At 41.5% G+C, this 140,534-nt stretch overlaps 28 protein-coding genes across 28 annotated transcripts; 7 read left to right on the top strand and 21 right to left on the bottom strand.

The window, feature by feature from the left end:
- Positions 1-3,765: 3,765 nt before the first annotated feature.
- On the bottom strand, positions 3,766-4,233 carry MELLADRAFT_64002 (uncharacterized protein; the record flags this gene model as incomplete). The annotated part of the gene is made up of 1 exon (XM_007411030.1): positions 3,766-4,233. One exon carries the CDS (start codon positions 4,231-4,233, stop codon positions 3,766-3,768), a length of 468 nt encoding a protein of 155 aa, XP_007411092.1.
- Positions 4,234-5,056: 823 nt separating this feature from the next.
- On the top strand, positions 5,057-6,203 carry MELLADRAFT_87866 (uncharacterized protein; the record flags this gene model as incomplete). The annotated part of the gene is made up of 4 exons (XM_007411111.1): positions 5,057-5,305; positions 5,368-5,419; positions 5,491-5,586; positions 5,656-6,203. 4 exons carry the CDS (start codon positions 5,057-5,059, stop codon positions 6,201-6,203), a joined length of 945 nt encoding a protein of 314 aa, XP_007411173.1.
- Positions 6,204-7,600: 1,397 nt separating this feature from the next.
- MELLADRAFT_107438 (uncharacterized protein) lies at positions 7,601-10,676 on the bottom strand (the record flags this gene model as incomplete). Its single annotated transcript, XM_007411029.1, has 5 exons — positions 7,601-7,726; positions 8,361-8,924; positions 9,861-10,192; positions 10,370-10,438; positions 10,487-10,676. The coding sequence occupies 5 exons, from the start codon at positions 10,674-10,676 to the stop codon at positions 7,601-7,603; spliced, it is 1,281 nt and encodes a 426-aa protein (XP_007411091.1).
- A 9,230-nt stretch (positions 10,677-19,906) lies between these two features.
- On the bottom strand, positions 19,907-22,777 carry MELLADRAFT_87865 (uncharacterized protein; the record flags this gene model as incomplete). Its single annotated transcript, XM_007411028.1, has 9 exons — positions 19,907-20,329; positions 20,398-20,919; positions 20,985-21,299; positions 21,380-21,489; positions 21,595-21,610; positions 21,662-21,862; positions 21,957-22,142; positions 22,211-22,375; positions 22,472-22,777. 9 exons carry the CDS (start codon positions 22,775-22,777, stop codon positions 19,907-19,909), a joined length of 2,244 nt encoding a protein of 747 aa, XP_007411090.1.
- A 2,308-nt stretch (positions 22,778-25,085) lies between these two features.
- On the top strand, positions 25,086-25,707 carry MELLADRAFT_107436 (uncharacterized protein; the record flags this gene model as incomplete). The annotated part of the gene is made up of 2 exons (XM_007411112.1): positions 25,086-25,463; positions 25,666-25,707. The coding sequence occupies 2 exons, from the start codon at positions 25,086-25,088 to the stop codon at positions 25,705-25,707; spliced, it is 420 nt and encodes a 139-aa protein (XP_007411174.1).
- A 4,852-nt stretch (positions 25,708-30,559) lies between these two features.
- On the top strand, positions 30,560-31,823 carry MELLADRAFT_107435 (uncharacterized protein; the record flags this gene model as incomplete). Its single annotated transcript, XM_007411113.1, has 3 exons — positions 30,560-30,979; positions 31,546-31,656; positions 31,737-31,823. 3 exons carry the CDS (start codon positions 30,560-30,562, stop codon positions 31,821-31,823), a joined length of 618 nt encoding a protein of 205 aa, XP_007411175.1.
- Positions 31,824-32,830: 1,007 nt separating this feature from the next.
- On the bottom strand, positions 32,831-33,265 carry MELLADRAFT_63999 (uncharacterized protein; the record flags this gene model as incomplete). Its single annotated transcript, XM_007411027.1, has 2 exons — positions 32,831-33,007; positions 33,068-33,265. The coding sequence occupies 2 exons, from the start codon at positions 33,263-33,265 to the stop codon at positions 32,831-32,833; spliced, it is 375 nt and encodes a 124-aa protein (XP_007411089.1).
- Positions 33,266-41,142: 7,877 nt separating this feature from the next.
- MELLADRAFT_87863 (uncharacterized protein) lies at positions 41,143-42,697 on the bottom strand (the record flags this gene model as incomplete). Its single annotated transcript, XM_007411026.1, has 8 exons — positions 41,143-41,268; positions 41,347-41,432; positions 41,542-41,670; positions 41,780-41,974; positions 42,050-42,184; positions 42,288-42,326; positions 42,407-42,481; positions 42,646-42,697. 8 exons carry the CDS (start codon positions 42,695-42,697, stop codon positions 41,143-41,145), a joined length of 837 nt encoding a protein of 278 aa, XP_007411088.1.
- A 2,364-nt stretch (positions 42,698-45,061) lies between these two features.
- On the bottom strand, positions 45,062-46,078 carry MELLADRAFT_63998 (uncharacterized protein; the record flags this gene model as incomplete). The annotated part of the gene is made up of 3 exons (XM_007411025.1): positions 45,062-45,339; positions 45,475-45,557; positions 45,996-46,078. The coding sequence occupies 3 exons, from the start codon at positions 46,076-46,078 to the stop codon at positions 45,062-45,064; spliced, it is 444 nt and encodes a 147-aa protein (XP_007411087.1).
- A 2,688-nt stretch (positions 46,079-48,766) lies between these two features.
- On the bottom strand, positions 48,767-49,548 carry MELLADRAFT_63997 (uncharacterized protein; the record flags this gene model as incomplete). The annotated part of the gene is made up of 2 exons (XM_007411024.1): positions 48,767-49,308; positions 49,383-49,548. The coding sequence occupies 2 exons, from the start codon at positions 49,546-49,548 to the stop codon at positions 48,767-48,769; spliced, it is 708 nt and encodes a 235-aa protein (XP_007411086.1).
- Positions 49,549-50,191: 643 nt separating this feature from the next.
- On the bottom strand, positions 50,192-51,042 carry MELLADRAFT_87862 (uncharacterized protein; the record flags this gene model as incomplete). Its single annotated transcript, XM_007411023.1, has 2 exons — positions 50,192-50,234; positions 50,312-51,042. The coding sequence occupies 2 exons, from the start codon at positions 51,040-51,042 to the stop codon at positions 50,192-50,194; spliced, it is 774 nt and encodes a 257-aa protein (XP_007411085.1).
- A 629-nt stretch (positions 51,043-51,671) lies between these two features.
- Positions 51,672-53,391, bottom strand: MELLADRAFT_63996 (uncharacterized protein; the record flags this gene model as incomplete). The annotated part of the gene is made up of 7 exons (XM_007411022.1): positions 51,672-51,937; positions 52,008-52,115; positions 52,354-52,484; positions 52,599-52,777; positions 52,805-52,866; positions 52,934-53,125; positions 53,217-53,391. 7 exons carry the CDS (start codon positions 53,389-53,391, stop codon positions 51,672-51,674), a joined length of 1,113 nt encoding a protein of 370 aa, XP_007411084.1.
- A 1,182-nt stretch (positions 53,392-54,573) lies between these two features.
- Positions 54,574-55,175, top strand: MELLADRAFT_63995 (uncharacterized protein; the record flags this gene model as incomplete). Its single annotated transcript, XM_007411114.1, has 2 exons — positions 54,574-54,941; positions 54,995-55,175. 2 exons carry the CDS (start codon positions 54,574-54,576, stop codon positions 55,173-55,175), a joined length of 549 nt encoding a protein of 182 aa, XP_007411176.1.
- Positions 55,176-55,971: 796 nt separating this feature from the next.
- Positions 55,972-59,685, top strand: MELLADRAFT_107429 (uncharacterized protein; the record flags this gene model as incomplete). The annotated part of the gene is made up of 4 exons (XM_007411115.1): positions 55,972-57,085; positions 57,920-58,014; positions 59,163-59,324; positions 59,632-59,685. 4 exons carry the CDS (start codon positions 55,972-55,974, stop codon positions 59,683-59,685), a joined length of 1,425 nt encoding a protein of 474 aa, XP_007411177.1.
- Positions 59,686-64,191: 4,506 nt separating this feature from the next.
- MELLADRAFT_87859 (uncharacterized protein) lies at positions 64,192-65,118 on the top strand (the record flags this gene model as incomplete). The annotated part of the gene is made up of 2 exons (XM_007411116.1): positions 64,192-64,204; positions 64,265-65,118. The coding sequence occupies 2 exons, from the start codon at positions 64,192-64,194 to the stop codon at positions 65,116-65,118; spliced, it is 867 nt and encodes a 288-aa protein (XP_007411178.1).
- A 5,916-nt stretch (positions 65,119-71,034) lies between these two features.
- On the bottom strand, positions 71,035-72,515 carry MELLADRAFT_63994 (uncharacterized protein; the record flags this gene model as incomplete). Its single annotated transcript, XM_007411021.1, has 6 exons — positions 71,035-71,099; positions 71,135-71,473; positions 71,544-71,702; positions 71,776-71,859; positions 71,938-72,246; positions 72,335-72,515. 6 exons carry the CDS (start codon positions 72,513-72,515, stop codon positions 71,035-71,037), a joined length of 1,137 nt encoding a protein of 378 aa, XP_007411083.1.
- Positions 72,516-73,135: 620 nt separating this feature from the next.
- MELLADRAFT_63993 (uncharacterized protein) lies at positions 73,136-73,729 on the bottom strand (the record flags this gene model as incomplete). Its single annotated transcript, XM_007411020.1, has 3 exons — positions 73,136-73,392; positions 73,455-73,583; positions 73,651-73,729. The coding sequence occupies 3 exons, from the start codon at positions 73,727-73,729 to the stop codon at positions 73,136-73,138; spliced, it is 465 nt and encodes a 154-aa protein (XP_007411082.1).
- A 1,060-nt stretch (positions 73,730-74,789) lies between these two features.
- On the bottom strand, positions 74,790-76,592 carry MELLADRAFT_87857 (uncharacterized protein; the record flags this gene model as incomplete). Its single annotated transcript, XM_007411019.1, has 8 exons — positions 74,790-75,004; positions 75,069-75,164; positions 75,231-75,332; positions 75,394-75,715; positions 75,787-75,869; positions 75,934-76,224; positions 76,314-76,463; positions 76,559-76,592. The coding sequence occupies 8 exons, from the start codon at positions 76,590-76,592 to the stop codon at positions 74,790-74,792; spliced, it is 1,293 nt and encodes a 430-aa protein (XP_007411081.1).
- A 23,108-nt stretch (positions 76,593-99,700) lies between these two features.
- On the top strand, positions 99,701-100,533 carry MELLADRAFT_63991 (uncharacterized protein; the record flags this gene model as incomplete). Its single annotated transcript, XM_007411117.1, has 4 exons — positions 99,701-99,794; positions 99,853-99,869; positions 100,008-100,014; positions 100,196-100,533. The coding sequence occupies 4 exons, from the start codon at positions 99,701-99,703 to the stop codon at positions 100,531-100,533; spliced, it is 456 nt and encodes a 151-aa protein (XP_007411179.1).
- Positions 100,534-103,855: 3,322 nt separating this feature from the next.
- MELLADRAFT_107425 (uncharacterized protein) lies at positions 103,856-105,432 on the bottom strand (the record flags this gene model as incomplete). Its single annotated transcript, XM_007411018.1, has 7 exons — positions 103,856-104,003; positions 104,103-104,224; positions 104,467-104,544; positions 104,625-104,771; positions 104,837-104,953; positions 105,042-105,167; positions 105,367-105,432. 7 exons carry the CDS (start codon positions 105,430-105,432, stop codon positions 103,856-103,858), a joined length of 804 nt encoding a protein of 267 aa, XP_007411080.1.
- Positions 105,433-109,107: 3,675 nt separating this feature from the next.
- On the bottom strand, positions 109,108-111,219 carry MELLADRAFT_63989 (uncharacterized protein; the record flags this gene model as incomplete). Its single annotated transcript, XM_007411017.1, has 8 exons — positions 109,108-109,273; positions 109,304-109,853; positions 110,471-110,612; positions 110,690-110,714; positions 110,775-110,827; positions 110,897-111,031; positions 111,054-111,102; positions 111,194-111,219. The coding sequence occupies 8 exons, from the start codon at positions 111,217-111,219 to the stop codon at positions 109,108-109,110; spliced, it is 1,146 nt and encodes a 381-aa protein (XP_007411079.1).
- Positions 111,220-112,091: 872 nt separating this feature from the next.
- On the bottom strand, positions 112,092-112,486 carry MELLADRAFT_63988 (uncharacterized protein; the record flags this gene model as incomplete). Its single annotated transcript, XM_007411016.1, has 2 exons — positions 112,092-112,324; positions 112,393-112,486. 2 exons carry the CDS (start codon positions 112,484-112,486, stop codon positions 112,092-112,094), a joined length of 327 nt encoding a protein of 108 aa, XP_007411078.1.
- Positions 112,487-115,997: 3,511 nt separating this feature from the next.
- Positions 115,998-117,080, bottom strand: MELLADRAFT_87856 (uncharacterized protein; the record flags this gene model as incomplete). The annotated part of the gene is made up of 5 exons (XM_007411015.1): positions 115,998-116,126; positions 116,193-116,312; positions 116,494-116,865; positions 116,922-116,979; positions 117,049-117,080. The coding sequence occupies 5 exons, from the start codon at positions 117,078-117,080 to the stop codon at positions 115,998-116,000; spliced, it is 711 nt and encodes a 236-aa protein (XP_007411077.1).
- A 2,932-nt stretch (positions 117,081-120,012) lies between these two features.
- On the bottom strand, positions 120,013-124,326 carry MELLADRAFT_87855 (uncharacterized protein; the record flags this gene model as incomplete). Its single annotated transcript, XM_007411014.1, has 9 exons — positions 120,013-120,161; positions 120,226-120,291; positions 120,381-120,612; positions 120,709-121,978; positions 122,069-122,397; positions 122,470-122,983; positions 123,048-123,232; positions 123,304-123,544; positions 123,617-124,326. 9 exons carry the CDS (start codon positions 124,324-124,326, stop codon positions 120,013-120,015), a joined length of 3,696 nt encoding a protein of 1,231 aa, XP_007411076.1.
- Positions 124,327-125,547: 1,221 nt separating this feature from the next.
- On the bottom strand, positions 125,548-126,146 carry MELLADRAFT_107422 (uncharacterized protein; the record flags this gene model as incomplete). Its single annotated transcript, XM_007411013.1, has 5 exons — positions 125,548-125,601; positions 125,638-125,820; positions 125,886-126,025; positions 126,075-126,103; positions 126,133-126,146. 5 exons carry the CDS (start codon positions 126,144-126,146, stop codon positions 125,548-125,550), a joined length of 420 nt encoding a protein of 139 aa, XP_007411075.1.
- Positions 126,147-129,035: 2,889 nt separating this feature from the next.
- On the bottom strand, positions 129,036-130,066 carry MELLADRAFT_107421 (uncharacterized protein; the record flags this gene model as incomplete). The annotated part of the gene is made up of 3 exons (XM_007411012.1): positions 129,036-129,273; positions 129,807-129,950; positions 130,050-130,066. 3 exons carry the CDS (start codon positions 130,064-130,066, stop codon positions 129,036-129,038), a joined length of 399 nt encoding a protein of 132 aa, XP_007411074.1.
- A 1,261-nt stretch (positions 130,067-131,327) lies between these two features.
- On the bottom strand, positions 131,328-132,043 carry MELLADRAFT_107420 (uncharacterized protein; the record flags this gene model as incomplete). Its single annotated transcript, XM_007411011.1, has 5 exons — positions 131,328-131,516; positions 131,573-131,600; positions 131,642-131,721; positions 131,808-131,909; positions 131,966-132,043. The coding sequence occupies 5 exons, from the start codon at positions 132,041-132,043 to the stop codon at positions 131,328-131,330; spliced, it is 477 nt and encodes a 158-aa protein (XP_007411073.1).
- A 2,448-nt stretch (positions 132,044-134,491) lies between these two features.
- Positions 134,492-136,107, bottom strand: MELLADRAFT_107419 (uncharacterized protein; the record flags this gene model as incomplete). The annotated part of the gene is made up of 7 exons (XM_007411010.1): positions 134,492-134,530; positions 134,593-134,737; positions 134,893-135,005; positions 135,218-135,319; positions 135,441-135,765; positions 135,850-135,873; positions 135,896-136,107. The coding sequence occupies 7 exons, from the start codon at positions 136,105-136,107 to the stop codon at positions 134,492-134,494; spliced, it is 960 nt and encodes a 319-aa protein (XP_007411072.1).
- Between the last annotated feature and the right edge of the window lie 4,427 nt (positions 136,108-140,534).

Here is a 140,534-nt window from a genome sequence, read left to right as displayed (position 1 = left end):
TTCAAGTTCGAACATCAAAATTTTGAAGTTTGAAATAAGTTATGCTCCGCAAAATTTTGACAAGGGGACAAACAAACTTGTCATTCTGCGTTCTCACAGTCATTTTAAAGCTTGCTTGTGTTAAAGAGCCTGAGAAATTCTAATGTGGTGGCGCGAGTGAGACAAAAAAAGTACCTGATGGTACGAGAAGACAAATCATAAGAAGCACAAAAAACCTTGGATTTTGAAATTCGACAGGATAAAAAACACAAATACGACACCAATAGACGAACCACCAACATTTTTTTAAAAACAAGTAATTAGACTATTTTTGCAAACAATTAGAATTTCTTTCTTGAAGATAAGTAGATTTACTCATTGAAAAAGTGAGACCAAAAAGTACCTGATGGTACGAGGAAACAAATGACAAGAAGCACAAAAAAATACCTTGGACAGTGTTGAGGGATTTGATTTCGATATTTGATAAAATTCAAAACGCAAAGATGACACCAACACCGCTAACAATTTTTAAAAAACAGGTAATTAGATTTTTTTGTAAACAAGTAGAATTTCTTTTTGAAAACAAGTAATTTTTTTTTCGAAAATAAGTCTTTTTTGAAATCAAGTCAGTAGACTTTTTGAAAACAAGTAAATAATTTTTTTTTGAACAACAAGTCATTTTTTGAAAACAAGTTGGTAGATATTTTTTTGGAAAACAAGTCGTTTTTGAAATCAAGTTAGTAGATATTTCGAAAAAAGTTAAGGAGTATTTTTTTGAAAACAAGAAGTAAATTGAAAATCCAATCTATAGGTTTTGTAAAGGCTTGAGGGCCTCATTCACATCTTCCTTATATTTCTTCCACTTATCTTGAATCTCCCTACGTATAGTCATGAAATTATTGAAATTATTACCAGCTGGGATAAAAGCAGCAATATCCACCATTTTACCTGCCATGAACTTCATCATATCTTTTACATTCTTCTTCATCTGCTCCCCCACCAACTGACCATCAAACGTGTTGGGCTTGGCTTCACCCCAGTCTATAGAGCTATCATCTGAGTCTTGATCCTCACCCTGGTCGCTCCCAGTCTTTTTGTTTTGTAAACCCTGTAAAAATTCAGGTTTGAGAGAGAGTTCATGCTCTGGCTTGTTTAATCTTGTATCATCCTTTACACGTTGTCCATGTTCTGCGGCGTGTCTCTCTTCAGATTGGACTTGTTGGTCGCATTGTCTCGAGTTGTCATGAGGAAGTTGGACTTGTTCATCGCTTTGTCCCCCCTCTTCCATTGGTGAAGATCGGAATAGTGGGATTTGTGAGGTTTGAGGCAAAACAGAGGTTGGAGGGGCCGGGGAAGCGATTCGAGATGTCCCTAAGTTCGGAAGAGGGGGTGCAGGAGCCCGGTAAGCACGTCGAGCAGTCCCTGAGTTTGAAATGGAGGGTGCAGGAGCAGCGGAAGCGTGTTGAGCAGTCCCTGAGTTCGAAAGGGTAGGTTCGGGAGCAGCGGACGCGCGTCAAGCCGTTTCTAGGTTTGAAAGGTAGGGTGTCGGAGCAGCAGACGCGCGTCAAGTTGTTCTGAGGTTTGAAAGGCGGTCTACCGGAGCAGCGTGAGCGGGTCGAATCCAAGGCGTAGGCAGGGATCGAGGAGGATCCAAGGATGTGTGTTGAGATGATCGGAGATGGGAGGCATGAGGCATGCGATGAGGTGCAGGGGGTGAGGGTTGGTCGTCCTCCTCTGATACGGGACTACGAAGTTTGATTCTGATCCTTCTTTTTGGTTGATAATCTTCTTCAGAGCTAGCGGAATCCTCCACATGTCTCTTTTTCAATGGACCTGGGCTTGCGTTCGAAGGTCGTGGCTGGAAGGGTGGTGGTTCGCTTGGGTTAGGAGGTGATGGTTTGTTTGGGTTGGGATCCCAACCAGGTGGTGGTTGGAAGGGTGGTGCCTGAAGGCTTCGCTGCCATCCCATCACATCTTGAAGGTATGCGCCGGCTCTGAGATCATCCTGTATGATTCTTGACCCCGGGCTTCGACTCAAAGGTTTTTCCACGCCGAAATCTTGTCGTGCAGTGGCAGCGAGCAATTCGAGATCTAAGAAGAAACATCAATTAGCTCATCATGTTTCTCCCGAACACGCATCTCCAAGAAAACACAATCGAAGGATGGTAACCTACCTTGTGTCATTGTTGACCAATCATCAACCCTAGCTTCATCCTCCGGCGCCAACAGGGAGAGATCCTCAGGAAGACAAGTGCTCGAAGCCAAAGTTTGGTGATCTTAATCGAATTTCGAATCCGGATAGAGCTTTCCATCTTTTTTTTGCATCCACATGAATTGGGTAGACTCCTCTCCATTGACGTCACAAACTACCTTCAAGGCCTTGCAGTCTCGTCACTTGAGGGATTTGCTGGGGATGGTCACACAGATTCGAGTAGTCCTGACGCATCTGGAACACGGCTTGGCATACAAATGTACCTTCGTGTAATCTTCTTTCCCTTTCAATGCTTCGTTGAGCTCGGTCTTGCATCGAACAGATTGAGGAGATCTAGGTTTGATGTGGATGACAGTGTCCGGTACCAGTGGTATGATCTCTATATTGCTTTCTTGTGACAATGAAGAACTCATTTGAAATGAAAGAGGCGAAAAAAAATTGGTTGTTGGATTTAGAAGCAACGGAAAAAAACGTAGTAATTTCGAAGTTCGAACAAGGAGTTACGAACTGAAGAATTGAGAAGAATTTTAGATTTTGAAGAGGAAAGGTAAGAAACGAAACGGTGACGGTGAAATTGAGACAATTGAAATTGTTGAGGGGAACAAAGACCCAGACTTGACTTTATGTGTGAGGTAAATGAGGCAGCCAACGACAATGCTAAGCAGGGAACTTCAACACGTAAGCATCTCGAACCTTGTTCATAGCTTACTCGCATGTAATAATCAGATTTCCATGTTATTCCTAAGTCACCTCATAAACTTTGCAGATTCTCCCTGAGGCATGTACGAAGATACAATAGTAATATTTGTTGTGTGTTTGGATGACTCAGTCTGACTTAGTATATACGCGCATCTACCAGATTTTTTGCCTTGCACGTTGATATCTGGGTAAAGCTGCGCCTTTCAGAGTATTGAAATGCACATTTGTTCGAGGATCAAAAGTATAACCCAGAAGTTCATTTGGCGAACCTTCAAGATTGTTAGATGGTCATCAAATTACGTATCAAATACATCAAGTACTAAGTAATAGTTTTCATTAGTTCCTTATCTTTTTCTCTTTGTCTGTTTGTCTTGTGTTGCATGTTACAAGATAATGAACAATCATCTTATTCAAAGCTTGGCGTGGTGGTGCTCTTCTGTAAGGTGTAATGGGTTCGAAATGAGATTTGGTGGACAAACAAAGCAAATATGTGGAGATTTGATGATAAAGAAAATTCGAGCCTTCTATTCCCTCTGAGGATTCTACACATTTGTTCAAGCCCAATTTATAGACCATCAATTGGCTGAGACGCTGGTGATCTCAATCCAAACATAAAAGAGTGTGTAGATCTAGTCGAACTTAATAAGTCCCCTCCTAGTGCTTGGGGTTTTTCAACTCAAATCAACTAAAGTCATCAAGATCAAATAATTTCTCAGTCAAGTTGATTCGGTTGTAGAGCCCAATCCAGCTTCAGAATCCTCAAAATCACAGGTGCGTTTGCTGGTTTTGATGCAGTAAAAAGAGGGAGAACGTGTATCAAGTCAGCATCATCACCCTAGATAAAAAGTGTACACATGTATTTTTTGTTTAGCTACTCACCTCTCCTGGGAATGAATTGCCCTAAGATTTGCAATTTCCTTATGATAACGGTCAAGTGTACGCATAAATCGTTTATATTTTTTACGCGAAATTTTGAGCTGTCTTTTGTAAAGCTGGTGGTGGGGAACAACTTCTGGGTCACGTGAACGCAACAACATTGGAACGTATGCAATTGCATCTTGAGACTCGCTGAGGGTGACACCGATGTCATGAATCTCGTCTTCTAGAGTGTTGATTGTGTCGGATATTGCTTCAAGCTCGAGGGTGTTGAGGAATCTGTAAGTTTCTAAATGCTGACTGATTCCATCCTCAATATTATGGTAGAATCCTTGTTCTAGGGCTCCTTGGACATAAATCCTAAAACGACCGGTGCGCTGAGGTGTATTGACTTGTACCGCTGGTGAAGTTGGTACTCGGTCATGGAACGCCAGGGCCCGCAGCTCCGGAATGAGGGCGTGGTGCATGTGGTCACTGAAAGCTGGTATCATTATGCAGACTGATGTTGTGAAAAAGCGTCAGTCATTGGGACAAAAGTTGGAGATAAACGTTGAATGATGTTGGATCCCTGACCAATTAAAGATCTCAATAACCAAGAGATGACCTTGGGCTCAAGTGAGGACGTCACGCTGTTCGAACAGGTTAGGATGATCTCGAAATTTTGATCAGCCTTTTCATGGGCTTTGTAATTCATTTGAGTCCAGTCTTTCAAAGGGCTCTATATTTCATTTCAGAGAGAATAAAGAGCTGATTCAACTCTGAAAGGGACAACACCAGTGGGGCAGACATACATGTCAATCTTCCATGATCATCATCGAAGATGTTAGAATTTTTGTTATTGGTGGGACTCGTTACGTGGTGCTTATGATGCTGGTATGTCACTTGCATAGGCCTTTCTAGAGGCAACTAAAGGACCAATATATGTAAAAGTCTCTTGTCAAGCAGCAAAGCCAATGGTTTGATAGTATCATGGTGTCTCGACGTGCTTTATAGCGTAGCTGTCCACTGAACAGGAATCACACTCCACTACGGGCATAGTTTTACACTTGTCTTCTAGGTTTTAAAAAGGTGTCAACACGATCTTCATTGTTTGGTTCTTTAGTCATCTGCGAACTTCGTAGAACTTATGTATGAGATCACGCAACAATCAAAGTGTAAAAGCTGCTTTGTCCGTCTCATTTAACTCTACCTTGCAGTCCTTTTTTCCTTCGAATGAATTTGAAAACCTTTGAGCTGATCTGCTGCTTACTCCTCGTCACATCAATTTACCCTCATACCCAACCCTCAGTCATGAGTCACTCGTTTTCCCATGATTCCCCCTTTCCATCCGTCCCGGATTTCATAACTAGTCAAGAAGAGCAACCGCGTTACGTTCGAGAAGAACCTTTGGGGGCCACGGCTTTCTCGGGAATGGATGAATACAAGGAAGGGTATGACTATTCCCAACCGTGTTCAAGGCGGAGAAATGCTAAGAGTGTTCGACTATGTGTCACTGCAAGTGGAAAATCCAGGAAATGTGACAGAGGCAGGGTGGCCAACGTGAGATGTGATGCACGAATATCTCATTCAACACTTCGAAAATTCAAGCCGACATTTCGAAGACCATCAAGCCCCCCCCAGAACGACCAGTTGCTCAGAATATTCGAAGAGCTGGTAGGTACTCTTACTTCTTTGTTTTGGTTCAGACTTGTTGGAATTAATTATATCTTCGATAGATGTTTCAGGTATGGAAATGGCCTCTCTATTTCAAATTGATCCTCAAGAACACGGGGCGGCGAGAGCGGAGGGTCCACTGGAAACTGGGCAAGGTAATACCCATGGTACGCTATCCTTTAGTCATAGATTTGGTATGGATACGCTATATCTTGGAACTAAAATACCACTGTCAGTTGCCGCACGCATCAAAAAATGGCAGTCCATCGTCAAACATGCCGGGGTGGATTGGGGTCTCACCAATGAATCTCATGGCACCAGAGAGGTACCAAGGAAGCGGGGGAGGGAAGATGAATTTTTGTCCGAAGAAGGCAATCTACGATCACCAGTGAAGAAAATAGTCATTAGAACACAGGCGTCGGCTGGTGAGCAATGGAAAGATCAGTCTCGAGGCAAGTTGTTTCTAGAGGAGAACGCTGCTCAACTAACTGGGGAAGAGGCGAACTGGAACTTAGAGGAAGGCAAGAGTTCTGATGCAACCTCTGATATCTGGGGTGAAGTAATTCCAAGCCCATTTGATGGAAAGTTTATCATAGAGAAATTGAAAACGCAAGCCAACGATATGGAGAAGTTTATAGCTAAAAAAACCAAGGATATTGCCGGATTGATCCCAAAGGGTGATAATTTTACAGGCTTTTTAGGTATTTGGAATGATATGCGGGATAAGTTCAAAGCTTACAAGGGAGAAGTCAAGCTTATCGTCAAACCTCTTGAAGGCCAATGAACTATATGTACTTTTGGTATCTTGAAACTCATTGGTACTTCCATTTTCAAATAATTGTCTTTCTGATTTCATTTTGAAATGTGCGGCTTTGTGATCTTTTTCTCTGGTTTCTTTTTGAATCGGAGATTTTCATGGAGGTGTGTGTTGCAAATCTCCACCCCATGTGCGCTTATTCTATTTCGCCTCCAAACCACTAGTACCTTGCCTTTGTACTTCATGTCTCGGCCTTTTCTATGCTACTCCCCGATAAGTATGTTGTGAAATTTGAGAAATGTCATCAAAGACCACAAAGGGAGAGGTAGTCGAACATATTGAGAATACCCAATATAATATCAGCACAGATTTGGATTCACTGAAGATATGTTAATCAGGAAAACAGTGTTATTCTATGACTGCATATTTTCTCTGTGTTTGCCCATCAAACTGCTATGATTTTGAAGTAGGATGAGATTGATTACTTAAAAATATTCAGACCTACGATGTCTGGTACGTAGATGGTCATACTTCATTATTCGGACCTGTGCTGCCTAAAAATGAAGTCAAAAGTGGGATATACTTAGAACCTCGTAACCTGCGGTGTCTAGACTAGTTTAGTACGCAGGTTCGAAGTAGGATGTAATATTCAAACCTATAGCATTCGATGTGTAGGTTCGAAGTAAGATCATCCTACTTTGAACTTGCCTAGTAGAAACTACAAGTTTGAAGTAGGATGTAACATTCGAACCTGTGGCATTCGATATGTAGGTTCGAAGCAAGATCATCCTACTTCAAACTTGCCTAGTAGAAACTACAAGTTCGAAGTACATCAGCGATGTCTGGTGATACAATACAATTATCAGCTGTTGCGACTTGGGAAAGGGTCTTTTTACCAATTCAAAGTCTTTGAACATTTAAATGTTTATCATGATCATCCATTGCATGTACAAACAAATCAAGTATTGTTTTGAGATAATACATGAAGATAACAAAAGACATTTTGACTAAGAAAAACACAAAAAGTGAGAAAAGAAATTCTATCAAGAGTTGAAAAGGAAAATCAGAGAGTTTCCTCGCAAAAAAACTTGCTCATATTTATAATCAGGGTGGTTGGCTGCTTGATTCCAAAGCATCCTTCTGGGGTATCCCAAGCTACCCCTTGAGCCACAAGCTCATCAACTTGGACCAGATCCTTTTTTTTGGAAGAGGTGTACAAGACAGTCATTCTGGCATTTTGCCAATTGTCAAGACCATGCTTTGCTTTCTCAGAAGCTCTCAGCTTGGAGAATCGGAGAATTTCAAACCATAACTGCGCCTTCGGATGTCCTTGTGACCCAGGGCTTGTGACAAATATCTCATTGATTTGTCCCCACCGATACTTCATTGGACGGCATAGATCTTTAGACTCATACATAACAATGCTATTTCCCTGGTGATGATCCCAGGTTGAGTAGAATATGTCGCCATGTTTGACCGTTTTTCTTTGGTTCACCATACGTCCTAGCAATATCAGATGTGATGGAGGCAGTGGTGTTTTGTAAATTCGACTAGCCACAACAACATCCCCGCATCCCAGCTCTTTCATACGGCGTGCAAGATTTTCATGAGTGTCGTAGTCCAAGGTCTCTGCTTTCTTTTCATTGTAGTCATAGACGAGCTCAGCGTGTACAGGAATGCCCGTTTGGGCCTTGTATCCAGAGGTGCTACCTCGTGGCGTCCCACTGGGCTGCAATAACTCCAAGATACTCGCAGCAATGTCTGTTGGAAGAGCTTCACATATAATTTTCACAACTGGCCGCAGGTTTTGCTCTAGGGTAAACTTCCTGAGTCTTGTCAATTCGCGTGAATCTACCATACTTTCGTCAGTTCAGTCAAAATCTGTCAGTTGATTGATCTTATAAACTTACTAGGATGATTATTATTTGGAATTTTAGCTAGTTTGCCATTAAGTCTCTCGAACAACCATGCACTCCAGCATGGTGTGGGCCCAAACCGTTGAATGCATTCGGGGAGATGCAGTGCCATGTGATGATTAGGTAGGACAGAAAGTGAAGTGTAAAGTTTAGAATATCCATTTTGATAGCTTCGCAGGTGGTATTGAAGGGATCTGATATTGCGTTCAGTCACTTCCAATCTCCAAACAATGTTCAATACACTTATAAGATGTAGGACATTGCGCACGAAGTTGTGATCTGTAAATTTTGTAGCATTGCCGTCCTTGTGCAAGACAGAAATTATTGCAGGAATCATCATGACTTGGTAGAGAATCACCCACTCATCGGCCTTCAATTTTCCACCCTTCCGTGTACCCACAGTGCTAGGCACACGTCCAACCCAGGAAGGAAGGCGTATATTTTTTGTGATATCTTGCAACGTAGCTAGGTTTTGAGCATCATCAAAAAGCTTCCAACCAAGTTCGTCGTCACAAGCATCTTCACAGTCAGAAAAGTCTTCATCCAATTCTTCATCTTCTGAAGAGATTGCTGTCTGCTCTTGCGTGGCTTGATCATCCGTGGGTGATGTCGCAGGACAAGATTGGTTTCCTAAGTTCATGTCTTCGAAGGCAGACAACAATTTGTCATTGCTCTCTGCTGATAGATGTCTTGGAGTTGGCGGTGGAGATGAGGATCCCATTTCTGGTCCTGGGGTTGCTGATGCTGCGTTATCGAAGCCCTCTTCCATATAGATGTCTGAGGCTACCGACTCCGTATCCAATTCTACTACTTCGCTAGCATCCGCGTTCTTCTGATCTTCAGGAGATTCTGGGTCAGACTTCATGCCAAAGGCCCTCGTCCCATGGTTTTTGAGAATACCAAGGAAGACATTGTGCATCGGCTCTACAATGGTGTGTCTAAGAGGATCAAAATACGGAAGCTCCCATAAGACAGAGTACCGCACGCCGTATTCAGCAAATATGTCATTGCGTTCTTGTATTGTTTTTGCATCTCTCCACCTCAAAGCCTGTTCGCGGAGTGTATGTGTGCACCTTTGTAGTTCTTTCGGAATCCGTAATAAATGTATTTCGTCCTTTCCAAGTAGACACAGCGAGCACAGATGCCGGTTCGATGAATGGCCTGCCATTCCCAAAACCTTTCGTATTGCGGGAAGATCACAGATGATGGGACCTAGCATTGCACGGACAATTCTTCCATGACTAGGATACTTGGCTGTCAAAGAAAGCTTGACACCCTTCCATAGGGCCTTGAGTTTGTGGACTAGAGGCGCCAGCACATGGTTAATTTGATCTACATTTGGTTCGGAAGGACCAGGGGTCAAGCCCACCAAAAATATGTTCTCTTGAGAGGAACGAATCTCTGGTGGCAGATTCAAGCAAATCATAGCAATAGTCCCCAGAGAGATTTGTTTTGATGCAGCCTTGTTTCCATCTGGATTAAACCAATCCACATTTAAAGCGAAAACCAGATTCCCGGGGGACAAAGTAAATCGCTTGCCATCTTCCCCACAAAGCAAGTGCCACATTGAAGCATCCCGCACATCCTTCATCATTGGGCCTCGTGTTTCCCAATTATCATCGTTCCATTCCAGCAAGTCCTCGATCCCAGGTCGATTCAAAAAGCGAGCTAACCAGTCAGTAGAAGATACGGTTGAAAAGAGCCGACATGGTTTCGTGGTTGTCCCATCTTGATCACCTGGCTTGTTTGGAAGCGGCTCTGAACATACACGGCTTCTAGGAGTAGCTTGATACGTGCAAAACTTCGGGATATTATCCTCGTAGTACAGCTTGAAGCATTTCGGACAGCACACTGTTCTACGGATCTTGGGTTCGATTCTTAGTCCATCGAGGCACGTACTCATAGTCTTAGGTAAATTGATATGCGAAGACGTTCTATCAGTGTTGAAGCTGGAGACTACGCCTATGACATGCAAGCAAATCGTGGCCGCCTTGACACTGATGTTTTTGATGATGTGTAAACATGTGATCATAAGGAAGTAAGCGAGGTCAGAAGGCTTCCAACGTCGAAATGTGTCGTAGTATGTTGGACTGTAGATGCCTGCTTGTCAGAAAATCAACACTTCAACAAAAATCAATATAAAACCCCAATTCAAGACCAGAAGAGGAAACAAGCTTGAATCTATTATTGGCCCGTCCCATGATGGTTGAAAGTGGCTTTCTGTGACTTTAAAATTGGTAGGCGTTGTATGTAAGTCTGAAGAAGGAAGCGGCGAACTCTCTGTCGAAGACTTTTGGGGATCTTGTGATGGTGATTGTGTATCTGTCAAATCTGTGCTCTCAGACTCTGAAGTAGACAAAAATTAAGAATTTAATAAGGGAAAGGTCTACACACCTGAGATATCGAAGGACAAAGAGGCTTTTTGGGTCGTGTGGGTGATTCGTGTGGCAAAGCCTTTGACATGTTTTTTGTGATTTGCCGGTCTCCAGAGTGTTCCGTATACTTGGTCATTTGTCTGGGGATGTTGGTAGGCGTTTTTTTGACAGTCGGTACAGTGGCAGGGTATCAAGGTCGGCATTCGCATCTTGCAATCCTTTACGCTCTTGGGTGATAAGGCTCGATGAGTCGATGAATACTCCTAATGTGACTTGAAGTGGAGAAGTGTTCGATATATGTACGAAGATTGATAGGGTGACATGCAGCCCGTTGAAATGAAATACGCATCTGAGCTACGCATCCTCAGAAGAAAACGACTATTTCGAGGATGAAGAAATGCTGAAGATCACAAAGGCGCCATCATGAGTATAACACTTTCGAAAAATTGCTGATCAATGAAAAGTCTCCAGACCACAAAAGCTGCTTACTACGTGAAGTACCTCTAGTTTTCAAGGGAGGATATGTGCTGAGTCTCAGTAGTTTTGAGGGTTGAGTTACTACTTAGCCCTTAGGACTGTAACGCAAGCCGCTCGAAGCCGTTTCCATGAGCAAGTCTGAGTGTTCCTTGCGACTGAGGCGTCCCAGTTGTCCCAGTTGTTTACATATTACTTAAGGACCTTGTTGCGTAGGTGCTTCAAGTTCCAGCATCCTCCTTTGAATCAGTGCCAGGCAGAACTTCTTTCACCATGTCCGTCGTAGAACAAAAGAAATCCCACCCATGGGTCAGCTCTCCTCAGAATGACCAAAAACATACGCACAGGATACTGTCGGTAAAGCCGACCATCAAAAAAACAACAGACGCGAAACAACAAGGTCACACAATCACACCGTGGCAGAGACCAGATATCTTTATCGCCTTCGATTCGAAGGCGAAACAAATTTATATCTACCAGCGTGTTGAGGTCCACCAAGCCCGTTTGCACATTAGTATGTATCACAGATATCTTTCAAGACAAGGCCGTCTGCTGATTTCAGTTTTAATGTATTCACAGAATCTATCATCCATTGTATGGTTGTCGTGTTGTTTTATGTGTTGGCATCACTGGAAGAGGCAAATCCAACCAATAGTGGTTGTATATTATTGGTAGTCCTTCTTTTGATACACTTGTACCTTCTCTGATCAGTTATCTTATGGGCGAGTTATAATCATGTCTCTTTTTTGTATCCTAACTTTCATCATCTAATATCTGTTTTGTTAGATTTATACATTTCTTTCTCAACAAAAAATTAGTTATACTGTCATACTTAGTAGTATTAAGAAAGTTTTATTTCCCCACCGTCACTCTCATTAGGATTATATTTGGTTGTAGTGCAACCCCATAGGGCGCAAGGGTTTACCAAATTTATTTCTATCTCATGTCTATAGGTCACAAATTATTTCAGACTCCAGAAGTTGTTGTGTGTTATAATTTTATTTGAAGAATTTTGACCAAAGCAAAAGAGCCAAAGAGCCAAAACCGATTCCAGTTCTTTAATACAATCAGGCTTATGTTGAGTATTTCTCCTGTTAGGATGTGGTGTCAAGTAAACTAGTACGTACTGCTTAAATAAAACAGGCAGCCAATATATTTGGAAAGACACACAACAAAAAGAATACATACAAGTTAAGATGCAAATAAATGAAAAATATGTAGTTCAAATTGAACCATATTGAGAATGAAATTTCTTTATTCTTCAAATGCCACGTTGTTCAACAAAGCTTAACCCACATTCACATCTATAAGATACGACGGTCTTGCACTATTGACTTGAGATGGAGGAAAATTCAGGCCCTTCATCTCAAGTCAGCACTTTCCATGCCCACTGCTTGCTTTTCCTTGCTGATACGTAGATTACGTGATAAGGGTCAAAGTGAGGTGTATTTTATGCGCCATCATGTGGGCGGATCTGTGGATAAACCACTGTTGAATGAGTGGACTTAAATCCAGTTACAACTCATGTTTGTTTGGGGTGAATTGGAATGTAACCTTTTCCAACTCATCACTGCCTCATCCAAGCAAGATCCAAATCCATGGAAATCCACTCTCAAGAATTTTCTCTGCATGGCACAAACTTGAGGCTGTATGTACATCTTCCAGAAAGAGAAATCTGGCCCTATACGGTCTTAAGACAACTGGGGTGAGATCATTTCCTCTCCTTTCACAGCTCAGCAGGGTCTACTTATCATCAGGATGGAAAGAGCTATCACCGGTGAGAGCTATGTATCTTCTAGCTTGACCCAGACATACACAAGAAAACAAGCATATGTAGAACCAAATTGAAACCTTTACATCATAGTATTCCTTAAACCTCATCTACTACAAAAAACTATTTTATAACTGAACCCAGATAGATATACACGAGATAAAAAAGCATAGGTATGACCATATCAAAACTTGGAAAACAGCATAGATATGACCGTGTCGTAACTCCTACCTCATAGCATCTCTCGGAACCTCATCTAATATGAACATAAACTACTATTTTATATCTTGAACTAGCTTTCCACCAGGGAAAAAAGTATAGGTACAGCCGCTTCGAAATCTTTACGCATTCAGAGTTCAACAAGACAGGCTATCTTGGCCCGAATGAATGTAGAGTATGATCAGGCATAGGCATAAAAAATAGAAGACAGAAGTCCTATCTAAGCTAATGAAGGGGGGGAAATTAAAACATGGAAGATTTGGTTAGCTTTGTGGACATTGCGTACAGCAGATCGGTAATCATCAGATTGATTATTATCACGATCTTCATCTTTGTAGAAATTCTGACCTCTAAGACTGATTTGATTCAAATTAAAGTCCATCTCCTCACCAGTATTTTAGATAACAAATTCTACTTCAAATTGGTATGTTATAGCTTTTTTTCTTCCTCTTATTAGTACACTCACATCTGAACCTAAATCTTCCTTCGCTTGCTTTAGACACAGTATGCCAAGACTTATTCAAAAGATTCAAACGCTTGGTGGTAAATTCGTCAAGAAACTCCATCGACCTGATTGTAAGCTCATTTCCACTTGGAACAGATATACCTGATCATCTAATACGGTACTCTCTCCAGTTTTGAAACATTCGAAGAGCCCATCCAGACCAATTGTTCCGATGGAAAGCGTTCTACGTGTTCTACCAAGGCCAATGGACAAGAAGCTTTTGGTCCCGAATTATGATGGTGCCGCTCTAGTGAATTCTGAACGTGATGATCAAAACTTACTCATGGAGCATATTGTGCTTGGAGATCATACCTTGAATTCTAGCAACTGTAGTATTTCGAACACTATTCCTGATTTGTCATCTTCTGGGACTTATATTGAAAGAGAGTCGAATGAATCTTCTGCATAACCACTGCATCCATTCAAGCGTTCTCTTAACAACGTAGATGGGTCCAAAGGTAAGCCTCATTCTTCTTCATTGGAGCTCTACTGATGAAAAAATATAATTACTCCAGATAGGGTCATTACTAAGCGTGCAAAGATTTCAAGTGATTCTTACAGATATAAGGAGGTCTTGCAACTTATACAAGGTCTGCATATGAATGTGAAAGACATGTTTTATGGTCAGTCTTTCAATACTATAACTTATTCAATGACAAGATTGCTGACTGGAAAATACCAGGCAAAGTGGCTGGGATCGATGAAGATACGCCAATGGGTATTAAATACAATTTTGTATGCAATCGCATGAAGAGAACACTTGAACTCATTGATTATGTCTTTCGGGAGCTAGCTTTAGATGATGAGGATTCTATCATGTATGATGCAGCTGATGTTTTATCCTAATTTATCCTGAGTATATATACATATCAATTTGTAGATGTTTCCTCTTTGAGTTTATTATTCCTCCTGTGGAGTTGGTCACCTCCTTTGTATGTCTGAGAAAATATTTTAGAATTAGGAATCATGAAGCTGGAAGTTAACATCGAAGCTGAAGTTTGAACTTCAAGCTTCCAAATTTCACAGATTGAATGTTCGGTATTCCAGTACCCCTTATCAGGACTGGGTTTGAATCCCCATCCTGCTGATTAAGAGATAAGAGAATGTCAATCAGGGAAGCACTTTACGGAAAGACTCAAAAAGGTGACCAATTTCCATGGTTCTGACTTGAAAAAAGGAACCGCCACAAAAAGCTCAACGCTGGTAGACGAGGCCAAACGTCGACCAAACCGTCAACCAGCCTAACAAGTGAACCATATCAATGCTTTTCATCCAGATTTGAGGAGCAAACTCCAAGTCTGTGGCAATTACGAGCTGAGATTTTTTTAGTCGCCAATGCTACTTCTGCCAATAGATATTGACATTCCGAGACATGAGTTCGAACCTTGTGGATGGAATTTATTTCTTCCAATTACAGTATCAAACGCCCAAGCTCATCCCAAAGCGGAGGTTTGAACTTTATAGCTTCCCTAAGGGCAACTTCCAACTTCCAACTTCAACTTCGAACTTCGGACTACGAACTTCGAACTTCGAGCTTACTTTCATGATGAAGTGTTCTGTTTATCAGTGCCCAGGATTTTGGTTCTCCCTCTCATCCATCTCTCATAGAAACAAAGGAGCAATCACACAACAAATGTATCTTGCTCCCCGATAGTTGCTTTTCTTACAAATAGATTTTCAAATGGAAAATTCAAGCATAGAGCTCCGTTTCCGAGTTGGTATGTGTATGGAAAAGTGTGGGCCATCTTTTTCTGTCTTGAGTTGAATAAACAAAATAGAATGATATAAGTATAAAATACCCAAAAGAATAAAATGAGATCACAAAAATGCATCATGAATAAGGCCTTTGCGAACTTCAGATTCAGCGGGTCTAGGCTCTCTGACCTAAGGTCGAGACCTGTCTTTCCTTGAAGCACTGACATCAAAAGAAATTGTCTATCGACAAGGGAGTGGAAGCTTTGAATTTATCGGATTGCAGTTTCTGACTGTATTACTGTAAACACTGCCACCAATACGTCACCCGTTGTGGATAGGGTAGTACCAGCACAGCAGGCAGATTCCACGATACGCAGACGGCATTGTGAGAGGGATACATAGTGAGAAAACATACCGTGGTTCAAGGACACTTTGAAGTAGGGATGGTCCTACTTCCAACCTCCAGGGTCTACTATGCACCTTCAAAGCGGAGTGGTATTATCAGAAAGTTGTACTTTCCTTTACGCTCAGCTTTTGGTTCCTACGCGGGTCATACGAATCTCAAAAATTGTCTAAGCGGTGGGCCTTTTTTCCATTGCGTAGACAAATCCTCCAGGGGCGAACGGCGTAGCCCTTAGAGGGTCATAAACGCACCTGCACAAACACTTAGTTTCTTTCCATCCAGATCAAATGGTGAGAATGTCTTGAGATACTTAGAAGCATGATTCAATAATGATCTGCCCAGCGTGTCGACATGCTAGCACAGATCTATGACAAAACTGAGATGTGATTTAGTAGAACACCGAGAGCAAAACTGAGGCAGTCAGTTTGATGAGCTCAGCGATCGGTTTCAGTACTATCATGCCATTCATTGCGGGGGCTCTGAGTTGATCAGCTCATCAATCAACAGTTGAGAGAGAATGCTTGATGCCAAAAACTTCATTCAAGGAAGTAACAATGGGGTTCCTGAGATACGACTGAGTAGAAAGTGAAAGTGCTCAACAAGAAGAGGTATTTAGAGGTATTTACCTGTTATAAAAGACCATATATCAGATCTACATACTCTTGAATACGATTCCATACCCGGACATCAAAACGAAACACACTCCAACCTATCAACATTTCGAATACATTGAAGTCAAGGTATACTCCCTACCAGACGGCCAGGTAAATAATGCTTTACCTCTATCGAGCTTGCTGGATGTACATACATAGTCTGACCCCGGATGTCTTCGGTTTGAACAAATTCTAATGGGAAGTCAAGATGAATTCGAAGCTCAACAGATGTTTGATACTCTGCACTCTTCGAGCGATCATTTTGCTAGATGGTGTGCTCATCAAGACTTACCAAATGATATCTCATGCACTTCGGTCATTGCACGCACAAGCATGGATGTTCTGGCAACAACAATTGGCACCACTACCAACTACTACCAAACATCATCTATGCGTAACAACAGAGCATCATTTTCTGAAGTATTATGGCCTGACGGCCATGGACGGTTTCTGTGACACGCTATCCACAATCACAATTGGGGTAACTCTGGCTATCTGTTTTGCAGCTTGGACACGCTTTTGGTTGCTTCCAACTTCGAAGATGCTGTTATCAGAAGCTTGAGCTTTCAGCCAAGCCTTCAAGGCTTAATTTTTTAAAAAACGAACCGAAAAAATACATACAAAAGACCTGCTACAAATAAGGTGCTAGGGCGGAAGAAGGAAGATCAAATTTGTAAAAAATACCTTTCATATGTTTTGTTGATGATGAGGATGTTGAATGTAGGATAATTTTAATACTAAAGCCAGTTGGACCAGCAGCGAGTTTATGCACATGATATAGCCTAAAAAAAGTTCTGTGAGAGATCTATAACGCCCCCTGCAAGCACTCTTTCAGATCCCCATATCGCCAAGTGCCAGTCATGCTTTTTGGCTAAGACCACGTGAGTTTTGGTTTCTATACACAAATGAAACCAATAACGGAGCATATTATTCAGCTATACATCTTAGCAAGTATTATACGGTGCCGAAGGTGTGACCCTTAGCGATAACTTCCAGCTGAGTTGCACGATTAGGCTAGAATTTCGAAAAGTTTGGCAATGCTGTCAAATCGACATCAGCATATTTAAAAACTTATTCTTGGAGGTTTCTATCTTGGTTTTCTCCTATATAACTCCCACTACGATGAGCCTACTATTGGTAGAGATTAGCCTGACGGTGGCCGAGTATAAACCAAATTTTCACTATGCATAAGTTACAAGTGATCAACTAAAGCACATTGGGTTGGCGAGAATCATCTTCTGTCATCAATAAATACATCAATAGAGCCATAAAAGCTAACATTAAACCTGTGCGCATTGATATACAAGTTTGATGGGGCGGACATGCATGCTCTGCTGGGAAATCCAAGGTATCTTCCATCAGTATACAGATTGTTGCAAATGATTGGTTTATACCCGTCTACAAAGTTCTCACCTTCAGCCAATTTCATCAGTTTTTCCTCTTTTAATTCCTTATGTAAGATATGCTCTGAAAAAAGAGCGATTAATTCAGCTCTGACCATCACCGATTAACAAATGTCAAACCAATCACCTTTTGTGTTCCTGGTATGAAATTCATATTCCATTTTAGATTTGACAGTATCTTTTCAGTCTTGTGTTGCTCTTGCAAGACCTCTTCATACTTGATGTAAATTTGGTTCTGTGCGTCTACCCAAAAATCATGATATGAAAGATAGGTAATTAATATCTCTATCTGATATCATTCTTAGACTCAGAGGACTTACCTCTTGCAGCTTGTAATACTTCATCCACTTTCACTTTGAATTCCAGAAGTCGTGAAGCAGTGACTTTTTCCAGTTGAATTTGGTGTTCATGGAATGCTAACAAAGGAGAAGCTTTTGTGTGAGATTTCATGACATGATTTGGTGAAGTGAGGTAATTCAATCATACCTTTGGTCTTCTGAGACAGTTTAGTGAGCGCCTCTTTTGTATACCAACCCTGCTGTCGAACTGCTTCCTGTAACCTTGCTTCGACATCTTTAGACTCCTCTACAGGCGTGTGATAAGCACTAATCCAAATGCAGTGCTTGTCTGAGAGTGAAAGAGATGTGGAGATGATAAGCATACATAGGCACAGGTATATTGGTGGAAGATACTGGCCTTGTGCTCTTGCTAACGCCCCTGCAAGCTGCGTGTTTTCTTCCCACAAGTGCTCATATTTTTCCTCAAGTTCACTCTTCAGATTATCAAAGTTTTTTATCAGCCTTGTGATCAGTCTTTGAGTTCCCCGATTGCGTGAATCCATGTCTTCTTGTTGCAAAGAGATATTTCCTATCTGTTCGATTGTCCATGTCCTATGTTCTTGAAGCTCCTGGAACAAGCGATTGATGTGAGAGTCGCGTCCTTTCCCTTCATCCTGTAAACCCCTGACATCGCTGTACAGTCGATGGAACTCCTCAACATCCCGGCCGTCATGTTGAGATCCTATTACTCTTCGCTCATCACGTCTGTGTCGTGGTGCCAAGGGTCTGCTGAATGAAGCGTAACACTGTGAACCACTCTCCGCATCCATGTCGGGGCGTGTTCTACATTCGTGAAGCTTGTCAAATAGTCGATTGAGGTGAGAGTCAGATTCTTTCGCTTCATTTGAGTGGAGGGAGTCAACATTCCGGTGATTGCGAGTATGACCAGATACGCTTCTCTCAACATGTCTGTGACTTGATGCTAAGGGTATGTGAGAAGGAGCAGAACATTGATCATCGCTCACCAAATCCATGTCGAGATGCTAAGGCTTAGAGAGAGCAGATGGCTGATGATTGATTTCCTTGCATCAATCACAGAGGGTCTTATTGTGCACGTATGCTCTGGCTCTCAAAGACTCGGATTCGGGTTTCAATTTTGCATAGGATAAGTCTGGTTCAGTCACTACGGGAACAGGGAAACAGAAGAACATTGCGAGCGGATGTTCTGTAGCCCTGTTGAGGCGGGCCATGTCAATCAGGGAAGCACTTTACGGGAGGACTCAAAAAGGTGACCAAGTTACATGCTACTGACTCAAAAGAAGAACCACTATAAAAAGCTCAACGCTGGTAGACGAGGCCAAACGTCGACCAAACCGTCAACCAGCCTAACAAGTGAACCATATCAATGCTTTTCATCCAGATTTGAGGAGCAAACTCCAAGTCTGTGGCAATTACGGGCTGAGATTGTTTTAGTCGCCAATGCTACTTCTGCCAATAGATATTGACATTCCGAGACGTGAGTTCGAACCTTGTGGATGGAATTTATTTCTTCCAATTACAGTATCAAACGCCCAAGCTCATCCCAAAGCGGAGGTTCGAACTTTATAGCTTCCCCAAGGGCAACTTCCAACTTCGAACTTCGAACCTCGATCATTGAAGTTCGAGTTCGCCTTGTCATATATAGGTGAAGATTTCAAAGTGCCAAGTCTCGAACTCAAGCTTTAAGCTTGAAGTTTTGAACTTTGAATCTCACATTCGAACTTCAGGTCTGAGCTTCGAGTTTCAAACTTTGAAACACAAATTGTAAGAGAAGCAACTACCAGAAAGCAAGATACATTGGAAAACAATGTTGTGTGATTAGAGATATGGATCACTTTACCAGAGAAATGACTTTGCGTAGCTTGGATAATTTTTAATTGAGAACATCTCTTCACAGAATAAGTAAAAAGCAAAAATAAATTTGATAGCAGAGACAAGAAAACATCAGACCCAAGTTCATAGGGTCGGTAGGAACTGAGACTTTTTGGCAGGATAGCCATCATGAAAGAGATAGAAACAGATTCTCCAGGACAAATTCCTTCATTTCGAGACCATCCATATCTTTCTTGTCAAGCGAGCGTAGCCACACTTCATTGTAGCAATCTTTTGGTAGGCCTGCGGGCCATCGTGACTTGCCCCCTTCAGGTCGGTGGTTTGAAAGAATATGTTTCGCCGGTTTCCTTCCTGGTCGCTTTGGGCATTCATCTTGCCTCATCTTTTGGTACGCTCTATCAATGTTTTCCACGAGGGAGGTAGCCAGAGAGCTTCGCCATATAGGAGTATGCCTCACGCGATCTTCGTTTAACACGTCCTCGTCTGACTCGTCTGATGAACACAGTTGCTCATCTTCAAAGAGGCCACTGAATCTTGAGAATGGTGAGTCCTCAGGTGGCTCACAAACTTCCTTCCTTCGAATTGCAAGCTAAAAAAGTTGATAGAAAGAATAAGTCTTGTACTGAAACGTATCCAAATTTCAATACGGGAGCGTACTCGTAAACGTCTTTGTTGCTGGCGGTCTCGTTTTTGAGACAACTCAAGTGCATCTATTTGATTCTTATACTTTCTCATATTTTTCAAGCGGTACTCAATATGTTCTTTCATCAGTTTCATTATACGATGTGGGTCATGATTCACAACGTGGTACTCTTGACCTGCATATGCCCTGTTAAATGTATCCGTGCAGAATGCAAGAACCCGTCGATTCCAGTCGTCTGCTTTCACATCTCTAGCAATGCTTGAGCCAATATAAGGAAGACTGTACTGCTGAAGTCTACGCCGAAAGTATGGATGCATACCCTTCACAGTCAGTTCCATCTCTTCGATTTTCCAAGTTGGTTGAAGTTGGTCGGGTCTGATGAGGTTTCGAACAGCTTCACCAAGTGGCGCAGTCTTGTAGTCCACCGTCAGCTCTGGTAGATTTTCAAGATCTTCAAGTGTTGGGCATTTTGGAAAGTCTGCTTTACACCGATCCACCCCTGCCATGAGTCGAAAATGCTTCTGCACCTGGCCGGCCTGTGCCAAACAAACTGTCAGTGTTAGATCCTCAATATCAAAGATGAATTCATTGAAGGAGTTACTGTTTGTTCATCAGCCTCTTTTACTTGCGGAGACATCAAAAGTCTTTCCTGCCGAAGGCTCAGACCCTTTGGTTTTTTTGGTGTTATGCTAGATCTCCTCCATTTGTTTGACTTTCTTGAGGCAGGTGTTAGCCGGGGTTGCGAGCTAAATGTTTGAACATTTGGATTCTCCAAGCTAGTTCTAGTGGGACCCTTGATATCTGTTGGAGTTTGTGAATTCGATGGATGATTTGCCAGGTTGTTGTGCATGGATTGTGATTCGGTTTCGAGAAACGTCGTATGTTGACTGTTTCCAGCAGAATTGGGTATCTCGGTCTTGAGTTGACAAAGCAGAGCTGTCAACACTGATTCTGTTTCATTTGATATCATGCATGAGGAACTACGAAGGTACTTACACCCGAAGTGAGTGTACCTGCTGTTCTCACCTCTACCTGGCAATCTCTTCGTTCACCTGGCACTTCCCCCAAGGATGATTGCAAGGAGCCAGACTGTCTGTTGTCCGCCCCTTCACAATGTTCATCCAGAGAGCTTACGGCAGTCACATCAATATCCTAGAATTGAGAATTTTATTCTTTTCAGTTAATTGCATCCATTTTGACAGCAATCTCACCTAAATTCCGGGAAAACTCTCTTTTTATAGGTGAAGATATATGATGTATGAGAAGATTGTCACTTACTTGAAGAATTGGTAAATTTCCACCGCCAATCAAAGGTGCTTCGAAGTTTGACACTTGTCTTTGAGAGTCTGCCTCTGTAGATATCTGAAGACCGACTGGGTGTCTTTGGGTGGAAAAAGAAAGGTCAGTAGACATCTTGATTATAGCTTTGGCTTGCTCTGAGATCTGCCTACGATTCTCCTCTTCGCGAGATCGGAGGTTCTCAATTTGGACTCGCAAATTTTACGAAACCTGTCAGAGGATGGTGACTTCAGAATGAAATTGAGAATGTAAAGTAGGATGATTATGACTATACATCATGTAATTCAGAAGCTTTCTCTTTTCCTGATGTTCTTGCGATGGTGATGGCTATCCATTTCTCGACTTGATCATCTATCGTTTGTCTGAACGTTGAAAATCTGCTATTGAATTCTTTTTCAAGGTCCAATTTGGGTTCTTCAGACTCTAAGACTTCACTTTGATGACCTCTCCTTTCTGCTGACTTTTGATAGATAAAACTTTTGCTCAATAACCTTGCAGTCTGGAGGAGAGGGGACAACATACGCATACATTGGAATGATTCCTGTCTTCTACCATCGCCTTAATTAAGTTTAACATTTGTTCTTGAAACTTTGCAAACTTTTTGGCATCTATCGCTTCACGCTGGGCTTCAGCTTCCGCAGAGAAAAGAGATGATTCAACAGCAGAGACCCTTTGTTCCAGAAGATCTTCGGCCTTCAATATTCATTGAACATGCAGACTCATCAGCGGGATAGCTCAGAGAGAGCCAGTAGATAGGGGTAAAACTTGCAACAAATAGGTAGGACTCACTCCGTCAATCTCTGTATCATCGCCTGTGCTCTTGAGGGGTGATATCCTTGGGATATATTCCAATAGTTCCACCTTTTGAGAGTATTGTTCTACAGTATTTTGCTGTTTATGCATAGTACTTTCAAGTGCCTGCACTGTTGCTCTCAACGCTTGAATTTCCGAAGCCAGAATGTCATCTTCAGTGTTTGTCATAGTCACATCATGTGATGCGTTTTGGTTTGATAGCTCTTGGTGTAGAGTGACAATTTCTTTGTGGACGAGCTTAGCCATATATCTACGATCTTCTTCTCTTGCACCGGCCATCATCTCTTGTTGAGCTTGCAATAAAATTTCAACTTGATTAAAAATTCTTCCGATCATCTGCTGTTCCTGAGCAATCAATTTCTGAAAGATATGTTACAGTCAGGAGTCCAGTAGTAGAATGTTTAGGAAATATTGGCAAGAAAAGAGGTAGCAAGTAAAAAAAGTATGCAACCTCTTTGAACGTTTTCACTACTGCATTCGGATTCGTCTTTATAAGATTGTTGCATGCAGGCACTGGGCCTATACCCAAAAGATGCGACTTGACTGCTTCATCCTCGAGAATATCCAGCTTAGCATCAACTTCTTGAAGTCTTTGTTCTAACCCTTTGATCGTCAAAAGGAGAGTCTGTATGTTGTTGCTTTCGTGTTCTCCATCAGATATTTTCTTGTAGGGTGGAAAGTTTGATATCAAGGAGATTGGTCAGAGTGAATGTCAACTAGACAAAATTGTATGTGCAAATCAAACCTTTCTTAGGACCTCAATCCCCTCTTTACATCTTTCAAGATCATCGCACCATAAATCATGTGGTCGAGGTATGATGCCAACTTCATTGTTTGGTGCCTGTTGAGCCTTTCTCCTCAGAGATTTCAATATCACCGCTTTTATTTCATTGATCTGAAATCAGAACTGACCATGCTACCTGAAGGATTTTTCAGCTTCTTTGCTATGTGTTCCATTTGTGTGAGTACCATTCCCATCATGACCTGAACAAGACAAGCTAGTTAGCCAAAGAATCTTCCTAGGACAATTGGTTTGTTGACTCACCTCATTGTCAAGAACTTTTTTTCCCAGAGCTAAGACATGCACGTGTTGATCCATGACTCCTCGAAGCGCGTTTCCTGGACAAAATGCTCTTAGTATAGGTATAGCTTATGAGACGCGAACTAGAAGAAAAAGTGGGGTGTGGGGTTATTTTGGCTATAGGTGAAGATTGTGAGAAAGTAGCTTGATGATTTGGAAGCGATGGCTAGTCTATGATGCTGGGAAACAGAAGCACCCACCAAGAAAGAATAAAATCCTTATATAGAGTCACAGCCCTTTCCATTATCGTATTACTGTAACGTTCAAACTTCGCTTGCTCAACCCGTAGCTCAGGATTTCTTTGGCTCACCCAGGACAACGTAACTCCGTATCCTGAGTTATAGACAATGTCCTGAGGTTAGAAAGTCTTTATCATTCTTGAGGCACTGACATCAAAGGAACTCTATCAACAAAGAGATCCAAAAAAGAAAGTAAACTTCTGAGCGGGAGTGGGACTGAGGCCTTCGAATTTATCGGATTGTAGTTGCTGAGTGGATCACTGTCAACACTGGCCCCGATAGGTCACCCGTCGTGAATAGGGTAATGCAGTACCAGCACAGCAGAAACATTCCACAATACGCAGACGGCAGTGTGGACATAGCCGATGATCCATTACGCACAGGGGCTTACATAAGCCCACCAAGAGGTAGTGAGAAAAAACGCCAAGCTTCAGGAACTTAACGCAGGCTGGTACAAACCAGCTTGACTCCATCCCACTTCGAATCTGGGAAGTCTGATATGTCACTTTGAAGTAGGAATGTTCCTACTTCAAACCTCCGGGGTCTAGTATGCACATTCAAAGTGAAATGATATTTTCAGAAAGCTGTAGTTTCCTTTACACAGAGCTTTTGGTTTCTACGCGGGTCATTCTTCCGGATCTCAAAGGTTGTCTACGCGGTACAAAAGAGACGACATGCAATGAGCGTAGGGCCCTTATTGGGTCACAAAAGCGTAGCTTCTGTTACACAGAGCTTTTTGTTCTCACGCGGGTCATAAAGACTCACCGTGTAGACAAAAGCTCCCGTCGCGTATAGCGTAGGGGAGCTTAGGCTTCTTCAGCGGGTGAAAAAAGCGTAGTGAGCCTTTTCTTAAACTTTGCTGATTTTGTTCATGACCATCACATACATGAAATTCGAGGTTTTTTGGAGAACATTTGGAAGACTAATGAAACCAATGCCTCAGGAAACTAACATCACAAAGATCATGGTCATCGAAGCTTAGCTGATTGAACGTGAGCACTGCGATCAGGAAAGGGTCCCCATGACAGGAACAAATACTGAGGACTCATGGCATTGCGCCTTTTTAACCACTGAGTATCTATAAGTTTGACATGGTATTCAGACGAGGTTCAAACAGCCTTTCCTCATAAATACCTATCATCTGTGCGAGGAACACGCTTGTCTCCGCATCACGTCATCCGAATCAATTTCCTCGTATGACTTCCTCCAAAGTAGCTTCACACATCACTTTATCTCCCAAACCCCACTATATCGTTTGATCCAGAAAGAAATGGCCAGCAGGAAGTCAAGTCCTTATCACTTGCCATGCGATGGCTGCATTTCCAAAGTTTCGACTCACAAGAGACGTGTTGTCCAACAACCCAAGACCAATCAAAACTCAACCCTCAGATTATCTGAAATGTCCGAAAGACCTCCAAAGAATGTGAAGGGTACGGGTTGTCTAACTCTCACTTATGAAGCTGGTTCCTATTACTTACAAAAAATTCCCACAGTGATGCTATGGCGAAGTGCATTTCGTTCAATATTGACCCATCTCAATATCATGGCAATCGTAGCTATATGGCTTGCTGGTCAATATCCAACAGGATGTTTTTCAGAATCTCTGAAACACTGGACTCCCGAATTTCTACCAAGTGCATGGGGAAACGTGTGTTTTGCGTGTCAAGGAAGTCTGAAGACCTGGCTCAGAATTTCTGCACCTGAGTCTTTTTGCCTGGAGGTATTGCACAAATTTTTAATGATAGTATTTGTTTTCTTCCAATGAATGTGTTACATATGTATCGGATAATTTAAATTTTTACATTTGCTGAGCTAGGCTAGGGTATAATTTGTTGATTCCCTCTCATTAGATTATTCAATCTCCTATTATCTGTTGTATCTTTGAGACCTGACCTATCTGCCTTCTTTTGGGGCAAACTGTTGTGCGTCGAGTAACTGGCCAACTTATACTCTCTGAAATAATAAGGTGCTGGAGTAGATGGTTCTTAATAAAAGATATCACGTCATATGAATTTCCTCTGACTGATAATCCGGCAAAGGGTTTAAAGTTTTCGGAAAAGTTCGAAAAGTTAAAGTTCAAACAGTTCAAACAGTTCAAACTTTTCGAAAAGACGCGACATCCATTCCATGTAAAAATTGAGGTGTAGAGTAGCATACATTACAAAATTATGAAGGCGGCTCCATAATTTTGACTGAATCAAGGCCGGTGGAGAGAGAAATAACAGGAAGAAAACAAATCAGACCTTCAAAAAGATACGCTAAGAAATGAGAACATTCAAAAAACATGAGAGATAATATAGTGGACCTCATAAAAGATACAAGAAAAAATAAGCCGAAGATTGTCTGATTGAAGAATAGACCTCAGAAAAGATAAAGACATGAGGAGCAGATTGCCCGATTCTTCTAGATGGACAGAGATTCTGTGAGAACCCATATTCCCTAGTTCCACCGAGACACTGTTGAAATCTTCTCACACCTACGACCGGGTATTAGTCACATGCACTTCTAATCTAAATGTTACAACCGTTTCTGTCCAGACTAAGAAGAAGGACAAGGGTAAACAAGATCGTGTATTGTAGTCAAGAGAATTTTCTTTTGTACGTTTCATTAATGATGGCTAGATGAGCCTTTTTTATAAGCCATCGAACCATGCCCTGATGAACCAGAAGAGATTGATGGCAGCTGCTGCCAAAAGTGCACCAAACTTCCAATCAAGGCGAAAAGATTCCTCATAGCAGACGTTTGTGAGCGGGATGGGAGGAGCTCGCTTTTGAGTTTTACTTGTAAACGCTTCTGCCTCTTTCAAGTTTTGAGAGTCAAAGGATACATGGCGCTGGTTGGCTGTGCTTGTGTTGTAATCAGAGCAGGTGTCCAACTGGGCATGATGCGAGCCAGGAATGGGAATTGAGGATGTAGACGGATTCGGAGCATTTTTGGAAGCCTGACTTATTTCCTGAGTGGAGGAGAAGGTATTCGGCAAGGGATGATGCGAGTGTAGGTCAAACTTCTCCGGATTGATAGCCATACTGGAGAGGTCATTTCGGAAAGGATTACTTGTAGAAGTGCCTCGAACAGAGCGTCGTCAAACACTTAAATTGGCTCTCCCTTCCTTATCGGAAGGTGATGCTACCTCGTATGAGCTTTCTTGTGGGCAGATGGGCGTAGCGGCTCTTGCATGTAAGGGTGAAGAAGATCGCTCAGTCGAAGGGGTACGGCTTAGAGTGGCAGAAGATGCAACAGGTAAATACGTTGGCTTTGGGTTAGGGGTTGCGGCTCTTGCGTGTAAGGAGGGTGAAGAAGATCGCTTGGTTGAAGGTGTACGGCTTAGAGTGGCAGAAGATGCAACAGGTAAATGTGTTGGTGTTGGACATCTCTTTCTTTCAAATTTGACATCACTCAGATCGGTCACTACGGGCAATTCAGAGGGTCAGTACTAATGACGATGACAAGATCGTTCTCAGAGGCACTCACACCCGTAGACTGGGCGAGCAGGGCCGCAATACGCGTGATGCCTGGTGTTGAGGGTGTGCTTACGAACTCCGGTCAGGTTCAACCCCTTACAGTCTTGGCAAGGTTTTCCTTTGCTGGTAGGATTGAAACATGTAGGAAGATGGGGACATTCGTAAGCGACGTTGTTTCCTCCTTTACGAGCCGACATAATTTTGGTATGAGAATCCTTTGGTACAATTGTCTTCAAGGGGAGGCAGCTTGGGAGCTTGGTGATAAGTTGAGTGTATTCGAATTGTTCAGACTTTGAGTTTGAGGTTTGGGATCATTAGTTTTCCGGAGTGTGGAGTTGGGTGAGTTATGTAAAGCGGCACTGCAGTTGGTTTGACCCAAGCCAAGATTACTCAACCTCTTGGGTATTGTGCGGACTAAGGACAATGACTATCCTTTGTTGCTGACAGTTAAACAACATGATTTGTTTGTATATTGTTTTGACCATTTTAATCCAGTTGATTACAAACCAAACGTCAAATATCACCCCCTTTTCCAACCTGAAGGAGAGGCGCATATATATTCAATGCAATCGGTGTAAGTATCTTCACAGGAAGACTATCAAGCAAAAATACACTTTACAGAAGCCTAAGAAGAGTTGAGTGGATTTCTTCATTGATTTGACTCGTCTCCTTCCCTTTATTTCCTTCTGTCTCCTTTGCTTTTAGATGTGATCATATTCAAGCATATTTATATTGCTTCTGTTCTCATTAGGTTACATATTCAAAGGGGCCATATTCAAAGCTCTCGTTATCGAACCTTTAGTTCAACGTGTTCAGAGCGCGGGTTGTTGCAAACGCGTTGCGCTAGTAGGCTTTTGTGTATAGGCATCTGTAGGCATGAATGACCTAGTGGCTCTAAAGGGCTGATAGCTTTTGAAAAAAACCATTGGACTTGAGATTATACGCACATGTCCCTGAGTAGCAAAAAAAGGGAGAAAGCAAAGAAAAAATCCAGTCTTTATTACCCAACATAAAAAAAGATTCAATGTATCACGCGCTACGCAGTTCTCATCCTACATTAAAAAAACGAAATGAAATGATTAAGAGACATTACAAGAATGAGAAATTTCACTAGAAAATATATAAATAAAGTCCAAGTTATGTTTTGGTAAAGGTAGATACATGCTGGCTTTCAATCAATTGGCTGTCCGTGTATCCTCACCCAATATATGCATGTAAATTGAGAGTTCCCGTAATTTGAAATGACTTTGAACAGCACTTTTTTATAAAGCAAAGGATGTGGTTTCTTGATTTCGAAGGTTTGTAAGGGTGAAATGGGACTGGAGATGCTGTATACTCCTTTGAACAAAAGGGTATCGCTCGGCAATTGACTCTGGTCATCACTTAGTCCCCAAAGTTCGAATTCTCTAGGTGCAGCGGTGATGTCGTTTTGCGCTAATTGCGTTCCGATGTGCTCAATTGACATGGCCGTGATGTCGATGCTGCGACTGAGACCTATGCCTAGCTGTCCTGATGATCCCACCAGAGGCCAACAGTTTCCAACTGAACCATCACCCTTCAGTGTGATCTCTGGTAAAGTCGTGTGCTTGCTGAATACGCCTAGCATTGGGGGCCAAGGTAGGTGCCGTCTCCACGTGTTAGACTGAATAAAGGAGTTCGAAGTCAAGGAATGAATCACAGAGCCTCCGGTGTGCAGAAACGCAAAGTCTCTGGGCCCATCCCGGTCCTTGGTACACTGCGTGAAAGCTTTGCGTGCCATGTAGGTTGTTTTTAATTCCAAATCTTCTGAGGAAGGACAATCGCCTGTAACTCGTCCAAGCTGAGTGCTTTCCCAATTTGTTACCTGATTCTCCTCAGCGGTTGTTTTCTTTCCATCCATAGGTACGTGAACTTCATCCGTCTCGGCGTGGGAGTAAGTGTCATCCTGTCCGGGTTGTAGGTCGTCAAACTTGACATTTTTGGTTGCTTCATCTGCGTAGTAGGGAAACTCTCTCGTGAATGCTGCTCCTCCATGATCGGCGAAGTTGCCGTGCACGTATCAAAGCCCTTCCACAGAAGCTGAGATGCTGATGCAAGGTTGAGCTGTCAGTCGTACTCGCATGGACAGGAGATCACCCTCCGCTTTCCTTATATGTCGATCAAGAAGATGCATTCGCCCGCATGTAGCTGTATGAGATGAGTCGAATAAGCCTCTAACATGTATATGCAAAGACCAATCAAAGAAATGTGCTGACTTAGCGAAAGAATTATTAACAAGAGAACATGCAGCGAGGGGGCGTGTCGCGAAATTTCAGTGACAGCTCTCCTAGCTCTTAACCCAGCGCTACGACCAAAACTGAGAGGTTCATCTTTGCCCAACCTCATTTCATGGCACACCTCCAGGCTTGGCATCACAGACGATTGTTGAGTTGATTATGAAAAATTGGCTTCGTCGAGCTTGAAGTGTGGAGAACGAAGGGAATAGAAGTCACAAGTTGGATTTGATATGTTTTGACCATTGAAGTTGTAGACAGATATATATATACCGTCAATTAACGTGACAGACGTGCTGAGTTCGTGAGCTCCGTTTCCCAGACTGAACCATCATGATTCTGCGTAGCTCATGATGAGACGTCTTCCGGTTTAAAGCCAAGACATACGCGCCTTTGTGTGCAAGCGGCTCAGCCGAGAAGTGAACTGGAAGGATGTCACCTTCTACAAGTCTTTATCACCTCAGTACCTCAGTACCTCAGTTACGCTTGTTACGCATCAACGCTCAGAGCTCTCAAGAGCGTTTATGAAGGGGGATGATCCAAGGAATGAGACTTTTGGTCAGTGGCCAGCTCAATTGAGGCCTGAATTGTACTACTTTGCTCCACGCGCAGAGTAAGCTTCACTAAGCCCCTCACGAGCGCGTTTGACTTGTATCCTAGATGTGACATCTCAATTGCACCACCCCATCAAACTCTTACCGCCTCAACATTGCATACACTAACACCTGCTCTATCATCATCGCGAAAATAGATACGTTACCAGCTTACTCTGGGCCTGGGCTCCATTACGTTCAAGATGAGTTTTTCACCCGATCCGAGGACTCTTTGAATTGAATCAAGCAACGCGTCCACTTCATCCCGCTCCAAGAGATCATACAACGGTACACTGGAAGCCAAAACAACCAACACGTCAACACAAGTCTATCACTCAAACAAATGTCCCAAAGTGGGAAGTATGGTGGGTTTATCATATATTTGATGGAAAATCAGATGTCTTTGCTTCAGATGACCAATTTTAGCGCTTCTTAAATATGCCCCCAACTATCAAGTCTCATCGAGCACCTCCTGATCCAACCTTACAGCATCAGCAACGTGTGGATCAACTTATGGATCAAGCCGAATTTGCCAACTTGAAAGGCAGTTATACAGACTCTGCAAAAATATATTTGCAACTCCTGGATTTTTATTCCACCAAAATGGCAAGATGTGAAAGCCAAAACGGGACCATCGGTAGAGGTCCCCATACAGGTTGGATTCTGTCTTGTTTCAATCTGACAAGATGTTACTTGAGGCTTCAGCAACCACAAGCGGCCTTCGACACCCTCCAACAAGCCTGGAATCCTGATTCTTCCCTCATCATACCGGCCACACATCCAAAATATCTGGAACTATCTCACTTATACTTTGAAGTTGAGGCTAGCTTAAATGACGGTACCGAGGATCGTAAATATGTCTGTAGATACCTGCTCCAATACATGATATTTGTTCATATTATTGATTGACAAGGATGTTCTTTTTCACTTTTAAAAGGCATCAGACATTTCTCAGGATGTATTCACCATCAAAGAGATCCTAGACCTGATGTATATGTATGCTCAAGATTTTCTGTCACAAGATCAATCACAAGATGCCATTTTTGTTTTACAAGGAGGTATTAGTCGCGCAAAAGAGGAAAAAAAGGCATATGATAAAAATTTGAAAGAAAGTATTGTCAAGATTCATCTATTTCTTGCCGAGGTATATTTGCACGTTGGCCAACTGAAAGCGGGAGAAGAAGTTCTAAAACAATTATGGAATTCTGAAAGCCAGTTCTACATCAACAGTTTGGATGATAATTTTCTTTGGTTGTCACAGCTTCATAGACGAGCCACCTACAAAGAGAAGTGCAACACCATATCCTGCAGGCATAAAACCCAGAAAAGAAGAGAACCAACTCATTACGAAGTGAGTGAAGGTTTCCCAAATATTTCTACCAATGAAACTTAGCGTTGATTTTAATATTTACTTCCTCAAAAAGCGGCTTGCTCTAGCCCCAACGGCTAATCCTGCCCAGATAAAAAGTCGCTGGAGGTCATGCATGTTGTATTTTCATCCAGACAAGGGTGGACACACTGGGGTAGCACAGCAGGTAAGCCAGGATACAAGCTCACACCACTACCTCCCAACCTTGAGCACACTCTGACGCTGGTGGATGACCCTCTACCTTAGATAGCGGCTGCTGCTGAGGTGTTACTTGATCCAGAGAGTCGCCGCCAATACGATGCTAAGGTTCATGCTATGAGTTTTGAAAGGTAAATAGATGACGGTTACAACAAGGGGTTAAAGTGAAAAGAAGTGTTATACCTATTGGCGTTGGCTCATAACCATCCCCAGTCAAGATCTGCTGGTTTGACAGTCGCGTAGATAAGTTCGAAATGAAGTTCGAAGTACATCACAAAATAGTGATATAGAGCAAACAAATAAAGAAATGTTTGGACAGAGGTTGGTTCAGAGGCCGTGGTAATCCTGATCCGGGGTCTTTCTCGAAAAACTGCGGGTTTAATAGCTATAGCATAGATCACTTCGAAATGAACTTCGAAGTGTATCACCAGAGAGTCATATAGTCTTAGAGTAAATAAACAAAGATACATATTGACTGGGGTCAAGCCCCTACTTGCTTTGATTTTTTTAAAGAAAGAGACTGCTGTTTTAATACAACTTAGATGACTTCAAAATGAACTTCGAAGTCTATCACAAGAGAGTCATATAGAGTAAAGAGACGAGGATATATATTTCCACTAGGGTTGGCTCAGAGGCCCTACCTCCTTGGTATGATTTAGAGACAGAGTCGGCTGGTTTAATAAAGCGTAAATGACTTCGAGATGAACTTCGAAGTGTTAGAAGCTAATGAAAGTTGTGAAGAACAATTTGCTATATAGGAATGTCAATTTACGTTCCTCTATGGAAAAACTTTACTTCTTGTTCACCTAATGGCAATAGAAATACAGAAGATCTCCTTGTAGATATATTGAAAGATCATGTAATTTGTAAATACATCACTTATAAGATATCGCCACATTGCTATTCATAATTGATCATCAAATCAAAAAGAAGCATTTTTTCTTTGTAAATCAATCTTTCACCCTGACATCTGGTTGATATTCCGTCTATAAATGACATGATTTATTGGAAAACATTTAATAATTGAAAAGGAACACACTCATATACAAAGGGAAGAAATCAGACAAACAGGTACAGCACAGTAACAAATGGGCTGTGAAGTGGGATGTATCCAAGGAGGTATAAGTTTGGGGTTATGAATATTAAACAGTGAATGGCTGTCCACCTTCAATGGTAGGCAGATTGATCCAAGTTGGTTTAGACTTGTAAGCAGCTGTCTTGGTGAGCTGACTGAAACGACCGATCACCTGGCTCATTGCCCGAAATTTGTCTTCGATTGCTAGCTCCCGAGAAGCCATATGATTGCCTATGATTTCAGCCTAAAAAGCCAATTTCATATGTCATTTATCAGGCTTTTAGTCAAGATACAACACACTTACTTGAAAATGTTCGGCGTTGCCCTGAAAGGTCACAAGAGTTGCACACAGGTCTTCAAGCTTTGTGGCAATAGACCGTAAAGTCAATGCACTTGCTGAAGTTAATGCAATATTGCTAGCAAGCAATTGAGTTCCCCAGCTTCCAAAGTTCACGAGACGTTTCCAGAATGGGATACCCGCCTTGAACTTCCTTAGTCGCATGTTTCCTCATGCAAACTGGGCGCCCACACCGGCCGCAAGAGCCGAACCTTGTCTGGCCAGGGGAATGGTGGCATCTATCTGCGCTTGCATGCCAGAAAACCCATCCGAGATGGTCTGGACCAGATCTTCTAATCTGACCTGAGCTGACACAGTCGAGTACTTGTTTTCCCCGTTGGCGATGGAAGTTAGAATAAGCCGGATCACTTCAAGCTGGGGTGTCCGAAAGTCACTATGTATCAGCTTTGGCTGGGCAGCCCTTGAAACGTATCAATAGTTTTTAAAAAAATGACATCTCACCTTTTGAAAAACCTTTCGTAAGACTGAGATGCTCGCACCATTCAAGAGATTCACCTTGTCCCTCACATTTCTGTTCATCTCAGTGAGATTTCGAACGCATTTGCCCAGGTGGTCTTTCTTTTCCGGTATATCAGAAGCGGCGATGGCCTGGGACAGTTCCAGTATCTCATCTTGGTAAAGACGGACATGAGTAGGATTTCCAAGGTCAAGGATTGATTCAAAAATATCTCCGGCAGAGCGTGCAGTAGACGTAACGCTGTTTGATAATGAAGCCACCTTGTTTGAGCAACTATTGCCTTTGCATCCGCAAAAATAAGGGCCACCAATATAGGTACAGTACAAGTGTGAAGCTGTCGGGACTTGGATCCTGAAACTCCCGACAAGGTATTGGTGGATAGCTTTGGGGATAGCCGGAATCGTTGCCACTACTAGAGCAAATACAGCCCATCTGAGGAGGTGCCTTGAAACAGCTGATTGAGTCATTATCCTGAAAGTGTAGGAGGTGATTTGTGTTATTTGGATGAGTCAGTCCCTAGCTTCATCTCAGCAAGACGTGTAGGAATCAGAATAAACCCACTAGTATATCAGATTGCGTGATTTTCAAGTGAGTTGAGAGACGGTGAGGATTCTAACTTGAGCGAGTAGTTGCAGGAGTGAGGTGGATTTGACCGCGATTCTGAGTGTCCATGTGACTCTCTACGCGTTAAAACTCAGTCGCGTCTCAGTGTTGCAAGTAGGCAGTCCCCAGCAGAAAGGGAAATGCGTCTGTCATTTCAAATCCTACAAAGGACTTAAAAGATTTTCAGAAGTTTCGGGAAGTCTGGATGACAAGCCGGCTCAGGATACGCATCTCGCGGGCTCAACAGGGCTCAACGCAACAACGCAACGGGGTTTTAACTGTTTTAATTGAATCGCGTAGTGCAAGCTAAGTTGTTTTCTAAGCGAGGTACGCATCTCACAAGCTCAACGTAATAACACATCTGTGTATGCTTTTCGAAGTGAGAAACGTGTTTGTCATCTTAAATCGTACAAACGGCTTATCATCAAAGACACTGAGGTTCTGGGGCTGCTCCTCAGAGCCTGCGTAGAATGGTGCGAATCTTTGACCAAAGACATAGCCAGAGTCAACATATTTATTGGCAGGCCCATACTTCGCTGATCATCAATACCCCAACTTACAAAAATTCAAAGTGAACACCGTAGAAATCACACATAGGAACGAACATCTGGTTCTTTAAATATTCCGTCTACTTGTGACTCAAAATATCATGGCCGAGATACCTAATTACGATACATCCTCATCAATCATGGACCCAAACTGGCTGGCATCTAGTCAGGAAATGCCCGGCGATTCAAAATTCAACTTGCCTGATTCCACTTCTCCGACCAAACCCACCCCTGATCATGATGCATTGCATCATAAGCACCACACTTTCCAAATACAATTTATAGTGCTATCTGCTATTTTGACAATCGTGGCTTGGTATATATTCCAGGGGTATATTGATACATACTCATTTGTCATTGTTAAATATTGCTGACCATCAAATGTTATATGTCATGATTTTTTAGAAGCTCATCAGCCACAAACGTCGACCAGCTGAAGGAGGCAACAGACCGAATGAAGTCAGGTCAAGAATTGAAAGAACTTCACAAGGCTCAATATACCCCCGTCACCTTTATTGAATCGATGAAGTCTCTGAGTAATGATGTTGCTCTCAAACCCATAGATTTGCTATCTCTAAGAGAACTATTGGGTGTCTTGGATACTTTTACGGACTATCCAGAGTCATCCGCTGCTGTGAGGCTGCTGGTCAAAGTTTCCGATGCCGTTGATTTGGTCTCCGACATGATGCGCCAACTCAATGGTAAAGGACAAATGGAGCTTGATATCTTTATGCGTGAGGTGAGTAAGATAACCAACCAATAATTCGACAGATTTTCAATGACTGAAACAATCATATAGTTTGCCTTGTGGTTTAATCGGCAGGAAGCTGCAAGGGACATGCACACCGCAAAAAGGATCCTTGACCGTCATCGTGATTCATTGAAGCTCCTAACGAGGTCAATTGAAAGTATTCTTGATACAATACATACCGCAAACAAAGCCAATCAGGATGCAAGATACCAACTATATGCGTTGGAAAAGAGATTGACTGAGAGCTTCAGATTCAGCCGTATCATCAAAGCGTTTGGATCAACCAGAAGTTGCGTCACTAATCAAATTCAACAATCAATCACAGGGACTCTGAATCAAACCCATGAGATCTCGATATTTTTGGATGATAAAAGACCTCTTTTAAAGCTGTATCAGGACAATATCAATTCCTGGCTTGTGAGTACCCACTGATATCAAATTTCACTTCGTGTACTGATATTAAGTCAACGGGGCAAATATCCAGAGCTCGATAGTCGATCACATGAAAAACTCCAAGAGCACCCATGAAGTTGATATGCAGTGCCTGATACTGCTGGATGCCATACGTAGTCACGTTTCCTACATATCTCCCAGTCCATCATCTGATCAAATCTCACTAGGAAGAGTTCCCGTCGAGCAACAAGATAGCATGAGGGTCACTGATTGACTGAGTAATAAATTTGAAAGACAGACTGAAATGAGAGTACTCTGGGTCTTGTGGTTTAATTTATATATCTTCTTTACTATTATATCTCATATGTCTTGCATTTGCTTGTATCTTTGCACGAACATTCTATAAAAGTGTATCCACTTGTTCATTAGATAGCATTAACTCAATAGACATCAAAGCTTAATTTCAACCTGCAGGAACTCTAAGCCCAAGGCTTTGAAGTTCGAACTTGACCTTTGCATTTCGAACTTGAACTGTGAAGTTCAAGGGTCCAGCACGGGACATTATTAGGATTTTGCCAATATAATATGGTTGGTCTCTACATACCAGAGCCATTGATGGGATTTTTGAGTCATGCTGCATGAAGTTTCAGTACCCAAATGTCTCATCATTCGTAACCTATTCAATTGTGTTGGTTTTTTTTGCTCGCGCTGAGTGCGTATTCTCTCATCCTTGAGTTCTCAATTTCGTCTCTGCCTTTCTCGAGTACTCTATTCTGTTCGATCATTTGACAATCTTATAAGCAAACCCTTGACTTATTGCCACTTTGATTCAAGGATGACAAAACGCTTGTCTGCTAATCGACATCGATCACATCCAGGCCAACCTCCGCATTCGAACTCTCATCTACTCAAACAATTTCGCGAAGATTTATTAAAGAATATGGGGTTACCTGAAGACGCCTATATATATTTCTTACAAAAGTATACCGACGAAACGCTTCCTACCACTGAACGAAAACTTATCAGCCATGGAACCACTGTCATCGTTGACCAAGACAATTTGAAGGTCATCCAAGTCATTCAGTTCTTCCCGGATGACACCACTCCGTTTGCTCAGCGTGAAAAATTCAAATCAACAACTAAAACAGTGTACATCCACACTCTTCGACGTGCAACTTGTAAGGTCAATCGCGCGATGAAAGGTTGCAAAGCAGGCGGTGAGATGAGGTTGGCCGGGTCTAGGCCAGGTAGTGATCCGGGAAAAACATTTGGTGATTTTCTTACGTATGACCTTGTTTGGTTTTCTTGTGGCTTATTCAAATGTTTTCTTTGCTAGGTGTTTTCGCTTTCAATCCAAAGGATGGGGCCAACGAAGCCAGTATTTTCAAAGATAGAAATGAAATGAAAGCTATGGCTAAATGTCATAATAATTATGCTGAATGGATGTCGAGCCTCTCAATGGGCGCATTCAAAGCGAACAAGTTCATCTCAGCTCAGTGTTGTATTCCGTCTTTTGCAGATGAAGAATGGTCGGAAGAAAAATCAGGTGCTCTCTTTTCTAGTATCTCAGTCACCAGAGATGGTTTCTGGAACAAGCCGCATGAAGATAATGACGTAAGCCCTTATGCCTGTGGCCTCTGGAATTTAATTTGGCGTGCAACTGGAAAACCTCAACATAAAGAGAAATCAAGCTTAGGGAAGATTACCGGTACCAAATTCGTATTGTTGTATTATCATGTCGAAACGGATCTTCGTGCTTGCGAGGGAAACATTCTTATGCTATGGGCGTCAGATGAGACTCATTACACATCTGAATCCACGACAACAAATAAATTTGGCAAAAAAATCAGGCCGCATAACTCCACAATCACGTTGTTTGGCTCGTCCTGTCAGATAAATGCGGAACTTGCTAGGCGTATTGGCAAGGTAGTACAATCAAAAGCAGGAAAAACTGAAGAAGAGTACAAGAATTTTGTGAAAAGGGTAGTGAAGTCTTATCATCAGGAAGTTGAAAAAAAATTGAAGATTATCCATGATAAGGTTCATGTATGAGATGTTTTTCAACATCAATTCTTACCACTTGGTTTTCCCTTCATTTATCAGTCTTTCTGCATATAGTGTCAAGGTTTTTTTTGTGCTTCTTATAATTTGTTTTCTTGTACCATGAAGTACTTTTTTGTCTCACTCACGTCCCTATATGATAATATCTCAGGCTCTCTAAGATTAGCAAGCTTCAGAATGACTGAGAGAATGGAGAATGATAAGTTTGCTGATCACCTTGTCAAAATTTTGTGGAGTATAACTTAATTCAAACTTCGAAGTTTGAAATTCAAGCTTAAAGTGACGTGATTTCCAAGTTGACGTCCTAGCCTGAAGTTCAAAGTTCAAAGTTCAAAGTTCAAAGTTCGAACTTCAAGTTCGAACTTCTAGTATTTCCTGAGGTTGCGAATTTAGAAGGCAGTATATGGAGAACACAAATCCTTTTGATAGGCGTCTTGAAATAAGTACTGATCAGTACGTATTTCACAAAGAATCCCTTTCCTCTATTCATCATTGTTTTCTAGCTCTGAAGGCTCTCAGTCTTTGTAAACTCGAACTTATTTTTTGATTTTTTTAAATCTAATTTCATAAGTGGTTAAACACCATCCACAATACCATAATCAATCAATAACACAAATACTCATGAGAGATTCTAGTGTTCGAGAATAGCACCGAATTAAAAGTGGAAGTTGACAACTAACAGCAAGCGAGTAAATGTATACATGGTTACTTGAATTTACACGATCTCCGTCAAAGTAAATCAAAAAAAAAACTTATGAGGAGTTTGGGCGACGGGATTTCCATTGTACTCTGAGGTTGGATCACAAAGACGACACCGAAGTTGGTTCGGAAGCTGGAATCAAATCGGGTACACAGGTCCAACGTTGGCTCGGACCTGGGATTATATCAGGTATACAGGGGATTGGATCGTACCAGAAACACCGAAGTGAAATCGCAGGGAGGATTGAATCGGGACCAAATGGCCGATCTTTAGTTGGTCAAAACGTATGCGATGGGAGGGTTTCATCGCAGCTATGGTTGAGTCGGATGAGCACTTTGCGAGTAGCCATCGCGCCTCAAGGGACTGAGGCTCAGTCGGTTGATATACATCCACTTCGACATTGGAACTGAGTCTCATCGGATGTGCCAAACCATGTCTGGATCGGACTGAGGAATCAGTCGGGTCTTTCAGATCCGGTTTGACATTGCAAATCAACCGTATCGCACATCTCGGCCCCGAATCTGATTTGGAACACCGTTCCCGATATGACATCAGAATGGACGTTCCGACGCAAATTTCTTGGCGGTGACATTGTTAGATTCACAAAGAGATACACATTGATATGAAATGGAAACAATAGGAATAGGCTACATTCCAATAAAAGCTTTTAAACGTGTCGACGAGCTGCAGGTGCAGTCATATAGTCTTCAAACATCTGGTGAGCAAGCCTGTCACGCTGTTCATTGGCTTCATTACGTTGTCGGATGGTAGGTTCAGTCCAATCTGGCTCATCATCGCGTGCCAGTCTTGATTCTAATCGTTCCTTGATAGCATATTCTTCGAAAAACTCATCTTCTCCTGACTCGATTTTAATTAAGTTGTGTAATACACAACAAGCAACAACCACTTTGACTTGAGTCTTGTATGAATATGATGGCATTGTTGCGAGGATAGGGAATCTCATTTTGGAAACACCAAAGATACGCTCTATGACAATTCGGAGCGAAGAATGTCGATGGTTATAGAGTTCTTTTGCAGTCCGTGGCGTCAATCCGGAGTTCTTCCGCTCCTTGAGATGGTATCGTACCAATCAAAAGGGGGTAAGAAATCCCGGAACATTTGCATACCCAGCATCAGCTACATAGAAGGGATCTGGAGGTAAGGAAACATATTAGAAAATTCATCAAAGAAATGTAATTGTAAGAAAGCAAACGTACCTTCTGGTACAATGAATCTATCTTCCTCGAGTGCTTGATGTAGCACTCGAGCATCGGCGTAAGAGCCTTCCAAACCCGCGTAGACAAACGTGAATAGCATGTTAAAGGAGCATCCAGCCAATACGTTTTGGCTGAGATCTCCTTTTCGATTCCGATGCGCCGGTTGACGATCAGGAGGTACAACACATGGGATGTGGGTGCCATCGATGGCACCCACACATTTCTCAAAGTAAGGAACCATGCGAGGGTTGTTTTGAATCTGTTTTGGGCATATTTCTTTGGCAGTGGGTTGAACGATATAGATGGAACGTAAAGATACTATGGCATCAAGAACCTCTTGAAAATATTTGCTGATGGTAGCTCCGGAGCGTTGGAATCTCTCTCCAAGTGTTTGATTAGTTCCGGAGTTGCCAATGATGTAGAGAAAGATCATGACACGCTCTTCGACCGTCACACTTCGCTTGCAGTGGATGATAATCTTGCCTTCAAGGGCTTTCATCAAGCCCTTGAAAGCCAGCTTATTCATCCGACAAATCTCTCGAAACCGTACATCACTCCCCTCAAGAACTTCTTTTGTACATTGATTTCCGCAGAGTTTTGAAGTTCGACAGGGTATCTTCTCGGTCTTTAACAAGGCGAGGAAGTCCTTTCCAGCTTGAAGGACAAATTGGAGATGATCAAAAGGGTTTCAAGAGGAAGTTGAGGACCTCGTGGAAGTGGAGGAATCAGACATGATGGTTGGTGGTTGTTTGTACCACCAACCATCTTTGATGTGCTTAATGACCCTCAAAACGAACACTGTTTACCGGCCTCTTTCTCTCTTTCTGTCATGGAAACGAAATTTCATATTTTTTCACAAAAATCACTTTTCTACGTGTAGAAAAGTGGTGCCTTAAAAAGTGATTTCTAGGAAACCGGGCTAAGTGAACGCGCTCTTATTTCACCCCAATACAGGTACATTCTGACCAGTATTTGAGTTAAATCTGATGTTTAATCTGGTTTTCCCAGTTTCTGACCCGAGGATTCTGAAATTTTGATTTTTGAAAATCATGTTGTCACTTTGGCACATGTTGCATTCCGTACAGAACACATACTATGGGCGAAAGATTGGGATCAAGAGTAGGATAATGTTTCCAAAAACATCTGAGTAGGTGACTTTGTAAAAGTAAAATGATTCAGATTACCAAACCTGCTACTAAGGTTGGTCACAGGTGATCAAACTGAATCAGTGGCTCTAGAAACAACTTGGGACTACAGGATTTCCGATTAGACAACAAGTTTATAGAAAATATTAAAGAAGGAGACTTATTTGAGTTGGGTTTAAGAAATCTTTGAGTTGCAATTGGTTTGAGTTGATTAGAATTGTACCGTGATGATACAACTGATCTCTTGTTAGTTTATAAGCTAAACCTGAGACCTATAAATTCACAAAGAGTTTTCCAGAGAAAAACTTTGAATTTATATCAAAAAGCAATTTATACAAAAAAACCCTTACATTATCTGAACGTAAACAAATATCATGTTGATGGTTCAGTCCAATATCAAGAAGTCCTAATGAAATAAGTGATTGAGCCACCAGTTCTCCAGTAGTTTTCCGATCAAACATCTATCTTCGGTCGTACGATGGGTCTAAAGATTTCCAAACCAGACGTAAATGCGTGAAAAGGTTTCACTTAAGATCCAGATGTACCAAAACTTCCTTCCAAAAGTCCCTCGAGTGCAGCAACCAAGAGTTCAACTATAGGCGGTACAATCACAGACGGTTCGAGATGGGCGACGATTTTGGGGGCATGATGAGTCAAGCCTGATGTCGTTCCATCTTTGGAAAACATCGACATGAGTTTTAGTTGAGTCATGAAACATGGACAGTCAAACCAAATTTGAAGGATAATTCAGATGAGTATGAAGATACAAGAAGGTGGGCATACCAAAAGGCTTGATCGAGCTAGCAATTGAATTTGTCTCTGAGATTTGACCTGACAGGACGGGCTTGCGAGACCTAGGCTGAGATCGAGTCACTGATGAGGTAGATGATGGCAATGGATGACCTCCGCCGCGGATGACTGGAGCATGAGAAGGACTGGATGGAAAGGCAGATGAATGGGTAGCGTAGGTGGGAATAGCTAGATAAAGAACGGTGAGGTCAGCATCAGTACATATAATGCTTTGACCTATGAATGAATTGAATTGGGACAGACTTTTCATCATTAGGAAGACCGATAATAGATGGTAGCTTCCCATTGGTGCATTGACGATAAGATCAAACGAGTAAGTTGACGAACTCGGTGTGTTCTGTACGAACACGAACTGAGTGACAGTTTGAATGCTGAGTCCTGGAAATGATAGAATTTGAATTAAGAGGGTTTGGTGTGTAAGGGAAAGCAAGCAAGAAACACACGTTGATGAGTTCAACCCCTCGAAGATCAATGACATTACCTTTGGACTTGTGCAAAAAGACTTGTCCCAAGGGTCCAACTGTGATTTGGGTATCAATCAATGGCAATCAGTAGGAGATTGAGCGCTAGGAGGAATAAAAGGAGAGCTCACCAGCTAACAAGATAGAAGGTGGTTTACATTCACCCATTGACACATCCTCCCAACTTTACAATGATATATGTAGGATTGACCAGCTAGAGCAATTGGTCAAAACCGCAATGTGCCCAGCGTCAAGCATGATATGGGGACAATTTTAGCGAGTGACATCTTTGAGACGATGATGATGGGTCTGTTTTCAAAAAACAAAATGAGACAGTATTTCGGATAGGGAAACTGGCGCATTCAGGTTAGTGCTCACCTGCGATGATTGTATCACTGATAGGTTGGTTGTGTTCTAGATTTGAAACCATAAGTTGAAATTCTCACTTGATGAAAAGAATAAGAACTGAGTCAAAGCTTTACGTACACTACCTTTTGCATCCTGAGAGACTACATGCCCAATGATAATACCTAAACCTTTGTTTTCGCCGTCTTGACCATTTCGTAAAGCCAGAACCCATCAATTTGAAAACTATAGGCTTCTTGATTATGATATCAGTCAGAGTGGAAGTCCAATTTGAAGTCAAAGTGGAAGTCCAGGTCAAAGTCGAATTTGAAGTGGAAGTCCAGGTCAAAGTCCAAGTCCGAATCCAGTCAAAGTGCCAGCCCAAGTTCAAGCCCAAGGTTCTTCAATCCATAGATCTGATTTCAAATTTACAACATAGAGAGCAGTTAACATTAGTTTGATGTTTGATGAATGATTCTTTTTGAAAAAGTCAAAAAGCACTCAACCTGAAATTGAACTTGAACTTGAAGGTAATTGTGAAGAAGTAGAAGGTGAAGCTGAGTATGAAGTTTGATTTGTAGTTATCTTCTTTTCTGTTGGGTTTGAATGGGCAAATCTTGATCAGATCAAATGTGGTCGAACAAAATTAAAAGATTGGGAATTGAAAAAAAAGTGAATTGGAAAAATACAGATTATAATTCCAGGTTTAAATTTAGGACAACACTATTTGGCAACCGCATTTTTTGACCCGACGCCCTGAGTTTGGATAGTTGTTATTCATCGCCCTATCAAATGAATTCATAGCCCGGTTCAAATTGGAATTGAGTCGGCTCATTTTCTTGCTCACAAAAGTCAAATGTAGACAATTATTAATTAGTGACTCCCTTGCTCCTCGACTGACTCTCAAGATGAGATCACTTTATCAAATACTCAGATCGATCGTTTTCTTGATTTGATTTCAAAAACAAAAAACAAAACAGGCAAAACAAGTAGATAGAGACAAAAGATAAAATAAACAAAGAGGGTTGGATTATTGGAGGTGAGGCAAATAAAGACACTTGGCTGCTGTAGATGTAACATAGGTAAAGCAAACTTGTCAGCACTTGTGTTGTGAGAGGAAGAAAGATAGAACAAGGCAGAAAGAAAGAGAAGTACGAGAAACTAGAGCGAATCGAGAGAATGGAGACTTACCATCTTTAGGCAACTCATTGGAATCGGATGGTCACCTTTCGAATGGGACCTTTTATTGTCAGTTAGTTCATCAACAGGACATTGACAGAAGCGTTAAGAGAGGGTTGAAGCACGAGCAATGAGCAGGTTGAAGATGTAGCCCGGTTGAATATGTGATTGGAGGTGGTGTGATAGCCCGCTTTCCCATGATGAAGCAATCTACAGTCAAACCTGTGCAAATGCATACCTGTGCAGATGCATAATTGGCCATTTTGCATAAGGCTTGGGTTCCACCAAGCTGGTGCGGGCCAAAATTCAGATTAATGCATAATATAATACTGAATAGCCTTTTGGCAGAAATATCCATATGTTGGTGGTCATAATGCATAAAGCCCTGGGGCTTCCTGCAATCTGGAAGACAAAAATTTGTCAAATGAGCAAGCTGTACATTTGTACATCTCATAGAACTTCCTGAACTCGATTTTTAAGGATCATTGTACACATCTACAATACACGCCACACTCGTTGCCTCCTTTGAAAGACCCAATACATACAGATAACTTTTTTGGTTTTGTTGAGCGTGGTCATAATGCATATTTTTATGCACTATGACCATAATGGATAAAGTTATGCATTAACAGAAAACCTGTGCAAATGAATGAATGGTCAAATTGCATAGAAAAACTCGTCCACCCAAATTATGCATTTGCACAGGTTTGACTGTATTTCCAAAATTTATACTGCAAAGTTGTTTGATGCCCGGAATTGCTGCGGCTGCGGTCAAATTTGGCTGAGTCAGGTCCGGGTTGTGCGAGGGAAGCACGGATAAGTACCAAAACCCGACCGGGCGTCGGGTTTAAAAAAGCGGTTGCCAAATAGTGTCGTCCTAAATTTAAAATTCAATCAACTTTCAATTTTCAATTTTGTAATTTTGATTTTTGATTTTGATATTTTCAATTTCTCAATTTTTAAGTGGGGTTCAAAAGCGGAGTGAAGGACAAAGTGAAGGTTGAAGTCAGATCGGAGATCGAAGTCAAAGTGGAGGTGTAGGTCAAACTGCAGGTTGTGGTCAAAGGCGAGGTGTAGGTCAAAATGCAGGTCATGGTCAAAGTCAAATTCAAGGTGTACGTCAAACATGGTCAAAGTCGAGGTCGAATTTGAGGTGCAGGTCGGAGTCGGATTGAAGGAAGTTGAGGTTGAGGTCAAATATGAAGTAGGTTGAAGTGCAGGTTGAAGTCAAGATCCAAGTCAGATATCTGTGTACATAAGTTTTCAATTTTTAATCTTTCATTCCTAAGCTCAAAGTTTTAGTTTTGATTGTTGTGTTTTGTTTTGTGATGTTTCTAATTTTTGACTTGTGAAGGTCTAAGTCAAGGTGGAGGTTGAATTCGAGGTGCAGGTCAAAGTCGGATTGAAGGTCGAAGTCGAAGTGCAGGTTGAAGTCGAAGTCAAGGTGGATGTGGAAGTGCAGGTCAAAGTTGGATAGTTTGGATTGGAGGTCGAAGTCAAGGTGTAGGTGCAGGTCGAAGTGCAGGTCGAGGTCGAAGAAGTTCAAGTCTAAGACATACACATATGTAAGTTTTTATTTTTTAATCTTTAATTCCCAACCTTAAAGCTTTAGTTTTTAATTTTTATGTTTTGGTTTGTAATGTGTAATTTCTGACTTTTAGGTCTTGTATTTCTGTTTCTGACCTTTAGTATCGGGCTTTTTATTTTTAAGATTTAATTTTTGGGCCTTGATTTTCAAGTATGAATTTACGAGTTTTAAGCTTAAGCTTTGAATTTTTGGCTTCAATTTTCAATTACACAATTTACGAGGAAACCTTGGTCAGCCAGGTCCGAGGTTTTCCTTACCCTTGGATTCTTCCCACTTGATATCTCCTCGAACTAATCTGACCGAGGTTTATTAAACTCGGACAAGACCCACCGATGATATAAATTCATCAGGCTATACGGTCCGCCTATATTGTAACTGGGGTAAGTCTTGCCGTATTAAACTCGGAAAGGACTTTCTGATGTTAATCCACGATATTAACTCAGACAACATTTGTCCGATGGTATATATCATCAATTGTGTGCAGCCAAGTTTGACTCGGAGCAATGATTTCCTCAGTACCAAAATGCCCAAGATATCCTCGCACATATCTGTCCAATGTTACATTGGACATTTACCTTGATACACAATTATCCGATGATTCCTCGGACACACATACCCGCTGTTAACTTGGATACTTGTATCCGAGGATATTATGCCGGAGGTGCTAGAGGAGGTCTGGTACTTCTTCAGAAGGGCCATGACTGTAGCACAGCAAATTGGTGTGTGCAAAGTGATGCCGCAAAACAGAGGGTCATCCGGATGCCCGTCCGTGGAGTCTAGCAAGTCATGGAGGGCTTTGATTGGATCAAGTTGATTTGGATGACGGTCAAGTAATACACTACACCAAAACACAAATATACCGCGCGGTTTAGAAAACTATTTTTTTATAGAAAACCCAGTGGAGTTTTCTAAACTGCCAGGATTGCAAAAAAACCACATCTGAAATACAATCCCGGTGTACAATACAGATCAGGACACTGTGGGTACCACTCAAATGGTAGGTCACTGTATCAGTTTACATGCTTTAAGTCCTCCACATGGCTGCAATCATGTTAAGAAAACACTACAGAGGCAGGAAAAGCCCCACTATACACAATGACATTAGCGTACTTTGTACATAGAACAGCTGTAATATGCATTTATTTTTGATGCTATTTCTCAATCTTTGTGTTAATGTATTAAAGAGATTGTGGGCTGATTTGGAAAATACAAAGGTGCTTCAATTTCAAATGATGAGTGCCCAGCACACAAATGAAGTAAAATACAATGGGGAGGAAGTATATGAAAGATAAAAACAACCTTCCAGGTGAAAAAGTAGCAATCACATCCATTCTTTCCCTGATGAGTTAAATCCCCTCCAATACCAAAATCATTTGCTCTAGGTTAGCTGGTACCGGGTCAACCTCAAGTTGATTATACACCAGTGGCTCTTCTTGTTGAATCTTTTTGATCCATACAGAAGAGTAGCAGTCAACAGGGAGTCCAGGAGCTGCCGGTATCTTACTGAGAGGTGCGTTTTCTTGGCGAAGTCAAGGTCGAGGCGGGCGACCAGTTTTTTTCCTGACCAACTTTGGGATACTCGCATTGCTTCTCTCAACATATCCGTCCAAGAGTATACAAACCTGTCTCAACCTTTCGCTACGCCATTCCAGAGTGCGGACACAACATGGCATAAGCCCATCAGAGTGACCCTCAGTACCAGCTTCATTGTCAGTTTCATCACCACTGCAGGTGTTTTCAAGTATTGCTGAAAGCTTCAAAAGCTGTGTGGGTTTTGAAAATATTGCTTTATCTCTCCTTTTCTTTAACTGGATTTCAAGCAAATAGAAAGATTTCACGCTCAGTTATTCAAATCAAGAATTAAGTAAGAAGACTCACATGCTGAAGTCTGGCAACTTGTCGGACTCTGCTTCGCGATTTCTCCAATCGTTCTGGATCCCATGATTGCAAGCGGTACCTATTCAAATGAACAATTCATGGTAAAGTAGCATATACAAAACGCTTTTCAGTTTAGAACATCACAAAATATTGATATTATTGACTTACCGCTTAGATAGTGATTGACTGTGTGTGTCAAGACACTTTTTTGTGAAGGTGTCATCCTTTCCGCCCACAGTCACTCTGTTGTACTCGCCGCACTCCACTAGCTTGTGAAATATCTTCAAGCAAACACTCCAAGCCCATTTTTATTCTGGCGCTGATGCTGACTTTGAAAAATCTGGACGGAATTTGGAAAGACCCGCGGATGCTAACATATTTTTCATGATTTTGAGTTTTTGAGGAGTTGCGTCCTTGTGTCCAGGTCCATTTTTGTATGGGAAGCAAGGATCAAGAGGTTCGTTTTGATCATTGGTGGGTGTAAGTTCTGTATCAGACATACCCTCCTCACCTGGATTGTCTGGTGGTGGAAGATCGGAACCGTCCTTGACCCCAATGAGAGTATCAACATGAAACCTAATACGATCCTACACAAGTGGATTCTGATACCATTAGATATTGATTGTATGTATGGGTATATTTTTATTGAATGACTCACTCCAATACGGCCGCCGCGTCTTTTTGATTGAGGAGAAGGATTATCAATCGGCTCTCGAGCCATTTTATGTACTACTTGAGTCAAAGCTTTCACTTTGCTTTCTAGAGATTCTACCTTCTTGTTGCTTCCCATGAGAAGGATGTGAAGTGTGCTGATGTCTATGGTTTTGCTGAGAAAGATGAGATTGAGAATTATCTGGTCAGCTTGAGGTGCAGGGTTTGGAGAGATTCTGTTTGGGACATTCACCTGTCACGCGGGGTCTCGGGAGGGCACAGTCTAGAAGGTGAAGTACTTGGTTTGCTGGTTTCTGTAGAAGCAAAAGGGTCGGTATGTTCATCCCTGTCATCACACATCTCGTCGTCAGATTCATTGGTAGGTTCATCTCCTGGTTCCCAATCAGAACCCGAATTCGTGGTTGACTTTGCTTTTGATTTTCCTTTATGTCAAGTGGCCATTGAAGCTGAAGAATTTGATGTGAGGAAAGTAGGACGCGGTCAAGGGTATAGGAATCGCTTATGCTCTAGGCTAGGAAGCACTGAGGCCGAAGAGCCGGCTCCGGGTATACTAGTGCTTGTGGTTGGGGTTATAGGAACTTCTTCAATGGTCATTTGATGTCCGTGAAAAGAAGGGCAGGGAAAGTTGATTGTGAGTTTTGGAATCTCGAAGTGGATAAGTTTTGAAACTGACGATCTTGGATACGTCGAGATTTGTGCCTTTCCTGCGAATTCTCCAATCTTGAGTCTTTCGTACTGTGAGGAGAGTCTTTCATAAGGTCTCAAGGAAGGATTACTGAATTGGTATAAAGCATTTGTTCATCAGTTTGGATCCCGGCTAGGCTACTATAGTCGGACTCAGTGGACCTTACTTAGACCATTGTATGTACGGCAATTGTCCAAAAGTTCACTCCTGGCGAGTCCGCTGGTGTCTAGTCCGACCATTTTCAACATATTGACGAGCTGAGTGTTGTCGAATTGATTGTAGTCAACATTGCCTGTCCTATTGTCTTGATCCTTGGTAAGCTCATCTTCTGGTTTCCGGATTGGACTCGAAGCTGACTTGGATTTAGACTTTTCGTGATGTTGAATCTCGTTTGAAGGTGAAGAGGTTGATGTTAGGCGACTAGGCAGTGTAAGCTGAGTGTTGTCGAATTGATTGTCTTCGATATCCTGATCCAAGGGCAAGAGGATTGAAGTTGTATCTAACTGATTCCCCGGGTTTAACACTGCAGTGGTTGGAGTTTGTAGATCCTGCTTAGATGGAACTGGCTGGGACTGGGTTGAAAGACGTGGTGTTTTTCTTCGAATCCGCTTGTCGAGGAGGTTAAGTAAATGTTTGCAAGTACTTTTTGTACCGAGGGATACTCCAATTTTCTCCAGAGCATCCCTTCTGTCATCTACACAGATCGTAATGAGATGAAAAGTCACCCAAAATGCAAAAGGGGATCGGACTTTAATACATGAAACATACCAGGTTCCGAATCTGATTCTCTTTTTCTACACCTAAGTTTTGTTGTACTATTGGTTCCAATCTGATGACTGTCATGAAGTTCACGGCGCCGATCCGGGAGTTCATGGCTACTAAGAACTGGGGCTATATGAGGATTTTTCGGTCGACGTGTACGTTTCGGGGGCATGACCAGACAAAAAAAGGTGCACACAATTAATGATATATAAGAAGGAGGGATTAAGAAAAATTATAAACCATCATATTTATGATGTATATATGATTCTGTGTTTCAGATCATAAAATAACCTGTGAATGGCAAGCTGGCGAACATCATCAACTCATCACTGAATTAGTTGATATTGATCATTGTTGGCAATGCAATTCTACTCTTGAAAACCCTTTCAATACTTGGGTGAAAATGTACATGGTTATGGGGACCTAGGAAACACTGGAAAGGTTTGCTTTTGTGATGATTTGGCGGCTGCCTATCATGAGCTTCCGATAGGTCTGTATATCACCAAGCACATTGCTACCAGTTATAATTGATGAGTCAAATCAAAGCAAGATCAACTCTCAATTGATCAATCAGTATACAAGTCATGACAAATCATTGGATACATCCTTTTATACTCGCATTGTCAAACTAAATTCCTATTGCTTCATAGATCCCATTGTAAGTTACCATTCTATCAATTACAATATATCACGACAAGTTTGGAACTAAGAACACAGATGAAACACTACCAAAAAATAACTTTTCCGCAAGAATTCCCCTTGCCAAAAGTACTATTGATCAAAATGTAGTTTTGATATTATGACATTGGATATGGCTAATTAGCTGAATGAGATAGTTGATGTTTGTCGAGGATGTCCCTAAAAAGTTAAGTGTTATATAACCAATGATGAGTGAACTGTAAATGATCTTACGATTCTTTGAATGAAAAACTGACCTATGATGCTTGAGAAACGCGGTAACAAATCCAATATCTTGTACACCCATATTGAACATATCCTGACGAGATCTCGATGAGGCCTTGGCACATTTCAACTGCTCCTCAAGGTCCTCACGTTTGGTTCGTGAGAGTTTGGGCTGACATAACCGAAGCTGAATACTTTTGATAGACACGTGGGAATCTTGAAGGTGGTGTAAAGTCTCATGGAGAGCCTTGATGGCATTGGTTTCGCTAGACTTGAGTTCATCAAGCTCTTCTTTGTTCAGATACTTATAAGTATTGAGGAAGTACGCATTCAATTGTTTGGATGCAAGTCGATATTTCCCGTTCTTGAAGTTCGTGAGACCCCATAGGTTGAAGTCCCCAATTCGTTTGGTGTCAAGATCCACACTAGAGTTGATCACTCTGGTAGATTCCGCAGGGATGTAGATGGGAGCTCGACATAAGGCTTGAACATAGTTTTGATTGTGGTTGAAAGAGGTGACTAATCTAGATAAACATGGAGCAATCATTTCGATGAAAACTTTCAAGAGGAGCTCATGATTGTTGCAAGCGTTTTCAGTAAATTGGAGATGAGGATGAAATGCTAAGATCACCTCCACAATCTGTGAGGGAGTAGCTTTAGTTATGAAGAGGTCGGGATCGATTCTAGGGTTATTTTCACCAACAACGTATTCAAGGATATATTCAGGTAGGAAAACGTAGGATCTGAACTCGTTGGAAGACATGATTTTTCAAGATGGTAAGAATCTAATATCTGAGGAAGGGTAAAAGTATGAGATGGGTTCGAATGGGTGGATTTCAAAGTCATGAGAGAAGGTTGACACAACATTAAAGCTCTAATTGATCTTAGGAGAAGACAGATCAACCGTGGAACAAAAAGCCTTTGTTCAAAAATCTTGAATTGAAATGCTTCTGCAGGTGTACTCATCTCCGACTGGAGATAGATTTTTTTACAAATGTATATAGTATAGACTTGCATTTAGGTAAAGCATGATAATTAAAGGAGAAGCGGTGATATGCCCCACTCACCGCTCATTCTTTGAGCAACACCAAATGCAATAAGTACAAATGCTGAGAACATACCGACATTGAGGGGGTTGTTTGTGATCCGCCCGTAAATAACATGTTTGAAAGCACTCTGGGGTTGGGCCTCAAACATATATGACTGCTAGCCTCCCCAATTTGAAGTGTACACTGTATACTTTTCATGATGGGGTAAGATGGATCTTTCATTGAGCGTAGAAAGTTTCAAAAAGGGTGCACACAAAAGAAAACACACACAAGAGAGTCAAGGCAAACTATATATTGTATAAATGTCTAAAGTAACTTGTGCCTAATAAAAATGTTTGTGTTCCTAGGCATCACTATTGTTGCTGGAAGAAGACTCGTTTTCTTCAATCTCATTCTCATTCTCCTCATATTCCTCATCAAGATCACTATCATCAGTACCACCTAAGAGTCTACGTAGGATCTGCTCAAAACCTTGGATTGTTGAGTGAGCTTTGTCCAGGTCTCGTTGTAAGTTTTTGGTTTTGGAATCCAAACTTTCAACCATCGTTCGCAGTGCGTGGATATCTTTCTTTGTGGTCTCCAGATTGCTTGAGTGTTTTTCAATTAGACCTGCAAATATATTTAAATTTGAGCGTCAACTGGGGGATTTGGTTGGTCGATTACAATGAAAAACACACACTCTTTGTTTGGTCTTGTTGTAACTCTTGAAGGGCATTTGTGCCGACTTTCTCCTTGACAATTTTGAGTGAACTTTCAACACGAGAAAGTTGTTCATCCAATGTTCGCACTGATTGAAACGTGATAATCAGGACTAACAGCACAGACAAAGATAGAAAGCAATATTTAGCCTACCAAGTTCTATTTGTTTCTGTTCTTATATGAAGATATCAGCACTGGTTCTCTTTTGTTCGTTAAGGGGTAAGTTCTTGTTTGGATCAATGGCGGGGATATCTCTCCCAATCACTGTTTTTTCACAAAGAAGTCAGCTTTATATCAAGCACTCAAGGAAAGTTCAGTGAGCATACCCAGATTCCCAACTTCAAACAGTTCAGTATCAGAAAATTGTGTAAGATCTACATCTTTGGGCGTATTTTGGGTATTTTTCGGTTTGGAAGTGCTTTGTTTTTGCACTGATTTTGAATTCGGTTTCCCAGAACTGCCTCAAATAATGTGGGTGTGTAGCCGTTTCGCTTCTGGCCTGAATGAAGCGTTTGGGGATTTGGTGTGTTGTAAGACAAGATCTTGATCAATCAATGGCACAAAGATTGACTTCTTGAGAGCCTCCAGTTCCTTCTTTTCATCTTCATTGCTGATATTTGAGACAGGGGAAACTTGTGGGGAAGGAAGAGGCCGATTAGAGCTGCTAGATTGTGCGGGTTGACTAGATATGATGCTGGATAGCCTGGGTTGCCTTAAAGACTGGCAGGAACGCTCAATTAGCACGCTTGTCTAAGATCTTGTAGGATAATGGCTCACCTTGGTTTCCTTGGAAAGCTTTGGTGGCTCAAAAGTTTGACCAGCAATCTTCGGTTTTGTCTCTACAGGGAAATTTAAAAAAAATCAATATGTATAATGTATGCGACGGAGGAAATATGGAGTACTTACCAGATAGGACACGCTTCTTTGGATGAGACGGAGTCAGTTCTTGGGATGCCAAACGCTTTCCCAATTGATCACTTAGTTTAGAAGTGTTGGTTGCAAGGGGTAAAGATTTGTGCAGAATTTGATGAGTAGGATAGCGAGCCACTTGTGACATCACGGGGGTGGATTGATTGGATTGAGAGCCTGAATTTTGATCTTTCATTTAGTAGTCAGAAATCAAAATCAATCATCACTTGCAAGTGAATTTCAACAAGTAAGAGATTGTAGGACTGGAGAAAAGACGCACCTTTAGCTTGTGTCCCTCGCAAGATGTTTGCCACTTCAGCTTTTTTAGCTTTCGAAGGGATGACTGTATGAGGGTGATTGATACGCAGCCAGTCAAGCATGGTTTGCTTATTAGAACCGGGACTGTCGGGGTCAAGCGCGGGTTGTGGGATACCTTGAGCACTCGATTCTGACATTTCTGAATGTGAATATCGACGAAAGAAGAGAGAAGTTTGGTATGTACTTGATCACAAAAGTTATAACACTATAAGAGAGAAAAGAAGAAAAAAATGGTGGGTTGGGATGGGCATGTAGCAATATGACTAGATACAAGAGTCCTCTTATATCAGTCTTGCGTGATTGTAAACAAAAATTGGTTGAGCGCCCAGCTTCAAGAAGCATTCATGTACTGAGCTCTCCTCATGGATGACGCGGTGAGATGATAGATTACCATCTGGATGGTCCACATCAATTGCATGATGAGTTGTCTGACCAACTTACAAACGTTGTACTTGAAGAGCAACAGATAGAAATTTTTGTAATTTACTGATGACCATTTGGTTACTGGAATCGTGATTCTTCCGAATCATTACCCTTTAGTTCATGATTCACCTGATCAATTCAGGAAGTTCAGGATCAATGCATGTCCCTCCTACGTAACCACAGGAGGGACCAATGACAGTAAAGGAGAACACCAAAATTCCAAATGGGTCCTTGTGGTATACAGCAACCAAATATTTTTCTTTGATTGCGTGCAACTGACTAGGAGACTGTTGTAAATCATATCTGACTTTCCCTCAAAGGATACGCTGGAGGGGAAATGTTGACATCAGATAAACAACATGATGAACAATTCATCAGTTCAAGATCCCTTCTTCGCACAGCAGCCCAGACAAACAAGGGAAATGCATGTACTTATATTGGTGGGTCTGGTGCACTCGGTGTTCATCTGCTGCTTCTTCATTATAATTAACTACAGTCTTTTCGATTCATCTCTTTCAAATCATCATTGAACTTCACAATTCTATATACATATATAGTCTTTCAAATACACTGACTTGTGTTTCCGCTTCTCAACTTACTACCCCGAAACGTAAGATCATATGTGATCAAGATCCATTTATCATATCCTCGCTTTATACTAAAGCATCACAATTTCCTCGCTTGATATCTTCGTCTAGAAGCCTCAGACCTTAGGAAGACTTATTGTTTAGCACTATATACAATCTAGCTTCCTGGTCATAAGTTTGAGTTTCTTCATTACAAAGTGCGTATTTTTGATTTGGTTTGTGTACCCAATCTTTTCTTTGATTGCCTTGTCCATAAATACTTACGCTCATGTTTGATGATTTTTGGTGGTCAATAGATATCCATTGATCATGCCCCCAAGAGAAGTCAAGAAGTGTACCGCTTCCTCCCATGGTTCCCCTCTCAGTCCTACCGGTGTCCACCCTGCTGGTTCCAACCTTTGTTCAGGACCTCCGCCTGTCGCAAACAACCCAGCCGCTGCATCATCAGGACGACATCCATCTGTAGAATCGATCATATGGTCCAAGGTCCAGTCCTTTTCGGAAAACGATCGCATATTCCTTACACGCGACTTTGAATCAGTCAGCAAAACCCCTAAGAAACTAGAATATTATAATATTATCTATCTTTTCAATCCCGGTACCAAAAGTCGCCCTTCTCACAGTAAGACCGAACTCAAAGATGCCTTCCTGCGTGAAGTCAGACCTTTACTCTCACCGTATCTCTTAGCGCCTCCTTCTGTTGCGATGGATACTGATGGCAATCAATTAGATTTAAACCACTTGACCGCAAGACCACCCGACCAATGCTTTCAAAAGCAATTGCAAAGAAGGCCCCTGACTTCAAGATTCCATCCTCAGCAACCATTGATGACATCTTAATTGTATACAAGTTCTACGTCGACAAAGACCTTGCTATTCCAGTCAACAATCGCTTCACTAGAAGGCCTTGAACTGTACATGTGAATTGGGTGAAGAACGAGACCATCAAGGATCTTCTCTTAGCTTTACGTTACTTTGCACCCTCTGTATTTGTACGATCTTTGGCCATGAATAAGGAATGTCTTATGGCTCTTTATCTTCGCTTTGTTCATGACGTAAAAGATACTGGTATCCTGCTCATCCCTGGATTCCATTATACTATTTTGGAAGGATTGGACACCGCAACAATGGATGAAAGGTCAGAGAAGTTTCAGTTACCCGCATGTTTGTTCTTTCATGGATGTATCTTGAATTTTTCTAATGATAATGGTGCTATAACCGCTGACACTTATCTCACATAGATGAACCAAACCTCACAATCATCTACATGAGCATTGTACAGAGCTGATTTTCCACAAGGTGCCAGAATGTAGTTCATCGTTTTTATTCAGAATTTATGCTATGTATATACCTTCAAGCTTCTTCTACATCCACTCTTCTGCGTACTTTGAGCTCCGCTTAGTCTAATCAGTGCTTCTCATGCTGTTGTGATATCTCTTTGATTCTCTTCTTTATCTCCCATCTTCCTATTTTATTCTAAATCTTCTTGGCCAAAAAAAAACAATATCAAAAAAAGATTCTTGATAGTTCTTGATTCCTCTTTTTCTTTTTCAAAATCAGAAAGTCAGAGTGGCTCAACGTGATTGTTGTAAATGATATCTCAAGTCCCACGTTCTTCAAAAAAAGTGTTCCGTCAAAGTCATGCTGTTTACTTTTTGAAATACACTTTGTGCACGGGTTTTTGTTCTCTGTCCTCTGAAATTTATTATGTCAATCAACACTTGTACTTTATCGCAAATGCCCTCGCGTCAAAATCGATCCAAACAGCCTCATCGAGCCGTATGCCTATGCGAAGCTTACGAGTGCCGTCATCAAGTATTCCCAGATGCCAACGGAGTCAGCCATTCCGGTGTTGAGGTTTTACCAGCAACACGCGCTGCTCACAAACGTGCTGACCTTCGAAACAATCTCGTCAAATCACCACGGACTACGTCTACTTCCATTCCGGCATCACCCTTGTCCGCTCAAGACCAACTTCTTTCGGATTTGCAACGATTGAATATCATTTCCGAACCTGTTTTAAGTCAAGATGGTCAACCATGTAATTCAACAGAATCAGATATGTCCCACCAGGTGACACAGGACCCTCACTTGGAAGGCAATTCTAGCCAAGCTGTCCAAATAGAGTCACCAGACCTTCCTACGCCAAACGTACCTTCTGCGGATTCCGAATCTACGTCTACTAAAACATGTTCACAGGCAGAGTTGGCGAGAATTTCAGGACAGAAAGTCCTTGATTGTGGTATGTTCCATAATTATGATTTCCTTTCATCATTTCGCCTTCAAGAGATTAGTGTGATTGATGAACCTTCTTCCACTATGATTTTTGAATCAATTCCAGACGGTCTCTACTCTTTTCAATTGAAATCTATCAATCCACTTGTTCTTCACGTCGCTTTGACCGCTTCGATTCTCGATATCATTGGACACTCCTCAAACTTGATAACCAAATGGATTCTTGATGTTCAAAGTATTACAATCGAGCTTTCAACAACCTATGGAATATTACCTACCAAGTCCCCGCATCATCAACTTCTTCCTGCCGAGGTTGAAACCCTTAAACGTATACCGAGCTCAGTCTCCACGGCCTTTGGATGGTTGGAGCTAGACCCAGCTCTTACATTCATGAATTGCTGCAGCTCTTGTTTTGCAATGTACCCCAAAGCTTCTGCACCATCACGACGTCATCATTGTATTGCAAACATTCCTGGCGGTCCTTCTGATTCATATGATCCAAGCAACAGTACATCTGATGCAGAAGATGCCGAGCTGAATTCTTCAGAGACAATCTGTGGCGAACCTCTTGTGAAATATGTTCGCGGTATCAAGAAGCCTGTTTGCCGCTATGCATTCCAGAAGCTCTCGGACTGGCTGTCGCGTCTACTCTCTCGCCCTAAGATTGAGGAATATCTCGAGATCTCAGCAGCTGAATCTTCAAAGCCGTATGATCCAGACTCTGAAATACACGGCATCTATCAATCTTGACTCTGGAAAGAGTTCTGTGGTCCTGATGGAAACCAGTTTACCAGTAGCAGTAGTAATATGACGTTTGCGCTTTTCGTAGATGCAATTAATCCGTTTGGCAACAAGCAAAGTGGTCATCATACCTCAATTACTTTTGTAGTATTGGTTTGTCTCAGTCTTCCTCCCGACCTAAGACATCAACCGGAGAATGTCTTTGTGGTGGGAATCGCCCCTGGTCCTCGAGAGCCTTTGCTCAAGCAAATGAATTGGATTTTGCGGCCGCTTGTCACGGAACTTCAAACTCTATGGTCATTGGGCTTACTCCTTTCGCGGACTCACGAATACGAGGCGGGCCGTCTCATCAGAGCGGCACTATTGGTTTTTGTTGCTGATATACCATCGCTGTGTCGTTGTCTTGGATTTCCTAGCGCGACTGCCACCTATTTCTGCTCGTTTTGCCTTCTCACCAAGAAAAACATCAACAACTTAGACGAAAGCACATGGCCACCTCACACATGTTGTGAGCATCTCAAATGGGCATGTGAGGCTCGTGATGCAAAAACAGTCAAGGATCGAAAGAAGGTATTCAAGACACATGGAGTACCCTACTCTGTCCTCATAGAACTTGAATACTGGAATATAATCCAGTATCATGTTGTAGACTCAATGCACAACCTGCTTCTTGGTTTAGCTTCATGGCATGTCAGGCGTTTCTGGGCAATGAAGGACCTCGAAAATGACGAGGAACAATTGCCACCCATCAGTACGGTTGAACTACTCAGTCTTGTTAGCGAACACTCTGAGCCACTACCACGTCGATCACACGCAGATGATTCTCCGAAGGAAATTGACGAAAACGAAGAGACCATCAATGATGCAGAGTTTTCAGCCGATACTTTGTCAAGTGATCAAGACTTCGATCCATTTGATGACAGCGGATGGAAGGGGGAATGGCATGCGCCACCGTTAGAGGAAATCATCTTTGATTCGACAGTGCTTTGGCACATCAATGCGATACTTCCTCATATTCACACACCCACTTGGATCAAGCGTCCTATACCTGTTTTGGGCAAGGCTTCTTTTGGAAAATTGAAAGCTGACGAATGGAGAAGTCTCATCACCATTCAGCTTCCTTTAGTTTTGATACCAATGTGGTCAGGCCAGGACCACATCAAGAAATCACTCCTCAAAAATTTCTACCATTTGGTTTCAATTATCAATCTCAGGATTAAGCGTGTCATGAGTCCATCTCACATCAACAGCTACCGATATCATATTCAAAAATATCTAGAAGGCTCTGTCATACTATTCCAACACTGTAAACTCGCCCCAAACCATCACATGGCTGTGCATCTTGCTGATTGTCTCGAAAGATTTGGGCCAGTCCGCGCATGGTGGTCTTTCCCATTTGAGCGCTTGATGGGTAAAATCCCTAAAGCTGAGCATAATAACCGTATCAGTGAGTGAACTCAATATCACCTTGTGTTGAGATAGCTATGGTGTTCTGACAATTCCTTGCCGTCTTTATGATTTCAGCTGAGCTTGAGATAACATTCCTCAAAAAGTTCTGCCGTGCTTCCAATCTTTTGGCTTTGATAGAGGATGACAAGCTTCCCGACGGCCTTAAACAGTTCTGTCTGCGTCTGAAAGCATTATACCTTCAACCCGCACGGCGGTGCAATCGACCATCAAATTCCAAGCTGTCCCCTCTCTCCGATGATGTCCTGAAACTGCTGGTGGATTACTTGAATGAATCACATAGGGACGAATGTATATGGCTTCGTCCAGAAGATTGGGCTTCCCTTAGCAAGAGTGATTCAATAGGATATTTGCCTGTATCAGCTCATGGCCAATTACACAAGCGTGTTCAACACACTGATGGATACATTTCAGCCTTTACACAAAATCCTGACGACTGTTGCATATATTTCAAGAATTCCAAGGGTACTGAGTGTTTTGGACAAGTATTTTCAATCTTTTCCCATTGTCGAACTCCAGTTGCATCCCAGAATACCACAAATACGTGGTTATGCGTACAATGTTTCCCACCTGTACCGAGCAAACTTCCTAATCCCTTCAATACTGCTGATGTTGCAGTACAGTGTGCTCTGCAAATGTGGAGTCCTACAGAGAATAAATTAATCAAGCTGGACGAGGTGATAGCACAATGTGCTTGGGTCATGTATAAGCCAGGGGATTTGAACAAGCATGTCAATGTACCTACAATAGGCATGATTATCCTTAACCGCTGATATTCTACCCTTTATTGTATCAGGCTGTTTTTTCAATGTCTATCATGATTTTACTTACTTTACGAAGATACAAATTCTGTATCAGGATTGTACTTTTCTCTTCTATGGTTATGCATATGTTAACTGATCTGGACTGCATTTCATGATGGAGAAAAAGATTCGGACACGAGAAGATAAGCCTGCAGAGACTTCATCTCGGAAATGAGTCATGTGTCTCATCTTTCAAATGTCACAACTCTTATTCCCAGACTGACAGCAAGAAAAGTTAAAACTGATCTTTAGGATCAATTACAGGAGGGCTCTTTTGAACACAGTCTGAATAGGTCTGAATAAATTTGGATCTGTATTACACACAGGGATTGTATTTCAAATGTGGTTTTTTTTTGCAATCCTGGCAGTTTAGAAAACTCCACTGAGTTTTCTATAAAAAAAATAGTTTTCTAAACCGCGCAGTATATTTGTGTTTTGGTGTAGTGATAGGAACTGTAACTCCCCAGGCTGTGCCAATTTTGCCATTCATACGCAAATTGTTGCCTTCTGGTCGTCCACCAAAAACTTTATGTCACGCCAACAAATAAATACTGATGGGTGGGTGACGTGCAATTTCAGTTCACCAAGTCTTGCCAGTCCCCAAAATCCAACAAGAAGGAGGGTGTGTAGGGTCAGATTTGGGAGAAGTCTGCCAGGTAGGTTTCTGATGAGGTGATTGACATCCATCAACGTTAACCCAACACGAGGAGGTTTGGGTGGGACAAGTTGTCATTTAGTTGAAACCGTCAGCAAAAGACATAGACGGTCTAAGTCCAAGGCCAGAAACCTAACATCCTGTAGGACGTGCCACATGCGGAGGCCTGTCAGATAATGTTTCCTTGTGTTGCTGATAACCAAACCTCCGTGTGATAGGTCGTTGCACCAGAGGATGAACTTGTAGATGAGTTTTGCGGTAGAAGGGAATTGGGAAGGTTTTTTGTTCAAGAAAGAAAAATATTTGTTTACTGCTGCGGCATATTGGCGCATTGTCAAGGGTGCCCAGCCGTCCAGCAGAATTGCTTCTCCTACATTGTCTAGAGTTCCCATGGTATTAGGGCCGGTTCGTTTTAGCGTTATTTGCGCGGGCAGCATAGTTATTGATGTAAAAGATGAATAGGTGGGTTGCACCAATAAATGAGATAGGTCAGATGGTATCTCAATTTCTAACATGTTATGTGACCCTTTTGAAGGGTCCAGACCCCTAGAGAGTTTGTCTACTTCATTATCAGCAGCCGTCACCCAAACTAGATTCAAGTCACAGTCAAACCAAACCAGCCAGTCTTGAATAATTTGCCACTCATGATTTACCCAGAAATCCCTGGATTTTGGGTTACCAGCCGCGCCCTCCGTTGTCGTGTTATCAGTGGGGCATGAGAATTGGAATCCAGCTAGGCCAATAGATGTTAGCTTCTTCTGCAGCATTATAAGCCCCAAAGAAAATTGCCACGGTCTCGGCCCAGGCAATTGTTTGCCTGGGCCGTTCGACAGCCGTATCCCAGCCTGGGGGCCACCGCAATTCAGACCATGTACGCCCTATAATGATCCCTATGCCAAATTTGGTTGACACATCCCCGACCCAGCCTACATTCTTTATGAGGTGGTCTGGGATTATTTTTGTAGGGTTCAAGATGTCCAAGTAAGCCTTCCAGTAGAGTACGTCCTCTCTCTGAGGATATACTTCATCACTTGGAATATTGCTTTCCTCAGTACTTGCTTTTCCAAGGAATCCTCAGACGTCAGTGGTTCCTTTTACCTTGAAGGATTTCCTTGGTACCCATCTATCCAATGAGTCTTTGGATACAGCTGCACACTGTTCAATCAAATTTGCCATACAAGGCGATTAATTGGTGCGGGTGGCAAAGGGACAAATTGCTACTCATGATGGCCGTAGGCCCGAGTTGCAGATTTTTTAGGCCCCCCTAGACTTTTTGTGGGGGCAGCGTAAGTGAGAGCTGCACGGGGTTTGAGGCAGAAGGACAATAACAACGGTCATGTGGGTGGCCAAAAACGCCTGTCCCATACAACTAAGAGAAGAACTAATGTACCTGAGACTAAACCTGTCTGCGCTGCCGCAGAGGGAGGTGGGCGGGTACAAACAACTTTGTAAAAAATTCGAGTGATAGATATTGGAAAAGGAAATGATATAAAATAAATTATAGAAAAGTGTGATTACGCTAATAGGACTGATTTTGAAGTGAAACTGAGTATTTTTGGAGTGGGGACAAACCAGGCTATGAAAATTTCTTGTAAAAGATTTTTCTGTTTACTACAAAGGTCCTGAGAGGAAAAGATCCAGTGACCAAGGAAGATAGTCAAATTTCCGCAGCAACTTACAACAAGTCAACCAGAATCAAAGGACACTATAGATCACATCCCACTCCCACCAACAGCCTCCTCTTCACTTCCAAGGGACACACTCCGTCAAATTTTACTTAACCTAAGATCCTGACAAACTCAAGTGCAATCCTCAAGAATATTGTAGCCTTGCTGTTCAATAATGCTGTGGATATTTTCAATCGAAACTCAAGTGCTAAGTGGTCTAATGCGCATACTTTGTCTCAAGCTCCATCCAATTTGCAGTGGGGTATGCAGATTGCTGGGGAAGATAAAGGCAAAACCTCTACACCAACAGTGACCTTCCCTAGACCCATATCTGATGATCACCTTATCAAACCTCCTAAAGCCAACAGCAAACGGGCCCGTATAAGTGTGACAGGAGCTACTCACCATCCTCAGCAAATAGCTGACTCAGACCAGTACGTACCCCATCTTACTTCCTGACAAGCACATATGGATTGCTGACCCTATTCTGTAGTGTTTTGTATGTTCTTATGAAGCCGAGAACAGTGCAAGTTAATTGGCCATTCCTCATGCCAATATGCAACATCTTGAGGAAGGGGAATTCTTGAACAATACTCTTATTGAGTTTGGATCAAAGTAAGTACTTTGATAATACAATATGTCATGATTGTGATGACAACACTAAAATGTATGTCAATTGGAATAAATGGGAGCAGGATCAGATCCGCCAAAGGGATCTTGAAGTCACGGAATTGATGTATAAGTTCAATTTGTTCTCTTTCCAGAAGCTCAGCAGGAAGCAAGAAAAAGTCAGTGTGATTTATCTGTGATTCTCTTGTTACCAAATTCCATGTTGACACGCACATTCTCTCTGACCATGTCTGATATTATCACAGAATCTCCAAGAGCATTTGAAGGAATGCGCATATGGACAAAGGGACATGATCTCTTTACCGAAGAAGTTGTTGTCATCCCAATCAATGAGCAGTAAGCAATTTATCTGACTATTCAATCTTCAAAGTCTGATCAATTGCCTCTCTTCAGTATGCATTGTTACTTTATGATTGTGGTGAATCCCAGAAAGATCTTAGATGCCAATCACCCTTTGACTACAGCTCCACTCATTGTACAGTAAATTCCAAAAAGGATGGAATCCTGATATTTTTGAAATCACCACATGGTCCATGCAAAGCCCTGCACTGGCCAAATCTGGAGTGGCCGGGCTGTCAGAGAACCAATATTGTACCAAACAATTTGCAGAACATCTTTTTCATATTTTTTTCTCTGTTTCCTTATTTTTTACGTGTTCTTTTGCAATGCGGTTTACCTATCCTCCCTTACCTGCCCCATTACCCATGTTGATTCATCTAACCTCTTGTGAATTCAAATTCAGTGGGTCACTGCTCCTGTATCCCGGCGACCTTCCTCTGCTACTCTCAAACATGGGGTTTCAGTGTTACTCTGGAGACATGAAGCCCCTGGCACTACTAAAAAAATATTGTTTTCCGGGCAGAACACATAAATGATTTATGTCATTAAGTGGACCCCAGAACACAAATATCCCCTGTTACTTAAGTCTGGGGCCAAGAAAACAAAAACATTTCTTAATATCCCCACTTCGAATTCCCAATATACAATGTTCTGTAACCCAGCTCAAAACATCCTTTTTCGAGATTTCATCATCATCTTCGAAATCACTGTGAACTCAATCACTCTGCATCTGTATGCCGATGTTGTCCTAACTCTGGGCTTTGTCGGAATTTGTATTATGTATTCATTTCTTTGTCCAGGTTTGTCTTTGACAAAGTGCCCTTGTCATCAGTCCCACACCATCCCCACTCAACGTGATCGGTAGAAAAAGATGCAATAAAAGTATTAACATAATTTCTTTGTTTGCTTTGGTTGCAACCTCTTTCAAATTCATAAGCTGTATTTCTTCTTTATTCTCGTAAGCGCCAATTTTGATTGACAAGTTGAACCGCAACAGATTACCAAATGCAAGCTGCACAACCACGACGCCGCAACACACAAGTCATACCTAACAAAGGGCAATCCTACTTTGAAAGTATGTATCTTTCTCTTCGAGCAAGTGTTGTGATATATCAGGTATCTCCTTGATCGGATGCTTACGATCCTGTACATCTTTCCCTCATTCTACCTCCATTAGCCTCTCGAGTTCATTCTGGGTTCTGTTGTCTTTGAATAATTTGTCGGTTTTCCTAGTATGCTATCTCATTTTCTCAAGCATATGTATATTCTTTGTTGATAAGTCTTGCTTTCGTAAATCTTAGGTCAAAATACTCAATCAATTCCAGACTACGCTTGGGCACTTTTGATGATATAACCTTCGACGTAAATATACATCTATTCATTGCTTCATATGTTTGGGCCAAGTGAGTAGAGTTTCATACTGATCCACTTCTCTTCGCAAATCGGAACATTTAGCTTGTTAGTTTTATACATCGAGATGACCAACAAATCAAAGAAGAAGAACTCTCCAACGGGTCGAATGTCTACCGGGACTTCTCCGAGCGACCTGAAGCCAGGTCCTAATCAACCACAAGCTGCTAGTCTACCATTGCACCACCCCCCTCTACCTACCGGTCCACCGCCTCCCCAACCACCTCTTCAAAATCCTACTGAGCCGCTCAACGCTACCTACTTCAAGATCCAAACGCTACCGGACATCTTACATTCATTCCTTGATCACGATTATGAAGAAAAGAAGGAATCTTACAAGAATATAGACTACTACCGAATTTTGTCACACTTCAATCCGGCAACATTGTCTCGTCCAAACCACAGGAAGGATAAGTTGATAGCAGACTTTATCAAGAATGTTCTACCTCTCATCAAGCCATACCAACTACCTCCACCTCCGTTACCAATGCAGACTGAACAATCGACTCGAAAGGACTTCAATCCACTTTCTAAAAGGGCTAAACGAGAAGATCTTATGAGTGTTATTTGGGACTCAGATTCATCAGTTGTTATACCCAAGGCAGCAACTAGTAATGGCCTACTTTATTTGTATAAAGAGCATGTCAACAAAGATCTCCAGATCCCTGGCGATACCCCATTCATCAAACCTCCCAATGTCGTTCGACGCGCGGAAGTCAAAACTCTTCTCATGGAAGAGCTTCGACTAACCTTACAAGATCAGGCTCCCCACGTCTTCATTCACTCGATCCCGATGAGTCACACCGTTCTTGTCAACCTCTACATTAAATTTGTTCTTGATGAAACAGTTCCACCTGGGCTCTTGGTCCGTGGGTTTCATTACTCGCTTTTGCGCGAAAATGCCTGATCTCAAGTAAGTACAACAGGTTTCCATCTATAATCTTGTTTTGTTTACCCGAAGATGTTTCTATCTAACCCTTCTATTGGGTGGGATCTAACCATACAACTTTCCCCGAATGTCCAAACCCCTAGTATCCCTCTTCATGCCTCCAGATCTTCTGTAGCTCAGGTATGTCTATCTTTTTGTGATCAGTTTTCATTACGTTTCATGCTGATTATCATGCACTGTTCTATGTCTGTCTGTAACAATCAAACACTTCAAGCAGCCTATATTACACCTGAGACTCGGCATATGTATCAATTGTTCATGTCTTATCTTATCTATTTCCTTGTCGGATGATCGATTGTTGTAAATCACTACTTCGGATGTATCTTTTAGACAAATCCAAACACGTTTGAAGCTCGGTTCCGTTTGACCATCTCATGTTCTTCATACGTCTTGTACATCTCTAAGCGATGTAAACATTGTCTAATTACTCCTTGTGTAACTCTTTCTGACCAACACAAACCTCGGATTAGTTGTCTTGACACCAGTGATATCTGTTGTGAAACATCAAAAAGTCTGTTGCCCGTTAACTGAACAAACTGAGCAACCAGCAGCCTTTCCCCCCAGTCTATCATCTTAGAAAGTGAACATCAGTCACTTTTCAGCTCCTACCGTTTTCGTACTTTGATACCTGCAGCATGCCACCAAAAACAAAGAAAAAAAACACAATACACCGAGTACAATGTGTCTGTCGCGCATTTGATTGTTACCTTGGTCAATATGTCGACGCCCACGGGATTACTCAAACAGGAGTGGAGGTCTTACCTGACACTCTTGCTGCCCATGAACTGGCTGACAGAGCAGCCGAAGCCACCGCCAGTCTTTCCAATACATCATATTCTCGTGATTTGAGAAGCCATACAACCGGCCAGGATACCCTTGTCAGCTCTATATCACGCTTGGCTCTGAATCCGATCAATCGTGCTATACCACCTCCTAGTTCCAGTACTCGTTTGCTTTCGGACGGCGCAGATCTATCTCAGGTAACTTTTGAGTGTGAAAGGATTCATTCGCGCCCTACAGATTAAGACTTACAGTGTTTGTCTTTTGTTTGTCAAGGATAACCAGCCGAACGTGACTGCTTACTCAGGAACACAAGCATCACTAGACGACGAACCCAAAGACGCCTCACCCCTTCCAAAAACTTGCTTGGCTGCAATGGAAGCCAAGGCAGCAGGTGTTGAAGTATATAAGTGTGGTGAGTTGATCAACATTCACTCATCAAGTCTTGTACTATCAGCTCACTAACCTTTCATGGCCATACAGACCGGTTCTATGAATTCACCTTGCAAGAAATGAATCCAGTACTACTACACGTTGTTCTGATAGTCGCAATCCTGAACATCTTTGGCAACTTGTCAATGAATACTGCTAGATGGCTCCTTGACTGTCTCAAGATCGTAATTGAGATGTGTCTAACCGGGAGAATCAATATATTTCGACCTCCAATCCTCCTCACAAGGCCCGAGGAACTCATCCTAAACCGCATTCCAAAAACTATTACCACCGCAGCCAAATGGCTAAACGTTGAGCCTGTTCTCATCGAAATGAACTGCTGCCAATCATGCTTTGCTCTCTACCCGCTCAATCGAACTCCAGAGAGATGTACACATCGCTATGCTCAAATCCCAGGTGGACCTCCCGAATCATCTGAGGCAAACACCGAGACAATTTCTTCAGAATCTCTGTATGAGCCCAATAACTCGGATTTTGTGGAAACAACCTGCGGCCATCCCTTGTTACATTTCAAGCGCGGAAAAAAGAGACCACTTAGGTGATACGCCTTTCAGAGGCTTTCCGATTGGATTGCACGTTTACTTTCTCGTCCAGAAATTGAAGAAAGGCTTGATCAATCTCTCAAGGAATCTCAAAAGCCCTTCAATCCAAATGGCAAATGGAGTGACATCCATGAGTCGAAAGTATGGAAGGAGTTTCGTGGCCCACATGGTGGTCAGTACACTGCTACAAGTGGAAATTTGATGTTTGGGATGTTTGTCGACGCCATAAACCCGTATGGAAACAAAACTAGCGGAAAACATGCATCAATTACATTTGTCGTTTTGGTATGCCTTACTCCACTGCTAGACATTCGATATCAACCAGAAAACATTTTCTTGGTAGGTATTGCTCCTGGTCCTCGTGAACCTGCGCTGGAGCAAATGAACTGGATATTACGCCCAATTGTGACCGAACTGAAAGCTCTATGGAACCCAGGATTGCTCTTATCACGAACCCATCAATACAAAAATGGACGTCTAATAAGGGCTGCATTGCTAGTGTTCATAGCTGATATTCCAGCTCTTAGGAGATCATTGGGGTTTCCCAGTGCAACGGCAATGAATTTCTGCTCAATTTGTCACCTGACTAAGAAAGAAATCAACAATTTAGATCCGAGTACGTGGCAAAGACGCACTGCAGCACAGCACAAGGTATGGGCATGTCAAGCGCGTGACTCGAATAGCATCGAAGAACGAAAGAAGATTTTTAAAACTCACGGAGTTCGGTATTCAGTACTGGTTGAACTTGAATACTGGGACATTGTAGACTACCACGTAGTTGACTCTATGCACAACCTATTGCTTGGGCTTCTTGCGTGGCATTTACGCAGGTTCTGGTCAATGGAAGATATAAAGAACGAAGAAGATAACCTACCTCCGATAACAAAATCTGAGCTTCAAGATCTTGTCCTGGAACATTTAGAGCCAGTACAATCAAATGTTGATGAAGATCAAGACTCTGAAAATCAAAACGAGGAAACGGATGGGGTTCCTTTTGAGGATCTGTCTTTTGATGAAAACACCAACACCAGTGATGAGGACTTTGATCCCCTCGGCGACTCAGGATGGAACGGAAAATGGGATGCACCACCTCTGGATGAAATCATATTTGATCAAAAGATGCTACAATATATAAATTCTCAATTACATCTGATCAATATTCCAAGTTGGATTAAACGCGCCATCCCCGTTCTGGGTAAAGCATCATTTGGCAAGCTTAAAGCTGACGAGTGGAGAAACTTATTTACTCTACAGTTACCGCTTATAATGACATCCTTGTGGTTCGGTCAAGATCAAGTTAAGACAAGTCTTCTAAGAAACTTTCTTCATCTCGTATCGCTTGTCAACCTTGCCCTCAAGCGAGATATAACATCTGACCAAATCAAAAGATATGAACATCATATCCAAAAATACCTGAGTAGCTTGCTAGAATTATTTCAGCATTGTCATCTTGCACCTAATCACCATATGGCAATTCATCTATCTGACCTTCTGAAACGTTTTGGTCCGGTGCGCGCATGGTGGTCATTTTTTTTCGAGAGGTTGATGGGTAGTATACTCAAGGGTTGCCACAATAATCATATAGGTCCGTTTGTCAAAAAAATTTAAACGCTGTACAATACTGACTCTTGGATGTCATTTTGCCTTTCAATTTGACCAGGTGAGCTTGAAATCACCTTCCTGAAAAGATATTGCTCTGCAGGAAACTTGGCCGCTCTTTTGAGGGATCACAAACTTCCAGAGCCTCTTGTGGCGTATGCTACGAGACTCCAGTCACTATATCAGCCAGAAGAGCCTCGGTCTAGACGGCAGTCAAACGGTAATATGTTACCAATCGATAACAATGTTTTGAAATTGTTAACTGAACGCTTAAACGGGGAAGAAAGAGGATCGTGGCAATGGATGACACCGGAAGACTTATGCTTGCTTAGTGAAGACGAGACAGTCGGTATTTTGCCAGTCTCTCCACGAGCATTCTTTCATAAACGCATAGCACACATGGGCGTGTCATTTTCCACTGTCTCAGCAAGTCAGAAAGACAGTTTTGTGGCATTCAAAATTGGTCAAACCAATACAGTGGCCTTCGGAAGAATATTCTCAATTTTTACTCACTCAAGACACTCAAGATCCTCAGAAGCTGAAAGGACCTGTTCCGAAACTTGGGTACAGGTTCAGTGCTTCCCCGAGATTCCATCAAGACTCAGACAATATGATCCATTTGCCTCAGTGAAAGCACCTGATGCGCAAATTCACCTACGTGCTTGGGGCCCAACAACCGACAGACTTGTGAAAATAAACGAGATAATAGCCCACTGCGCGTGGATGATGTATAGGCCTGGTTTGATACACAAGAGTCTTGACATACCTACCGTAGCTCTAGTATCAATAGATAGATAGAAAAAAGTATTGATAAATTTACAATGAGGGACAACCTCACATTTAGATCATCATCAGGTCTACTCAGCGCACAATCAGTTTTGTACAAATGTGCACTACATTTGATAATATTGATTCATACAAATATCGCTTCTATTAAATTGTAATACACAACATTTTCCTTTAACTGGGAGGTCATGCTTGTTCATTACTCATATCTGCGAAATAAAGATTTCATAACACAAAGCCTGAGCAAAATATGTTGTGTAAGATTGAACATAGAAGGACTTACGTTGTAATTCTATAGTTGCGTCTAAATTGATTATATAAAAAGCAAGTCACAAACCTAGAAACCGAGCCCATCCAAGGTGTTGCGGATGTCAGGTATTATTGGTCGATTATCAATATTCATCTGTGCTTTCTCCTTAGCGGTAAGGCTATGGAGAAATTCATTCGAGTAGCAGTCCTTGGGTAAGTTTTCGGGTACTGGAATCTTACTCAAAGAAGGGTTCTGCACTCAAATACGTGGACGTGAAGGACAACCACGAGGTGAAGAGGTGTTGCGCGCAGTAAGACTCTTCTTGAACCGTGCTTGAGACTCGTCAAGGCGTTTCCAGATGTTGGAAAGGTTTTCACTGCGCCACTTGAGGTTCTTGACATGGATAGGGGTCTTATCTCCTGGCGCTGTGTCTGATGATGCACTTTCGGGTTCCGTTTCATCATCACTGCACGCAGATTCGACCAAAGGTAAAAGAGGCCATAATGAACGGTGATTCATTACAATAGTTTTTCGTGCTTTTCTGAGCTGGATGACAAAAAGAAGTTGAGATTGTCAGTAACCCTTCAGATATGCATATTTCTAAAAGGACCAACACGACCAAGTCTTGTTGTGCGCCTGTTTGTATCATCTGCCGCCTTCTGACAATCCGTCTGCCACTGCTCTTTACGATACCTGCGAAGAGATCACCGGTGGAAGAGATGTACAAATCAACATTCAAATCAATACTATATTGAGGAGGAAGCTTGCGCATACCTTTTCTTCAAACTTTGAAAGTATGTAGCAAAACATTTTTTAATGTACTGCCTATTCTCGGTGTCCAAGGACACCCCCGGATACTCTCCATACCCAACTAGCTTGATAAATATCTTTTCTGAGATTTCCCAAAGCCATTTATTTTCTAGTGATTGAGCCGAATCAGCGAAATCAGGCCGAAAGCTTTCCATACCAACCGAGTTCATTAGCTTCATGATTACCGCAAGTTGTTGAGGGGTAGCATCTGGATGCCCAGGTCCATCCAGATATGGGAGATTTGGGTCGGATGCATTTTGATCTCCAGAAGGATGTGGCAGATCAGAAATGTCAATATCAATGGTATCAATATCTTGGTCGTACATCCACTTTGACTTCTCCTCAGTGCTTGCCGGCGGTGGAGGTGGACTCGTTTCGGATTTCCTACCTAGCATCACATCAACATGAAAACGAACGTGGGCCTTACCCAAAACGTTAATGGGTTAGATTGAGTTATTCTCACCAAAGATGTCGTAAAGCTACTTACTGATGTTCTTCCACCGCGGGTCTTTTTCTTGACCACTGTCTCGCCATCCTTGCCTACAAGGCCTTCGACCACTTCCGTTAAATATTTCACCTCTTGCGCTAGCTTTTCAACCTTTTGGCTTGTGGCCAGGCAAATATGCTTGTTGCATGCGTTCCTTTTTTCTAAAATCAGGTGATAAACATGATGAGCTTATCATCATTTGCTGAATTTTGACGCTTGTAGTACAAAAACACTAACCTTTGGTTGTATTGTTGACCTCTGACTGACCTACGTCCTCTTCTTCTTCTGTGCTCTTATCTTTCTTCTTTGTACCATCTCTTTTCTTGGACTTATGTGAATGAAAGAACTCTACGCTGTTGTCAGAATCGTGGTCGGTGTCATGAATGCTTTTAGAGGCCTGCTCTTCCTCGTAGTCATCTTCAGTTTCCTCTTGAGCTCTTTCTTTCCCTTTCTTTTTTTGTCCGGAAGATTCTGCGTTAGAGGATGGGATCGTGCGACTTGATTGAATGTTCGATGATTTTTCATGTGCAGGACTCGCAAACGCAGATGTTGAAGTGTCGATTGTATCTGATTGAGGTTGTTCTGTCGCTGATTTTTCGGGACCTGCTGCAGATTAGGTCATTGAAATATCAGTGCATATCATACAAGGAAGCCTGATCGGCCTGGACGTACTCACCCTGTTTCTTTTTTTTTCTGGAAGATTCTGCGTTAGAGGATGGGATCGTGCGACTTGATTGAATGTTTGATGATTTTTCATGTGCAGGACTCGCAAACGCAGATGTTGAAGTGTCGATTGTATCTGATTGAGGTTGTTCTGTCGCTGATTTTTCGGGACCTGCTGCAGATTAGGTCATTGAAATATCAGTGCATATCATACAAGGAAGCCTGATCGGCCTGGACAGACTCACCCTGATCGCCTTGACCTTTTGATGCCACCAATTTTGGGAGATCCTTTTTCGCATGATCGATACGAGGATGCTGGGGTGTTATTACTACAATGACGTCCAAGATAAAACAACTGGAATTAGTCTAACATCATTTCAATGAGAAAACAGCCGTTCCAAACTTACTCAAATCTCTAAACCTTTCGCAATTCCGGATCAAATCCAATTTGTCCATTCCCCGAGTGTCCACGCCCACTTCTGAAACCATTTTGACAAGGTCCTCCACTTCGAAGTTCGAGTAGTCAACCTGATTCTCTTGTACATCTAGCTGATCTTGAACTTCAGTCTGAATCGAAATGATAGGAATCGGAATGCTTTGGACAGTCGATTTTGGAAGACCGGCACTAGATCGTCTTGGTTTTTTCTTTTTGATATGCTTGTCAAGGAGGTGAAGTAGACGGTCTTTACTGGCCGCCGGGAGACTTTGTGCTGGCTCTAGTGTTTCTTGGAGTTCAGTCAGTTCGTCACTCTAATCCCTCCTTGTCAAGGAACTCCAAACGGAAAAGGACTGTGAAGGGCTTACCGTCAATCTGTGTTTCCGGTGCTGGTTCATCCCGAGTACTACCTTTTTTCCTTTTTCTGGAACCTGCTGGCGGATCAACTGGATTCTTTGCCTCATCGTCCTCGTTCTTCTCGATCTCGGCTTCAATTTCGTTGTTGAGATTTCTGTTGTGCGCTAAGCGAGAACTTGTACGCTTGGCCATGAAGTCTAAATATGAAAAGGATAGAAAAAAATGTAATACGAAACGAAGAAAGAATATATAGGTGAAAGAAGTGAGTGGAAAGCTGGCTATGATAAAATGTGAGATGGGAGGCACTCGAACACATATAGCTGCGAAAGCCATGTCGAATGTGAGTTGAGAAAATAAAAAATGAACAAAGGAGTTCTTGACAAAGAGAACTCAGGTTGCACGTTGTGAACTCGGGGTCATCAACTACATAGAACATGTATACATATGACTCATAACCTATGTAGTCAGGGAGATTAAATACTATTCCGAATAACTCACAGCATGTCTAGTCCCTCCAACAGGATAGATGATTAAATACAAGGGAGGCCATCATTGTTATGGAGCTGCGCAGTCATTGTTGTAAAAAAACCTTTACGGTTTGTTTGCTGAACATCACTCAGCTTTAATGCATCTTCCTTGGCAACTAAGCTTCACATGTGAAGCTTCTGATTTTTGCTGTGATGCAAAAAAACAACCAATGTAATCACAACATGATGATGATATAGCACGAATATAGTCCTAACATTAAAGAGAACAACATATATTTAAATGAAATGGTATCAATTATATTGTAATGATTAGAGACAGCACTCCTATTGATCACTGCCACCAGCAGCCTTTTGACTAGCGCTTTCATAGCTATCATATTCCCCCTGAAGATCAATACTACCAAACATCGCTATAATCTTTTTAAAAACCTTATCGTGTCCGTCAACTTTGGAGTTGGTGATGTAAGCTTCGGTTTCCATATTATCTATCTTGACGTCCAGTTTTTGGACTTTCCGTTCGAGCTTGTGGAATCTTCGGTCTGCAAGCTTTAGAGCTGTCGAAAGGTCCTCGATCTTGCGCTCTATATCACACATGCATTTAGCTGCGATGTACCTATGATAGATAAGCCTAGAGAGTACAAACCATTTTGGTGTCGTTGTTCCACATTCCGGGAGAAACTGTGTTCTGCATTTTGGGCAAGAGTCATCATCTTTTGCTTGACGGAGTCGAGTGAAATTCGGAGCTCAGCAAGCCCTTCGTGCAACTGCTCATCTACAGATAGAACAAGTATTGAAGGGTCAGACCAGGTTATGTCTACATTGAACAAGAAAGCTCCCACTTTTATTTTTGTTATCTTGTTGGTGCGTCGGATGGGCTGCGAAACTATGTTGTTTGCTTGATATTTCAGATTCTGACATTTCGATAATGATCTAAGTGTTTTTGTGACTGTATGGAGATCAAGCGGATAATCAGAAAAGATGAAATCGCGGACGTAGAGAATTGATTGTATTAAATCGATGACGAGTGAGCCTTATACGTACTGTAGATATCAGACAAGATAGGGAAATGGGAAATGAGTTTAGGAAGTTGAGGATCCAATGATTACGAAGTATTGATTCGTGTAACTCTGGGAATATGAGCTGGATCAAATTTAGATACGAAGAAGGGCACATTGTATATGTGTACCAATTGAGTGGTCCATCCACGTGTGGTCCATGGGGCATATACTGTTGTTTTTGATTACATCAATAATTTAGGTGGGAGGGGGCAATATGGCGATAGAGCTACATATCTGAGCCCTCGCACGAGTCTTAGGGGACTTCTAATTGTCGATCCTATACAACAAAATCTCAACACCGCATGCACATTCACGTAAAAACAATGTATGCTGAAATATTGTGAGACGTGAGATTGATTAACAATCACATTGCACACTATTACGCTAGATTACGCTTCCTCTGCTGTCCTCGCGATCTTCAGACATTCATTCAACAAAAGAATCATTCTTTTTTATTAATTGTCTGTTCCACTGGTTTATTTGTCTCTTCTGTAGTCAAATTCAATTGTTGGGGTTTGAATCTTCTTGACGAAGAGTGTAAGTATAATTATCAATTCATGCGACTAGGGAGTGTCTTGACTTGGATCAGATCCTTCTTACAAAATTGTGTCACATGAGTTCCATTGTTCTCGTCTCAACTGCTGTGTTTATTGCAATAAAGAGACTTCTGCTCATGTGATTGTCAACAGTCAACAACTTCTCGTCGGCAAAAAGTCCTAGTGCGTATGATGAAGATGAAGGCTACTTATGAGTACAAATAATTTTCATAAAGTAGAAGCTTGGCTCTGATAAGGAACAAATACGTCATTGAATGTCTTGTTCTATAGTTTAAAACAAAACAAATTGCTGTGTATAGTGATTAAAGTGGAGGAAATACTTCATCTTCACAGATGATGAGATCTTGACATAAGCTTGTTAATCTAATCACAACTCTCATCATCATCATCGTCTGAAGCCATCAATTTCTCAAGGATCTGACTGTGTGTTGCAATCTCTTCGTGATCTATGTCTACCTGGCGGCGCATGGTGTCCACTTGAGATTCCAACTGAGTGACTTTTGGCTTGAGTGTATTCGTAAGTTGGGCTGTTCTTTTGAGGCTTTGATTATCTGTTTCGAGCATTTGGATCTTTTGTGCTGAAAAGATTAAACAATTAAATCAGTCCATGCAAAGATTGATATAAACCAAGAACAAACAAACCCTGATCTTCAAGTTGCATTTTGGCGTGTAAGACATCGGCGCTCAATTGACCAACATCTTGAAGGATCTGAGTGATTGAGCTTTCAAGTCGACAGACTGAATAGAGACAAATTGGTTTTTGAAACAGAAAACGTGCAAGATGATGAGAGGAATGTTACTTACTACGCTCTTCACGTCCTCTTTCCTCCTTAAACACATCAACGCCAGATCGCTTCTTTCCATTCACAGTGGTTGGAGAGATCGAGGGAATATCCTTGCCTAGAACTTTAGAAACAATTTCAACATTATCAACTTGGGAAAAGACAAAAAGAAAACAGAAACAAACCTATATTTCCGACATCCATGCAATGAGTATCTGAGAAATCTATAAGATCTTCGATTCCAGTACTTTCCGAATCTGGCGGCTTTTGAGAAACAGTACGGTGTTGAATGTGATCAGAGGCGGGCGGTTTCTTTATCGCATTACGTTTGGGAACGTTCAGTTTGGAAATAGTTCTTTGTAAAGGCAAGGCTGGCAAGGATAGAGTGTTGTGCAGGTCTTTGAGATCCTTCTCATCGTCAGCAAAAGTGAGAGCTGTATTTGGAATCGAGTGACCGGGTGAGGATGGATGGATCTGGTGAATTGCAGCCTCAGTTGAAGTTGTAGGCTTGTTGAGAGTTTGAGACAGATGAACAATCTGAATCAACAGGCTGTGTTAGTCACAGAACACATACATACATATAGACTAGATTGAAAGATAAGAACTTCACTCGCTTTTTTCTTCTTGGAGATCTTCGAACTTGGACCACGCACGTCCGAACCTTCAGAAAATGGACAAAAATACAACATTAGAGACGGATGATTTGGAACAGCAGTGATACACACTTGTACTCAGTTCAGTACCGTTTGGGCTGGGTTTGACCTCGGAGGACGCAACTCGTTTTCCCTGGCGTCCAACTGTGTTTAATTTGAAAAATGGTGGAGTCGGTGGTTTGAAACTTTTCAAATCTTGAATGTTCCGAAGTGATTCAAGTTTAGGATATTGTGATGTAGCCGTTGGACTGTTGATCTCGATGGTTGTGGGAGCAGGCTGATCTTTGGTCGAGATGGATGCGTCGATGTTCGAAGTGCTTCCGGTTGCATGAGCAGGCACGTCACTGGCCGAGTCAGGGAAATCTATATTGATGGACCAAAGGTTACGAGGAATATAACTTGATCAATTTCGACAAATCTGAGTGCTGTATAGAATTTTGCCAAGGACATACGGTTGGGCTGGACTGATCGAACCAGCTGAGCCAAGCTAACTGGGTCAATCCTCGGCCGTATCGGAGTCTTTGGATGATGGATATGCATCCAATCCAACATCATCTGCTTGGATACCCCGGGGCCACTAGGGTCGAATGGGCAGGACATCGCTTACGAGGATACAGTGAAGCAAAAAGATTTCAATCAGAGACAAAAAATTAAGGAGAAGGTGGAGGGAGAGTGCAACACAAGAGTATGGACTTACTCTTATCATATCGATGTGGAATGCACGTCATCATATGCAGAACGAAGAAAAAATGAGGTATGGTGGTGCGTGACTTGATGACATGCAAGTCTATGTTCATCCAGGATGAGTTGATAAAAGTTACATTGGCCGTTGTCATGAAGATGCCACATGAAAGATGCGCAAATCAACTTCCGTATTATGTATGAACGTCGCGGAACACAAAAATCGCGGCCACACTTGATTAATGATGTAGGCACAGTCACTAAGCTTGGTGACTGTACTTTTTGCCGCTCTCCAGATACAAATGAACAGTGTATCAATGTAAAGGATGATGGTTCATAACCCCACGTTTATCTTTCTTGCACAGTCACACCTCCAAATTGAACAAGTTTTCAAAATGTATCGTAGGAAGCTGTTTGCTTGGCTACATATGACTACATACACACTTAGTGCATTGCAACTGATCAATCATTGAGAATTCGAGAAGGGTGTATTACAAAATGTGCATCTTTGTGTGTTTTTGTTTTCTGGGCCCCAGACTTAAGTAACAGGGGATATTTGTGTTCTGGGGTCCACTTAATGACATAAATCATTTATGTGTTCTGCCCGGAAAACAATATTTTTTTAGTAGTGTGGTAACTTGGATGGCCATGGAAAATGTCTGACTTGCCAAGATCAACACGCTGTTATGTACTTCTGCATCACCAGTTTCTCTATACCTGTGGAAACACATTTTCTAAAACACCAACAGTGATGCAACGGCCCAGCAACATATCAACAACTAAGTTGGCCTCACCATTTTCTGACAAGAATCTTGCCATTCTTCATGATCTTGTGGTTGTTTAGCCATTGGTCTACCTGAACGAGTTGCAATTGGAAATCTTTGCAATGTCAGGCCTGATAGTTTCTTGTGCAACCATCTCTTGTGAATTGTGTCACCACCTTGAAATCTCTCTCTTAATTAATCCAGGTGTCCATATAAATCAAGCCCGTGGACATGATTTCAGGATGTGTGTTGCCAAAATGCCACCAGAATACCTTGTTTTCATTGGTACGTGCCACTTGATGTTTTTTGTTCTCATTTGGGTACCAGTTTGCTCACTGTTCATCTGAATGGCAGATAAAAGTGGGGTTGTGGGCTGTGACACCTCTTGAACATATAATCGGGTCAAGTGGGGATCTCAAATTATGTGCCCGGCTCAATATACATAACAATCTTCTTAGACCTTGCTCCCTATGAGTGGCCAGCAAGGAATGATTTCTGGGGTGGTAATAGAGGGGCCAGTGCAAAGGATTGACATAGAGCTCTTTCTCAAGAATGACTTGGTAAGATTTCTACTATGTCATCACTAGCAGGAGCATTTCATATTCTCATGTTGAGTTGTTCTTTTTGTAATCAATCTGGTTTCCTGTTATGAACCAATACCCTGTTCCCGACTTGGTCCTACTGTTGTACAATGCACGTGTTCATCATGGCAGACAAATTGTGGAACTTTTCTACCAGGCCTGCATACTTGTCATCTACTTATTGGTGTATTCACCGAATATGAATCCCATTCAGAATGCCTTCCCCTGTACAAAGGCACTATTGAAACAGGAAGAACCGGTGTTTGATGCAACATCACCGTCCTTTAATGCAAGGGCAGTTCCCAAAGGAGTGCCACATTGTTCCATGTTGCATGTGCTAAAAGAATCCAGAAATATGAATTGATAAAATGTGATGCTGGGCTTTCCAAAAGCCACAGTGACCAAGTCCACTTTGTTTTTGGGTACATCAGCAAAAGCAATGAAATTGTGGATATTCAAAAGACTGGCAAGTCTTCCGGCCTTGTCAATATCTACGTGAAGATCCATACCCTGCATCTTGGTATACCCCCAAGTCAATTGATGTTTTTGACTGACTGAGTTATTGCTTGCATTTTTGACTGTCTTATTACACTTGGCCAATAGAACTGGGGACATTGTGAGCATGGTCTTTTCTGGGTTTCCCACTGACTCATTATTTCTTTGGCCCATTTGATCATATGCGTGAAGGACAAGATCCTTGGTTGCTTTGTGCCAATTGATGATATGGTAACCTTTGGCACAGACATTCCAAAGCGTCTTGTGATAAGTGATCAACTTGGTGGTGACTAATTTGCGCTTTGACACGTGGTCTGAAACATTCAGCCCCTTTTGCGGAGTAGGGCAAACATCATTCATAATGTATTGCGCAGCCAAAACCGCATGAGCCAAGGACTTTTGCTAGAAAGGTCAAGAGTAAGAACACCAAGAATGTGTCAGTTTTTTGGAAGCTGATTTTGGAAGAATGGCTGAAATAAAATTGTCTCAACTTCTTGTTGAGCAGCCTTTTTAAGGTTTTCCATTGTCAACATGATCCCACTTATTCCTTGGCCATGATCATAAACTTGGTATCAGATTTGGACCATCAGTGAGTTTAAACCAGTTTTCAGTGTATGAATTGTCGAATAAACCCAAAATGGTTTGGAGACTAATGAACATAATTGCCAGAAGGATTATTAGACATATTGAAAAAGCAGTTCCAAAAGCACATATGACAAATGATGGCTGGAAGGTTGAAAAAATGAATTAGTTTACAAGTTCAGATTGTGGTAAAGTTGAGACTGAAATTCAGTTGGTGCTATAGTACTACTACCTGCTTCCTGAACTCATTTGAGTCTGCAAAGTTTTCTTTGCACAGATTGACCTCAAGGTGCTGATTCTCAAGATTTACAAACGGAATTTCACAACAATTCCATCCAATTGCATCCATCAAAAGGATCAATGTGAATGTACTTCAACAAAGCCCTGGTTACCCACCCAGTGGAAGGACAGCCAATGAGACCCACTTACCCAAAGCTGCATCACATATCTAACATTAAGGATTTAAGTCTCTAATTTCTTAAAAGAGAATCCTTCACAATGGCTATTCCATCACAACTTCCATGCATCAAGGTGGATCAAGTTCCATCCTTGTGGTTTCTCAAAAGAGAATTCTTTCCAAAGGAATTTGTTTTAGGAATGAAGAATATCAGAGAGGACTTGGAAGGCACTACTGTCCATTCAGCTTGCCTTCACAGAGTATCTATCTGATTGTTCACAGATCCCACATTCATTTTTCATTTGAATCAATTCAAATCAAGACTTCCAAAAATTCTCATTTTGCTGACAGTTTGTTGCACAATTTGTGAAGGAGTCTGAAACACTACAAGTGGCATACCAATGAATGATCTACACGCTTCCCCACAACACTCTTCTTGATTGGTGGTGAAGCTGTTTGACTTGGTTGTTTGTCCAGGTTAATAGGTCTTTTTGTGTTCTTTGTGTGTGGAACTAAGATGGGAGCAATCAAGTTATGTCTAATGGAGCCTGAGGTTGAAGGTATTGCAGTGTCAGCTTCTTTGAAAGGTGCCTGAATCCCTTCAATTTTTCTTTCATTGATTGCTATTTGTTTTGGAATTCTTGAGAATGATGAGGCTCAGTCATTGGTTCTTTTTCAACATTGTTGCTCTGGACCCCAGAGGCACTGCCCCTCCTGAGGAACCATTTGCATGCATCCTGGATTTTTGGTGAGTTGGGTTTCAATTCAATCCAAAAAACTTGAAAACACAAAACACTGAGTGTTGCAATTGCAGATGATGTATACAGAAACTGGCATATTAACTCTTGTAGGAAGTGAGATATGTGACCTCACTGGCATCAAAGATGTTCCCAGATGGGAATATAGGGCCTGGGAGCCAGACTCCCCTTCTGTTACTGTTGCTTCATAAACATTTCAAAAGTAGCCATTTTGATGTATGTAGTCAATTTTTCAAAATTCTTGTCTTGATCTGAACAAAGCTACCTGATGGATTACATGTGAATTGCTTATCCAGATTATCAGAGCCTAGGCCAGAGAACCTCTGTGATGCTGGCAGCGCTTAGTACAACAATATTTGTTTGCAAACACAAGCTCCAGGAAATACATATACAACATATGTACAATAGTGACACCCTTGTTTCCATCTGAGGATGATGCACTTGATCCAGCTGTCAAGAGTTGAATGCACAAGCTCTGTGGCATACAAAAGCAAAGGTGTCAAAATCAGAAGGATACTAAAGAGAAGGTGTCAAAATCGGAAGGTTGTATGTGACGAACTGTTGTGATCTGACTGTAATGTTGTCGAAACACCATTACAAAACCTATAAACATAAATCTAGCTATAAACATATTCAGACCTAAACAGATATTATATCTTTCCAAATTCTTCAAGCACACAATTGGCTCCTTAGGGAATCTTTGACTGATTTAGATTCATATCCTTTGGAGCCAGGTGAGCTCATCATATTTCTCTTTTAACATTTCTTTATTCATTATTTGTAATCCTTAGGGAATCTTTGACTGATTTAGATTCATATCCTTTGGAGACAGCTTTTAATTATAATTTTTATTGGCATTAGAATCAGTCGGAACCACCTTGTGGTATCCTGTTCCCTCCGCTCACGTTTACGAGCGCTATCGAGATCATTTAGGTGGAGGACTTTCAGAAGTTCCTTACACTTTTTTTTTCTAATACCAATCCCGAGTAAACAAATCGAAATCGTATGAACGGACTTTTACGTCTTATCTCCGCACCCGGATTCACCTGAATCAAACCTTATTGTTGTTCAAACCCCACATTCATACATGAGCCCTCCCCCGGATTCACGTTTAACCCGTAGTTCACAGCTACCACTCACAGATCGAGTGGACGATCCCGAAACTTTTCTTCGCCAACCTCCAACTTTTCACCAACGTTCTACCGAGGACGCTAGTGCCTATACTTCGGACAAAGTTCTCTTCGCTACTTCATCTCGGTTCACCCCCGCCACCGCTAAACCGTATCATCCTCCATCGACACCGGCACAACCAATCCCCGGTGATTTTCCCCAGACCCCAGCTCTACTTCATTGTCGCCTACCTCAACTTCTAAAGGAAGAAGGGAGACTCCGAATTGAGCATCGCGCTACGGCCCTACTGTTTCACACCTCACCCGTGAAGTCTACCAAGACGATGACTTACGCAGCTGGAGATACCAGCAACTCAAAGATGACCGAATCATCATCACAAGGCGACGACTTCCCTCCTGACTCATCCACCAACGATCTTCTACGTTCGATCCTGATGGCACAAAACGCCGGGATTCAAGCAGCCAATGAATCGGCTCGGAGGATCGCTAGACTTGAGGAGGAGCGAATTGCTGCGGCTCGCAAATCGGCCGAGAAGATCGCTGCATTAGAAGAACGCCTCCTAACGTTCCAGCTGAACTCAGCATCCTCTTCTCAATCACCTCCTGCTCCTGAACCAGCGGACCGAGGTATTGATCTCACCAGGTTCAAGTCCTCGGATGGACCTACTTTCAAAGGACCTTACCGTGACACGGAAGCCTTTCTCAAATGGTTCACGGCACTGAAGATCTTCTTCCTTGTAAAGAAGATCGACAAAGACGCGGATAGGATCATCCTCACTGGATCCTACCTGCTTGAGACCAACCTTCAAGCTTTTTGGTCACACAACGTCAACACTTTCAAGGAGGGATCGTGGAAAGATTTCAAAGATCGATTGTTTCGATCAGCGTTACCATCAGACTGGAGTGACAAGCTTCGAGAGAAGATTCTCCTTCTTCGCATGTCCACTAGCGAAGACTTCAAGGCCTATAGCACCAGAGCTCGATCAACCCAATCACTCCTGAACCACGACAAATTGGTGCTCCAAGACTATACACTTGCTGAACATCTCATCCTCGGCATGTTACCAGAGTTTAAATCCACTATTTGCATCCACGTGCCAATCAAAGAAGAAGACTTTGATTACAATCACTTTGAAGAGCGGTGTGATCAATTTTATGACGATCTGGTTGTCAAGAAAGTGATCCAAAAACGCCACATTACCTCCACTTCTGCCCGTCCTTCGACGTTCAACAACACTCGCCCCCCTCCCGAGAAATCAACTAATGAGGACTTCTACTGGAAGATCAGCGCATATCTCGACTCGGCAGGTCTCTGTCACTACTGCAAGAAGCAGTGCGGCAGTGAATACCGACAATGCACTGGGACGCTTTCCAGGGAACGAATCGTATTCCCACCTGGATTCAAAGCCCCGCCAAAACCTGCCAACTATGTTCCACCAAGAGCTCATTTAGCTAGCACGTCAAACGCCGCTGGCAGGCCTGTCAACCCACCAGCTGGACGCCCGGTCAAGAACACAGTTGCGGCAGCCACCTTTCCAGAACACAATACCACCACTATCGCGGCTTATGAAGAGATTGACCGAGAGCTGTGTGAAATCGCCAACGGAAATGACGAACTCATCGTGCCTGATGAAACAGGGTACGTCGACCAACCTGTCTCTCAGCCCGTGGTGATCTTGCAGCTGAACTGTAATGGGGCACCTATTCGGGCACTGGCGGACGCAGGTTCTGAGACAAACCTTATCTTGGAGGACTTCATTGATTGATTGAAATTGAAACGTCGGAAGCTAGTCAAACCAACAATCGTGGGACTAGCACTCAAAGCTGGAGGACAACCCCCAATGTTAACCGAATTCACGACAGCCACATTGAAACACCCCTCCTCCGGTTTTTGCTTTGATCAAACTTATCTGAAGATTGGAAAATTGGGATCATCTTATGACATCATTCTTGGAGCCCCCTTTCTTGCTCGTCACCAGTTATCAGTATCTTGTTCACAAAAAGCTGTAATTAGTGAAATCACAGATGCCAGACTATTAGATTATCGTCATGAAGAGGAAATGAAAGAGGAATTCAAAGTCTCTATTAGTGAGAAGATTGCATTGACTGAAGAGAGAGTTGAGAGTGAGAAATGGAACTCGTGGGAGAAGTCCCTACAAGAGAAGAACGATCCCATGTTGACCAGAGAAAGTGAGTCGTGGAAGAGCATGGAAGAGTCTTTCCTTATCAAATTTCAAGACCTCTTCCCCGTGGACATCCCAGCTATATCAGATGAAGAGGAAGCAAAAGGAGAATTCAAAGACGGCTCATTCCCTGAAAGCTTACAGGACCCATCATCAAAAGTCAGGCATAAGATTATCCTCACCAACGAGAATGCAGTGATTAATGAGCGCCAGTACCCATACCCAGCCAAACACATGGCAGCGTGGCGTAAGCTTGTGGATCAACATCTTGCAGCAGGCCGCCTGCGACGCTCATTCAGCCAATACGCCTCGCCCAGCCTCATTATTCCAAAGAAGGACCCTTTGGAACTTCCAAGGTGGGTATGTGATTACCGCACCTTGAATAGTATGACCGTCAGGGACCGTTCACCTCTTCCTAATGTGGATGAGTTGGTCAGACTAGTGGCTAAGGGCAAGGTTTTTTCGATTCTTGATCAAACAAACGCCTTCTTCCAGACCAGGATGCGGGAGGCTGACATTCCATTGACAGCTGTGAAGACACCATGGGGCCTCTACGAATGGTGCGTAATGCCCATGGGACTCACAAACGCTCCGGCTACTCACCAAGCAAGACTCGAAGAAGCATTGGGAGAATTGATCAATACGGTGTGTGTGGTCTATTTAGACGACATTGTCATATTTTCAGACTCAGTTGAAGAACACAAGAAGCATGTGGAATTGGTGCTGAAAAGATTACGTGCGGCCAATCTTTATTGTAGTAGTAAGAAAACAAAGTTGTTCAGGCAAGAAGTCAAGTTCCTAGGTCATGTAATCTCAGCTGACGGAATGCGAGCAGATGAAGAGAAAGTGGAACAAATTCGTCAATGGGAGTCACCAAAGTCCGGGAAAGGAGTCCGAAAGTTTCTTGGCACCGTGCAATGGATGAAGAAATTCATCTCAGGCCTCGAAAAATATCTCGGCAAGCTCACTCCTCTAACAAGCAGCAAACTTGAGAAGAGGGATTTTAGGTGGGGCGAAGCTGAAGAACGAGCATTTCAAAACATTAAACAAATCATGACCACCCTGCCCTGCCTGAAAACCGTTGACTACGACTCCACCGACCCCCTTTGGTTATTTTCCGATGCTAGCGGCACAGGTTTGGGCGCAGCGCTTTTTCAGGGTAAGGAGTGGAAAACGGCACATCCCATTGCATACGAATCCCGTCAAATGTCCGCAGCAGAACGTAACTACCCGGTGCATGAACAGGAGCTTCTCGCAGTTATTCATGCACTTCAGAAGTGGCGAATGCTCCTATTAGGCATGAAGGTAAATGTCATGAGCGACCATCATTCGCTGACTTACCTTTTGAAACAACATTCACTCAGTTGACGACAGGCCCGATGGCTCAAACAACTTGCGGACTTTGACTTACAATTCCAGTATGTCAAAGGCGAGGATAATTCGGTGGCCAACGCACTGTCCAGGAAAGATGTCGACGATCTACAGACAGGAGTTGAGACCGTCGCAGCTTTAGCCTTATCTCAAACCAGAATCTCTGAAGAATTCCACAGGAAAGTGACCGCTGGTTACGAGTCCGACAAGTTCTGCTTGGCGGTCAGAGACGGCACACCACTCCGAGAGGTTTGCTATATTGACAATGGATTGATTTTTATCGAAGACAGACTGCTGATTCCGGATTCTGAAAACTTGAGGATTCAACTTATCGACGAAGCACATAGAAGAGTGGGCCACCTGGGTTTACTGAAGACTGTGGCTACCCTACAATCGGATTTCTTCTGGCCCAAGATGAGCAAGGACGTTGAGGCGCGACTGAAGTCGTGCAAGACGTGCCAGAAAACGAAATCCCGCACAACTCTTCCTCACGGAAAAATGAAGACGCCCCACATGCCGACGGAACCCCTTTCTGACATCGCAATCGACTTTATCGGCCCCCTCCCAAAGATTAACACTTACAATATGCTACTCACCTGTACTTGTCGCCTCACTGGTTTCACTCGCCTTATCCCGACGAACCAAAGTGACACGGCCGAGAAGACGGCATCTCGTTTCTTCACTGCTTGGATGGGCTCCTTTGGAGCACCCAAGTCCATCATCAGCGACCGGGATAAAGCGTGGTCTTCTAAATTCTGGAGATCGTTAGTCGAACGACTTAACATCTCTTTCCATCGGTCATTGGCATACCATCCACAGGCGGATGGGAGAAGTGAAAGGACTAATAAAACAGTCGGTCAGATACTCCGGACCTTCACAGAAAAACGTCAAACTTGTTGGCTGGAATCACTGCCGGCTGTCGAATTTGCAATCAACACCGCGATCAACGTCGCCACAGGACATTCCCCATTCGAGGTAGTTTTTGGACGCCAGGCAAGACTCTTTCCCTCCACCATGACAACTAATGAATCACCACCCTCACTGGACGTGTGGCTTTGACAACGAGAAGGGACGTGGGCACAGGTTCGGGACAACTTGTGGTCAAGCCGGGTACTTCAGGCACTCCAACACAATAAAAGACATCAGGACTTGACGTTGAATACGGGAGACTGGGCCTTACTGGACTCGGGAGATTGGCGTGGCCGACATTCAGGTGGCGTCGATAAGCTCAAAGAACGGTACGAAGGCCCGTACAAGATTTTGGAGACATTCAACACTGGTCAAAGCGTCCGGTTGGACCTCCCCACCGGCGACAAGCAACATCCTGTTTTCAACATTTCAAAGCTTAAGGCATTCGTGGAGGACTCTCAGCTGAGGTCAAGTGACCAAAAGTAAGTCCCATCCTTAGTATGCACCGCCGGGCACCTCTACGCCGTTGTTTTGAAAACTTTACCTTGGCCACACTGTGAGCGTCCCTTGGGTTCCGCCTGCCTCTCTCTTACAGCCTCGAACGCACCTACTCCGAGGAACAACGGTCATCAGGCGCACCTCTCTCAGTTCCTTTTCTTTCCTTTTTTTTCAATTACTCTGCTTATAACTTTTTTTCTTTCCTTTTTTTTCTCTTCTTCTCTCTGAATTACTTAGTTCTTATTTTAAAAATTCCTTTCTTCTCTTAAAGAAAAATTGGTGACCCCTGCGTGGGTATAGTGGCGGTTCTTCCTTTTTTTTTCTTTCTTTTCTTGACTCAATCACCTCGCGCATTCTTGCACCTCGGCATTAAGCCTTTTATAGGAGGGGAGAATGTAATGTTGTCGAAACACCATTACAAAACCTGTAAACATAAATCTAGCTATAAACATATTCAGACCTAAACAGATATTATCCAGGGGTGAAGATCACGCCTGCTGTTTGAGCGATGCACTTGGTTTCAAGGAAGCGAGACCACAGTTCTCAATCCCCAAATAAATGTTTGAGATATGATGTGCCATTTCTTGTCTCCCAGTTCACACTCAAATATGGAGCATTTCTTTGACACTTTCTGTCACTACACAAAATATAATATTTTCTGGGCAGAAAATTAAATTATTGATACACAAAAATATTGAGAGGCCAGGAGAAGGGCAAAAAATAAATAAAAATATGCATCTTGTTCCCTGCGGTGAGAGCTTCACTATCCATATTTTTCCATATTTTTACAGTCCGTATTGATAAGTGTACTAACAATAAACCTTCATAATCATCCAATTACAACCTGTAACAAGCACTGAAATTTGGCTCATTAGTGTTTAGAGAAACTTTTGATTTCTGAAAACACCTATAACTTTGTCAAATCTGCCTCAAAACACTCGATTTTAAGTGCATTGGAAAGCTGAACTCTTCCTCTCGAACTTTCATAAGATCAAGAACTATGTAGCTAGTATGACAATCATTCTATGGATCTGTATGTACAAATGTATAAACAAGATGATATCTTTTTTAGCAGACCAGCATGCTGTGTGGTCCCATTATGAACTATTTGGAGGACAATTCCAGCTTACCAATGCACCCAAAATCGAGCGTTTTGGACCGGAATTGAAAAAGTTATGAGTATTTTCAGAAATCAAAAGTTTCTCTAAACACTAATGAGCCAAATTTCAGTGCTTGTTACAGGTTGTAATTGCATGATTGTGAAGGTTTATTGTTAGTACGCTTATCAATATGGACTGTAAAAATACGGAAAAATATGCAGAGTGAAGTTCTCAACGCAGGGAACAAGATGCATATTTTTATTCATTTTTTGCTCTCCTCCTGGCCTCTCAATATTTTTGTGTATCAATAATTTAATTTTCTGCCCAGAAAATATTATCTTTCTTGTAGTGTGTAATTGACATAGATTGTCTATGTTGAATTGAAAAAGATACACTTTAACCAATGTCCTATAGTATAGCGTAGCTGACAACCAACCTCAAACTGAATACTACTAATCATCTACGCCATCATTCTATGTTTGAAATCTTGTGTGATCTTTATGCACAGTTTTCCCAATCCATGTGATTTATTAAATCTTTTGATATACTGTAAGAGTATTCTGAGAGACTGGTTTGAAGTGTTTCAATAGATATGCTGCAGATCTCTTCCATAGCAGCACCAGTCTTGCTTTGCTTGACAGCAAAACCATTCAGTGTGACTGAAAAGCCTGCAACTATGTACAAGGATGACATGACACGTGTTTTGATTCTTTGTATGGCATTATACAGCTCTTCTGAATCTTGTACTGACAACCAGATTTCAGGCTCCTTTTGAGTTCTGCTCTGCAAGACAGGCTGTTGAGCTAGATATATGAAGTCAGAAGTGCATGCAGTAGCTGACTTTACCATTTCCTGGCTGTCAAAACTATATAAAACAAGGCATCAATATTTTTGTCCAAATTGAATTACTGTGGTGGCTTTTGACTTAGGCATAGTATTCACCACAACTTTGATTACAATGGCCTGTAGTGACTCAATCATTTCACAATGATGAGACAGCGTGAACTCAAATTCATAGATCTGTTCTTTGCATTTGGTCTGGATAACAGTTATCAGGTTAACAATGTACTTCAGCAATTAATGACCAAGCTCAAAGAGCAGAGTATGCACCTCCATTTCACAATGATCCTTGACCTAAGTACAACTGTAGTGAGTAACTTGGATCATGCATTGCAGATAGGTTAGCAGCTTATCATTTGTTCTTGGGAAAGCTTTATCTTCTCAAATCTCACACATAATTGTCATGGCTCAAGATCTTTTGGTGCCAGTGGAGTCATATCTTGTTAGGGTTTTGCACACTTGCCCTGGTCAATATTTCTCACAAGACGTTGCCTCTTGGCCTTGGGAACCTTTGAAGGTGAACCTGATCCAATAAAAGTGGTCTGAAAAGCCTGATATGTGTATAATTTCAAAGCTATAACTCACCTCTTATCACCTCAATAACATAAATTGACCATTTAGCTCAAGCATGCTTGACTTGCACCAGCTGACTCACACCCTCTTGTGTGAATTATTTGCAGAAAGTGTTGCCACATTGTGATTCATGGTTCTGCCCAAGAGGCTGGGCAATATGATATGAGGTCAAATGTTCTATCACCAAGTCATGGCCACTGATTGCATGAGCAGGCAAGCATGTTAGGTGTGTTCATTGCCCTGTCAACTGGGCTGATAGATATGGTATTGCATGTCAGTTGCAAGTGACTTGGCATGCTGCTTAGCCTGCATTGCTGTGATTTTGTTTTTTGTTGGTTATCAACCATGGTCCTGAAACGAAACCTTGTGTCTTACATTATTGGTGGACCATGATAACTACTGCACTCATCTAGCATAACCTCACCATCTCCAATTACCACAGGGGCACTGTGGGGTATTTTCATGTTAGTACAACTCACCAAAGGCCATGTAGGACTTCATTGACTTACACCACCAAGCCTTCATCAAGTTCATTTTTGGTAGCATGTATAAGACCACCATTGACAATTGCCCGGCCTACAGGCATACCAATAGGGTGTGTAAGTTTCCTGTGGTGCCTTTGAATGTCATTTCTACTTGATGTACCTCAACATTGTGGAAGGCAAACTTAACTTATGTTAGCCTACTAGTGTCTCTTGGGCTAGTAGAGTCAACAAACAGGGAGTAGAAGGTTTCAAAAACTTTTACTAGACTTGTGGGGATCACTATCACGAGTAAATCTTGTTCAAAGACAGGTCAAAGAAGGTGGTGTTGAAGTCTTTTATAACACTATGAGCTTTGCACTCTGACTAATAGTGTTTCCCCATAGATTCAGAGTGTATTATATCAGATGAATCCCAAGTCTGATATAAGTTGCACTCAGGCAGGGACAAGGCTTGAATTTGCACATAATATAGTCAACAAGGCCAAGGTTGAAGATTCAAGGTTTGTAGAATCAAGCTTTGAAACTTTGTACTTGTTGGACAAAGTTCAAAAGTTCTATGCATGAAATGAGCAAATTGTAAAGTTGTTGAATATTCAAGTAATGATTCAAAACTGGTAGTATCTTCAGGGTTTATATATTCTGAACTCTGGCAGTATTGACTGCAAGTGCGCACACATTGTGGTGCTAAGGTGAAGTTAATTACCCCAACCCAGTTACCATTGGTTTATAGGTATGCCCCTTGGTTTTCTGGGTTGGTACTCAGGGCGGACAACTTACACTGTTGTGCCTTTTTTGTGGTTATTGTTGATTGCATGCATAGCCATTATTTTGACCAGTGGTTCCAGTTTGGACTGCAGTTTGACTTCAATGTTGAATTCCAGTTTCGAGTATGAGTTGTTCACGTTTCAGTTCAACTTCAAGTTCAAGCTTGAGTCTGAGTTCAAGTTACCTTGGGAAGGTTTTGGCTCAAGTTATGATGTTGATGAAGGATTCTTAGATATATCTACTACCCTCCATTACCTACACACCCATCAGTGCACCTTGATGCCAGCTTTGTCCTCAAAACCAACTCATTGCTACCAATGTCCTCACTGACCTGCCTTTTCTGCACTTGATTTGGTTGGAAAGCTTGCATTGATTGACATGGTTTGAAAGAGGCCAACTTCATTGCTCGAACTAATAACACCAAAATTCATTTGAATTGTCACCCAAATCGGCCAATGCGTGAATGTGAGTCTAAATGTCCCTTTCCTTGCTGCTCTACCTCAGTTTGATCAAATCAAATCATGACTTTTCAGTAGTATTTGGTGCAGGCTCTGACTTCCAAGGATTTGTATTTGAAATACGGGACAGTCCACCCAGCAATCATCACCCACAGAAGTCCCAGTGATTAATGACCCAGCATATACTTTGCATTTGGCTTTACGTACTCCCAACCTTTGGAACTGTTGCAATGAAAATGGCAAGATCCGCAGACCAGTGCACTAATGTGCAATGCCCAAACATAGCAATGATCAAGTGATGCAAGGCCAGACAGACACCCATAATCTCCACATGATATCACAATTTCTTATTATATAGGTCTTTGTAGCTGTGCCTTTCAATATAGATCTAGTCAATGTTTTGGAAGAGAGCAAGGTTATACTTGTCAGCCCTGATCCCTGTGTACAGGACCACGGACTAAAAAACACACATGTAAATATATGTAACTTGTCCCAAACCATAAGAATTACACCTCATGGCTCATTATCAAGAGTCAATTAGATAACAACACTTGACTAAGACTTATATATTAGAGTAAACCTAACCCAAACCTAACTCAAAGAAACATAAACCTCAGTGCCAACCACAAGTTGGCACCTAGGTCTGAATATATGAACCCCACTTCTTCTCACTCTGGCAGAAACAACCCACTTATTATCATGCCACAATTCCACATTGCAACTTACTTGATTCTTATCAAGAATATTGAGTGCAGTGATTTGATTGTATTTGATCCTATAGTTCTGCAACCTTCCTCAAGCCCTTGTAAGCTTTACAGTGGTGCTTTTAAACTAGTGGGACTATATAGTTATAGAAACAAGCTTTAGATTTGCATAGGATACCTCCTGAGTTGAGTGTAAAGTATCTGGCTGAAGCTTTGAGCAATCAGAGTGTAAAGTTCTGCAGGCTCTATTCCCCAACGGAGCTCTTGAGTAAGCTCCTTTGAACCCTCTTCTCAGAGGTCAACTAACTGAAGTCTTTAATTGTGTGTACCAATTGAAGACATTGTTAACCTTTATTCCACCCGTACTTCACCTTTTAGTGAAGAGTCAGCCAGAAAGTAGCTGACCCCTCACAATAATCTTGTCACAGTGTTGAGCTACAGACATTTAAATACAACCACAATACATCTTGCTGACTATAGGATTTGCGTGTTGTCAAAGATCACCAATTAGTCCACCCCACTTCCAACAAAGATGCCTCGCGTTGAGAAATCCAAGGCATCATTGGAGGCAAATCCTCAGACAGACCTTGTCCAAGGTTTTCATTGAAGGTATTTGTTTGCGCTGAGGATTACCTCGGATCAAGACCTCAGGAAGTAAATGTCTAAGGTTTGGCGTCTGAGGATCCCTTGAACTGAAAAATTTGAGGTAAAGGTTCCCATCCAAGGTATTTTTTGCACAGAATTGGATCAAACTCTGGGAAGCTTTTGTCCAAGGTTTGGCATCTGAGGATACCTTAGATTAAAAATTCCTAGTTAAATATTTTGGTGGTGCCCCCTGCTGTCATATTACTGTCATACCTGATCCTCACAGTCTTATCCACTATCTGCATGTGCCAGAGTCATCTTCATAATCCTCACATAGGGCTGTGTAACCCTTGTGATTTTTTTGGCTATATGGCAGATGATATGGTTGGATGGTTCCGCTGACCCATGTTAGATTCCGCTAAAAGGTTTTATTTCAAGTTGTTTCAATGTTTCTTTGCTCTAACATACTATCTGTTAGCTTTAGGAATGATATTGCGATTGAGTTTTCAATCTCATGCCTCAGAATGAGGTGAAGATATGTAGATCACATTTTCAACTTCAGGAAATGGTTGGATGATTGCAAGGTTGGTTTTATCATAAATGCCATCAAAGGAGATGAGGAACTTTCTCTTCATCCCTGAGGTACCACACTCAAACTCACCCCATGCATCACCACATCAGAAAAGGGTGAATAGATAGATTTATGTGCTACCTGAGATTGAACCAGAAATAGGCTGGAATGCCCTGCTATCCATGTTGTGATTAGTATGGTTGCTACTGTCAAACAAAGCTGGATTCAATAAAAAAAACAAGGTGAAAATAAAGAACAGTTGTAATCAGATCCTTTGGAAAATCTATATACAAAAGACAACCTGGAGCATGGAGATTGTCTGAGGAGCTGAAATGTTGAGTTTTGGGCTGGAGCATTCATTTTGAAGGTTTGAGCTGAAATTCAGAAGACTGTGACAGTAGCCATATCAAATTAGGTGTGGTTAGAAGTTAAATTTAATTTAACATATTCTTCCGGCCTCAAATTTTGGGCTATTTGTGACTCTTGGTGTCCTGTTTTTGTTTTATTCAAATGATTTCTCTCAATATTATGTTGAATTGCAACTTCTTTCTTCTTCTATTTTTGTTTGCGTAATGCGCTCAGTACCTTTTAAATCAAAGACTAAGGGCCCTTTTGCTTGAGCAATTTCTGGTGAGAAATCACATTCTGCAAGATTCAAAGTGTCTATTTGGTGGTGCATGTTTCATTTTTGAATTAAAAAATCTACAGAATGTGATTTCTGGTCAGGTATTCCTTAAGTGAACGCGCCCTAAGTGAATGCACCTCAAGTTTTATATGATTGAAATGCCTCCAGGTGGCAAATGTTTTTTTCCTCTTCTACCTGCAAAAATATACTATTCCAGAACTATTTCTAGAATTTATATTCATACTTTCAAGTTATCCTTTTAAGGCCAATTACTCAACTGAAAGAAGATCACCAAACCAAACAAAGCTCACATTCTCCTGTGGTGAGTTTCAGGAGGAGTAGCAGTGATCTTCAACAGCCAGGTACATTGGTTTATGTTGTGATTAATTACTTCCCCTGAGTATTTTATTGTCATTGCTTTCTCTCAAAGACTCAATCTCACATTGTCTTGATTTTGATTTTTCTCTGGACACTAATTCCAATTTCTTACATTCAAAGAGCACAAGATAAAAAGTTCCTTTGTTTACACCAACCACAAGGGATATATTAATGTTGATCTTAGATTAGGTACCTATGAATTCTCTTCAGTCACTATATATATTGTCATTGTCTTCTTCAATATATTCATCAAAGTACTGCTCAAATTTGTTGTACTTGGTTCTTGGATCGTGACTGATCAATTTTCTGCAATGAAGAGTTTGCCAATATTTGCTTACATAAGGAGTTAAAGGGGAAAACTCACAGGAAAAAAATGCAGTGCAATGCTACAAAACATCAGAATCTGGTACCATTCCTGGATAAATTCAGAGCAAGAAGGAAAGGGACTTTCAACTGAGATGATTTCCTAGGCTGGCTTGGAGCAAACCTTAAAAATGAAAGCAAGGATACTGGTTTATGCAAACCTCAAGAGGAAAAGGCCACATGGGAATTGTAAAGTCGAGTAGAGGAATGATGTGGAAAGGCATCAAGAGCAATCCATTCAAGCACACTTTCCACTGCCCACCCTAAGAATTTAGTATTCCTTTTGTTGGATTATTTCAACTCTTGAATCTGTAGCTCATTCATTAGAATTCATTCGGTATTGCTAGGCTTTGAAAGTCTCATGTTTCGAAGGATGTGCTTCATACTGATTTACTTGGAATTTGGCTCATTGGTATCAATGTAGCAAAACATCAAACATCAAATTTTGAACAGCACCGTGAACCACGATTCTGTTTTAACCCATTAAAAGAAACCTCCTTTTCCCATTCAAAAAAAAATCTCAGAAAGATTTACACTCCTTTACTTGTGTTGTAGAGTGATGGGGTTACACGACTGCACCACAGCGTGTCACGTGATTGTTGTACAGCTCATCTTGTAGTCAAGTCTCTTCTCCTCGGAAGAAGCTTCCACATCATCAACCACTGTGGAGGCCGAATCCTTGGAGAAGGTAATACATCATCAACCACTGTGGAGGCCGAATCCTTGGAGAAGGTAATACATCATCAACCACTGTGGAGGCCGAATCCTTGGAGAAGGTAATACATCATCAACCACTGTGGAGACCAAATCCTTGGAGAGAGCACTGACGTGCTATTGTACTATTTGCTATACCTTGAACATGAAGCCGTATATCAACACCTCCTATCTTCCAACCAGAGCCATGCCCTGAGTGCAGCAGCATTTTTGACTGCAGGATATCCCAGTACAGTGGCAATGTACTGTTGCACAGAGGCAAGAAAATCAGGTTGATGTACCAGAAAAAATCTATTGTGGTGGCTATAGCAAGGGAGATTGCTGACTGAAGGGAAACTCTGTGCTCTTAGAACTAGCAAACAATCAACTCCGCACTGGAACAAAATCTTCCTTCAGAAGCTGGCTACCTCAATGGAACACATTGCTAGGCTTGTCATTGTCCGACCACACCCAATGTGATGAAAACAATTGAGTGAGCCACATCCAAAGCCTTTGAGTCAGCTTTTCAAGGACACATGCTTGGAGCCAATATATGGAATTCACTGACAGCGAGTAGCAGCAAAATGTAGAAATATGCCAATACAGGTCACTTATCCTGCAGCCGGCCTCATTCTTCCACTACTTCTCAAAACCCTGTTTTAGCTGGCATCAGTTCGAGATCAGTGACAACAATTGCACTTGAGCCATATGCTCAACCCAATACCTCTTTTTCAATCAGATTTGGCTACCAGATCCAGAACTCAGACCATATTATTACTGGTATTGAACACAACATTGCTACTCATTTTCTAGGAGTCAATTTCAACAAACCATCATGATTCTCCAATTTAACATCAGAATCTCACACTTAGCTTGCAACAACAGCATCAAATAGGTTTCCCACCCCAGATTGAATAGTTGCAGGGATACCTGCAATCCTCTCCTGTGACCATTGGTGGGGAAGTTTCTGTCAATATGTGGGCAAAGGGGAACCCATGATCTGCACAGAGCATAGTAACCTTTTTGAAGCTGTGGAAAGGCCAAGGAAGCAAGGACATCATCCCAATGGCATCTTTGTCATATACAATGCTACTGAGTATGTGCACATCATGGAGGATACAGTAGACTATGCACATTGAAGAAGGAAGCGATCCCACTGTTGTTCTGCTTTTGAAGTGACTTTGGTTTTTGATCATGGAGGTCAAGATATCCAAATCACCGTTCGCAAATCCAAACAAACTTACTCAGACAACACCAACTGTATGCCTGATGTTGATTTTATCCTATATGCTGGTGGACTGGTTTTCATTATGCTTTCTGGATTTTTCTGTCCAATTCGGAGCTAAAGTGATGTTGATGTTTGTAGGCCACCTCAGATCAGACCATGACTTGTAAGCAATCAATGGGGGCTACCCAGGAGTTACAACGTGAGGTCTAGCCAATAGATTAATGTGTCCACCTTACATATTTATGCATTTTTGTTGACAGAAGTAGTTATGATTGATAAGGACGGCTCAGATTCTAAAGAATTACATCCGAAACGTAGTACAGACTTGTACTTTCATTCTGTTATTGGTGTCACAGGTATGTGAAATTTCAATGTGAGAGGTAGCTTGCTCAATTCCAACAGCTGATCCAATGATTTCTCCTCAGTAACTGTTCCAATGATACAGCCAATTCCTGTCAGCAATGATTTCAATGCCCTAGATACCCTTCTCTGAGCTGATTGGGATAATCCTGGGGAGCCATGGATGGTGGGTTTGGTCAGATTTCTGATTTTGACTTTGACTGGCTTTAACTCTCTGCCAAAGTTGGAAATCAACAAAGAAATAAGCATGGGATGGCTCAGTTTTGACAACAACAACACACATGAATCCTTCCAGTGGTGCTTATGGAAATTATGACTCTGCCAACCCAAGTAATTGTCTTTGTCTATTTGCAAAATCTCAAAGGCTGATTTATAATTTTAAACAGAGGGGCATTGCAAGCCCTGATATTTCAAAAGACTTGGAAGCATTGTGATTTCCATGCGTGTGAGTTTCTGTCACCCTCACACAGATGGCTCTGAATCCTTTCAAACATTTCAAACACACCCTGAAAACTCAGCACTCTTTGTTTGTCATGAAAAAAAATCGAGAAAAGAAGGAGAGTAGCTGAAAACAGATGATATTAGCTTGCAAACCTTGTGAACATGCACATCAATTAATGTATACATTGGCAAATTCAAATTTAGATGATCTTGATGGTAAGGTGATGATTGTTGTGTTGAACGCTGCTGAATGGATCATAACTGATATTCACGTGAGCCATTCCGAGTAAGACACTGCTTCTTGTTTTCAATATACAGCCTATTTGCTCTTTTAAAGCTCATGCAATTTGTGGAAGTTTCTAGGGGTTCAATCAGGCAAGACGACTCAGCTGAAGTTGCCATGAAGCTCTTCAAGGAGAATGAGTGGCACCGCTTTGCAAGCTGCTTGAACGCCATAAACTCAATCATTCAGTGTCTGTGTAGAAGACATTTCTTTGAGCTTGAGTAAATTAAGGCAGCAGAATTATCTTTGGAAAGAACAAAAAGGGATCTTTAGCAAGAATTCAATCACACCATCATTGAATAATTGCCTCTTTGATGATAGAGTGTGAAAAACCACAGTTGACTACAATGTGAAACAATTCAGAAAAAGGTTTACAACAGAATGAGAGAAACATTGATACAAGTTTTTCTTTTTTGTCTTTGGTGACTTTGTCAAGGGTTATGAATTTTGTTCAACTTGATCTCAACCTCCTGAGTGTAACCCTTCACCACATTTTCTTTGTCTGCTTCCCATTCATCCTCACTTTTTCCACTTTCAATTCCAATAGACCTTCAATTTGCTTGACCAATACCTTGTTGCGTGGTAAAGAAGAACCAAATCAACCAATTGAAGAATCCTGTGGTGGAATAGGTGTCCACCCTTCATTGTATCGATTGAGATGTGTGATGAAGTTGATCAGAAGCCTAGCAGCTCTCAATGACTATATCACATGATTCAAGAGCCAATTTGAAATAATACTCATCCAGTATAAAATAACATCCTTCAATATCAGCAAGGGAGTCTGGCATTGCTACCCAGTGAGGTTCACCAGTTTTGCAATTGATCTGTGCAAAGATACCATAGGTGTAAATACTACTGGTATCTTCATCTCAATGTGCATTGTTGTTAAATCCATTGCAAGTAAAAACAATGCTTGATTGAACCACATTTGCATTTGGCAACTTGAGTCAAGTTGGATTGGCAAAAGAAGGTACAGATTACCTGATTGCAAGGTTGTAGGTGAATTGATACACAGTCAGACACAAAGATTCCAATGACGCACTGGGATGTCACTGATTGCTGCCATCTACGGAATCCGTGCCTCATCCATTGCAAATGGCATTCTTGCTACGTACAGTTTTTGGTCCTAAAGCAGTAACACCTGAAGAAACATAGATGAGACCTATGAATCAGAAAATGAATATATCAGCTCCTGAGAATTATTGGAGATAAGTCATCTAGTGGAAGAAGATTCTCATGGCACCATTTGTCAAAACCTCACCTTGAGCAAGAGTGTGTTGATAGATAGTTTTATAGTCAAGTTGAGTTTTCTCATGTTCTCCGGTTTTACTTGGATGAAAAGGCTGAAGTTATTTACCTGGGTTACCTTCCAAGTCTCTGCATCCAAATTTATTGAGTTACCAAACTTGATTTGGATTTGAAGTGATTCAGGGATATTCCCAATACCATATTTTTCAAAAAGTAAATTTGGCAATTGATTGGTGTACAGACTTCTCAGATATCAATTCACGGAGTTGTTGAAATTTATAATCACCACACTGCTCAGCCCGCTTAGCATGATTGGATGGGTGATATTTTGGTTGGTGTTGGTCTTGATTGTTCTTCTCAGTTACAACTGCTGTTTGATCACTTTTTAGATCCATGCTGTATGATGGCATTGGAAAAACATCAAGTTATTTAAACAAAGTTAGATATTTCCTTGAAGGTCATCATGTTCATATCCTTCCTCTGACTTGCTGCCATAAGATGAGAAAAGTACGCATCCAAGACCACAGCTTTGTAACATCTGACATTAGGTAACCAAATCCCGTCATAACCAAGGATGTTTGTGTCCCTATCCTATCAGCAACAAGGTATGGAATACAGTAATTAAACTTGATAAAAATGGTCCCATAAGGTGTGAGATGATCATACTTCTCATGATTGACAACAGAACTGAGATGAGAGAAGATTGTAAAGCAGACTGATTGATTGGATGAGCTTGGAGATGATCCTCACGAGAATGTTGTTTGAGATCCAAGTGTTAATTGGAGAGCTTATAGGTGAATTGTAAACAATGACTAGTCTGGTAGATCGAGTAACAAAGTAATGAGAATTAGGAACTGACTGGAACTGGACGCTTGGGACAAACAACTGTGGGAAGTATATAAGTCAAAAGTTTCTCAAACAATCTGGATTGGATTCAGCTGAATTGGGCTCGCTTTGTGAATGCTTTTGGGCATTTTTCTGTCCTTTTGAACATCACATATCACAGCACATTGCGCAGATGAGCCACTCATTGAGGTTTAAATTGGTTTAAATAGGCAGCTGAGGCCTGTTGAACCCTTCATCAATTCACAAATCAGGTATGTGTGACAGACTGTAGCTAGTGCTTTCAGCCCATTTCTAATTTCAAGTCAACTGTTATCAATCTCTTCAAGTGAATTACCATGAATAGGACCTCATTTGAAACAATACAAAGATGTGTTTAACAAAATACCTGAATATGTGTTCCAAACACCTATTCTATCTACTTTAGACCACCAAAAATTGTTAATATGTTTACATCATTCCTCAAATGCCAAAATCAAACCACAAAGCCAACTTCACAGTGTTTCCCAAAGTTCAAACTCATCCTCACTCGAATTCACAGGAGAAATTGTAGTCTTATCAAAACCAAAATTTCATTGGGTTTATTGAATGGATTGTTTGTTTTGGTTGTTGTATTAAAATTATCAAGCCTTTTTTGGATATTGATTAGAATGCAATACAAGTATAAAAATTTGAAACTTGCAAACCGTTTTAAGGAATAAGAACAGCAACACAGGAGATGAAATTATCAAATAAAACACAACTCCATTTCAGGCCATGAAATGAATGATGAGGAGGTACAGCAAGAGGATCAAACTTCAAATAACAAAGAAATAGAAAAAAAGAGGACACCATTCCACATAAGAAAAGACATTGAATTGAAATCTAAGGATCTCAACTCCAGTCATCCTGCATAAATATCTCTTATTTCTCCTCGTGCCATAATGTGACACTGTTATCAAGAACAGGATGCACAATCAATTCACCATAACACACAGAGGGATTGCAAATATTAACCCAAATAATAGATTGATTGAGAAGATCAGAAAAGCTCACACTGCATGTGTGTCTTGGTTTTGGGAACAAATTCTGTAATGTGAATAACTCTAACCAATGAACAGTAGCTATGGGAAACCGGGTAAGAATTAGAAGATTTTGATTAATGAGACTGAGTATCAATCACAGGTTGAATCTTCAGCCCTCTCAAGGGCTGGCCATGATACCCAAGGATTCCAAGAGATATTGTGCATTGGTTAAATCACAATGTGCCTGATAGGAAGCAGGTAAGGAAGCTCCAGTGAAAGTGAATATTGAACTCCTTTCTGGTTAAAAGATGTTCTGTGTTCTTGAATAGTAGTTTCTTGATACCAATTTTCGCGGCTTCTTCAATACCAGCATTGATCTTCTGCCCAAAGGTTGAAAAGTCTATTATTCCCAGCTCCTCTTTAGTAACTTCACAAATAGTACATCAAAAGCAGCTTGTCAAAGTTCAGGTAGAGGTCAAGGGGGAAGTAGCAGCCAAAGTCAGAGTGAAGGTCAAAGCCAAGGTGGGGGTTGAGTTTGAATTGCAGTTCAAATTGAAAGTGCAGATTGAAGTCAAAGTGAAGGTTCAAGTTAAATTGCAGAACAAAGTTGTATTGCAGGTGCAGGTCAAGGCGCAAAGTCCACGTCAAAATCCAAGTCAAAATGAAAGTCAAAGACAAGGTCATAGTTTCCAAGTCATAGTTGACTTGGGCTTCCAAGTTGGGGTTACGGGCCGGATATCTAGAAAGATTGAGGTCAACTTAATTTTCAGTGTATGATTTCTATGTGCATAAGTACTTGGGTTTTACTCTTTGAATCCTAAGCTGTAAGTGTTACTTCTCATTTTCTGTGTTTTAATTTGTAATGTTGAATTTATGACTTCTGATGTTTGACTTTTAATTTTTGACTTTTAATTTTCAACTTTGAATTTTTGGGTTTTGTTTTACATCTCTCAATTCACAAGTCTCAATTTACAAGTTTAAGCTTACACTTTCAATTCTAGGATTTCAATTTTTCAGATCCAATTTTCAATTTTCAATATGCTTTATGAAGTTGTCTTTGGTTTTTTGTCTATTGTTTTTAAATCCTTTTTACATCTCCATTTTTTAAATATTTGTTCTTTCAACTTTTCAATTACAAGGAGACCTAAGATTACTTGAGTGTCTTGGGATCAAGTATAAAATTTCTAGACGAGGAGGACTAAGAGTTGGCACAATAGCTATTGTGTATATAAGAAACCCTGAGCCCCAAAACTCAAAAACCCCAACTAGTACCACCGGTACATATCACAAAACTCGTCAGCTGACCATGGTCAGACCAATAAATTTGTAACCCATGAATTAGCTGGTAGGACAGCCAGACTACAGAAACAAGTCTTTTGCTCTAACTTACAACTTTTTGCAAAGACGTTGTTGACTTTAGAGAAAAGAATACACTTGGGTTTTCAAAGAAAGACCTTGGGTTTTACTGAGTCATAAAGTTGTTTATATATGTCTTTCAAGTGAAGCATAGAATTTGGTCACCAAGGTTGATATAGGCCTTCATTGAAAAGCTTAGGGAGAAACTGACACAAGTCTCTACAAGACATCCAATTAACAACTTGTCCAGTTTGCCTTTCATCTGCTGCCTTTGACACGCCTCTAGGTGTAGGATTCTCATTCCACACTTGACATCTTCTTGTTTTTTAGCTTGAAGGCCTTTCCCATATTCACCAATTTGAAAGATACTTGAGAGCCGACTGTGTCAATGGTGCCTTTCATGGGTAGATTTTCTGGCCCAATCAATTTTTGGTGGTTAACTTGACTTTGAAGTGTTTGGTGTTCCATACCATCTCAACAACACTGTTGGATTCATCGAAGTTGATACCAGCTGAATAATCTGGTAGAGACAAGATAGCACCTGTGATGTGAGTTGTAGGGTTTCATGACTATGTCATGGATGCTTGCAGTCCATATATTGGCACGTGCAAACATTCCAAAAGTGTATGGTGTGGCATCTTGGTTGCAATGCGGCTTCAGCTCAAGCCTCAAACACTGTCTGTCAAGTAGTGCCCAGCCAGGGCTTTGAAACAACTGCCAAAAAGATGTCCTGACCCAGTTTGGGGGTCCCCAATTGAGTTTTTTTTTGAAAAAAAGGCCTCCCAGCCCCCGGGCGGGTTACCTGCCAGATATCTGGCGCTTGAGTCAAAAAGTGGGCATCAGCCAAGGTGCAAACACAATACAAACAAACTAGGTTAACTCACAGCCCCCACCTACTGGTCGCTGGCAGGCCAGTACATCCAATGTCTCAAAAATGTGTTTAACAGAACTTCAATTTGTTTTCAGCATAACATCCATCTGCTATCAGGATGTTTTGGGCCAGTTACTAGCAAAATATGTCATACCACCAAAGTTGAGATGATGTTCCAAACCGGCTACTTGTCTGTGTCCCCAGCTATCACCATTACACAAGACACTTGGACTTCCCCAACAATGTTCCCTTCGAGTCACTCACTGGTAATCTCCTAACGATTGGAAATTAATGGACATTACTCTTGGAATTGCCAAGATGCAGGGTGAGCCAGTTTAATTATTCCAAGAAATTGACTTGTTTATGTAATATTTTCTGATACGATTACCTTTTTTTATCCAGGTCCTCATGATGCAAATACTTCTGCAAACATAATTCAGGAGTATTTGAAAAAAATCAACCTCATCCAGAAGTTATCTGCAATGACAGCTGACAATGTTGGTACAAACACTGCAATTGGTCAAAAACTTGAAACCTTACTTGACATCACCTTTGGTCATTTGAAACAAGTGCACGGTTGTGTGCACATGTTATCAACCCCTCAGCCAGAGAAGGCCTCAAGGAGTTTGGCAAAGGCAGACTTCCATGGCGCTCAATGGATGTATGCAACCTTGTTGACCCTCCGGATGTGCTACCAATCAACCTTGCAACCATTTACACTTGGAGCAATGGGCTGCTAAAGGCAACCCAATCTAGTCTACAGCGTGTACAAGCTTTTGCAAACGTTGTAGCCATGGTTCAACAGCTTGCAAACACCCTTGAACCAGATCCCAATCAAATTGGAACTCCAGCTCCCCTTGGCAAAAATGATCAAGAATTTGAAGCCGTAGATTACATGATGCAAGATTCCAACAAAAAAGGAGATCAGCCTGCCCCGAAGCCTTGTGAAGGCACAGCCAATTGTTTGGTGCCTGATGTCCCCACTCAATTGAAGCAATTGTATCACAAGCTGCAAAGGCTCCTCTAATCACGTCAAGCTTGCAATGAAATATGCAAAACCCAAGATTTTGAAACATTTGCACTTTTACCTGCTGAGTGGGACTATGTACAGCAAATGTGTGATTGTTCCTTCAACCACTTAATGCAGCAACTGAGATGCTGTACCAATCAAAATTTCCAACAATGCAACAAGCTGTTCCTACGTACCTTGTAGTGATTCAAGGCCTGAAATCAGTCAGTTTTTCTTCTTTTATCTTTATATTCTCATCACTATTCCTAACAAGAACATTGATTCAAAAGATTCAGGTGGCTCAGAGATATGATCACAATGAATGAGTCCCTGCATCCAAGAAAATGATTGTGAAGCTTGAAGAATACTTCAAGAATATTCTTGCAAAGCCAGGTCAAATCTGTGCAACTACCCTTGATCCACGCTTCAAAATTCAATACTTTCAAGTAAGTGAAAGATCTCATCCCAATCCAAGCATGTCCTGATTATGTTTTGTTGACTTTGAAATCAGGAGCAAGAGTTGATGTGTTCCTTGATGCCCGCTTCCCTTTGAGGTCTCCTCACCGTGAATCCCAGCCTGAAAGGATGTGGAACACGGTCACCACACGATTGCAACGTGGCATCGCTGATTATAGGCACCCAAAAAAAGCCTCTCCAGTACCAATCCATAATTGATTGGTACAGGAAAGGTATTTCCACTAGCCAAAAAGAGCAATTGAAATGCAATCATATTCATTTCAGCCACTGAAGAAGATCTGTCCGATTAATTGCGACATGAATAATGAATACAGTAAGAGACCCTTGACATAAAATATTACAATGTGAACATTGTGGATCAATAATAATAAATGTAACATATATAATCATTTCACTTGAGACTTGTGACATTCAGGAACTTTAGAGGGAGCATTCACTTCTGCAAACACCTCCTTTGAAGTAGGAAGAACCAAAGCAGGCGAACAGTCTGTCAATAACTGCATAAGTACGAGTTCCATTGAATATTGCATGGTCCTTGAAACCAGTCAACCAAAACTGAATAGAGAAGAGAATAAAACCACCAATATCAGCCAATATTGAGAAGTTGATGAAGAAGATGAAAAAGTCACTTACGCTTCTTCAAGCCCAATTGAGTTGGAATTCTTGATTGCCAGAAGGCTCTCATCAATAATTGACCATTGAGAACTCTTGAAATCCTTTGCAGGTTTTGAATAGACACAAACGGATGCAAGTCTCTACACAAAGACAAAGACATATAAAAAGTTAGTTAACTCAAGAATCCAAAGAAGGGTTGTTGTAATTGAATCACCAGGTGCGTAAATCTGAGAACTTGAGCAGGCTTCATTGATGCAAAGATAGATGTATTGCTAATGTGTTTCTTTGTATCATTTACTTTGCAAATGAGCTAAAGGACTGTTTCAAATTGGAGTGATTAGTGAACAAGGTCTCAACCAGGAAAGTGGGATATTCAATGCACATGCCCACAGAAATCCCTGAGGTTTGGTTGGATAGAGTCTGCATTGACTCCTTTGCTGGGTAAAACATGATGGAGGATCTGTGGAGGTATGAGAAAAATTACTTCAGTCAAAAACATCAAGTTGAACAATAGGAGATGCACTAAGGTCAACAGCTTACCAATTTTTGGAAAGTGCTTTGAGCATTCTTTTCAGCTTCCTTCAGTGCAACAGAGACTGCAGCTGCATTCTGTGAGCCGTCATCGCCAATGTAGCCTTTGGGAAGATTATCTTTTATGTCTTTGACATTATTGGTTAGAAGGTTATCCTGAAAGACATACCAATCTATAGTAAGACTTGACAAACAAAAAGAATTAGTTGGAGAAACTCAACCAAGACCCTACGCCCAAGGCGGTCATTGACACCGTTAGGTGCATCCATAAGAACACTAGAAAAAGCTTGTAGGCTAGGCTCAAGAAACAACTGGGCACAAAATTTACGATGATGATCCTGTTGATCCAGATCAATCAGTTGGATCATATCTCTCATCAGATTAGAAGAATAGAACAAGTAAGAGGAGTTGGATGATAAGACTTACCTTGAATTGCTTGCAGGGAAACCAGATGGTAAGCTTCTGCTTGACTTGATCATTTTGCTGTATCACCTGGTCAAGTCCAGCACTGAGAGCAACAAAGACGGTCAGCTCATCCCCTGGCTTAGCTGCCTGAATTAAAATTGAACTGATGGAAACTTATTAATACAAAAACACTCAAGTAAAAGTCAAAAGTTATTTCCTTGAATCACTGCCAACACATAAGCACGGCGCTCATCATCAAGTCCTATTGCACGCATCAAAGTTTGTGATACACCACCATCCAAACCAGGTTGAGTATTGGGATGATTGAACAATTCTAAATCATTACCAGGAGGGCTTTGAGAACAACTCCAAGGACCATCACCATTGCCATTGACTGGCCCGGAATACGCATTGAAGGCGGATGGTCAAAAGATCCCGCTGAAGATAAGAGAAAAAGACATGGTGAGTCACATGAGATCAAGATGGAATTTGAAGTAAACAAAATTACCCCCAGTATGGGGTTCATGAGATCCACCGGGTGCAAATGGATTTCCAGGACGGCCTTGTAAAGGATCAAAGCAATTACCGCGTGCTTGGGAAGGCAGAAGCTGGAATGATGAGTTGAAAGGTTACAAAGGAATGGTGAAAGGGCTAATCAGTCAAATGGATAAGGGCTCACATTTGGTTGCAATTATCTTACTGTGATTATGCCAATACCACAGCAAAGTAATTGCAACTGTTTTTTCATTGTTTGGTAGCCCAAAAACACAGATTATCTTACAACATTATGTGTTCAATAATCTCATAATCTCTATTAATTCTATCAACCCCTTTTTCTGCTTATTCTGATTGTTATTGGATTAATTCCGTACGTGATAAGGGTACTTGTCAAAAATTCACCTCCTCACCTCCCACAGCTCACCACCCATAACGCATGTATCTCAATCTTCATCACCTCACATCACCTCACATCACCTCAATCAAGACTTCTTCAACTTTGACTCCGGTATGTATCAACTTCTATCACTGCATCAATTCTTCAACTTATTGTTGCTCTCATTGCATCTCCGATCAACCTCATCAGTTCTTTGGACACACTCATCTCAGCTTTGTTCCAACTCATCTCAATTCTCATCTTCTGTCTGATGCTTTTTTAGATTCAACTTATCACATCTTCAATCACTTCCTCAATTTCCCCACCTCATTGAGCAGGTTCATGAAGGTTATGATTTATTAGACACAGTTGATCGGTTTCAAATCTTACCACAGCAATTGAAGATATGTTGAGAAGACTTTTGTGATTTGAAATCACCTGAAGCTGGTGATGTTTTACATGCATGAGATAAGCCAGCATTGTACAAAGATGAAATGATGATATACATGATCTTAACAATACAAAATGTGAGGTGATAAACAAGAGACTTATGCGAGACAAAGTGACCACAAGACAATTGAGCATGTAAAATGAGAGAGGTAGAGACAAAACAAGCTTTTGACCAGCAAACAAGTAAGTATCTCTTAAAGAGTACACCACAGCGCAACTTTGAACTGGGACCACGTGAAATGTAAGTTGGGTATGACCACGCCAAGTCCTTGTGTGGAACAGGTGAAAGCAGCGTGAGTGCGGCTACGTGGCCCTCACCCAATGCTTGTCACCTGCTCTACATGTTGAGAGAAAGACCACATTGGCATGGCGTGGTTTACCAGCCAATCAGTGGGTGAGCTGGTTGGTGCAAGCGCAACCTGCCAACGAGGTGCTCAGCATGTGATGTAGCTTGCTTGCCGGTAGTATAAGCTGATTTGCCTGCTGAGCACCTCGCTGGCAGGTGAGCTAACCACCCAGGTGCTCAGCAGGCAATTGAATTTTGATCAGGTGCTCAGCACATGAACAGTCCTCCCTCGTATGACTCATTATGGCTCAGGTTTACTTGCAACAGGGCAGCTCATGCATCTTGAAGACATCTTTTGGAACAATGTTTTTTATTTCCATTCATTTTCATTAATCCATATATAATTACAAAACGTATGACGTCACAGGTACATGTCAGAGATCTCCCTACACTCTGTCTACTGCCCCAGTGAGTCCCCCTTCACTCATGGGCTCTCATGGGTCATTGCTGTATTCTTCAGTTGATTTCCATTCTCTAAGGTATAAATCGATCGATCCAATCCAATCAAAGCCAACCACTCTACACAGCTCTACACCTACTCCCTGCTCATCTCTATCTTGACCTCGATCTCTGTCCATTCTCCCAACTTATCGATTTCGATATTTGGTTTTAAGTCAGCTGTAAGTCAACTGTCTCCTCTCGTCTTCTTTCCTTCATCTCATCTTCACTTCATTCCACTGACATCTTATTTCTTCACTCCATTAAAACTATCTTCCTTTATTCATTTCCTCCATCCTCATCTCACTTAAGATCTAGCTCTTTCCCTTCTGATTCTGACCTTTTGCTTTGATTTCAATCCATCAATCAAGTGCTCACTTTTAATTTTGATTTCCAAATTCAATACGTACCTTTGATTTTTAATCATTATATAGGTAAGTCTTTCTTTTTATCTTGTTTTCATTACTCTTCACCCTGCATACTAATGTCAAAACACCCGTTCTCCACTTTCTCATCACAACTTTTGTTGTTTAGATCTCGATCCCAACTCTTGTTTGTATAAGTTACTCGATCAGTCTTGATCTTTTAATATCAATTAGTCCTTGCTCAATATTCATCAGGTTCTCATCTAATATCAAGTTAAGACCTCAAAATCGATTTCTTTTTCTTTTCTTTTCTTTTCTTTTATTCTATTTCAATTTTGATTTTGCATTTAGTTCTTTCAACTTTGAATCAATCAATCCTTTTCATTGAGTTCATCATTTTTCTTCCTCTTGATTTTCTATTGATTTTATTTTTAAATTTAACATTGTATAATCTCTTTTGACTCATGTACTATCAGTTGAGTTCAATTGATTTAATATGATTATGATTCTTTTTAAATTAAATAAATAAATTTGAAGATTAAAATGCTCTTACCACTATTCCTTGCTGAGTTGTAAAGTTTCAGCAGCACTGATCAAATGTGAGGATAAGAAGAAAAAAAATGTGCTGAAATGTGGAGTCTTGTGAATATAAAAGGAAAGGGTTGAGAAGTGTGTTTTGCTTGCCACAGCGTGTGAGCTTTCACACCTGGTCATCACAAAGCTTGACTCACACTCTAACAAGGCAAGTCAGCTCACCTGTTCATTGAGTGAGCCATGTCACCTTGTTATGATATGAGATGACTCACCCGCTCATCAGGTGAGTTATCACGCTCTAGCAAGGTGATCAGATTGGGTGAGGGCCCCGCTGGCTGGCACATGTAACTCACGTCGGGTATGACAATGTAGACAGCACGCATTTCAATTGCAGAGTCAAATCTCACGTGAGCGTCACGTGCCACCAGACCTGTGGTGTACAATGCATGAGCTTGATTCTCTATAGCACTGTGTTTTGATTGAACTCACCAAAGTTGTTCTTACGTCATTTTCTCTTGAATCAATCCTGTGATTATTCCTTTCAATTGTTAGTTTGCAATTGTAGGGTTGGTGGCTGTTGGTGGTTTTGAGTTACCAAACGATTATCTCTAAAAACCACCCATTACCTCTCCACTCGCGATTAATTGGGAGTTGCAACTTTTTCTGTAGTTTGAGGTCAATTAATACAGTACACTTTTACTGTAGTATACGATAATCTCTGGCAACCAAACAGGCTCCAAGTTGTGTGTTTTGGTTGAATAATCATACCATCAGGTGGCATTCTTGAAAAAGGTGGTGGTGATGTTAAAGAAGACTTTCCACCAATGTGATTTTGAAACCGGGTTTTATGTTGTTTTACAATTTCATAGTGACCTGGTAATTGCCATAAAAGATTGAAACCATAGATTCAAAATTCACTCCACGGGTCAATTTTGGTTTCACCTTGTTTGGGAACCGTAATCAAATTGCTCTCAAGGCCTGATCACAACTGTTTTTTGGGATAACTAATTGGTTGTGGGGACTGAATAGATACAGAGCCTTTTGTTCAAAAAAGCAAAGGTTTGTTGCAAAGAAATCTATTTACAAAACTAAATAAACTCTTAAGCATCTTTCATTTTGAGAGCTTGTCAGTTTGACGTATACCTGCTGATCATACCCTTTTACATGGCCTTTGATATATGCTTCCCACTCTTTTCTTGACATCTTGTCCTTCTTCAGCTTGAAGGCCTTGCCCAAATTGGCCAACCTGGAAGAGATTTAGCAAGAAGATGCAAACTGGGTCAAGACTGATTTAGATGGAATGATTTCTTTTCCTGTTGATTTACTCTTGGTAGTTGACTTGAGGGTATAGTGTTTAACTTGAATGTTCCATAGCATTTCAATGAAACCATTACAGTGATCAAGATTGATCCCAACTGCATAGTCTGATAAAGAGAAGATAGATCCTTCAATGTTGCAATCACACGGCTCCTCAATCAAATCATGCAGCTTTCCAGTTTCTCTGTTGACTGTGGCAAACATTCCAACAGCGTATGGTATGGTGTCCTTATCATCGTGGGGTTTATTAGTTAAATCGTCACGCATAGTGGCAACACTGGAGGCCCATACCTTGGTATTAGAAGATGTTTCCCAGGCAGGAGAGTTGAAAGAGGGTACACATGCCTCTGCTGCAATTTGGGAATTGGCGGAAAAAGCTGACATAGAGAGAATTGAGAATCTTTCTGCCCAAAATTCTTTGGCCTGCAGGAGAAGAAGTGAATTGTGTTCAACATCTAACCAGATGTTTCTCTCTGATTTGGATGCTCCTTGGTTGAGGGTGTAGTAGCCTATGCAATGTTATGTCAGTGCTCAGCCCGTTTACAAAAGTAACCAACGAATGAAACTCACCAACATCTTTTCCAACATCAGCTGCCACACCAGCTGCAGAGCGCCAGCCCATACACCACGGAGTGGTTTGGCCCGTCTTGAGACTAGGATGGAGGTCGTCTATAGACAGGCCTTTTTTAATATGCGGACGGACCATCTGAGGAAGGGCTCCAGTTCCACTGCCTGTAGTCCGCCGGTTGGATACCATCTGAAGCCCGTCTTCAAGTGGACTGAAGACGAGCTGTGGAGGTTTGAGATACCGTCTGTGAGATGTTTGAGGCCACTTGCAGGTGGACTGATGGCTCAGCAAAACAACCGGTGAGACCACTGCCAGGCTTGAATTTCAGCTAGCAGACAGTCGATTTGAACAATCAAAACAAATGAATAGTGTATATTCATAGCATGGTAAGTTTAATAGGATAATGTAATGTACAAAGGTGATAATATACATGAAGTATGATAAGAGATGTGAAATGAAACTGAGAACATATTTGAAAGGATTTGACGATTGAAGACGTGGTTGTTCTTTGATTGGAAAAAGAAAACAAAAGACTCAAAAGAATCAAAAGTTTTCAACCTTGTCTCTTCTTCGTAGACTTGCGTGAGTTTAAAGAAGGAATTTCAGCCTCAACCACCTCATCAGAGGGCAAATCAAATGATCGTTTGGCAGTTGGGATATCATCATACATGACAGTTCCACAATCAAACTGCTCACGATCCTGTCAATAGATGATGTTGTAGAAACTACATACACATCATTGTTCAAGGTGATCAGTAATCTGTAATCAAAACTTACATATGAGAAAGACAGTGAGAAAGAACTCACCATGTGGTATACGGGCGCCCTTTGGAATGAAGACAGTCAAGTTGCGACTTCAAACCAGATTGTTGAGGTGACTTTGGCTGGGTGATAGATTCGGAGGCACTCGCGCCGCTGTAAGTGGAAGCAGTGAGGAGTCAAATAAGATAAAGAATGAGATGAAATGAAATGATAAAAACTTACCAGGTAGGCATAACGTGTTTGGGTAAGCATATCAGCATCCTTCCAAAGCTCTTCATTAGTTTTTGATACATCTTCCCCCTTACCAATTGGTACAATCTGTGACAGATAGTGGTAAGTGTATTTCTTGTTGTGTTCCTAGTAGTACAGATAGACAAACCAAGCCAACCAGGGTACAGAGATCGGGAATCAACCGATTATATTTTGTACTGTTATGAGGAGGTTTTATACCTGTCAGTAGGTGGAGAAATGATTGATGTCAGTTGTAAAGATATCAGTTTAAGGATGAGGATTGCTTACCGCAAGATGCAAATTTTCTCGGGCATGCTTTGCCTTATCCCTGACCAGGCGTGTGAAGGTCTGGGTATTGGCTGTGCAAGCCAAACCAAGATGTTTTGGGGGAAGATGCTCTTTACACCAAGGAACACCTTGTTCAGTGATTGATTTCCGTATAGAGGACAAAGAAGCATCAGTACAAGTTGGTTTGATTGAAAAAAAAACTTGTATGTACCTTGATCATCCTGAAAAGAGATGTTGGTATGATGTTCCCACTTGAATTCCTTACAAGAGCTGTGTAAGCTCCTATTTCAGATGTGATGACGTGTTTGCAGGCCAACTGCGAAGCTAATTTCTGTTTGGTTGAAAGATAACAGAATCAGCATATGGTTGTAATTGTGATATAAAAGAACATTTCTTGAGTTGATGTTGTGGTGCCCAAGTCCCTTTTGGATTTGAGTGACAAGGACTTGATGCAGTTCTGTTCACTTCACCTGAGTTTTGGTCCTGAAGGTCTTTTTTGATGGTGTCAATTCAATCAATGAGTTCTTGGCGGAGATTGGCTTGACCGTTCATAACATCTTGATGAAGTTTAGATAGAAACAAAGCTATTGCAATACCACGCCTTTCTGGATCCTCAACCTACAACTCGATATCAGTATAACCAATTATTTGCATCCTTCTTAAAGTGACTTACACTTGACATAGCCCGGGCCATTTGAATATGAGCTCCATCAATAATTTGATCCTCACCAAGACTAACAAGAAAATCCGTGAAGCGACTGGGTGAATGTTGTCCTTGATGTGATTGTGAATGAACTGAATTTTGATTATTGTCAAAATCGAAATCTTTGTTAGTGTATTTTAATTCTTGATCATCTTCATTTTCCTTTTTGTTTTCTTCCGCTTGATCATTTTAATTTTAATTTTCATTTTCATTTTCATTTTCATTTTCATTTTCATTTTCATTTCCTTCTTCTTCTCCATCTCCATCTCCATTTTCTTCTTGTTCATAGTCCTTTGGATCATCTTCATATTCACTTTCAATTTGTTCCTCTTCACTTGGCTCGTCTTGATCATAATACAAAGGAGATGGTGATCGAGATTGCTGTCGGACTTTACCAGTAGGGTTGGATTTCTTTTCAATCAGAGATCCTTGAAGTTGATTGTTGTCAAGGCCAGATTGTTGAGAGTCAAGTGTATTGTTGATAGCTTCAATGGACCTCGGGCCAACTTAGGATTTGATTGAGATGGTTTTTGAGTTGATTGAGAAGGTTTTTGGTTGGATTGAGAAGGTTTTTTGGAATTGGGAGGCATGTTGAGATGTGATGGTAAAGAGAAAAGATTGACGATCAGGAGAAAAAATAAATCTGACTGATTTTGATCATATTTTGTTCAAGACACATCCAAATCACATGTCATCATTTGTGACATGGCAATGAAATTTCACCCTCAGTCATCGGTTTGAACTTGACAAATCAAAGAAGTCACTTCTGATTGATTCAAAAACAAAACAAAACAATTCAAATCAAATCAAATCAATGTCAATCAATTTGCTTTGAATTGAATTGCTTTGATTTGGTGCAAAAAAACCTATCAAAACAAACAATTTTTGGTTTTGAATTGCTTTTTTGTGTCATTGTTCTGAATACCTTTGATTGTGTATTTGCATGATAGAATGCAGAAAAACATCATATTATAAGTTTAATATGAATTCAATAAGGACCTGCTTTGCTGTGTGAAATGCATGTGTTCATTCACAATAATATGATCATAAGGATAATACAGGGATCAAAACAGTAATTGAGAAAAGACAAAAGATCCACAACAACTTGAAATGTGCTCCATCAACTTCCTCAAATTTACTGGGGCTTTGAGATCAGATTTAAGTTGTGGTTTTCTTCTTCAGGCTTTTGGGTGGTGGTGGTGGTGCAGATTTCCAAACTTCCAAGCCTTTCAAAACAGCTTCTTTCCACTGTTCCGGAGTCAGCCTTGTTATCTCAAGTGAAAATGCCCTTTGATGCGCTTCGGCGGAGTATAATGCGCCTGCATTGATGATATAAGAATTCAGTGGATTGTGAGTGATGGAGTAGCTTGATTGTGACACCATAATTCTCTCGACTCTTTTCTGGTGGCTATCTGTCACAGAGCATGAAGCCTCATGGCAGTTGTGTTGGACATTGAGAATGCAATCGATATCCCAAATCATGTATAAAGAAAAGCAATTAACCACCTGTACAAAAAACCCGTGCGAAGCATCTTACCGTGGCTTCAATCCATACAAGATCTTCTTGAATCACAATTTCTCTCATACCATAGAACAGGATAACTCAATTTTGATTACACTTTTTGACCACAAGCAAGCTTCTCAAAGCTGCTCTGTCCGCCGGTTTCCATATTGATTAAACACAACCAATGCGGGGACTGCCTTTTATCTGTATTGGAATCAAAATTCAGAACATGGATCTGTACATTGTGGATAGTCTATGAAAAAAACTTACAAAAACGAAGTCGCACTTTTCAACTTTTTGTTTGTTGAGTAATGTCAGGCTTACAATTTCTTTCCATGAATGGTCGGATTGTACGTTTAACAAATGAGACGGAATAGCAGCTTGAGAGGCGGCTTGAATTTCTTCTGATTACGCATTGAACAATCAGTTTGTGAAGAAAAAATATGTTGATCAAATAGATGCGATGAGGTACAATGATGTACTCACTACCAGCAATGAAGTCCAAATGTTGATTTGATGTCAGATCCAGTCCAAGCGTGTGTTGAATCTCAGAGTGTTTGGGGAATCTTGTAATCAATTCAGGTCCCGCAGTGACATACTCGTCAAGCTCTTGATCATAAAACGGATTTTATGATGTAAACATTTTCAAGAGTTCCCAATTGTTGAAGGTATTGGCTATGTCAATTCCAGGACGTTGATGATTAGAATGAATCGAAGCATATCACAGAACTCCATTGAAAGATTCAAATTTTTGGGTTGCAAATAAAGGTGCGGCTCCAAGATGTCGGATTGATCCAGGTAAGTGTGTCAGCATGTGGAACTTTGGTTTGTTCACCCATTGCGCGGTGATTCCAATCAGTTGATGTAGAAAAAGACTGATATGAGATTGTAGTTCATTGAGATACAAGTCCATATCTGTGATTCTTGATTGAAATGCGTAAGAACAAAGAAGGCAAAGTGATGTCCAAAGATGACGTTTTTGCGCAGACAGATGGCCAAACAAGACAAAAGGAACAGTCTGTAAAACAGTTTGAAATTCTTTACCAACAAGACTTTGAGAATACTGGATCAAGGTGTTGGGTTGGATCAGAGGAATATTGAGATTGAAAGCATGCCAGTGGGCCGAAAGGTCGTTATATTTTTTGGATCCAGGTGTCAAGGAGCACAACTCTTTCATTGTGTCACGGAATAGGTACTTCACAATTCCGAGTAAAATCACATGAAGGATTTCAACCGGTGTAAATGACCATCAAAACCTGACAAATCAAAAGTAAGTGCTATTTATTTGAAAAGACTCAAGAAAGAAGGAAATTGTACTTACCTTTGAGGCAAAGCATTGGATTGAACAGATGATCTCCCAGTTCATCATCAAGTTTCCGACATATCTCTTGAACTTCATCACGTGGTGTTGTTTGATAAGCAGATTGAACCTGTTTTATAAAATGATCACATGTTGAATCACGGATAACATAATTCCGGCCCATCTGTTCAACAAGTGTTTTTGAATTTGGCTTTTCTGCTGCCTTCCATATCTCGACAGTCCTTGAGCGTGTCTTTGCCCAATCACGCTTGGGCAAAACGTTCTGAACACATCACATCACAAAAAGGAAGAATCAGACTCAATTCTCTGTGAATAAAAGACATGACTCACATGTTCATAATTTGAATCCAGTCCAACAAATTGACGTATAAATTCTACTGTCTTCTTTTCTACCATGGTTGATACTTGAAGCGGACAAATTCGACATGGTGTGAGAGTGATTGCGGGGTTTGTCGTAATACAGATTTCGGCGTGCATTGGCAAATCCCCTAGATGCCAAAGAACTACAACCATAGCCATAACCTCCTTCCCGGATGCGTAGTCAAAGGCGCAAATCCAACTTCACTAAGATGGCTATGAATCACAAAGTCAGCTTTTGAATTTTACAAATCAATTAGAGACCTTACTTCAATTCATCCACCACATTATCAAAAAGTCCAAGTGCACTTGCCCTATTTGAAGTCGCAACAAATGAATATTATATTATTGATTTGTCATTTCCGGCGGTCAACCCAACAAAGTGAAAAATAAGCTCATATGTTTATTCCATTGCTTTGATACATTTCTGGATGTATCATCGGAGTATAAAGTAAGTGGAATATGTTTGATTATCTTCCCATCGGCTTTAGATCGCCAAGGGTTGACTAGAGGGAGTGTAATAAAGTTTTGGCCCTTGGACTCTGTAAATGAAAATAGACTGTGTCAGTAAAAAGAATCTAAATCAATGATAAATGTATCGAACTGACATACGAATTTATCTTTGAGAGCGTTTTTTTAGTAAACCTAACCCTTCTATCACAATTTTATCAAAAAAATTCAACAACAAACTGATCTCAATGGTGCGTAATGAAGGTCAATCAGAATCCGGCTCCTCAGGAATGTGAACTGCAACTTAATTAAAATGATCATCTCAAGGAATTATTTTAGCTTGAAGACATTTACAAAAGAGTTTTCCATCTTGTTGAAGGAAATGAGTTGGAACCACCAGATGCTTGGATTGTAACTGATAAATTTCATAGATGTAAATATGACCAATCGGAGATTCAACCATTTGAGCTCAAATTTCCCGATCAAATTCTTTAAGCCACTTGGATGATTGGGAGAGACGTGTGATTGGAATACTAGTTCCAGCAGTATGTTCAGGTATGGTGACAATATGGGGGCTGATAAACGGGTTTGCCAAATCCTGAAGAGAATGATATTCTTGGATTAGTTTGTAATGAATTTGCAAATGATTATTAACAAAACTCACTTGTCGGATTATATCTTCAATCTTGAGTCCAAAGAGCAGAGTACCCAATGGACTCATACATTGAACAATTGATTGACCAAACCTTTCTTTCAATCTCTTTTTCAAAGCTCGGACCACACCCTATTCGGGAAGATAGACGGAGCAGATCCTGACGATTGCACGGGTGCGGTGATACTGTGATCAAGACAACAGGTTGCGAGCTGTTCCAATGATCAGAACTGCAACAGCATGCTGTGAAGAAGAGCAGATGAAAAGTTAGAAACAATGATTATTTTGGAGGAAAGAGCTGAAATTGAATGACCTCTTTCTTTTTGAAAGGAAACCAGCCATTAGCCTCTTCTTCTTTATGAACTTTAGCTAACTCAGCATCCAGAAGTGCTTCATATTCAGGATCATCTTCATCATCTAGGTCTTCATCATTCAACATTTCAAGTGCTTGATATAATAATTGTCGTTGTTCAGTTTCAGATTTGGAGTCGGAAGAGTCATCTTCATCTGACAGAGCTGGTCCTAAAAGTTCTAAAACTTGTAATACTGAATCATCAAGTCTATCCGCTTCGTCATCCGTTCCCATAGCATCTTCAGGCCACTCATTGTTTGGAGAAGATTGAGCTGGTGCGTGTGAAATTGTAGCAAGTAGTTCCTCATTATCTGCCTGCTCAGCCAACAATCTCTCAACATTTTGTTTATGTGCCGATGAAGTCGAATGCCTTTCATAATTGAACATACTTCTGCCATGACACGCAATGCACCTATGGAGTGGTTTGGCTGGATTTGTGGAGATGGACTCAAAAACTAAATATGAAATCATAATTAGAAATGGCTTGAAGGAGAATTAAAAGCTTTGATGACTTACATTGAGGTATTATCCTGAGTAGTCTGAGCCATTTCTGCACAAGCACTTATCAATAAATCAGTCAATAAATTACTTGTAATGCTATCAAAAAATAACTTGCTTGTTGAATGACTATGCAACTTTGACTCTGAACCTCACATCAACTTATTGATTTATTTTTTTTAGTTTTTTCAATTATTTAAATCTTTTACTCTTGCTTGTTTTGATCTGAATTTATTTTGACACTCTCAATAAAGAGCAAAAGAATCTTGTTTGAATTGATTTAAATGAGGGAAATCTTTCTGATTTGTTCAATTTGTATAAGCTGATAGTGGCAATTATAATATCAGGCTACTTTAAATGGAGGAGATCCAGAATGATTTCAATGATCTTGTTAAATGATGTAGATTCTAAACTGTTTTTGTTCTATCCAATTTATTACAATGGAACATGAGGAAGTGTGATATGAGATAAGATATAAAAAGGAATATTCAAATCAGATTTATATCCAATCAGATCAGTAAAAGAGACAGAGTGCTTTGAAGGAAACTTACCAAATTCAAGAAAAAACAATACACCCAGTCAAAGGTGGATAAAGAAAACCCAATTAAGTCAGCGGAGGTTCTTTGAGGATGAAAAACAAAAAAAAATCACCAATCAAGATGAGAAAAGTCTGATAAAACCTTGTATTGAGTCTCAAAGGATCCGTGAAGTAACGGAGAGATTCTGAATTGAAGTCGCCACTTCAAGGTGGTAATATTGGTGGTTGAGCAGCTAAATCTGTACTGGCAATCAAGTCGCAAGGTCGACTGATGCCTGCAGGCAACTGGCAGACGTCTGCCGCTCTTTGGAGTGCCCGCCTTTCAGGTCACCTGGCAGACGTCTGCCAGTCGCCTGCCTGCTCCTTTGCAGACTGAGCCGCCCACACCAGCTGAAGATGGCCTGACAAGCGCCCGGAAAGGGCCTGCAGCTGGTTTGGAGTCCGACCAATCAGGCCGTCCCAAGACGTGCCTACAGGCCCTTTCTGGGCGCTTGTCAGGCCATCTCGGGACCCAGACGGCATGCAGACCTTGCAGACCAAATTTCTGCTCAAAAACCACTCCGTGGTGTAGCTCTCATATCACCAGGTTGATGGACTCCACATGTGGCTCCATTGTTCTTCACAGTCCCCCTTGATATGCCGTGAGAATAGAACGTGGAGATTGAAGATTCAAATTGGGTGTACAATTCAGGATGCATTTTGCTGTATTCTTTGAATTGTGCTATCAAGAGTAGCTCTGGTGATGTTTTATCAATCAGCACCACAAGTCCATGGGAGAACATCTTCAAAGTAAAGGAAGAGGTGTATTTTGTGTTTTTATCCAAGGAAAAAAACTTGGCAGTATTGGGTAGGCCGTATTGGCAGGTGACTTGTTTTCTGCATGAGATCTTGCATTCTAACTTGAAATTGTTGTGTTTATTCTTGTTTTCTTGATTCTTCTGACTTCTCTTTTTGTAATCGTAATTTTTTTTGACTTGCTTCTTGCCATGTTTTAGAAAGGTTCAATGGGTTTGGGATGATTGAATAAGTAAGAATGAGTAAGAGGAGATTAGCTGATGAGTTTATTCAGTTCATTGCTATTGGCACACTGCCTTCCAGCAAAAAGAAGATTTGAATATTGAAAGCGGTGAGATAGGATGGTAGGTTGGTAAAGGGTAAGATTCAATTTATTGCTATTGGCACACTGCCCTCCAACAAAAAGAATGGTAAATGGTTGATTTGATGTAATGAGTTTTAGAGAGTGAATATGCTTGCTGATGACTGGGTTGTAGAAATCGAGAACTTGATGGGGATGGTTTGATGAAGATATTCACTCCATCACGCTGGTGTTTATATAGAAAAAAAACATATCAGCACAAGTTCAAAAGCCTGGTGGGAATTGGAAGCATACCCTATTGAGATACAGCTGTCCGGTGCAAATGACAGCCAATGTCTTTGATTGCAGAATATCAAGAGCAATCAAAAGCATTTGCATTCAATTGAAGTATGTCAAGAGCGATTGCAAGCAACTGCTTTTGATGACTTCAACTTGCCTTGGGCAAAAGCGGAGCCTTTCAATTGAAATTGTCTGGTTTGATAAAAAGAAACTGCTTTATGGAAAGCACTGCATTCTGGGATTGTTTTTGAAGTAAATTGAAAAGGCTCCCAACACGAATTATATCAGAAGCATCAAGGGACATTTAAATTATAATGGGGAGGGGCACTTTTACACAGGGTGCTTTACACTGACTTACTCGGTGTAAAAAAGGGTCTGTGTAAAATTCCAAACTCACCCTTGTAAATTAGAATTTTACACCTATTTCATTTTTTTTTATTCTGTGTAAAAAGTTTCAGTGGAAAAAAGTCAGTGCAAATATCTTGAACCCGGCCAACACTCACAAATTTACACAGAAAGTTTTACACCGGCTGAGGCGGTGTAAAACAATTTGGTGCAAAATTCTTGGCCCCTTGCTCGAAGTGGAATTTTGCACCGGCATCCTTAACACTGACTGGTCTTAATCAATTTTGTACCGACGACCTAAACACCAAAAGTGCGTCGGTGTAAAATGCTTCAGTGCAAAACTGCTAATCATTCCATGCAAAATGGAATTTTGCACCGTTAATTTTACACAAGAAAATTAATTTTTACACAAAAAAACAACCAACACGGCGCCTTACTACTATACACAAAAGAGAAAAAGAGAGATTTACTACTATACACAAGATGAAAGAGAAAAAGGGACATACCAGAGAAAGACAAAATAAGGAGGAAATAATAAAATTAAAGAGCGTGAAGAAGGCATATAAAGGGAAATAGATATAAAGTGAGTTGAAGAATGTGAGTTTGATATGATACAAACAAAGAAGCAGAAATTTGGATGCGAAAATTAAGAGAAACAAACAAAAAATGGAAACATAATTACTTGGAGATGATGTTGTGAAGAAACAATAGGGGATGATAAGGACTATCCAGTGTTAGCCTTCTTTCCAGCTCCAGCCTTCCTTCCCCTTGCAGTGGCCTTTTTGCCAGTGTTTGACTTCGACAATGAAGTGTTAATTTCAGCTGCTGCAGCCTTGCGTTTGACAGCCGCAGCCTGACGTTTTTCTTTGGCTGCTGTTGAGATAAACAATATCGTTGATTAATGTATTTCAAATCGAAGATCAATGAGTAGACTTACAAGGTTTAACCACGATCTCACTTTGTTCTGTCTTGCGTTTTTCAGCAGCAGCCTTGCGCTTTTCTGCTGTTAAGAATAAAGGTGAAATACTACGATGTTAAAATGTATCTCACGTAATTTATAAATTTTGTAAATTGTTAAAGAGTTAGACTTACCAGGTGTAACATCTTTAGTTACTAGTTTTGGCATTTTCATTTTGATCATGATTGGAGGTTTGACTTTGACTTGTTCAGCATTGTCAGATTGCAAAACCTGATTCTCCTCGTCCTCGCAATCAGATGTAGGAGCATCAGCATCTTCTTCTTCGACTCCAGTTTCAATTTCACCTTTGAGAGGAGGTAGGCCGCCTCCAAAAGGCATTTTGTCGCTTGGCATTGAAATTGATATCTTGTGATGTCGCGTTGGAAACCTCTTCATTAGTCCAATAATTGAAGTTTTGATGTGAGTAATTTCGTGTTCGAATGGCATGCGTGAGTAGCATACCCAGGAGGTGTGACGATCACACCCGGCCAGAAGAGTTACATTGCGCTCTATTAGTTGTGCAAAACCTCCATTCCTAAGCTCATCGTAAAGCCATACTCCCATTATACCTTCTACTGAACGAGCTACTTTACACCAATAATGCCCACTTGCCCAATATCCACGCGTAACTATGTGATAATCAACTTCACCAATCAAAAAACGTGCTGGCCAATCGGTTTGATCCATGAATTTGTTCCGCTCTGCCGCATCAAGTTCCACAACACCATCTAAGTGAAAATACAAGTGTAAAGGTGCCACTTTAGCGTTGGTGAGATTGAGCTTGATACACTTGACCAGCGTAGCAAGATCCCCATCTTTTGGTTGATCTGTGTCCAATGGATGACATTGGCAAAAAACACGGCCGGTTGAATAAAAGAGTCCGTCAGTTGCCCATCTGGTTGTCAAGAGTGCGGTGTCTTCGTAACCAATTGAAGCATCCCTAAACATTGAAGTTGTAATGTGAAGCATGTTCCTTGATTTGGTGGTTTCTTTCTCCACATGTGCGTTTTCATGCGTACATACGACTGTCTTGGTGATTGGAATCGAAAACAGCCGAGCAAGAGAAGGTTGTTTGGGTGTGTCATCCTGCATTAGACGTTGCATAAATCCGTCAACAGAAGCGGGTTGATCTAACTTGAATGCAACTTTGGCCCAGTCGTCCATATCTAGTATAGCTTCATGCAAAAGCGTTTGACCTTGTGAAAGGACCTTGCTGAGAGATGATTGTTTGTTAAGTTCCGTTTTGAATCTCTTAGTGAAATGTTGCATTAGTACCGTGAATAAATTGGAGCCATTGACCGTAGCAAATTGACCCCATAAGGGCCCAAACATTGCATAAAGACATTCCAAGGTGGACGATAGCCAGCAGCAATTCAATTTGCCTGGAGTAGTTCCTTGCGTATAAGATTGGTATGTTGTTAAGGCGTGCCGTATAATATTTTGAGATCCCTTTGGTCGACCAGGGCCTTTGGTTTTTCTTCTTTTAGTACCGGTCTTCTTGCCATCATAGAGAAGCTCTTCAGTTGTATCGGGAGCACGGTTGTTGTTTGGTTGGTATTTGCGTTTGGTTGGTCTGACCATTCCCAAAGATACCACGACATCTTCCCAACCTTTGTTCCTTGAACCATAAGCAATCAAAATACCCTTTCTCTCCGCCCTATAATCTTGCTCTAGACTTTGCGCCAACGCTAACAGCTGAACCATACCAGCAATCATTGTACATTTACCCTCACTGGATCGAAATAATAGATGAATTATATGAACAATTTATTAGAAATGAAAATTAAATGATTGAACAGATAAATAAAAAAAGGTTATGTACCAGAGCATGTAATAGACGCAATGCATCAACTCCTGCGCGTTGGTAGTTGCTGGCAATTCCGCTCTGCGACGAGGTTTCGTATTCTTGCCACGCTTGACTTTTGGACGAGATTCCAAGTTGTTGTCTTCTTCTCCGTCCAAAGGAGGATCATCAAGTTCCATTCGTTTCCGAGCTGGGAATAACATCGCTTGAGTGTCGGCTAATTGCCACCAGGTAATCCATTTTTTGGCTGCTGGAAACAGGCGGCGCAACTCTTCAAATCTTGCGTCAAGGTCTTTATCGGGTTTGTCCGGTAAAAGCAAACCTTTACATAAGGTTACCCAAAGTCCCTATCAAAATGACAACATCTCAATTAGTAAAATTGTATTCTTTCAATATTATGGAAAGTTGTGAAATCTTACCTGTAAATGTGGCTTAACTATCGAGGTATTCTTCTTAATCCGGGTTATTGCCTGCGAAAAGTGTTGCTCACAACCGTGTAGCTTAGAAAGTGCAACATTGCGATCATAGATGTTGAAAACTTCCATGTAAGCGTCTATGAAGCCGACTTGTTGAGCTTGTGAGAAGTCAACAACTTGTTCACATAAGAGGCCCTTGTCTTCATCAGATAGTGATGATTTTTGAATTTGTTGTAATAAAGCTACAAAATGAGACTTGTAGTGACTGCTGCTAAGTTCGTGGAGCCAAGTTTGCAGGACAGGAACCCATCTTTCAATTTTTTCGTTGTACATCGAAGTCGTCAGGAGGTAGCCGCTCTCGAAAAATCGATAGGTGACGTCAGAGAGTAAGCCGCCAGTATATGGTTCAGGTTTCTTTTTATCTTGATATACCAGAACCTCGGCCATCCACTCAGTCTGCAAAGACATATGGGTATTCTCGGGCAAGAGGGAAACTGACACCATTCGCATGCCCTGCCTGTGTGACAAATTACATCAGTATCAGTCACATCAATGAGTTTGAAGTAATAATGGAGACTTACCTTGCCCAATGAACAATTGCTAAAAGCCATTTATTGCCCCCTTCGGGGTCATTCTTATCACTCATCAAACCATGTGTTACTAGGATATCTCGGCGCAAGTATCCTAGGTGGTCGATATGTGCGAAAGAAGGATGTATTTCGGAAACCGGGGCGAGAGGTTCAGTTCCAGTGTGTGCACGACCCACCTGTACCACAGAGGATACTTAGTTATTCGTTGATATTAATGATCAATGAGACAAAACAGAACAGTACGTACCTTTAAAGACGAAGGTCCTGTCTTGGGATCTTGAATGATTCTATCTTTTAGCTTATCTTTTGAAAGAGGGTCCGCTTTCTTTGAGTCAGGCCATGGATGATGGTGGATACCTTGATGACGCAATAATGACCAAGTAGCATCAGAATTGGGGTCCTTCTCATCGACTTCCTGATCAATTCGACATCGAGCGTGACATTCAAAGTGTACCTGAATACCATCACAGCCAGATATAGTGCATGGCCTGTTTGTTTAGAGAATCATGATTAGAAGGTTACGCATGCAATAATACGGATTAATTTAGATAAAAGCTTACAATGCTACACTTTCAGCAAGCTTCTTGGGGTTCGTGGGCGGTGGAGCTTGAAGCTCACAGTCTGGATTGGAGCATCTCATAACTCCAATACAGTAGTATTGACGTATAATCCACTTCTTATTGGTTGATGGCTCCGTTCGCATCGTATGGGACCATGCGATATGGCAAAAGTTGATAACTCGATCTTCGGGCTTCTTGACGTATACAGTTTGCCCATTGGGATATATTGGGTAGCCTTGTTCGTTGATGACACAATCATGGTCAACAAAGGTGGCAAATTGTGATTTATCGACTGGCAATCGTAGTTGTGGTTGAGACTGAAATTCAACCACCGTATCTTGAACTATTGGACTGGCCACATTGATGTCGTTATCAGATTGAGACCCGTCTGAGTACTCGCAGATTTGACCTGCTGAGTATGAAGCTGCTGAGAATGAGTCGGACATTGGCTCTGATAGTTCTAAGTATTCAGTTGAACTGAGATGAAGGTTGTGATATAAATTCAATGGGTGTTTCAGGTGAAATAATATGTGATTAAGCTGAAATATAGTAAGTTTTGCAATGATAGTAGAGAAGTTTTGATGGGTGTTTTGGGTGAAATAAGAGTCTTTAAATTTATCATTAGAGCATTTTGATAAAATCATCTCTTGATTGTTTTCTTGTTCTGCAGCTGGAGGTACTCCAGCAGTGTGTGATGGGCCTTGACCCATTCTACAAGAAGACTTTCAATCACACACTTCCAATTTGAATGGAGGGATATTTTGGATAATATTTTGAAAGATTGAATAAATATCGTAACAAAGTGCGGATTGATTTGTTCGTGTCCTCCACAACCGTATAGATATGTGGGAATGGAAGAGGTTTGGATCAGGTAACGTCATCTGATCAATCAAAGTATATCAAAGTATATATACATCGGGATATATAGGCCATCGTTTGGTTTGTGTATAAACCCTTTCGGTGTTAAACTCAATTTATCCCCCCAAAGTGGTAATATTACACCACAGATCATTTACACCGACCCGATCGGTGTAAACGGTGTCGGCGCAAAATTCAGTCAGTGTAAAGTCCCCCGGTGCAAAATTAAATGTTGGTCCGGGTACATGAAATTTGCACTGAAGAATTTTACACCGCCTCAATCTGTGTAAAACTTTTGGTGCAAAATTAAATCTCGCGGCCGGGTCCCAGACATTTGCACAGACTTCCTTACACTGAAACCTTTTACACGGAATAAAAAAAAATGAAGCATGTGTAAAATTGGACTTTGCACCGGGTAATGTTTAATTTTACACTGAACCTTCTTTACACTGACTTACTCGGTGTAAAGTACCCTGTGTAAAATTCTCCTACCCCAATTATAATTAAACAATAATCACATTGACATCTGCTTGTGTAAGGAATTTTGAGATATTAGTAATGAACAGATAGGTTAACTCATGTTGAATTCTCAGATCAAAGTTTTTGAGTACAACATTTATACATTAACGTTGTAAATCAAAACACAAATTTTAACTCATAAAGAATGAAGAGAAATAATTGAAATGACACTTGGTTGTTTGATATATCATTCTTCACAAATAACATTCATTCAAGTGGAATGAATTTGTATTTTTTTGCTACCTACTAGTCATCCAAATTCTACCCTTATTGTTGCTCAACTGCTCAATGCTTCTGTTTTGGTTCACTTTTCCAAACACCTAAACCTTGGCCAATCCCTTCTGTCCATTCTGATGGTGATACCTAGGTGAATGAAATCCCAGCCAACTTACAGTGAACTTCAGCAGAGTACAATGCTCCAGAATTTAAAATATACCTGTTTTCTGGTTTATGTTTAGTGAGTGGAAGACCACTTGACGTCAGTGTTCTTTCAATTATCTTGGGTTTTGATTTAGGAACTTCACATCCAACATCAGCACATGCGTGTTGTACATTCAACACACATGTGACTGCCTGTTTAAAGTCCAAGTATCAACTCGATTCATGTCCTATATTAATCCAAGGAGAAATTGACAAGTACTCACTTTCCCTGTCACCCAGACTCTTTGTGGTAATTTAACCAGTCCACGCATACCATAGAAAGCTACAAGATCTGTAGTTAAACCATATATTTCTAACTCAATGTAACAAACATGTTGGCCACCTTTGCGATTGCCCAAGATCTGGGTAACACATCCAATCTTTCCTTCTTCATCATAACCCTCTAACTGTTTTCACATGAGAAGATCAGTTTTTTCTCTAATAACAAAGACTCCTCAATCCTTTGACTCACCGCCACAAAGCAATCTATCTTGACCTTCTGCAAATTTGGTAACTTGATTGTATCAATGATACCCCATTCAATATCATCACCTGTTCTTTGTAGATGATCTGGTACAGCCACTGGATCATCATCAATCAGAATCGTTTTAACTGTTGATTGTGATATAATTACACAAAATGAGCTATTCTAGAAACTGACAAGAAGTGAAATAATGATAATGGATACACCTACAATGAGTTGTCACTTTGTAAGCTACATTTCATTTTTCATCCCAACCCAGCATCTTATGAATCACTGGATTTTCATCAAAAACTTTCAATACCTCAGATCCAGCTTTTCTCATGAGTCTGCTTTTTGTGTCCTTGGATTTTCCACCTGGAAGTATCATCCATAATAACCTGGCATTGTTGAATGTTGTGGCTATGTCTTTTCCTGGGCCCTGTTGATTTGAATGAACTGAAGCCGCTTGAACTGCTCCATTGAAGCTTTCAAATTTTTCTGTTGCGCAAAGACTTGAAGGACCAAACCGTTCAATTGCTTCAACAAGGTGTATTAGCATATGGAACTTGGGTTTATTTGACCATCAAGCATTACTTGATATCAGTAGATGTAAAAAGTGTGCCACAATTCGTTGAAGGTTTTCTTTATACTCGGCAAAATTGTGAATTTTGGTCTGGAGTGTGTATGCGCATAGGTGGCATAGCAAAGTCCAAAGCTTCCTTTTTTTTTGAGTCAAATATTCAAAAATGACAAATGGAGCTGCTTGAACAACAGCTTGTAATTCTTTTCCAACCAAAAATTTGTAATACTGAGTCATTGTGAGAGGCTGGATAGGTGGTACACTTAGTCCATTACAATCAAATGCTTGCCATTGTCCCCGTATAGTTTTGGGTTCAGACTGCGGTATTTGATCCATAGCTTCTCGGTTAAAATACTTCGAGATACCAAGGAGCATCACATGTAGAGTCTCTACGGGGGTATCTGTATGTCCATCAAAACCTATTTTTATCAAAATCATCAATGATCTTCCATTCAATTGTGGTCTGTAAAGATATATTTACACTTATAGTGAGATAGAGGCATACCATTTAATCTTAGGAAAGGGTTGAAAAGACAATCACCCTTCTCTTCCTCAAGTTTCAACCAGCAATCATAGATTTTGTCAAGAGACGATGTTCTGGAATACATTTTGCCAATCCTCTTGATAAATCGAGCATTCAAACTATCACAAATTCCCCATTCTTTTGCCAGCTCTTTAGTTTGTCCTTTTTGGCCACACTTATAAACCAACTTCCACAACACCTTTGTTATTTGTGCAGTCTCCTCCCAATCACAAGGAGGGAGAGGTACCTGTTAGATTATCTTCCATCAGAAGATACTACAAATAATTGACTTCTGTAAACAAATAGAAATTCATATTTAACTCACAGAGTGACCGTTATGATCCACTCCAACAAAACGTTCCAAAAATTCCACAGTCATCTTCTCATCCATTTGGTCAACTGTGAGATGACATGTTCGACAGGGATTCAATGTGATTGTTGGGTTTACAGTGTTACTTATCTCAGAGTGCATTGGAGATTTGCCAAGATGACACAGTACTATTATCATGACCAGTACCGTTGAATCAGTCTTTGAATCATAAGCCTTGAGTCCTGTGGTGTTTGATTGACTTTGAAATTGTCAATGCAATTAGTTTATGAAGCGCAAAAGGAGTATCTACTTGTCAGACTCACTTGATTCTGTCTATCAAATACTCTCCTGGTTTCAATGCTGAAGCTGAATTTGATGTCAAGATGAAATGCATATTAAACTCTTGATTTGTAAGTTTAGGTGGTAGTCCGGAACAAGTGCAGTAAAACAACATGTGTTTGTTCCATTTCTACGACACGTTCCCCAATGTATCATCTGAATATAAAGTTATTGGTATACGTCTGATGAGCTTTCTGTTTGCTCTTCTTGGCCATGGATTGGGAAGATCCACAATTTTGTATTCATCTCCTGCAATGCCACCTAAAAATGAATGTCAGATCAATAATCCTGCACTTTTTGATATAATATCGAAAGAAGCCATACCTCTTCTTTCCAAAACACATGCATCTTTCAAGAGCCTAGCATCCCTCAATATTATATCGGGATAACACTTTGCAAACTGACTCACTTCAATGGTCTCATATTGATCTGATTCAAAGGGCACCTTATTGATCATTTTCATTCTTTTAATACTGGTTGCTAAATCTTTTTGACTCTTTATTCGTAGACATTTTGCCATAATACATTTTTCATTTTGATAGAAATATATCGGTGCTACAATCCCACCATCTAACAGTTGAGTTGGTTCATAAACATAGAAATGTTGATTATTGAAGTCGACCAGTTGAACCCTGAGCTCCTTTGACAATCCAGCTCGCCACGTCCACGATTGTGATAATCAATTGATGACTCCGCTTTCAGTTGACTCAGGAATGCATATTAGATGTGGTCAAACTAATGGATTAGATATCTCCTGCGGCATTCAAGAGTTGGCTTCATATGTATTGATCAATTCATGAAATATGAAAACATAAACTCACTTGCGCCACAATCTCTTGTATATCCAAGCTTAAGCAAGGATTTCCAAGGGGGCTCATAGTCTTAACCACATTGAGTCCCAAACGTTCACAAAGTCCAAATCAAATGCGTCGGACAGATTCCCAGTTAGGTATGTGAACCTCAGCCATCTTGAATATTACTCTAACGATTTTATAGTCTACACGATACATGGTGCTTCTGACCAAACCCATCAAAAGCAACCCCATAAGATGTTAAAGTGAAATGACAAATAAAATGAGATCAATATGGTGTAGACAGTGATGCAAATACTGAAATTAATGTAAGTAGAGCCCGCACCTCCTTCTTCTTGAAAGGGTACCATTTATTTGCCTCTTTGTCACCATCATTAAAAGATATTGGAATGACTTCAATTTCTTCTATTCCAACTGCACTATCAATATCCTCCTCCTCCTCCTCCTGATCTTCCGGACGCAGGAGGAAATCCTGCCAATTGAACGGTCAAACATCCTCCTCATTTGGTTCACTTCCAACCGGAATTGCTACTTGGTCTTGAAATGTTTGAAGCCAGCCTACCATATCAATTCAATCCTCATCATCTGCATCAATCTATTGTTCTGGGTGAGGTATGGGTATTTCATTTTCAAGTTCATTCCATCCTTCAATTGCGCCTACCAATCTGTGATCATCGGGAAGCAGACCAACCACAGGGATAGCGCTTTGTGCTTGAGTTTCAATTGCAGCTTTTACCTTGGCCTGATGGATCATGCCTGTCAAATGTTTTGCACAGCCATCAAAAGGTCGTTTCTTACATAGTCTACGTCTAAAAACTTGTTGCTGCCAGGTACTGGATCAAAAACTATAAATCATAATTAAGTTAGTAGTATTCTGGTGTATTGAGCTGATGACTGGGACCTGACATTGAAATGGATTGCTTGTTGGCTGCATTCTTGAAGGCACATGCAACAAGTTATACTTTGGAGTTTTTTGAAGTGTTGGGCAAATGTAATGGACTGGATAGTCAGAATCAAAAGTGTTTGACTGAACCTTTGATTAGCTTGAAGCCATATAAGGTTTATTATCAGTCAAATGCAGCTGCTGCTCAGAACAATTGCTGGTGCACTTTCTTTGGCTTTGATAATAATGCAGTTTAAAAAAGCACTGCGGCATGAGCTGTTGACCTGAACCAAGTGCTTTTAGTTTATGTTTCCAAAATCATACGCATATACGAATGCTAGAGTAACATGTGATTGATTGAGGCTGTCAATTTGTACTGATGGAAACATCATCATGTTCTACTTTCTCAAGGATGCAAGGTTGCAAGGTTGCTGAGGCCAGAGTACGCAGTGCCACAAATCCTGTGGTGACAAGGTCACAGACCTATGGATTTGACCTGTCAGTGAGGCGGTCATACCGCGACTTGAGCCAAGGTGGTGAGCATGAGGAGCACCACCCGGCAAGTGTAAGACCAGCTTCTCCAAGTTTGTGAGGTGGCGGCAGAGTATGGTCACATAGACACTATTCCTATCACAGCCACGTGATGACCAATACGGTGGTCATCACGCAGCTCTCCGCTGAGTGGATTTCACACTACCACCAAGTGAAATCCACTCAGCGACTCACCTTTGCTTGGCACCCATCCAGCGCTAAAAAGTCGCTTCGTGGTGTACACCAAAGAAGATTCTTGTGACATCCAAATCAATTGTGAAGGTCAACACACCACAGATTGAATAAGTGTGTTGTCCTTGAGTTTCATAACTAGAAGGCCTTGACTGTTGAGCTTTGAAAAGGGAGCCTTCATGTTGAAACTATCTTGGCGTGATACATTATATACTTTGAAGGTTCAGAATTTATGCAAAAAGGAATTGATTGATGAATAGAGGACTTACACACATCAGCTTGCACATCTATTTTGTCCGTAGGGGATGACCTCAACACAGTAACATAAATTTCAACAAAATCCTGGAAAATGTGATATATGTGTTTTCAAAAAGCGAGGCCGCAAAGTAGCTATATACACAATCCTTCAAATCACCTGTTGTGGAAAATCAGGCTACAATTCTGAGTGTCAGGTTTTTCCAAAGAAAAAAATGAGAATTCCCAGCTGATCAGATTCTTTTTTCTATTACATTTGACCCACAGTTTATCTTCTGCTGGACCCTACTTGACCAAAATTTTTGTTCTCAAGGATTGCAGCAATTCTACTTATGTCTGTCCAAACCTTTCCTTCCACATGTAGCAGTGATGACAAGTAAAAAAACACTGAGAGCACATACAAACCTCAAAACCATGTTTATGGGATCCTTGTATACAGGAATACAATGATGTGTGTTGAAAAAAACTGAAGTTCAATTTTTCAATGGATCATCAATTTTATGCTGGCAAGGTTGCCTGTGCAACCACAATTACACACATAACCCTTTGTGCTAGTTGTCACTTCATCTTGAGGTGAATTATGAATTTGTCAACACTTCATATCACAAACCCTTGGGACCCTACCCAGCAAGATTGGCTGTTTTTCCTGTAGTCAATTGGTTCCTCATCTACATACTACAATCTGTTGTTTCTGAATTGCAAAACAACAAACTCCTGGTCACCAGTTGGTCCATTGTGACTTTTGGTTTACTGGATATGAGGTACTGGGTGGCCTGCCACCCCCTGGTAGCTATTACCGTACTCGCACTCAACACAGCCGCCCAAGACTAAACTACTGAGGAACTCTTTTGAATAAAATCTTTGGGAGTCTTTTGAATACACTACAGTGGGCTGCAGTCTGATTCCCATAGTCCTTCATCACCATGGACCAGAGAGCAAAGAAAAGTAGATCAATTTTGCCCAAACCTATTGTACAAAAATACATGTAATAGCTAAATAGCACGTCTTTGACGCAACAGCACGTCTCTACAACAGTCGCAACAGATTCTTTACATCCACCATCTTCACAATCCACTTCCCTCCGCAGCCCACCATATGCATCACCTCCCCCGTGAAAGTGACTACGTCACCAATGGAAACCGACCAGCCTGGCTCTTGACCCAATTCTTTGATGTCGTAAATGTAATCCACTTTGAAAACTCTGAAATCCAAATACTACAGCCCCAAATTAACCACAACCGCAGAGCCTTTAAGTATCATTCTCAACTCACCCTGCTGTCCCACTCTCTATGCAACAGGCTGGCAATGCGCCACTTGTCCCCAAAGGTATCAGTACAGACCGTGACATTGCGAAGTACCAGACCAGCCCAGATGCTGCCAAGCCTGCCGAGCCCAATGGTGTGGAGCCGTCTAGTCCAACCTGTGATGGGTTCTGACCCAAGATCAGTTGCGCGCCGCGTTCTTGGTGCTCAAGTAGCAGAGCCCAACCAAATGTGGGTCCTGCACCGCGCCTTCCTCAATAAGCAGCACTGGCAAAGCTTTTCCTGGCGCACGTCCTAAGTCAATCATGGTGTCGTATGCTCTCTGTTCACAACCACTGTAGCCTTGCTAAGCCAACCACATCAAGTCAGGAACCGCCGACAACAAAGCTGGATACAACTCACCAGGCCCACTACATTTAAAACACCCGCCCATTGCATTGGCAGGCGTTTGTATGTGCCCACTCCGAGTGCGGAAACCATCCTGGCAAATTTTTTAAAATTAGTGGACTGGATTGATGTTGATTTTGAATGGCAAGTATGGCCGGCTTTGAAAAAGAATTTTCAGGTATGACCCCAGTTGACGCTTCAGGCCTTGTCGTGACTCGCTTCCTTAAATACAAATGGTGTTAGCTGATGGCCGACTTCCTCTAACACGTCCAAGACGTGCAAAGACTTTTGGCATGCCAGCGTGGACCAGCCCAGCCAGCACCACAATTGAGCCACTGTGGCAAAACTTCTGCCTTCAAATCAGCTCATGAGTGCTCTCACGGTGATACCCTCTCCGGCCACACTGCCTGGTCAGAATTACTTAAAATCAGCCTTACCGTCAAATTGCCTCATTTGTCTGCCTCCCCTGCCTCATCAAATCTTCACACAATTAGTTAACACTTTGGAACCACCCCTCATGCCAGTTGACATCCAATCTGTCCTGCTGCTAGGCAACCAAGTCACACTGCAAAGATAATATATTTTTCCATGGTGAAAAATGATTGAAACCAGCAATTGAAATGGCATGCTTCATATTGGTCCAAAAAATCTGAAAAAATCAGGTAAGTAAAATTGTGTGATTTTCTTTCCGGTGGAAGATTTTGGCGGATACAGAAAAATTCTAGCACTCTGTCTGTTGATTTCCCAGATTTTTTGGCAAGATAGACAGAAATGCAGAACTTGCGCACTCATTTAAGCCTCCACAATTAACAAGACCAAGCCAGAAACAAAATCATAAGTGAAGGACAGCATTCCCTTTGTTGAATGTTTTTTTCAGGATCTTGCTGGCTCAGTATGTATACTATCACATGTGTATTGTTAAAACTATATATATTATGCTGACATATGTACAAGGCTCCAAAATCACCCAGAAAAAATTTTACAACACAACAAAGGATGTGCCATTATGTGGAAAACCAATCAGGATAATCCGTCCACGTTTGATACATTGGTGACCCAAAATACATTTGCAATTTATTTGGCAAACAAGGAACAACTTTTGGTGTTATACCTTGCATATATCCAAGACAAAGGCACCAAAAAATATGAAAAAATCACCAAACATCACAAAGGGCATTTGTGATCTGTTCTGATTTTTCTGCATTTTTTGAACTGCTGTGAGCTTCCAAAAACCAGAAAAAGTATCAGGAATTGCTTGCTGAGCTACTTCTGAGTAAAACACTCTAAGCAAGTTGAAAAAAACGTTCAAGGACAAACAGCATTGTATCTCTCTGCAATCCGCTTCCAAGAAGTTTGGGCTAAAACTGGGCCCTAAATTTCAGAAACAATTTTTCGTCAATCATTTTTCACCATGGAACAAAATAATATGTTTGCAGTGTCAGTACTGCATCTCCTGTACCAAGTATTGTCTTTTTTGTCTGAAACCACCCCTCCAGCTCTTGTCCCAACGCAGCCAACCCACCCACAGGGCTCTGTACGAAAGTGAAATCTTTGTTTGCTTTGACCAACCGGAATTCATTGCTGTTACTGTGACGGCACCCAGTATGCACACCTAGGTCAATCCGCACGGCGCCTATTTGCTACGTGGTAGTCTTGTACCCCATTTCCACAATGGCAACACAACTCTTCTGGTCACGTTGACTGCGTCAGCTACCTTCAATCGTAGGATTGACAATGATTACTTGTCCCCACAAGCTTTGATTCCCAGCGTTGGGCGCGTCACTGCGTGCCATTTTTTGCATCAAGAACGTTGGTGGATTGTCAGGGCCGTTCATAGTGACTATGACCCTATTGGGTGTTGCCCCCAGCACTGTTCTTGCTTATGCTGACCGGCATCTAACAGTCCCTACACATAGTCACATTCAATGTTGAGTACACCCTTCAACGCACCACCATGCAAGAGATTGGGCTCGAGCTATTTGGGGTTGGGAATATTTTGGGTTTCAACGGGATGATCTTTGGTTACAATCAGGTGCACATCCAGTGGATCATACACGTATGTCTTGTCCTCACACTGCTCAAATTTCCTCACTGACATAAGGATTACCAGTTGAATGAAGCCAAACCAATGCAGCCGTGGGCCCTCAAGTTCAACCCACAATAGCACGCTTCATACTTGTACTATCCTGGCTGAGAAACTCTCCCAGTCTCTTTTGCAAGCATAATGTCCCTTAACCAATACCAAACACACACTGAACCACAGCTAGCATCATCACTCTCAATGGTGTGCGCGACCCAACAGCAACTTGCATTGTCTCTGGAAACCCTCGCTAACCATGTTTGACCTTTGGAGTATTTCCTCATGCAATGCGTTGTAAACCCATCTCAAACATTTCACTACCTCTCGCTGTGCACCTTGCCGCTTCACCAATTAAAAACATTTTGTAGTTTGCTTTACTCGCGATGCCGCCAATCTCAGCTTTCTTTGGTTGATTTGACTCACGTGCATTGTGGACATGCAACTTTCAAAGATAGCAGCACTCAAACCACCTCAGGTGCCGCCGGGGTAATACTCGTCACCTGGTCAGAGCCGGAAATGTTAGTGCAACATCAAATTTGCTAATCTAACAATACGTCCTCACCAGAGCAATCCATACCCTTGTCCCTTCAGAATATGCAACTACTGTACCTTCCAACAAAACTACTGCACCTGGGTCACCCTCCATTCCGCTCAATTGCGACATACACCCTTGGTTATCGGTGCAGTATATCTCGAACTCGGCTGACCTGTTAAGCTGTTTCAAATCATGTTTTAGACTGAGCCAACTCAGAGCCATCGTCCTCTTCACCCAAGTTGTCAATGAGCGCATTTTGAACAACCATCATAAGCCACCAACCGTTGGGGTTGTTGGCATGAACTGGCTGGCGAGCCCAAATTCTACCTTGCCCTGACACATGGATCAAATTGAGTCCATTTGGGAGCACTTGACTTGGAGTGGGAGCTAAAGCTATGATTTATGCGTCCACATTGACCATCAAACTTGCCCGCTCTCCACTGATAAACGCAAGACCTGAAAAAAGTACGGTGGTCCCGTCCTCATAAGGATCACATCCCCTGGTGACCACTCTGACAGATAAGTGCCTATCACGCATGAAAGGGTGTGCTGCGATGACATCATATCCAAACCCCGTCCCGTCGCTTCCAATATGCACAGAAGTCTGTTCTACTTGTCAGCCACAGTTCTTTTCACTAGCACTGGCACTCACTTGATTATGCAGCCGCACCATGCCATCCATGCCAATTGATAAATTGTGTTGACCTGCCATAAGTACGTTGGCGGTAAGAACTTGCAAAAGCTGATTTGAGGTCTAAAATCATAGCGTAGAACGAAACCGCTGGTGTTGCTTATTGATTCTATACATGAATCCGATTTCCGATCTCTCGAAGGGGTGGTATGGTCAGATGTCGCAGCTCGTACCAACTACCTACCTCATCTGCCCTGCGCAGGACCCTTCTGCAATAGCCAGGTGCACCTTTGCGGTGGCCGGCACTGTCCAACTGAGAAACCACACCACCGTAAGCAGGTAACCTACTCACACCGCGCTTCCTTCCACATTGGAAAACCCCCCCTTGTTGTGCTCCCTCTAGTCTACTTAGAATCAATCTACTGGCACCGTTCAAAGATACAGCAGCAGAATCAATGCCAAATGTCAATGATTCCCGCCTCACGGTCCATTGGAGTGAGGTGTTCCGCCTAGGTTCAGAGGTTCGTGACCACTGCTTGACAAACTCATTTACTGGCGGCACGACTCGGCTTTGTTATCTACAAATCAGCAGACACACACATTCAGCCGCCTGGGTTCATTCTGACCCGGCTTCATCATTACTTGGCACTGACCATGCTGTACGGTTGACTGGACAACTACTCGGAAGAAGTTGTTTACAGGACACAATTGTCCTTGTCAATCCCGGTTCCCGTGTTGCGCTGGACCATTACACAGCTGAATTGCCAGCTCCTCTTCCAACTGTTGCCGTATGTGGCCGAGGCCATATCACGCGCTTTGATCGCCGTACTGTTACTGAGTGCGGCTATGACCGCTGGATCATTATTGCCTTGCACAACCTCTGGGATGACAGTGTAAGTGGACCCCTTCATATCTATTGGCAACCTCACTGACTACTCTGCAGCTCGGCCGTGCTGCACACTCCAACGTTGCGTACAAAGCAACCCCTGAGCTTGTAGAAACAGTGGGAGAGGCTGTGTTCAACAATGGCAATGTAGTGAATTGACATGGTGTGGTCGCCGGCTATGTACACAGATCTTGATACTGGGTGGTAGAGGTATGTCCGTCGTGCCATAGTAGCCCTACACCCCAAACTGACTTCAAATAGCTCCGAGGGGCAGATGTCAAAGCGACGGCTATGCCGCCCCCACATTCTCGCAAATGTCGTGCTTCCACTGCAGATTAGCCACAAAGACTTAACCATGGTTGCTTGTGCTCGCTCCTGCGCTTTTTGGGTGAACCAATGACCACTCAATGTTTGGTTGTGCTCTGGGGCAGCTCTCCATCAGTAGTGTAACTCTCGGTGCTATTTCATGGGAGAAATTCAGTGAAGTGCCTTGTTTCAGCAGGGCAAACACGGCTCAATAATGCATGGGGAGCCTGTGACTTAGTTATTCAATTCAATTGCATGTACACTTTGTAGTTTTCTCTTCACATTTTGAGCCACTCTCTTATTCTTTTGCCTTCAAACTGCTCACGCAGACTTGTCATGACTGTGAGAAGCTATCTGGCCAGTCATAAAGCTTGTCATTCAAGGTAAACACAATGGACCAATCACATTTCACGTAAATACCAAAGCAACCGTAATGTTTGTAACAGACACGTGAAGAGCTTGTAGCTACTAAGCAGACAGTCCCATAACAAACATAGACTACTCGGCTTGGCGAAAGCTGCTTATTCCAAAGTACATCACACTTGAGAGGATGAGCATCAAATAAATGTTTGCAGGGAAAGCAGCAAGAGCAGAATGAAATCAACCTTCAACTCACCCTACTGAATGGCGCTCTTCAAGACAACGTTGACCGTTTCGGCCTCGTGGTCACTAGCCAGCAATACAGCCGTATGCTTGGCCAAGGTGCACCTTGATAAACCCACATAGAGTTGACCGTGAGCAAATACAGGTGTAGGTAAGACCAAGACGACTCTCTCAACCATCTGACCTTGTGACTTGTTGACGGTCATGGCAAAGGCTTGTTACTGGAAATTGGGAATGGTGGAAGGCTATTGGCACCGTTGCGTTGCCTGGGTGTTGTAGCGTTATACGGGGCAAAAAGACCTCTACACCTTTCTTTGGGCTGTTAATGATCAAGCAGTACAACACATTATCTGACAAAGCCAGGATTAGTAAGCGGGTTCCATTGCAAAGTCCTTGTTGTAGATGTAGATTTTGAAGCAGAACCACTACACATCCCACCTTCAATTGCAGGTCATGTTGTGGAAAACCAGAGAAGTTGAAGGAGTTGAGGATGTCGATGCTGACTTGCTCCGCCCAATCAGCTTTCATTGTGTCAACTGACTTGTATTGTTGACACCGGCCAAGCAGCTGCTCAAGGATATGCTCATTGATCTGATCCACAGTTTTGTTTTAGTCCGTAGTTGTAAATCTGTGCAGATGTTGGTCTTAAGTTAGGCAAAACCAGTGCGAGTTGGTATTCACAGTTGTTGCAAAGACCGTCCATGTGGTCCTCCCAAAGCCTGACCGGATTGGCAGGTGGACTGTGGACTAGTATGAGGCCAAACATTTCTCACAATTGTCTGCCTGTTTTCCAGGAAGCAGCTTCAGTGAGGCAGGCGTTGAAGTGGGTATCTGATAGCAAGAGGCCCAAGGTGTCCGCAGCGCTTCTGAACGTGCGATGAAGTTGACCGTTGACCGTCTTCAAGAAATCAAAACAAGTAGGCCCTTTGACTGTTGTCAAAAGAAGTCGAAGGTAGTACCTTTCACCTTGAGACGGTGAGACAAAGTGCAGACGGGACACAGCAATGGTATTGTTGAGTCTCTGTATCCACGCCTTCTTGCCTTTGTCCCACCAATGATAGGTCGGCATATCCCCGTAAAGCAAGGATCAAACTGGGACATTTGTTTTTGCTACGATTCCTCCAGCACTGCAAGTAGCAAAGAACACAGCAAGGGTTGTTTGTTGAGCCTGACCGGAATTGAGTTGATTTCTCAGACTACTTGTGTTCTGGGAGTACACGAGTTGTGAATTTGGCAGGTGAAGCATTAGCCTGGTAATGGAGGGGTAACAACCTGAGAGTGCATACTTGTATAGTTGACAAATTGCTGGACGGCCTTTGTCAGCATGTTGAACTGCGATTGCAATGAATACAATAGCTCGCCTTCAGGGGAGGCTAGAGTTCGCCCGTCAACGAAATCATTTGGGTCGTTCTCAACCTCAAGGCTAACCACACTGCAATCATGACTCTTGGAGATGTATTTGTAGAGATATTTGATGGACTTTGTTCCGAGTGTGACTTCCGCATTGATGTGGCATTGAAATTTGAGAAGTAGAAAGGGATTGTACGGGAGAACGTCTTGATTGGTGTACCGGTACCCGTTTTTGACAAAAAACCTACCGTCATCAGGCCGCTTATAGCTGGGATATGCTTTTCCAGTGATGGCTGTCTCCGGTGTGAAATCCTTTGGGTAGCCATATTTGCACTTGAATCCATTCCAGCAGGCCTTACCTTCGTAGCGTGGCCCATGCAGCATGTACTGAGTGACGTGTTCAAACAAATCTGGTGACTGTTCGGGGTGCGGAAGTACTGCTGAGACGGCCAAATCTATTGCTGCAGGCGTTCGCGGGCAGATAGGGCGTTGTTTATTAAAACTGCATGATTGTGTGAGTTTCCTTGCTTTTGGAACTCAACAGTATGAACATAAGAAACGTTCTTGCCGAGTCTATCCCGTTCGAATAAGTCCTCATGCAGTTCTCGGAGTTTGAGTTTGAAGACACATGCAACCAAGTCTGGTTGGTCATCCAAGGTTTGGCCAGGTAAAAGCGCAGCAGTAATTTTGGGCCATTTTGGGTTGGCTGTCATAGTAACAAAGAAGGAAGGAGGACCGTAAGCCTTGACTAAAGCCATAGCATCGTGATACAGTTTGTGCATTGCTCTAGGTCCGCCGATAAAGGATGAGGCACAGTGACATTTTACTAGGCGCTGGCAGGCCAGTGAGTACAATTCACCTCAATCCAATTCAAATCCAATTCAGATTCAATTCAAGTTCAACTTCAAACCGACTACAAATTCAGTACAAGTGGGGGATATGCATGAGCTGCATATACTGGCAGATCCGCATGAAACTAGTTCAATAGTACAGGTGAAGATGCAAATGATCCTCCCAGATCTTCCGGTGCTTTCTTTTTAATTTCTCAGTATGGAATATTGCATTCTGAAAACCTCCGATGCAGTAAAGTTTGAGCTCATGAGGTATCCTTTCATGCTCACCATACACACTTTCTGGATATGTCCAGTTCAATCACAAGCCATGTGACGAAAGTGTAGCTTGATGGGATCCAGGACACATGACCATTAAAAATTCTGATGAACAGAGTTGTGGAAACAAAAGCTGAAGATCAAAAGTAATACAAGTGATTCATTTTCTCTCACTTTGGGGGATCCTAAAATCTTCAAATGCTTTGTTTGTGACATTTTGAGAATGGATCTTGGACAACAGATGGAATTGATGAACAGCTCCAACTCAATACAGGTCATGCACAAGAATCTTAAATATCTTGTGGCAATAAAAGAATGAAAATGTTTTGAGAAAGAATGCAACTTCTAATCCAAGTCCAGATTCTATTCCTGTTACATCATTGACTTCAACATTGGATTTAAAGAAACCAAGTGGTTTACTTATGCCAAGAAGTGCAAAACCTTTCCCACCTAAGTTTAAAGTTTTGATACAATTCCTCTGTCTTTGTATATGTACACATGATTTCATTTTTTTCTTTTGCTTCATTTAATTCTTAAGCTTGGAATAAAATCAAAATCTGTTTCTTTGTTTGTAAAAGAAGGTAAATTACATCATATGAACAAAGAGAAAGAAATAATCTATTAAAGTCTTGATAAAGATTTAATTGCATCTAAAAGATGACCATGTAAATAAAAAGTTTGTCACAAATTTACTGCCAAGTTGCTCCAGTGTTGTGAGCTCATTTGGACAATCTGTGTGAGTCTGACTGTCTATTGAGCTATTCCTCACAAACCATGTTACAAGCACCTGAGGGTGTTTTTGTGTCAAATTTGGAAGTGAGCTAGAGGTCACTTAGCCAGGACTGGGTTGATCAGTATGGTGGAGGTTAAATACCTTCCTATTTCTTGTTTTAGCTCAATGTGGACTCTCTGCATCTGCCCATCTATACTTTTCAATCCTTGAATCTTATATTACCTGAATATAAAGCATTGAAATTTGAGCAAGTCTTCACTAGAAAGAAGTGTTTACAAAAAAGTATAATTCAATGTAGCTGTAGACAAGTTAAAAGACCTTTTCAATGGACCAAGCTGAGTTTGTTTGAAA

This window comes from Melampsora larici-populina (genome assembly GCF_000204055.1).
Source record: "Melampsora larici-populina 98AG31 unplaced genomic scaffold MELLAscaffold_23, whole genome shotgun sequence".
Taxonomy (NCBI): Eukaryota; Fungi; Basidiomycota; class Pucciniomycetes; order Pucciniales; family Melampsoraceae; genus Melampsora; species Melampsora laricis-populina.
The sequence above is the reverse complement of the archived record's forward strand: the minus strand, read 5'-3'. Positions and strand labels throughout refer to the sequence as shown.